This window comes from Ananas comosus, linkage group 1 (genome assembly GCF_001540865.1).
Source record: "Ananas comosus cultivar F153 linkage group 1, ASM154086v1, whole genome shotgun sequence".
Taxonomy (NCBI): domain Eukaryota; kingdom Viridiplantae; phylum Streptophyta; class Magnoliopsida; order Poales; family Bromeliaceae; genus Ananas; species Ananas comosus.
Genome location: NC_033621.1, coordinates 16,553,791 through 16,685,073, shown reverse-complemented (window position 1 = coordinate 16,685,073; position 131,283 = coordinate 16,553,791). Strand labels below are relative to the sequence as shown.

The following is a 131,283-nucleotide window of genomic DNA, read 5'->3' as shown; positions in this document are numbered from 1 at the left end:
ATCGAAGTATAGAGATCTGCGTGCTTCGATTTTTGGCTTTTAGATCAACTCCTGTTACATCATTTCTAACCTTTGGATTAATACTATATAACCTATGGGACCATCAACACTAGAGTTTACTACCCAACACTGGGGGGAACCGCATATCATCCAAAAAAAGAAAAAAAAAAAAAAAAATCCGTATAATTTTTGAGTCCAATGGTCAAAAAGTTAGAAGCATTAGTTCCTTTATGCTTCCTGATAGCATAGTGCTCTACACTATTTTATATAGTGCTGTCTGTTGCTTCTGGATAGCACGAGCGCTCCTGCTTCCAAAGTTGTTTTCGATGTTTCGGATTCGAATCGACTAACGGCTCGGTTAGACTGAATCTTAGAGTATTTGAATATTTAAAATAAACATTTTTTGCGATTGCGATATCATTTGCCTAGTGATCAATGTGGGCTCAAGCAAATCAACCGGACCTGAAAACAAAAATCTTACAAAAGTGATATATGAACATTAAAATTTAGATCAAAGTATGCGATTCTTTTTATATGGTTTATAAAGAATTTTTCTATCAAAATTTTCATATGATTTGATATACACGTTTAATCTGCAAACGGCCACACGGTCCATTAAAATTATTGATTTTGAGCTCCGTTCCCGATCACTAGGCAAATGATAGTCGAAAAATCACAAAAATTTATTTTCTAGCGTACTTCAAATACTTTAGATCAACTCTACAAGGAGGCCGTATCCGCTCGTTTCGAAAGTAACAACCATCGTAAAACAAGTTGCGAAGACGGAGGTGTTCCGGTGCATCCAGAAGCATACCAGCCCCCTATAAAATATATATATAGTATATATAGTATTATATATATATATATATAATGTATATATATAATATAGTGTTAGAAACTATTGATTGTATGAAATATTGTTCACCTATCAATTTTTTGACCATTGATGGCCCATGCTTTGACAGCGTGAGGGGGTGGCCAGGACCCCCGCGCGGGGGCGCGCGCCAGCGTGCGAAAGAATACGAGGGAACCGCCTCCGGGCATGTGTTGGTGGAATATTAATATAATCCTGAAGGTGGAAATTTTGATACTATTTATAGCCATTTAAAATATACTAACTCGATTAATATTACTCAACTCTATCAATAGCCTTCTAGGCACTCTCATATGAGGTTTCACCTTGACTGCTGATAGTATTAAATAAATAGTTACGTATATAGTTTGTAGTCTTCGAATCATTAACTATTCAAAACTAATCCCACTACCCTAGGCATCAAAGGAATAAGAGGTTGATAGTAAACACTTATGACTTTACTCTCAATAAGCAGTTTTCCAGCCACATTATACACACACACACTTTTACTGAAAATTACCTTTTTAAAATATTTTTAAATGTTGAAGTTTAGTGAAAGAAAATCTTTCAAAGACTATAATAGAACAATATCTCGAGTAATAATAGAATAAAGCAGAATAGATGAGATTCGAGAATTTTGAGGTGTATGTCACTTGCTTAAGAAATAGATTGCCCCTTTAGTGTAAGTTCTGCAAGCACTCTAAACGATATAACGACACGAGCTATCTTGGCATGCCACAGATAGCGCGATCGTCAAGTCTTTGTAGATATCGGCAATATTGGGGGTAAACACTCAGAAAATAATAAAGCTAGTAAAGAAGTAAAACTCAGTGAGAGCAGTATGTAAGCTCAGAGAAGCACCAGGAAAAGGTAGTCCACTCCCTATCACTAGGATGTCGAATAGGTATGGATATCCCAAAATTCTTATCCAACCTTGAACCCGAATGAAAGGAATATATCGTCATGGATATGTATATGGATTCGGTCATATGGATATCAAATAATAAAAACCTGACGTATAGGGATTCAGATAGGGATGTTTGATTGTACCCGACCCGAAACCCGGAACACCGACCCGAAACGAATTTATTTTTTTTGCATTATTATAGAATTTATATATATAAAAAATTTAGATGTTATATTTGAATTTTGTCATTTTAAAAATTTAGTATTAATATAAGTAGATTTGAAATATTTTGAAAAACGAAATAATTGTTTCCGATTTAAATTTTCGGGTTCCAGGGTCGGCGTTTAGATTTTGGTCGGTTCGGGTTTGGATATGAATTTTTAAAATCCGTCGGTCGAGGTTCAGTGGGGTCTCGGGTTTGGAGTCGGGTTCGGGCTTCGGATTGTTTATAAAATCCGACCCATGTAACATCTGCTACCCTATCCCTATCCCCTATTAGACAAGGGGCGCCGCTGCAGCGAGCCTATTAGGACTGCCGCAGCAAAGCGCATAGAGCCTAGTTGTCACGGACTTAGCTGTTTCTGTTCGGAAAAGCCCGTGCGCACGCCCACCTTTCCTGCTCGAAGATTAATGACAAGCTTTGTCTATTGCTAGCCCGGACCTTCGCGTCCTACGACAAGTATGCCAAGAAAAATTGACTAAAGGAGAAAGCAGGCAGGATGGTTTTTCTCTCAAAAACTAAGTACTTACAGTCTACTTAAATTGAGATATTACATCCTATCAAACAGCATTACAAACACACTCCTATTGTGTGGTCATGGGCCTATTAGCCACCCACTATTTATAGGCCTAAAGGTGCCTTTTCAACTAAAAACTCATACATAACATAATGAACCCACATAGCGCCCTCATAATGCAAAAAAAGCTCAAGATGCACCATAATCCATGAGTTTCATAACCCTGAGTTTCACACAGCGGGTTGCGGTTTGGGCCTCTTTGACAACCGATTCGACGCCGTTCAACCGAACTTCGCTAAGCAGATTGGGCAGGGCGGACCGGGTGCATTAGAAATTTTCTATGAGTCCTGGACACCCTCCCTCCACCTAATGGCAGGCTGTCCTCCGTTCGCGCGCTTGTTCTGGAACTCGTCGTGAGCGCTTTTGTACTGCCATAAGTGTGTCCGCCTTCTCCCAACTAGCCTCGGCCAAAATCGGAGATTCTTCCACTTCACAAGTTACTTCTATGAATTCGGCCTGGACCCCACGCGTTCGAATGAGTCGATGTCCAGGACGGACTCGCTTTCTTTTTGTCGAATCGAGAAGTCACCATGGTTGAGCGCTCGTTGCGACACACCTCTGCTGCGGATATCCTCCGCGTCCTCTTGTACACCTTCGAACCTGCTGACATGAAAAAACAGGTTGGATACCTGAGTTGCGGGAACAGCTGCAGCTTTATAGCCCCTGCCACACGCTTGACGACGGTATATGGGCCTTCGTACTTTGCGCAGCAGATCACCTTGCTACACTTCCGAAGGGCTTTGAAAACTGCGCGGATGAAGCTTGAGCCATACAGGGTCTCCTCCGGCAAACTCCAGGCTGTCGCCTTTTCGGCAAGCCCACTTTCCTTCATCCGGCGGGCTGCTTTCTCCAATAGTTCCCTTCGATTTCAGCCCTTTTCATGTCAAGTTGTAGTGTACATATGAAGAGCAACGGGGCTGCGGAATGCTCGTCCGCAGCAGCGTTTTGAGGGCAAGTGCTGTTGTCGGCCCGATCCGGCCAACTCGAAGGGGCTGCCAGCCTGTAGCACTCGCTGCGCCGCAAGTTGTAAGCAAACGGCGACATCGAGATGATGCACATCTTTCTGATGCAACATCACATAGTGCCGCAAATACTCCTCAACAAGAGGCGTTCACGCGCCTCAGTTTGCCGTGCGGTCTGTGGATGTCCAACTGTGGAGAGAGCAACTCCGACCCCAGATTTTGAACAGTCCCAAAACTTGCCAGTGAACCTGGGGTCGCAGTCGCTCATCGATTAGCTCTGGGCATCCCCAAAGGCTTACAATGCTGCGCTGACGAAAGAGGCGTGCGCTTCACAGCCGTGCAATCGCGGCCGACGCTACAATTAAAGGTTCTACTTGGACATAAATCGATCAACCACCACCAGAATGGACCCAAAGGCACCCACCTTTTGTTAAGGCGGAGATGAAGTCATCGAATGCTCTCCCACGACGGCTAGACAGTGTAAAGTCGATGATCCGCCAGGTCCTGGTTGACTTTACTTTTGTCTTGTGACACACCAAGCAGGTTCGCACGTAGCCTCCACTCTTCGGCCATCCGGCCAAAGTAGGCGGCCTTCGAGCAATCGCCAGGGTTCGCTTCTGACCGGTTGGCACGCCCACTTGGAGTCATGGACTCCTGGGATTGAGGCTCGCGGCGAAGGTTGCCCACTTGGCACGTACACCCGGTCGGCCTTGTGAGGAGACCCGGATCGCTCAGCCAGAACCGTTTCCTGCGTTTTGCCCTCCTGATCAATACTGCACAGCATTTTGACCTATAGGTTACCTCGTTGGTTTCCTGACGAAGCGATCGCGGAGCGTACCTGAGTGCCACACGGCTTGCAAAGCTCAGCCTTGCGCTGAGAGCATCAGCCATGCGTTTTCCTGCTCGGGCTTGTATTGTTGATCTCCATGTCGAACTCGCCAGAAGTCTGCCACCCGCCTGCTTAGGCGACGAGCTCTTTGCGATTGAAGTATAGCTCGTGGCGAGGTTTTCGGTGGCACCACAAACTTGCTCCCGAGCAATAGTGCCGCCAGGTTCGCAAGCAATGCACTTACAGCGGATCATTCTTTCCTGGACGGTGTAACGCCGCTAGGTGTTCGTTATGAGTTGGCGGCTCTTCATAGCGATGGGTGCCCATCGCGTGCACGCAGGGACACCGCGCCAATGGCAAAGTCAGAGGAGTACTATGTACCGCCAAACAGTGCGGACTGCCAGTCGTATAGTCAGCAGCACTGGATCCTCCGTCACGCTCGCTTCAGGTCCTCCGAAGTGCCTCCGCGCGTGGAAGGTCCAAAACCCACGTAGTGATTTTCTCTTCAGGATCCGTCAACGAGGCTGCTTTCGCAGAGTAGCCAAGCCAGATGAAATCGCGGGTAGTTGTTGACGAGGCCCAAGGAAGACCGCAACTCGGACACTTCGTGGTGTCTCCATCGGCCAGATGGCTCGCATCCTTCCGCTGGTCCATCGAACAGGCCTTGGCCTATCCGGTGCAAGGAAGTGACTTTCCTTTCGCGAAGATGCACTCTCCTTCTTAAACGACAAGCGTGTATCTCCGCGAGCACTGGAAGACGGTTCGCAATGTGCTCGATTGTGCTCTCTCCAAGGTGTTGCTGTTATCCACGATGTCCGTGAGGATAACCACCACAAATGCGATCGAGATAGGATGCAACAAGCTTGTTCATTAAGTGTGCAGAAGGTTGCCGGCGCGTTCAGGCAGCGAACGGCATGACTAAGGAACTCATCGGCCCGTACTTTCGTCACGACGTGGTCTTCTCGCGTCTCCTTCTGCAATCCGGCACTTGATATACCCAGGCGAAGGTCGAGTTTGGTAATATCTTTCGCTCGCAATTGGAATCGAAGAGATCTGCAACAAAAGGAATAGGGTATTTGTTTTTTACCGTTACCTGTGTTGAGCCGACACTGGTATCGATACAAAAGCCGCAGGCTTCGCGTCTCTCTTGCCTGCGAACAAAACGTGGGGTGCTCATCTAAGGTGCTTCGACAGTCGGATGAAGCCCGCATCAGGAGGCTCCTTCAAACTCCTTTTGCAGCTTCTCGAGCTTCGGCGGCCATTCTAATATGCGCGCTATTCACTGGCGTTGGCTCCATAGCTCGCAGCTTCAATGCATGATCTACTCCCGTCTAGAGTGGGAAGTTTGCTTCGTGCATGGTCCTTTGGCAGATCATCTAGAAATCTGCAAGACCGCTCGTCAACTCTCCGCAGGGAAGGCTCTCCTCGTCGGACGCCCTCGTCGCATCACCTCGTCGCGGAGGCCGCAAAGTAAGTCATCTCGCCAGCTGTTTACCCCCTGGGCAACTCAACGCACAGAGAGGGTTTGGGTAGCTTTACCGTTTTTCTCCTGCTCACTTAGGACTATGCATGGGCCGCCTCATCCATGATTGCTTAACGGCCCCAAGGTGTGTGCATCGGAACCGCTTCGACGAAGCAAGGAAGTCCATACTAGTATGACTTGGAAGTCCGATTCGAGTGGTGCAGCGGGGAAGTTACGGTGCCTCTCCAGTCCCACGTGCAATGGCGCACGCCCGTTGGCCACGCCCACACAGGTTGCGCCTCAGAGTTGACGGTCTTAGATCCTGACTAGCATCGCTTCTCAAGGAAGGTTATTCCGTTGGCCTCCAGCCTCCGCAACAAAGTGTGAGTGGCTCACCTGTCCACAATGCTCGTTGTGTGCCCTGCCGTTAAGGTCACATCGATGTACAGCCAAGCTCCTTGTTGGGGGCTTGTGCTTGACTTGCCAGCCCCTAACCGCGTTGACGAGCCTAAGCGGCGCCATCTTCGTCAGGTTCTGCCACTTGCCTCGCCCTGCTCGGTCTGGAAGCATTCAGCTTCTCTTGTTTGGGCAGTCCTCGTAAAGGTTTCACTGCCAGAGTAGACGGGTCAATTTCTTGGCGGCCGCACAGGACCCCTTCGCGGCCCCTGCGCTCCTTCTGGTCGCGCGGTCTCTCCACCTTTAGCTGTTCGCTGTGTGGCGTCTTGCTGCGAGTTGAATCCGCCCGCTCGTACTCGGGCAGTTTTTCCGCCAAGGCAATTGCGGAAGTCAAGCATCCTGAATTCGCGTCCACAAGTCCGTGTTCGCCAAGCGTTGGAGTCCGCTCGAGGAAGAAGAATTAAGCGATCATCTCGCTGTTGTGATGGGACAGCGATCAACTTGGAGTATTCCTGACTATACTCGTGGCGTCCGGTGTGTTTGAGCCGTCGAAGTGTGCTTCCTCGCAGAAGTACTCGACGTCTCGGGGTAAGACTCGCGCCTTGAGCTTCGGCACGTAAGTCCTCCCACGTCTTCAAGCTGCATTGGCCCTTTCTCGGCTTCTGCTGAACGCCGACGCCACCACAGCATTCGCGTCATCAGCAAGGTATCAAGGGACGCCAGCCTGACTTTCTTCATCCTCGTCTCCAGCCATCAACGCCTTTGAAGTAGCGCTCCATGTGCCACAGAAAAATTGCGAATCTCCTTCTCGTCGGCGAGGTTCCCCTGAAAGTTTAGGCTAGGAACTATCCTTTCCGAAGCGGACTTCTTGTTGGGGTCTGTGCCAGGGCGCGGGCAGGCGGGGTGGTCTCAAGGATCGTTACTTCTTGTCTTGAGTTCTCGACCTCGTCGATCGAGCAACAAGCTCCTCGATCACATTTTCTTCGCCTTCCTATCGTAACGATTCTTCTGTTGGGGCTCTGAGCTTTCAAGGTCGCTTCGAAATGTCTCATGGCAGTACGAGCTATTCCTCCATGGCTGTGGACATCTTCTGAATGAGTTTAAAGTATCCGATCCATCATCGTGTACCTTTTCACCTCATTTTCGCGATGATGTCCTCCAAAACAGCACAAGGCGGTCCTCCAATTCGACGCCGAATCCATAGTGATTCGCTGAGAGGTCTTTGCCTCTTGCTTCGCTTGGAGGGCTGCTATGGAGGGTCGCCCCCACGTTCCGACGCTCCCGCATCGGATGACGACATGGTTCCTCGCTGCGAACCCGGGCTCTGATACCAAGACTATCACGCGACTTAGCACTTAGCGTTTTCGTTCGCAAAGCCCGTGCGGCGCCCACCTTTCCTGCTCGAAGATGGACAAGCCTTTGTCCCTGTTGCTAGCCCGGACCTTCGCGTCCTACGACTAAGTATGCAAAGGGAAATGACAAAGAGAAAGAGGCAGAGGTTCTCTCAAAAAACTAAGTACTACACTACTTAGAAATGAGAATTACAACCTACAAACAGCATACAAACACACTCTCTCTTGTGTGTCATGGCCTTAGCCAACCCCACTATTTATAGGCCTAAAGGTGCCTTTTCAACTCACCCACTACATACATAATGAACCCACATTATGAGCCCTCATAAATGCCAAAAGCTCAAGAGTCACCCATAACTCCCATGAGTTTCATAACCCTTGAGTTTCCCACAGAAGGTTGGGTTTGGGCCTCTTTGACAACCCGATTCGATCCGTCTTCAACCCGAACTCGCTAAGCAGATTTGGGCCAGGGACCGGGCTGCATAGAAATTTTTTTAAGTCCCTGACACTAGGGTCCAACAGCTAATTTGACTGTAGAGAAATAGCTGTTCTCAGATAAGTTAAAATACACTAAATCAAGTATAAAGGATTAGAAAGCTCGAATACAATAAATCTAAAGTACAAGATAAAAATAAAATATAAGGCTTAATTAATTGTAGGTACGGTACACTGAACCGGATAGCAAAGATTGCACACGGTCTGGACGGGCTCATGCTCGTGCCATGTGCTCGCGCCATGCGCGCGCCTACGTGTGATAAATGAATGGCGCTTTTTTTTAGCACCTAAGCATGTGATTAGGAGATGGTACAACATATAAGATACTACAACATGTGAGAGTTTTCCATCTGGAATACCACATCTCTGAGTTTTCCATCTAGAACTAAACTCATGCATGTAGATGATACACAAGTTTCCGGGCAAAGCTTTTTTTATATTGGATCTTCCAAAATGCTCTAGGACCAAAATAAAGTTTTAAATCACATTAAAATTAAATAGATACTAACATCATCAATATTTGAAGGTCCGTAATGACCTTTCATTTGCGGTATTAATCAGCAAGAACTAACCAGTCTTCAGGATCATTCAAACTCTAAGAAAGAAATGTTATTCTTAATTTATTAGATAGATTAGTCTATACACCTATAATTAACCCAGTATAAAAAGAAGGAAAAATCATCACAGTTCCTTATAACTTCGCTGTAAAATCCGAGAAAATAAATTATTGCCGAGGAAATTTTGACATTGCTCTATTTCGACTTCAGTTCCTATAAATGCTGTCTAGAAGAATAACTGTTTTAAACAAATGAGAGGGCGCTAAATCAGCATTCCTAAACCACACGTTTCAAGTAATTAATCGGTTAATGCATTGAGGGGCGAGTATGGCCGGCGAGGTCAGAGTGTATCTACCAGCAATACATTCCATCAGACATCAAGTCAAATATGCAGCGAGTGTTTTGATAACTTAATTTTGAGCTCGTCAAAAGTAGGGGTGGGTATAGAATAGCTTCGCTAGTTTTGGCATCTACTAATAGAGGATCGGCATGACTATCGAAAGGCATCTGGCATCCACTCCAACACAGAGCAACAAAATGCATTCGAATCATTGCAAGCGGGTTCACACGAAGGAAAACTGGCATCCTCAACCCACAAACTCATTCAAAGATCAGAGACTCAGGTAAAATTTCTTAAAGAAATATACTTCTAATTGTGACCGCCGCAGTGAATATCAAACCTTGGGAAATTACAAGAACAGTTACAAGTTACCATCAGAGGGCAAGAAATTGAGAGAGAACGGCAGAAAAATTAGCCGAAACTGTACACGTACCGTTGTTATTACTGGTGAGCTGCAGCATACAGAAAGTTGCATTATTATTATAAGCATGAATTGGAAGAGATGCAGCCCGTTGGACCTTCAAAGACCAAACTGTAAAATGTGCTTCCAGTCTTCCAGAACAAAAAGGAGAATGACCAACGAAACTAGTCATTTTACCACCTAAGTATTTGAGGTAAGAAATTTTACATTTATATTGTAATTGTTTTCTGCAAGAACCTCAATAGTGCATCAATTAAATTTTGCTTAATGACATTAAGATATGTATTAGTGAACAATAATTCTCAATAAATCACATTTGAGTCACAAAATGCTGCAATTCGCTAGACATGAGAAATTACAATGCAGTGATTTATAATATTGACGGAATAGCTTGATTCGAATTCTCTGCACAATGGCACATTTGCTTAACACACTTCATGAATAACCCATCAGAGCCTTGTTTGGGAGACTACGAAACAGCAATATGGCTATTATCGGCTATTATGCTGCCAAGCAAACTTTCGCATGCATCTTCCAATAGATCCAAGACCTGCAATACCAGGCCGCAACAACTTCAGCAATGGCACAACAGTAATTTTAAGGTCCAACGTATCAACAATGGACAACTAACATTACACAAATGATGTCATTTCTTCCTAGAACAAAAAAATAAAGAAGCGATATGAAAGGATGGTTCTTTTGGATGTTCATGCTTCAATGTATTGCTTATCGGTGTTTTAATTAGCGAATGCTACGGCCGCTATAGCCATTTTAATGAATAAACGCTACGATATATTGTTAAAAACAGAATATAGCGGACTGAAATTATAGCCGCTGCTATGGTGTCCATAGCGACTGCTATGGCGCTCATAGAGGCACCATAGCAAGACAAAGCACGTTTATTTTAGACCTCAAATTTCTAAAAATTCAAAGATCAATTTAGCCCTAAAATAATTAAATTTTGCGAAATTATCCCAATAGAAAAAACAAAATACTTAGTGGGTACTAGAACTATTCAAACATGTTTTTCACGAGAAACTGAGAAAAGCATGATTTTATTGGTGTGGGGAGAAAAGCAACGTGGTGACAACACTAGTTTATCTATGGCTAAGCATCACCGCAGCTATGAAAGACCAAAGCATCACCGCAGCTATGAAAGACCACTAAGTAAAAATACTTCAGAATATAAATAGGAAAAACATCAAATACTACCCCTGTGGTTTCGCACTTTCTTACTTTGGTATCCTGTGGTTTAAAGTGTATCGATTTAGTACCCCGTGGTTTCATTCTTCTCCTTTTATTATTTCTTCCACTAATTTTTTTTCGTTAAATCAGTAACAACGTTAAAACTAAAAGGTACTAAAGTGAATATTCGATAAACCTAAGTGGGGTATCTAAAGTTTTTTGTATATAATTTAACGAAATGTTAACAGAGGAGCTGACGAAAAATGAAAAATGAAACTACAGGATACTAAATTGATATACTTTAAACCACAAGGTACTATTTGAAGTTTGTCCATATAAATACAGAAAAATTAAAAAGTGTTATATTTCTACCTCTGAACTAACATTTTATTGCTATTATCTTAAATACAAATGCATATAGGAAGAGGAGTATTTAAATAATTTACTATGAATCCCGATATGGATTCATAGTGACCGCCATGACGCCCACTATCCGCTATACCCCTCAACACTATATACCTGCTATCTGCTATTTACAACCTTGTTGCTTATATCTTAAGAAAGCAATGCTTCTATGAATTGCTTATATCTTAAGAAAGCAATGATAGTCATTTTCATGGCCGGTAAAATGGAAGCCAAATGATGAAGTGTTACCACGGAAGAATCTAGTCAGGAAAACAAGGCACTGACAAAGGCCTTAATTTAGTTTCCCAATGCCGTTAAACAAAGTTTTGTTTCTATGGCCTTGTGCAATATAGCTTGTTCTGATAAAACATTTCATTTTCTTTTCTGAGGTAAGCGCAATGAGATTATGATTCTCTCTTCTTCTTTTTTTCTTTTTTTTTTTTTGTGCTTTGTTTGCCACTTACTTTCTCAAAACCCTGTGGACCTCCATAATAAGGATCTGGAACTTCACTTTCTTCATGTCTCGTACAATAGGAGCACATCATCTTCACCTGCATGAATGATACCAGAAAAAGAAAGGGCACAAAATAAGCTTTCGTGCAATCACAAATATTCAACAAACAATGACAAAGCCTCATAATTTCTAGAGGCAAAACATTGATGCATAACCCAGGCCATAGCAAAGCACAGCCAGGTCTGCATTTGGTCTAACATGGATATCTTCGATGCAACGCTTAAATCACATATGCCACCAAACTACAAAGTCCACATGTCAGCCTCATAACTGTGAAAATAGAAGTTATTAGGGTTTACGGCATCCAATGCTTTCTTAAAAGTTTTTTATTTTCAAACCCCATATTTCAATAAATTGTACTTCATGAGAAATATCACAAGTGGACAACTGTTTCAGTGTAACTGGTGGGGCAAACTGCACTTTAAGTGTTAGTTTTGCGCTCGATTTGGTGAAAGTGAAGTTGCAAAGCCATGGATACTCCGCAGGAGATAAAAGGGGGTTTTTCACAAACATTTTCTCAAAAAAGAGTCACAAAACATTTAGAAAATTGTGCGGGACTCTTATCGCTTAATAACAGCCAACAATACCATTTTCATGTAGGCATAAAAAATAAAACAAAAAGAAACAGTTCTACGAAAATACTTGGGGAAGCTTGTCCAGAATTTGACAGGGCATAAATTAACGTCACACCTGTAAGATCACGGTCCTTTGTATGCCAATACATTTTGAAGGAGGACTCAGATCCTCTAGTTTGGGGCGAGGATTCACTACAAAGTAGTAAAATAATGAAACTAGACTTCTCTACCCGGTCAAAGTGGTGTAAGTGGCTTCACCCTAGAATGGGTGTAAAGTCACTGGGATCAAATCTAAGACCATTCATAATTAATACAATATTACATGCATTAAATGTTAAATTTAACCATTAGATTTTGACTCTCTCTACATTGATTCCAGACAAACAAACAATGATCTAGAGAGTGATATAGTTTTATTACTTCCTCTATCTTGACTTTCTCTATGATGATTTGTCCCACTTATATAGAAACATAGTCCTGAAGTCTAGGAAATTCCATCTTATTCCAAACCTTTTTTCCCCCTCTAAGGGCTTGTTGGAATGTCTTAAAAAACAATACAATAATAACTAGTGTGCTGCAAAGATTTTCTAGGAGTTTTGAGTTTGTTTTTAGGGCTTGTTTGGTTCATCCATTTTGGGTATGGAATGGGAATCGGTTTGATCAAATCCGGTTAATTTTGTTTGGTTCGCATGAATCGGTTTGGGATTCCTATTCCGGACTGGAATGGGAATGGCCCATTAGCCTTCAACTTGATTCCGGTCTTCTAGTCCGGATTGAGATTTCATTCCGGAAGCCCACTAAGTTCTCGAAGCTCATGTGACCATCTCACCATCCTTCTCTTCACCCCTTTCTCATCAAAACAAAAAAAAAAAAACTATCCTCTCTCAAAACCCTATCCCTAACCCACATCAATAAAAGTTTTTAAAAATAAATTTGATATTTTTTTTGGAAAACTTATTAGAGAATAGTATTATATTTTTCATAAATTTTAAATAATATAAATTTATATTTGAGAGTAAAATTAGTATTATAGTATCCTATAATTTTTTTAGTTTATATGAACCAAACAATGAAATGTGAATAACTCATTTCAATTCCCAATCCACAAATAAACCAAACGTCTTGGGAAAGTGGGCCATTCCAATTACCATTCCAACTCATTCCCATTCCATTATCCATTCCAATTCCACCCTTGAACCAAACAAGCCCTTAGTCCCTTGCACGACAATGAATTCCTTTCACGAGTCGTTTATCTTATTCCCAAAAATTAACTTGAGGCCAGTTATAGTATGTTGTTGTAGACATTTAATTACACAGTTCACTTTTCCACTTACCGCATGCTCCTTGTGTAAATAAAATGAGATGTGCTGAACATGATGTTTGTGCATCCAAACAAGCCCTAATTGAGTATGTTTGTTGGATCAAAACATTGATCAAGACAACCGAATACAAGCCCACCTGGTAATCACATAGAAGCATCGATGATCACAAACATTTTTGGTCCCTAGATCAATAGCTTCTTTTGCTTAACTCTAGAAATTTAGGCCTATGTATTCTATTGGTTGGCAGCACATTAACTTAAACTATATATTTTAATATCATAGTTTGATACTCCACAAGATAAAAACTTACCTACAGTCCTGCTAACCTGCATGGTGCATGTTTACAGGCATGGACAATCTATGACTCTTATCACTTTGCTAGGCCCATAACAAATTCAGAGCAGTAAATTTCTCTTCTCAGATGATTATTGAAGTATATATCATTTTTTAACTAAGGAAAAATTATAACTACTCAAGTAACAGAATTTCATAATGGATGAAATAAACGGACGAACCATCAGGAGAGCTAAAATTAGGGCTGCATAGCTGAATGAAGCACTGGATGAAAGCAATGGAATGGGTCAAGAGTCCTAGCCTTCAAGATACAGAGAACCCATAGAAAAGTTAACTAGAAGGATTGGCAGTTATACATAGGAGAGAGTGTTGGGGGATTTTAGGACCGCCCTACACTGCTATTAACACAGATGAATGCAACAGAGTATCTATTAGGCCCAGCTTTTGCCAGGCCAAAAAGCTCTTTGGCCCAATTCCAACTGTTTGGCAACCAAAATGCTGCCGTATGAAACTGCAAAATCTGTATTTTCCTATTTAATTGCAAAAGCTCTTTTGTCGGAGCTTCTTCAGTAAAAAGAAATTGTAGATCGTTTCCCACTTTTTTTTGTTTAAAATAACAAAAATACTATTATACAGATAATTTTATTCAGCTCTATCCAAAATAATAATTTCGCTACCCTTTTTCTCTTTAAACTGTACTCTCTCTCTCTCTCTCTCTCTCTCTCTCTCTTGGTAACTTAATTTAGTTTTATATTTAACTCTCTCCCCACCTCTCTCTCTCTCTCCCCCTCTCTTGTTAATTTTACATAATTTAGTTTCAATCTTAGTTTTTATTTTTAACTCTCTTCCCACCTCTCTCTCCTTTTTTGTTAATTTTACATAATTTAGTTTTTATCTTTAATTTTTTCAATTATTCTTGAACTTCTATTTTTTAAAGTTGAATTATAATTCACCGATACTTTTAAATTTAAAACATGAAAAATTAAGGAGGTGTTAATAAAATATAATTAATGGGACCATTTAATTGAATTTATATTTTTTTAATACACTTCGTATTAGTTTTGCAATAATTTAACAGATTTTTAGTTTTCTACAATAAATAATACTTTTATAATAAAATCAGTCAATGCTCTATAGCATTTTTTTTAATAGCACCGCACTATTTCATACAACACTTTTTCAACAGCACCATTCCCGACAGCGAGGAAAACAAGCCCGTAGAATAGCAAACAATAAAACAAAAAAAAAAATCAAATGCAGAAGAAAAGACCGAGAATTACTTGGTTCAACAATTCCCTATATCCACTAGGAGAGTGAAAGAAATGCATTCCACTATATGAAGAAACAAAAGAACAAGCCTTCACCTTGTCTACTCCAAACCCAAACACAAATGCCTTACGGTGAAACCTACTCATCTTTGCTACATGAAAAGACCCGCAAGGAGCTTTTCCAAACCTAATTAAGAAAACAATATTAGAGAAGAACAAAATTCCTAAACAAAGCCTATAAGTTGTTGCTTTGAAAAGTGACATGCTCAAGCAATTGGCCCAGAAACTCCACTTTGCTAACCTCAAACTTTATGCCGCAATCGAAGACTATGAAATAAGTCCTCTCTAATACACTCGGTTTTGTCATCTCAAGCCTTTCTATATAGTTCCACGAAGTCGGTTCACAGTATGAGTAGAATTTGATAATTTAGAATATTTTATCTTATCCCACAGACTAGCCAACCATGAGATAACTTAGGCTCCAAGCAATCATTATCTCAAATAGAGACACACATAGCTGCACGTCCTACTCGTGCACAAGTTTACCCCATCCTTATGATAACCCAAGATTTTATCTAATTTGGTTTTATGAGTAAGCCAATCTAGTGAAAAAGAAAGCACAACTTAACAGAGAGAAGAACCATACTATTTTATTAATCCTCAAGATTATATCACATTGCTGTGAAATAGGGCAAACTAATTGTTAAAAATGTCAATCCAATAAAATTATCTCATGAAAAGTGTTCATATACTTCTTCCTTCTCCCAAAAAGCTCTCCCAAAGTCTCCCCCAATACTGCCACCCTGCTCTCCCTCTATACTCCTCTTACTAAGTGCATCTTGTGGTTCCTCGCTATCCTTGCCTACTTTATCTCCCTCCTTGTAGTCACCTATGGCATTTGGCTCCTCGTGACCCAATACTACGATTGCAAGGTCCTATTCGTGATGCGCAATGCTAGAATCACCATCATGGGCCTACTCGTTGCGTTTGCTATAAGCAACCAGTCACAAATGATAAAAGTGATAAAATAATGTGTGACAAATTTGGCATATAATATATATTGTTTTGCTTCATTATATGTAAATCAATCATTTTAAGATGGATTGGACAGGGTTGATTCAATATTGTCTCACCATTAGGATAGGTTTGAACTGAACGAATTTCTAACCAAAATTTCTCAATCAAAAACATGTCCGACTTCTTATTAGTAGAAACTAAATCAACGCCTTACGTTGAGAAAGCGTAATTATTCTGATCCATTCGAAAATTAAAGCACTAATCATAAATGGCTTAATGAGAGAATGTATTGAAATTATAAAATGTTGCAAGAATATAGTAGGTCTACACGTAGAGTTCACGCCAACAGGATCCTTTTAATGTATCGAAAGTTTTGAATAAATGAAGTTTTGAGTACGATAATACTATTTTATTAGAATTTGTGACACATTTTCAATAGCATCTACAAACCAACATTTTGTTGTAAAGCACCTTTTTAACTCGAGTTTTACAAACTTATTACCATTTCTCTCCCTAAGAGAACTTTTAAATTTTCTGCTTGACAATTAAGGTGTTGCATATTTCCTCTCACTTCAACAATGCATCCAAACATGAACTTAATTAATACACTTTGCATATAATTATGGGCTAAGAGCCTAAGACTCTAATTATTCCTATAATATGTTTTCTTATAATGTCATGAGCCTTATCATTTTTCGTTTTACTCTCATTCTGATAAATTATAAGATTTTATGAGAAACTGGCATATCTTCCAAGATATAGAAAACACACATAGCAGTTGACAAAAAGGATAGGTAATTACACACTGCAAAGGGAATGGTACTATTCTGTCAATCCTTGCGATTAACTTGCATAAGCACGAGATGGGATAAACAAATCATTTAGAAGATCAATCTAACAAAAATACCCCCTTAGCACTATTCCTCAACCCCTTTCTGCTCCCGATGATATATACCCACAAAGCTACTGTGAACTCTCTGCGAGCGATTCCATGATCTCCTCCTTTCTTATTCCTCATTATCTTCCTCTAAGAATATAGCACATCCTACGCTTCCTTGTCATCTTCACCTCCTAAATCTTCCTCCTTGTGTTCGCCTGCAGCATGTGGCTTCTTATGCCGCAACTACAGATGCAGACTGTCTTGCAATACACAATGTTAGGGTGAGGAATCAAAGTTGGGGTTGTCATGTTTGTGGTGTTCATTGTGAGTAACATGGCTAGATACAATTTGGGTTCTAAATTATTATATGATTAAAATTTAGTTTTTGTTTTTCTTCGTAATATATAAATCAATTGTTTTAGGATAAGGTGGATAAAGGTGGTTTGATTTTGGGTCCCAATCAGGATATGCTTGAATCAAACTAAATGCAAGTTTCGGTTCAAATTTCTTCGGGGTGCATTGATGAAATAGTGCGCACTAGAATAAAGTAATGGCAAGAGTGTAAGTCCAAGTCCACAAGTTACAGAGAACCCGCAAAAAAGTTTGGCAAGAAGGTCAGCAATTACACATGCATAGACAACAGTGCTACTCTAGTAATTCTCAACGTTAAATAGCACAAGAACCAAATGCCCTGAACTCATTTAAAACATCAATCCAACAAAAATATCTTATACGAACAGTTCCTTTACCTCTTCCTTTGCCCAATTCCACCTTCTTCCTGCTCTTATCCGCCTTGCAAATTCTCCCCTAATAATTCCACCTTCTTCCTGCTCTTATCCGCCTCCTCCTCTCTCTTCTTCCAAATGAACTACATCTAATGCTTCCTTGCCATCCTCACCTCCTTCGTCCCCACATTTCGACATGTGCATCCTTGTGACACATAACAACAACTACAAGACTTGCTCACAACGTACGATGTTAGGGTCAACGCCTAGGTAGGCCAGCTTGCCGTGTTCACCATGAGCAATGCTGTAGGACAATAGAATACATATTTTTTACTTTATGGTATATGAATTACTCATTATAGTATGAGTTCAACAAAGTTGATTTAATTTATAAGCATGGTCAAGGAAGTTTCAGACTAACCAAATTAAGGCTAGGTTGAATTGTTCTTGGTTGGACGGCTAATGTGGTGCATTTGATAAAAATGATGGAAAGGGCACAATTCAAGTCTCCGAGATACATAGGAACCAACTAAATGTTCATGAGAAGGTCGATAATTACACACTACAAAGAGAATTGTACTATTCTGTTAATCCTTGAATTAGATCGAATATGCACGAAATGTGACAAACTAAACATTGAAAAGATCAATTCAACAAAACATATCCTGTGTAAATTGTTCCTTTACCTTTTCTTCCTCCCTACTATACCTAACGCAAAATCTCCTAAACTGATTCCACCTAACTCCTCCCTTCCTCTTCCCACTCAGCTCCTTCGTCTCCCTTGCCACATTCAATTTGTGTCTTTTGGCTCCTCGTCGCTTACAACTATGATTACAAGGGCCTACTCGTGGTATTCATTGTGAGCATCACAACAATATATAGTTTAAGCTGTAAATTATTATGTGACTAAATTTGGCATATCATATATGTCGTTTTGCTTCATAATATATAAATCAAATTGTTTTAGGATAGGTTAGGTAGAGTTCATTTGATTTGGTCACGAACAGATAGATTTGGACCAAACTAAACAAATTCATTTTAGATTCGAATTTCTCAACAAGAACCGAGCCAAACTTCTTAGTAGAACAATCTAAATCAAAAGCTTGCTTAAGTTGAGTAAGTTGGATTGTTCTGACTCATTCAAAAAATGAATCACCAATGATGAGTGGGTTAACAAGAGAATGTATTGAAATCACTAAACACAGTACGTCTATAATAGGTCCACAAGGTGTAGAGTTTAAGCCTTTAAATAATCCTTTTGATGCATCAAAAATTTGAAATAAATAAAGTTTGCATATGATAATACAATAATCCTGATAAAATTCATGGCACATATTCAGAACTTCTTCAATAATGTCACAAACTAAAATGTTGATGTAAATTTTTTTAACTCAAGTCTTGCAAACTTGTACTTTCTCTCCCACTTGAAAAGTTCTGCAATTTCTGCTTGCTAATTGATATGCTGCATATTGTGTTTCACTTCCGCAATGTGTCCAAACATTAAGTTATTTAAAACACTTTACATATAACTTTGGTTTGAAACTTGAATGCCTAAAGAAGCAGAAATACACAAGAAAGAAGAAATTACGCGCGATAACAAAGAATCCCAATTTTTCCAATAGAACTTCTTTCCACAGAAGTTCTCTTCCTCCAAATTTTGTAGCATAACATAAGTTCATGCCCTACAAAATAGTTCCACAAGTAGCGAATGGAAAGAACAGATTCAAAAGCGTATCTCTCTAAGGAACACTAACTGCAACTCAGGTATGATTAAAACAAAGACAGAAGTTACCTTCTTTGGTCCATCCTCAGGCAGCGGCTCCTTGAATCTCCACCTCTCATAAGCACTCAATATATCATCTAGCAGATCAGCCGCAAAATGAACTTATCACTATAATCACACAAAAACAAAAAAGAGACAAAAGACAAATTACGTACGGAGAGCCCTCAACTTAGGGGACATTTTTAAATAGACCCTTTAACTTTATACTTCTTTGATTTGCACCTCCTTATTCATTGTTGTACTCGACTTAGCTTTATTGGGGATTCATTAAAATTAATGGCTCTGTTGTCATTATCATCAGTTACTAAAAGTGGCAGTTCCATCAGCCTAAGAAGTATTTACAAAAGTTGAACTTAACAAAATTTATTAGATGAAACAATGTAAATAAAAAGAAAAAAATTAAAAGTTAGGGATGTCAATCGGAAGAAAATAGTGTTGAGAGGTAAATTTGAGAATTTGAGAATGACCTACAATTGAGGGTGCCCCTGTACACTTTTATGATCAAATTACAAAATGGAACCTCTATTCTGCATATCCATGGCAAGAACAAGATCGAACTCTCTGAAATCCGAGGGCCTTATCGGCCGCGAGATCGAGGTTACTTCGATCCCCCGTCTCTTTGCCGCCGCCCTCATCCGTGAATCTGCAGGGCGACCCTTCATTCGACAACCCACTTTCAGTAATTCAAAATTGCACACAGCAACTGAACAAATTTAACACAAGAGAAAGAGAAAGAGTCACCTCATGGTAGCCGATGGTTCCGGCGGAGTCGATCCTGAACTTGGATTGGAGGCCTCTCTTGCGGACGAGGTCCGTGAACACGGCCTCCGCGGCAGGGCTTCGGCAGATGTTACCTTTAACAGTGAGAAAGCCAATGCCTCGATGCAATAAGCAAACACGAAGACGGCGAGTTGTTTTCTAGGGTTTGGGAGAGTTACCGAGGCAGACGAAGAGGACGGCGAAGGGCTTGGGCTCCTCCGCGGCCGCGGCGGCAGCGGTCGTGGCCATGGATTCTCCGGCGTCGGCTGCGGCGGCGGCGGCGGCGGCGGCGGCGGAGGAGAGACGAATGGGTTTGGGAGAGTTAGGGATTGGATAGGGAGAGTGGAGAAGATGGAGACCGGGAGAGAGGGTTCTAGAATTGTTAGAAAGGGGGAGAGGAATTTGAAACCTAGTAGCGTCAATGTTATATTTGGGAGCAACGGAGGGGAGTGAATTTGGAAGACAAGCGGGCGCCCTGCAGGTGACAAGGAGATTGACCATGTCTCGAACACCGCGAGCCACCGGTGCGTTGGGATGGTGGGTAGTAAGCTGGGGTTTTTAGTTCAATAGTTCTCATCTAAAATTTTATTTTAAAAATAAATCCGTTAAAATTTTATTTATAAATATAGTTTTATAAAAGCGATCCATTTTTAAAAGCGGTGAATCATTTACCGCTTTCTTTCTTTTTCTATCTTTCTATTATAATTCTACGATGATAAACGCGGTGAATAGTTCACCGCTTTTATTATTTTTCTACTGCTAAATAAAAGTTATGAATGCGATAAATCATTCACCGCATTTAAAAGTCTATTTTTATAATTATTTTTTTAAGAAAATTAATTTTATAATTATAAAAATTGATAGGATTAGTTATAAAAAATATTCTAGTAAGCTAGTACGTACGACACGCGGCCCATTCTCTGCTGGGACTTTTTTTTATTAATTATAATTTATAAAAAATTTCTAATTACCCAAATCATTATTTTAAAATTTTATTTGACCAAATAATACTTTTTGTAAACACACTGTTATACTGGACAAGAAATGAGAAAGACGATAAATCTTTCACTGAAAAAATTTTATTTTAAAACTAATCCCAACAAATTTATAATTGCAAAAATGGCCCTACCCCTGCCACGCAGGCGCCACGCAAGCGCCACGTAGGCGGGTTGGGAGCCTGCTGGGCAAGTTGAACAGGTGAATGGTTCACCGTGTTTCATATTTATATATTCACGGTGAATCAAACACGGTGAAGATTCACCGTATTCCGTGCCGAGCGGGCTTCCGCTTTGCCCTGGGGCGTGACATATAGTGACTTATACTATTCACTTAAATGAATAGTAACCTGCGTTTTATTGTGAAGCTCGGCTTGAGGATAGCTTCGGACATGAATCCGACACCGTTTCAGATGACCCACTAGTCATTTTTGATGGTTTGGCTATGTTAGAGGTGATGGCATTATCCCATTTTATGTTTGACCTTTTATTACTTAATGCTTTTGCTTTTTAGAATTTTTTTGGTTGCTCCGTTTTGCGTGAAAATCTATGGAAAGGTCCTACTAGCCAAGATACCCGCGTTGGTGAATTGTTGGTAAGAAACTCAAGGGTTAGAGGGCTAAATTGCAGTTTTTGCAAAGTGCAAATTTGGGGCACTTCGCGAAGGAGTTATCATTTCATGTGTAAAGTTTCACAATTTTGGCGAGTGGAAGGTTCTACCTGAAAGTAGATTCAGTGGGAAATGAGTGGCTCAGATTTTGCAAAATTTAGAGTTATCTATGCAAAATGGTGCTGAGATGAAGTTGAAAAGGATTAAGGGCATATTTGGTTCAAGGTTGGAATTGGAATAGATAATGAAATGGGAATGAGTTGGAATGGTAATTAGAATGACCTACTCCCCCATGACGTTTGGTTCATTTGTGGATTAGGAATTGGAATAAGTTATTCCCATTCCATTGTTTGGTTCATATAAACTAAAAAATTATAGGATCTCATAATACTAATTTAACACTCAAATATAATTTTATATTATTTAAAATTTATGAAAAATAAAATACTATTCTCTAATGAGTTTTCCAAAAAAAATTATCAAATTTATTTTTACAAACTTTTATGCAGGAAAAAAATTATAAAAAATATCAAACACTATCTAAAATATAACAAAAGCGAAATAAGATAGACTAATCTATTTTTAGAACATCAAATATCAAAACTATAAAAATGTACTTATCTTCACTTGGCAAGAAAACAAAATACAATGATAGTATCATCAGAAAAATTACATCAATAGGTTGCCAAAAGAAATATCAAACATCGTACAAAGTATAACAAGCGAAATAAGATAAACTAATCCATTTTTAGAACATCAAATATCAAAACTATAAAAATGCACTTATCTTCACTTGGCAAGAAAACAAAATACAATGGTAGTATCATCAGAAAAATTACATTAATAGGTTGCCAAAAGAAATATTAAACACCGTACAAAGTATAACAAAAGCGAAATAAAACATAAATGCATCTGTAAAATATCAAATACCAAAACTACAAAAAATGCATTCATCTTCACCTAATGAAAAAAAAGAAATAACAAAAGCGAAAAAAAACATAAATACCAAAACTACAAAAGTGCATTCATCTTCACCTATTGAAAAAAGAAAAAAATATAGCAACAGTATCATTAGAAGAATTACATCAACTGAAGTACGGTACTCAACATAACAAAATAAATGACAACCACCTAAAACTTAACAAACACAAATGAAAACATCCTATAGCTTAACTTTTCTAAAGTTCTTTCGAAGTAGATCCTGCTTTAGACTCTCCAACACTCAAATTAAGAACATCAAGCACATATTGCCTTTTCAATTGTTGTGGAAGGCTAAAGAGTACATTCATCTTGCTAGGTTCAGCGGCAAAAATATCAGTTGCTTTTATAATTTGGTTACTATTAAAAGATAAAGCAAGTAACTCTGCCAGTACCCTAGCAGTATTATTTTCTGCAGTACTCTTCTCTGCCATTTCCTGTTCTCGTGTCATAACATTAGCCATAGTTGCAAAATGTGTCTCCATTCGAGATATGAATGGTCCAAGAGTTCTAGAAAATAACTCCACCTACTCTTGTAAAGGATCTTTTGCTTCTTTCTCTTTATTGGATTTATGTTTCTTGGCCTTTCTTGAACTACTTGAAGCAGCCCTCTCCGCTGATTGGGTTTCATTTTCATTATCATCATCTACAACATTGGGACATCCTCCTTCTATATAAGCTAGCATAGGATTTGCTTATTCATTTTCTATATTATGTACTGCATCCACAAATGTTTCAACTCCTTCTCCAGTTGCCCTGTCTTTTCCATAGATTTCTGCAAGAACATCTAAGTGTGGAAAAGGCATCCCCCATAATCCAAGATTTCTGCAAGAACATCTAAGTGTGGAAAAGGCATCCCCCATAATCCTTTGGCAGACTCGTGCATCTATAGAAATATAAAATATTAATTAACAATGAAAGCAATACAAAATAACTTATTTCATAATGGTAAGATATAACATACCTTACACCAATCATCATACCACTTTTTATCACATGAAATTATTTTTCTTTGGTCATCCCATGTAACGCCTGTTTTTGATAAGATCTCCGTAATTGCACAATATTTTTGCTTCAAATACTTTACTCTCGACTCAATGTGCAAGCTAGCCCTCAAATCACAGCCAGGTAGCCTTTCAGCAATCATTTTCTCTAAACGTCTGAAGTAACCATTTCTAAATCCGTTCTCTCCTTTTCAGTGGAGATCAGCGGCTAACTCCTTTAAGCATTGAACTAATATCTCATCTTCCATCTCTTTCCATGGCCGTTTGTTTTTGCCTCTACCACGATTTACTGTATTACTTTCATCAGAGTCCATTCTATTGAAAAAACGTAAAACCGATTTAAGACATAGCATTAGCCAATATTTTGTAATGAACAATTTATAATAATTTGAGAGCATACTTAAGTACAACTACGTAGCTAAGAAAAGCATAAGAATTACACAATTTAGAAAGATAGAATCAACAACGACAACAAAACATTAACAAAAGTATAAAGATTACTACATACCAAGAAAAACATAATGAAAAATCATTCAAAAGAAACAATATATAAAGTTTAATACATGTGTACTGCTCAAAAAAAAGAAATGCAGTACAATCAATGGTTAAGCGATCTAGCTCTCCAACTATTGAACATTTCTTGAGCTAATGTATTTCTAAAGTTGGTCCACTCATCAGATGTCTCAACGGTTGTGATGAACTCAACTCCATTCTCTATATCTTCTTCCTCATAAGTTTCCTCCTCTTCTTCTACTTCATAGTCTTCTTCTATTGGATCTCTATGCATATACCTTCTAATTAGGTTGTGAAGGAGAGCACATGCCATTATAATTCGGCATTGAGTTTTCACCGAAAAAAAAGAATTACTTCTAAGAATTGCCCATCGTCCCTTAAGAAGTCCAAAGCATCTTTCAATTACATTTCTAGCTTGGGCGTGTTTCTTGTTGAAATACTCTTCTGCCGATTGTGGTCGATGCCCAGCCCTCCACACGTGCATATGATATAGTTGTCCCTTAAAAGGTGCAAAAAATCCATCCGCATTGGTATATCCAGAATCAACCAAATAATAACAACCTTTAAGTTAAAAAAAAAGAGTTAGATAAAAATTATTAACTAACTATCTATATGTGTGTGTGTGTATTTACTACGTATAAAAACTTACCTTGCGATACTTGTAATCCGTGTGGTCTAGTAATAGCATCTCGAAGCACACGAGAATCGTGTGCAGAAACCCTCCCAGCCGGGCGATATATATATAAATTGCAAGTCGGGTGAGCACACTCCTAAAACATCAGTTGCAAGATCTGATTTTCTTGTTCTATGCCTTGCTTTATCCTTGGCGGGAACTTTCAACTTAATGAATGTACCATCTAGTGCTCCTAAGCAATTCTACAAGATGAAAATTGATGTAAATAAAAAAATCTATTTGTCTAATTTATATATAATAAAAATAATAAAAAATATTATATTATATACCTTAAAATCTTTCCAATTCTCATCCGTGCAGTCATTGGAAATTGGCTCCGGTGATTTGAGTAACTTTCCAGGCAACTTCAATATAGCCATCAGGCATAAATTAAATTGCCGACTAACAGTCTCTCCACTTCTGTCGAAATAATTTGCAATTGTCCTATTTTTCTGATGATGTGCCAAAGTATAAAGAAACATTGCAACAATCTCCTCCAAAGACATGTTGCGAGAACCACTTAAACCCCCAATGTCTCTAACCATCTCACAAAGTATACTAAAAGTTCGCCTATCCATTCGAAGTTGACTCACACAATTTCTATCATTTTCATTTATGATCTTATGTAAATTCTCAATTCTCAATTCTTTTCTATTTTTTCTTATCTTTAGATATCATCTCTTTTCAATAGGCATAAGCCTAATAAGATAACCCATAAAATACATCCACACAATTAGCCAAACTATAAAATACATATTGCTAGTAATGACCATTCGTCGTCTCCTTCTCAAATCTATAGGAAGACGGCTCATTCTATATATCACTGTCATGTCAAAAGATTTAATTACAACCGGTAAGTTTAAAGTTGAAACTATTGGTTTGTGACAGAAAAGGAATTGAGAAAAGTTTGGTAATTCAAACAAATAAAAAAAATTATAGTTCAAACATTTCAGCAGGGATCCAACCAGGCCATATCAAATTTCATAGGACACAGCAACAGAAGGTGAAAAATGAAGTGATGAGGAACTAACTAGAAGATTAATATTGCAAGTGAACTTGTGGATACATAATGCCTTTTAGTACATTCGAGAGTAATTTGCACTCCTGCTTCTATTTCATAATAGATTCTGAGCTCTACATTTGTGTTATTGGTGTCAATATATGGTAATTTACTGACGGAAACTCTACCAGAATTAATTTCGTTCATACAAGAGTACAAAAGCATACATTAGTTCATGACCAGCTAGAGTTTGATTGCCAAATTGTTGATAACTACACAAACCAAGATGCATTTAGAAGCTCAATTTATGAAAACAAGCTTAAAACAAAACTGATCAAATAGTTGAAAATGGTCCGATAACACTTTTTTCGTTTAGAGAATGGGAGCATGATACCGCTTTCCTCATTTTACAAAAAATAAACTTGTTAAGAAATATAAAACTACTCGACTTCAAATGTGGAACTTTAGGTACTGATCATGAAGTCTTTTGTCACTTTCGTTAAAAATGGTCAGTCTCTCTCTCTCTCTCTATATAATTGTGCTAGCACTTTGGTCCCAAGACTAGATTAAGCAATGTTATCTAAAATGTGAGGTCCACATATCTAATTGGATTTTAAACTATCATATGTGGACTAGATTAAGCTTATTTACTTACTAGCAAATAAGCTAGTAAGTAAATGTAAGCTGATCAACAATTCCCAACAGTCGCAAAGCAAGCTAATCATAACAAAATCAGAATTATACTGCGGAGAACATATTAGGAGAGCAATAAAGACCATATGAATTAAGTCCTAAGCAAAACAACACAAGACAGTTTAATAATTTTCACATGATTACTATTGTAGTCATTAACACACATTCATATACCAATACTAGATTATCTCCTAATGGTTCAGATTTTTTACGAGGAGAAAATTTCATCCTATTACTCACATATTCAACCAAATCTGCTAGCGCCATCATCATGTGATTGGCGCTTGCAGATAAATGCTTCTAATATTGATCTCTAATCTACAGACCTCGCTCATCAAATGCAATATCAACTTTCTAAATTTTGGTTACAATCTGACACCAAGCAAAAATTTCATTGTAAACACTTCTTGTCCACAAACAAGCATAAAAAAATAATCAAAACTCTACACAAATCAACTAAGCAACAACAAGGGTAATCTTAATCTAAGTAACGATCATTAATTTGTTGAAAGGAGAGCCCAAGAATAGACTACCTTAAAAATAGCGATAATGGAGAAGGTGTCCACGAGCGATCTCAATATAGCTTATAATTAGACTATTTCGAACAGAGAAGAGAAGGCTTAAAAAAGAGATTGAACCTCTGTGACAAAGCTAGGTTTTTCAAATAATCTCCTCCACGTCGCCACGCCGCTGCACCAACTCACCATGCCGCCCCGTCTCGCTGCCGTGCTGCGTTCGCGGCGCCACTGTGCTGCATTCGCTAGGGTTAGGGATAGGGTTTTGAGAGAGGGGCGAGATAGGTGAGGGATAGGGTTTTTTTTTTTTTTAGATGAGAGGGGCGAGAGATCGATCGGATACAGAGCGAGAAGGGTGATGATCTCATGGGCTTTGGGGCTTGGTGGGCTTTGGGAATGGATTCTCAATCCGGTCCGGAATCAAGTTGAAGGTTGATGGGCCATTTCCATTCCAGTCCGGAATTGGAATTCCAAACCGATTCCTGCGAACCAAACAAAATTAATCGGATTTGATCAAACCGATTCCGATTCCATATCTAAAATGGATGAACCAAACATGCCCTAAGTGTTTGGGAGGCATCTTCATTAAATGGAGTGAAATTTTAAGTTTTTGTCATGCTAGAGGTGGCACTAAAATGCTAATGTTGCATACTGGCAATGGTTATGTCACGCCCGGGGACCGATACCAATTTGGGCCGGCCCGGGCACGTCAAACAAACCCCGAACGGACAGAGTTTTCCTTGTCCGCCCAAGGCTCATCACCTGTACATTTTCAAGTAGAGAAAAGCACTAGCGGAAACATACACAAACGGCTTACACGAGGGTAAGCAATAGCCATGAGTGAAAGAAAGGAAACTAAACATCTACACAAGTACTATGATTCTCTTTTGATCACATACATTACATTTCATCCAACTTGTACATTCATAAAGTCTTTACATTTCATTACATTACTTGCATAATTTCTTTTACATCACATTGCCTCAAAATAAAGCTTTACATTCTTTACTTTACGTTAAACATCTTCAAGTACAAAAGATGACACTAGGGTAGCTACTATCAAAATATGAAATAACCCAACTCTGGTGACCTCTGATTATGGTGCGATACCTTTACCACGGTCGCTCGCCGGCTCGCTCGGTCCCGGCTCTGTGGAAATAGTGGGGTGAGAACTACAACGAAGTTCCTAGTGGGTTCGGCCCCAATCTCACCGACTTTCCCACTATGACTAACTCAGACATAATAGAAAGGATAAACAGAATAGTAACCAAACTATAATCATGATGCTAATATGCTTGAACAATAAAGCAAGAAATATGCTCAACGTAAATCATGCAAGTATACAAGTTCTTTGCTCCTTACTCTTTATTCTTTAATCTTTGTTCTTTGTTCTTTAATCTCACGGCTAACCCGGGGGTTTCGCCACATTAACTTGCCCACATTAAGTCCATCATCGCAGGCCCTCAGCTTCCTCCCGCTAAGACCGTCCTCGGGTTGACTCCAACCCGTGATGCAAAACTCCGGAGCGCATCGCTCGAAGGGGAGCTACCGCCCTCAAGCACGGAACTCATAGCAAGTATGATCGATCCTTAACTCTAAGAATATATAGTTCAATCATTGCCTTTACACTAACTCTAGTGTTCTTTACATCTCTTTCTTTTGCTAACTCTAGCAATCATTGTTCTTTAACTTTATTCATTCTTTATGCCACTTTCATTTTCTTTACTTGTCTCTAATCATTATCATTGTTCTTTGCGTCACATTTCTCTTTGATGCCACACACTAACTCTAGTGTCACATTACTTTACATTGTCGGATGCCACTCGATCTATGTTTCATTGTGTCACTTTGTTCTTTCATCTCATTGGGCGCTCACATTGTATCTCATGCATACAAATAGGGTTGAATAGGTTCTCAAACATTTTCGAATAGCACGTGTACTCACATCATGCAACATTCACATATATAACATCACATCTACCCTATAATGCATGCAATAATATAAATATATGCTCAATTGAATGACACATTAGGCATAGAAGGAATTCCAACAAGTTTGGATAGCACCACCCACCTCGTAGGCATACTAGGATACTACGGTGATTTTCTTGAGATTTTTAGCCTCTTAGTTTGCTACCTGCGGCAAAACGAAGCCAAATTAGGCTTTTCGCTCATATCTTTACATTGGCTTTTCGTAACGTCAATCCGAACGCACCAACGTGTCGGGAATACCCCCAATTAGATTTCTAGAGAGTCAATTTTACTTTGAATCCTTCAGAAGCAAAAGCCCCAAATTTGGGTGCCCTAGCTCATAGCATATATCAAACCTAGGGTTTGATCTCAACAAGAAGCAAAAGAAGTTTCAATCCACTCTAGAAACTCTATTAAAACCATTCCTAGGTTAATCAAATCCCTAGTTTGGGTTCTACCATGAATAGGGTTCAAGCTTACCTCTAAGTTTGCTCCTATGTTGCTCCAAAGAGGAAGAAGAGGAAGTAGCTCCACTCCTTGGTCTTTTTCTCCACCTTCATTCTCTTTTTCTCCTTTCTTTCTTCCTCCTTTTTTCTTGTCTTCTTCTTCTCCTTGTCTTCTAGTGAGAGAAAGAGAGAAGAGAGGGAGTGTGAGGGAGAGGGAAATGAGAAAATATGTCATACACCCCTCATACATAACCCATTTGTTACATAATTGAAAGTAAACCCCTCAACTTCCACTTTATTACACTCCCTGCACTGGGCAGATTTCGTGTTCGGGGGCCGGTCTCCCCGACAAGGGACCGGTCCCAGAGAGCTCTCCCCGCGGGCAGCCAGGGCCCCCGCGCGATGCAATCGATCCCTCCGAGAGGGACCGGTCTCTCGGGGACCCGTCTCTCCCCGCAGGGACCGGTTCCCGAGAGCTGGTTTTCTGGGACTTAGCCGATTTTTCAGCTTTCTCATTTCTTACGCGTTCAGGGATCGGTCTCTTCCTTCAGGGACTGGTCCCCGAGAGCTGAAAATCTGCAGTTTGCAGAATTTTGACTCTTTAGTGCTGAAAATCTGCAGTTTGCAGAATTTTTACTCTTTAGCTCTCGAAAATCTCCCACAACGCACTTTTGATCATCTTAACACCTTCGGACTTTCCGAAGTGTACTATCCTCGCACTTTGGTCAATTTGACTAAAGTTCGATATTTATTTTTTAAATTTTCGGTATATTACAGGTTGTATGAGAATATTGAAGACATAAGGGGCTTTTCTGTATCATTATACATGAATATGTGTATGTATATATGTATATACATATGGAGATATGTATATGCTATATATATATATATATATATATATATATATATATATATATATATATATATATATATATATATATATATATATATATATATAGTCCAGCTATGGTGCTTGTAAAAGCACCAAGCACATGGTGCTTATAAGTTTTTTACCGTTAGATCTACTCCTCGGATCATTTTCAACCATTAAATTATACTATTCAACCAACCACCCACTAAACCCTAGGGGGCCCACATCATTCTAACCGCATATCTCTTAATCCAATGGCTAAAATCTACAAGCATCAAAAACTTGGTACTTTTAAAAGCATAGGAGCTCAATTATATATATATATATATATATATATAGTAGGGCTACTGTAACGTATCGAAACCTCGATAGAAAATAGCGAACTTTAGCCAAATTGACTAAAGTGTATGAATGGATTAATTGGGCGAGTTCCAATTAACTTACCAATAGTGTTGGAAGGGTTAAAAATGAGTTCTAGAAGTGTTAGAAGGGTTTTGGCATCGATCAGCGCGAAATAGAATCGAAACGGAGCCAAAAACGAAGTTTGGGCAATGTGTACCGGTACAACCATCGAGTTTTCACCGGTACAGACAAGTGTACCAGTACAAAATGAAAGTGTACCGGTACAAATGCCCCAAACCCGAGGGAGCTGCTCTCGGGTTTGGCCATACGCGATCTTATTACCGGTGACACCCTAAAGTGTACCGGTACACTTTGGGTCTGACAGCAAAATGAAAACTGCTACAAATACAAGTGTTTGGAGAGTTTTGTTGTAATTGTTACAACATGTTAATACCCCAACCCTACTCTTCTCTCTCTCCCACAACCATTTCTCCTCCTCCTCTCATTTTCCTCTTTCTCTCTCTAGAACTCTTGCCCTAGGGCAAGGATTGAAGGAGTAGAAGTTGGAGAAGGTGGATTTGATGGTCTTGGTGGCTTTAGAAGCTCACCTTCAAGAAGAACTTGGGGATAGCTTGTGGCAAGGTGAGTTCATGTAAGATTTCTTCTAGGATTTGGTTTTAAACCCTAAGTTTTAGAGTTTTGGACTTCTTAGAAGCTTTAAAAGTATGTTAGAGCTTTGAACTCCATGAAATCGTGGTTTTCTTGGAACCCTCTCATGGTGGATTGTTAGAATCCAAAGTTGATCCCCTAGGAATGGTTCTAAAGGTTTAGTAATGATATTAGCATACTTCCTAGGTGTTTCTAAGCTAGTTTTTGCTTAGGAATGAGATTAATTTAGGAGAAATTCCCTTATGGCATTGTTAGGGCATGGATTTTGGGGCTGTTGCCTCCGGGTGTTTTTAAGGTAAATTGACCTTATAGAAATCTAATTGGGGGTATTTCCGACGCCTGGGACAACTCCGTTTGACGTTACGAAAAGGTCTAGATTAAGTTATTGAGAAAAAGCCTAATTTGGCTTCGTTTTGCCGCATGCGAGAAAGTAGAGCTTCGAAAATCCCAAAAAATTCACCGTAGCATCCTCTCAACCATCCAAGGTGGGTGGTGCAATCCGAGGAGCTCGGAATTCCTTTTATGTCTAAAGTGTCATATTTGAGCATATGTGTATTGAGCATAAATTGCATAGTATGTTTATATTTGAGCCATTTATTGTATGTTGTAAGTACAAATGCATGTGAGTTACTAGTAAGAATGTGGGAATTTTATAAACCCTATTTATGCATGACAAGTGACAAGAACTTAGTGGACTTAGTAAACAAATGTGACATCTTGACATAGAAGTATAAAGTGACATTGATGAGTCGAGAATGCTAGAGTTGGGACACTTAGAAAACAAGTGTGGTATACGTATAAGAACATAGTAGTGTATATGACACTAGTAAAAGTAAAGAATGCAAGTAAAAGAGTGATAGTGACATTATGACAATTTCAACCCTAGAGTTAAGGGTCATAGTGCATGGTTTTCTTATAGTTAAGGAATGGATTGAACTCGACATCCTTATAGTTAAGGATTGGATCATGCTCACCTATAAGTCCTTGCCCGAGGGTGGTAGCTCCCCCTCGGGTGATGCGCTCCGGAGTTGTCATCACTGGGTGTAGTAGTCTCCCCAGATGACAGTCCTGTTGGGTGTAGTAGTCTCCCCGATACTGGGATTTGAGTTGGTGAGTTTATTGTGGGCGAAACCTACGGGCTAGCCTATAGATTGGGTTCTGAGCAGTGACCTTGCATTCATCATGAGTTCTATATTGAGCATAGCATTATTTATTGTTTAGGCATATTAACTGCATTTGTTTTAGCTTGGTTACTATCTATCTATTCTTCTATTATGCCTGATTTAGACCTAGTGGGAAAGTCGGCGTGGTCGGTTGCCGAACCTACTGGAAACTTTGTTGTAGTTCTCATCCCACTATTTCCACAGAGTTGGGACTGAGCGAGCCGGCAGACGACAGCGGTAAAGGCATCGCGCCCTAGATAGAGACCTTCCGAGTGGGTTTCCATTTTGTAGTTGCATACCTTTATACATTACCTTTTTGTATTTTGATGACTATAGATGTTAAAGGAAAAAAAAAAGGAACATGAATGTTGTTAAATATTTTATATTTAAATGCAAGAACTTATATTTTGAGATCATGTGATGTAAAAGAGAAGAAATGATGCAAAAAAAAATATAAATGATTTTCTAAGCGTAGTTCATTACTTTTACTATTGGCTATTGCTTGCCCTTGTGCAAGCCATTGTGTATGCTTCTATTTTGTGCAAAGTTCATACTCTATTTGTACAGGTTGTTGAGCCTTGGGCGGACAGGGAAGACTCTATCCATTCGGCATCTGTTTGACGGGTCCGAACCAGCTAAATAGGATGGGGTTCGGGGCGTGACATATATAATGGTATCAGAGCGTAAAGAGCCAAAAAGTGAAAGTATAGGATGGACCTAGCTCCCTTAGGAATGGAAAACCTTAAGGATCTAGGAAACGTGAGCGACTTGGAATCAAACTATAGCGAAAGCTTATGATTGGGTTAATGTTAATATGTCTCTAATGTGGTTACGGACTAAATTTAAGTTGTTATTTGTTTTCTTTTCCTTGTGTTATGATCGGCAGCTGACGACATGATGCTTTGGGAGGAAAATGAATGCACTTATATGCTTTCGCCGGATTGGGTATAATCGAATATATTGGTCAAGTAATTAACGTGAATAGCTTCATTTCATGAAGCAATGCCACCTCGTGGATGACCTAAGTTGCCTCGTGGTCGACCGTGGACGAGGTCTATGGCCGAGGAGCCAAGTGCGACTCCCGTGCAACCCGAAGCAGGAGGCGACGGGGAGCTTCGGGAGCAGATGGCCGCGCTTAATGGCGTAATGCGGCAACAAGCGAAGTCCGTTCAGCGCCAAGGGGAGCAAATCCAAAGGCTCCATGAGGCCTTGGAGCGACAGCAGGCGGCGGCGGCGGCACCCGTGGAGGCCGTGCACCCTGCGCCTCCTGCGGTGGTGCCGAGCGCGGCCGAGGGTGTGGTCGCAGCGGCTGTGCCAGTTACGGCGATACCGGCCGGATCGGGGACCTCAAACCCTAATAGTGCGGCGGATGAGGCAGAGTGGGAGCGCTCGTTGGCGGCTCTCATTCAGTTCAACAAGTTCAACCTACCTATCTTCGAAAGGGGAGTGGTGGAACCGGCGGTGGTGGAGTCATGGATTGACTCCATGGAGACGCTCTTCGAGGACTTGCATACCTCGGAGAAGGACAAAGTGTACCTCGCCACACATTGCCTTAAGAAGGCGGCAAAGGTGTGGTGGAAATGAGTTAGGTGGGATCGATCTCCCGATCTTCCGCCTATGTTGTGGGAGGAGTTCAGGAGGGCGATGTTCGCCAATTATTTTTCCGACACGGTGAAGCGAAGTTGCAAGAAAAATTGCGCAAGTTGAGGCAAGGGGATCGCTCCGTGGCGGACTACGAGCAGGAGTTCTCCCACCTTATCGATTGCGTCCCGGAGGTTGTTCATGATGACCGAGACCGGGCCGATTGGTTCTTGCGAGGACTTCGGCCGGGGATTCATAGGGCCGTGCAAATCCTTAAGCTTACGACTTTTGCGGATGTCTTTGATCGAGCCTTGTGGGCGGAGCATGGCTATGCCCACGAACGCGAGGAGCGTGAGTCCGCAGCCGAGGCAAAGGACAAGAGCAAGAAGCGAGCGGCGGGCGGTGCCGGGGGCCGGCCAAGTGCAAAGAAACCCCCTCGGTATCCCCGACAGCAAGCGAGGAGCGGGAAGCTTCCCTGTTGCGTTATTTGTGGCGGCGAGCATCGACCAATGACTTGCCCGCAAGGCGAAGGAAAGTGCTTCAAGTGCGGTCAGGCGAGACATATGGTACGGGAGTGCCCGAGATGGGCGTCGTCTGCACCAACGGCGGCCTCAGTTCCTTCGACCTCGAGACAGCTAGCAGGGTTAACCCCGGCTATGTCGGCTGGATGCTCGTCATCGTCGCGTCAGCCGGAGGCATCTAGAGCACCGAGTGGGCGAGTCTTTGCCACTCAGCTGGAGGAGCCGATTCCAGTCCCCGACGACGTCGTGGCAGGTATTATCTTGATCAGAGGCACTAGAGCTAGAGCTTTATTTGACACAGGTGCATCGCATTCATGCATATCGACATCATTTGCACTAGCTCATGACATAGAGGTCACACATAATGAGGACTATTGGACGATGAATACACCTGGGCATTCATTCCATGTACATAACAAGTGTTTGGATTGTCCGGTATAGATAGGCGATTGGATCATGCCGATCAACCTATTAGTATTAAACCAACTGTGGGGCTTTGATGTGATCTTGGGGATCAATTGGCTCTCCAAGTATTATGCCATTATAGATTGTGAAAGTAAGATGATCACGTTCCATGAGCCTAATTAAGAAGAGCTAGTATACCGGGCGTGTAAAAGCAGACGCTTCGCGGCAACTGTATCGGCGTCGAGAGCGAGGAAAATGATTAAGGGTGGATATGTAGCCTACTTGGCGACAATGGTAGAAGCCCAAAAGGTGTATCCGAAACTTAGTAGTATTCGGGTAGCGTGCGAGTTTTCGGATGTATTTCCGGCGGAGTTACCGGGATTGCCACCGGACCGGGAGATTGAGTTCGTCATTGATTTGATTCTCGTGGCGGCGCCAATTTCGAAGGCTCCGTATAGAATGGCACAAGCGGAGCTAAAGGAGCTTAAGGCACAATTGCAAGACTTGCTCGATAAAGGCTTTGTGAGGCCGAGCGTGTCACCACGGGGAGCTCCGGTGCTATTTGTTAAAAAGAAGGATGGCACGCTTCGACTCTGCGTGGACTACTGCGAGTTGAACAAGGTCACAGTTAATAACAAGTACCCGTTGCCGAGGATTGATGATCTATTCAATCAATTGCAAGAGTCGAGGGTGTATTCAAAAATAGACCTTCAATCGGGGTATCATCAGTTGAAGATATGGCCCAAGGATGTGCACAAGATGGCGTACCGTACGCGGTATGGCCATTACGAGTTCACGGTTATGCCGTTTGGGCTTACTAACGCCCCGGCAGCCTTTATAGACTTAATGAATCGAGTCTTCCGTCCGCTATTGGACCAGTGCGTCGTGGTATTCATTGACGACGTATTGGTATATTCTCGGACCGAGGAAGAACACGAGGAGAACTTTAGGACCGTGTTGGAAATACTTCGAAAGGAGAAGTTATATGCCAAGTTGAAGAAATGTGACTTTTGGCTATCGGAGGTCACTTTCTTAGGACACGTGATTTCGAGTGAGGGTACCTCGGTGGATCCGAAGAAAGTAGAGGCAATTAAAGATTGGCCTCGCCCGACGAGCGTATCTGAGGTCCGCAGTTTTCTTGGGCTAGCGGACTACTACCGGCGGTTCGTAGAGGGGTTCGCTAAAATAACCACTCCGCTAACGCGCCTCACGCACGCACAAGGGAGTGAAATATGTTTGGAGCAATGATTGAGATCGGAGCTTCGAGGAATTAAAAGAAAGATTGACCACGACCCCGGTGCTTGCTCTACCGACGCCGGGGAAGACATTTGTGGTATACAGTGATGCTTCCTATGCCGGTCTCGGGTGTGTCTTGATGCAAAACAGGTGGGTGATAGCTTATGCTTCGTGCCAGTTGAAAACTTATGAGAAGAACTACCCGATTCACGACCTCGAGCTAGCGGCGGTTATCTTTGCGCTAAAGTTATGGAGGCACTACTTGTATGGTGAACATTGCGAGATTTACACGGATCACAAAAGCCTTAAATACTTGTTCACCCAAAATGAGCTAAATATGTGTTAACAGCGGTGGTTAGAGTTATTGAAAGACTACGATATTATCATCCTATACCACCCCGGGAGGCGAATGTCGTGGCCGATGCACTTAGTAGGAAATCGGGAGAAAATTTGGTTTCGGCAATTACACCCCAACCATTATTACAAAAAGAGATGCAACGGCTTGGTTTGGAAGTAGTGGCGCCGGGAGTGCCGGCTACACTTGCCGCGTTAGTGGTGCAACCGACCTTGTTGGAGAGGATAAAAGAGCTACAAACTTCCGATGAGTATCTCCAAAAGGTGCGCGATGAAGTTTAGAGCGGTAGTGTCGATGATTTTGGCATTGGGACCGACGGCACACTTCAATTTCGAAATCGTTGGTGTGTACCTAAAAATAAGGACATCCGCAAGGCGATTATGCAAGAAGCGCATCAATCTCCTTATAGTATCCACCCCGGTGGCACCAAGATGTACCAAGATTTGAAATTGCATTATTGGTGGCCGGGCATGAAGAAAGATATTGGGGAGTTTGTTGCGCAATGTCTTACTTGCCAACAAGTAAAAGCGGAGCGGCGGTTTTCGGTAGGGAAATTACAAAGCCTACCTATACCCGTTTGGAAATGGAAAACTATCGCGAAGGACTTCGTGACCGGATTGCCCCGATCTCAAGGTGGACATGATGCAATTTGGGTGATAGTAGACCGGTTGACGAAGTCGGCGCATTTCCTACCGATTCATATTACATAGTCGGGGGACAAGTTGGCCCAAGTATACTTAGATGAGGTTGTGAGACTTCACGGGGTTCCGGTGTCAATAGTATCGGATCGAAACCCGAGGTTCACATCCCACTTTTGGAGGAGCCTACAGGAGACATTGGGCACACGGCTCGACTTTAGCACGACATTTCATCCTCAAAGTGATGGCCAATCAGAAAGGACGATACAAATACTCGAGGATACGCTTCGAGCGTGTGTACTTGACTACAAGGGCGATTGGCATGATCATCTACCGATGGCGGAGTTCGCGTACAATAACAGTTATCAAGAGAGTATCGCGATGGCGCCATTCGAGGCCCTTTATGCAAAGAAGTGTCGCTCTCCTATACATTGGAGCAATGTGGGGAGAGTGTGACTCTTGGCCTCGATGTGGTGCGGGAGGCGGAGGAGAAAGTTCGCCTTACCCGCCAAAGACTCACTACGGCACAATCTCGGCAAAAGAGCTATGCCGACAAGCGGAGAAAAGACATAGAGTTTGCAGTTGTCAACCATGTGTTCCTAAAGGTATCGCCGATGCGAGGAATTAGACGGTTTGGGCTGCGTAGGAAGCTAAGTCCCCGGTACCTTGGACCGTTCGAGGTATTGGAGCGGGTCGGCGCGGTGGTGTATAAGATAGCATTACCACCGAGGCTTGCGGGAGTACACGACGTGTTCCATATATCGAATCTCCGCAAGTACATTCATGACCCCGAGCATATTCTATTGTTTGAACCGTCCGAGATTCAAGAGGATATGACTTATGAGGAGTTCCCGGCGTACATTATCAACCAAGAAGTGAGAAAACTACGGAACCGTGAGATTTCGTATGTTAAAATTCGTTGGAGTAACCACGATGATCGGGAAGCTACTTTGGAGCTCGAGAGCGCAATGCGGGAGCATTACCCTCATCTCTTCAATGAGCTGAATTGAGATATGAGTTTAAGTTTAAATTAAGTAAGTTTCGTGGACGAAACTAATTTTAAGGGGTTGAGAATGTAATGTATCGAAACCTCGATAGAAAATAGCGAACTTTAGCCAAATTGACTAAAGTGTGCGAATGGATTAATTGGGCGAGTTCCAATTAACCTACCAATAGTGTTTGAAGGGTTAAAAATGAGTTCTAGAAGTGTTAGAAGGGTTTTGGCATCGATCGGCACGAAATAGAATCGAAACGGAGCCAAAAACCAAGTCTGGGTAATGTGTACCGGTACAACCATCGAGTTGTCACCGGTACAGACAAGTGTACCGGTACAAAATGAAAGTGTACCGGTACAAATGCCCCAAATTCGAGGGAGCTGCTCTCGGGTTTGGCCATACGCGATCGTGTTACCGGTGACACCCTAAAGTGTACCGGTACACTTTGGGTCTGACAACAAAATGAAAACTGCTACAAATACAAGTGTTTGGAGGGTTTTGTTGTAATTGTTACAATATGTTAATACCCCAACCCTACTCTTCTCTCTCTCCCACAGCCATTTCTCATCCTCCTCTCATTTTCCTCTTTCTCTCTCTAGAACTCTTGCCCTAGGGCAAGGATTGAAGGAGTAGAAGTTGGAGAATGTGGATTTGGTGGTCTTGGTGACTTTAGAAGCTCTCCTTCAAGAAGAACTTGGGGATAGCTTGTGGCAAAGATGAGTTCACGCAAGATTTCTTCTAGGGTTTGGTTTTAAACCCTATGTTTTAGAGTTTTGGATTTCTTAGAAGCTCTAAAAGCATGTTAGTGCTTTGAACTCCATGAAATTATGGTTTTCTTGGAACCTTCTCATGGTGGATTGTTAGAATCCAAAGTTGATGCCCTAGGAATGGTTCTAAAGGTTTAGTAATGATATTAGCATGCTTTCTAGGTGTTTTTAAGCTAGTTTTTGCTTAGAAATGAGATCAATCTAGGAGAAATTCCCTTATGGCATTGTTAGGCCATGAATTTTGGGGCTTTTGCCTTCGGATGTTTCTAAGGCATATTGACCTTGTAGAAATCTAATTGGGGGTATTCCCGACGCCTGGGACAACTCCGTTTGACATTACGAAAAGGTCTAGATTAAGTTATTAAGAAAAAGCCTAATTTGGCTTCGTTTTGCCGCAGGCGAGAAAATAGAGCTTCAAAAATTCCAAGAAATTCACTATAGCATCCTCTCAACCATCCAAGGTGGGTGGTGCAATCCGAAGAGCTCGGAATTCCTTTTATGTCTAAAGTGTCATATTTGAGCATATGTGTATTGAGCATAAATTTCATAGTACGGTTATATTTGAGCCATTTATTGCATGTTGTGAGTACAAATGCATGTGAGGTACTAGTAAGAATGTGAGAATTTTATAAACCTTATTTATGCATGACAAGTGACAAGACTTAGTGGACTTAGTAAACAAATGTGACATCTTGACATAGAAGTAGAAAGTGACATTGATGAGTCGAGAATGCTAGAGTTGGGACACTTAGAAAATAAGTGTGGCATGCGTACAAGAACATAGTAGTGTATATGACACTAGTGAAAGTAAAGAATACAAGTAAAAGAGTGATAGTGACATTATGACAATTTCAAACCTAGAGTTAAGGGTCATAGTGCCTGCTTTCCTTATAGTTAAGGAATGGATTGAACTCGACATCCTTATAGTTAAGGATTGGATCATGCTCACCTATAAGTCCTTGCTCGAGGGTGGTAGCTCCCTCTCGAGCGATGCGCTCCGGAGTTGTCATCACTGGGTGTAGTAGTCTCCCCAGATGACAGTCCCGTCGGGTGTAGTAGTCTCCCCGATACTGGGATTTTAGTTGGTGAGATTATTGTGGGCAAAACCTACGGGCTAACCTAGAGATTCGGTTCTGAGCAGTGACCTTACATTCATCATGAGTTCTATTTTGAGCATAGTATAATTTATTATTCATGCATATTAGCTGCATTTGCTTTAGCTTGGTTGCTATCTATCTATTCTTCTATTATGCCTGATTTAGACCTAGTGGGAATGTCGGCGCGGTCGGTTGCCGAACCCACTGGGAACTTTGTTGTAGTTCTCACTCCACTATTTTCACAGAGTCGGGACCGAGCGAGCCGGCGGACGACCGCGGTTAGGGCATCGCGCCCTAGATAGAGACCTTCCAAGTGGGTTTTCATTTTGTAGTTGCATACTTTATACATCACCTTTTTGTCACTACAAGAAAACAGGCTTGTAGAGGCAGTTTTTACCGCCTGTAGAGGCGGTTTTTACCGCCTGTAGAGGCGGTTTAAACCGCCTCTAGGAATTGTAGAGGCGGTTTTAGCGACCGCCTCTAAAATGCCGGCGTAGATAGCGCCTCTACGTCCGTAGAGGCGGTTTTACCGACCGCCGGGGAATGCTAGAGGCGGTCCGATAGGGGCGGTTTGAACCACCTCAATATAATTTTTTATTTATTTTTTTTATGATTTTAATTTTATTTTTTAATAACATAGAGGCGGTTTAAACCGCCCCTATTAATGTCATATCATAGAGGCGGTTTAAACCGCCTCTAGTAATGTCGTATCATAGAGGCGGTTTAAACCGCCTCTATTAATGTCGTATCATAGAGGCGGTTTAAACCGCCTCTAATATTTTTTAGTGCGGTTTGCTCTTTAGAGGCGGTTGCCACTGCCTCTACAGGTAAGCAAACAATCAATAATATTTAGAGGCGGTTTGAACCGCCTCTACGTAAGAAATAGCATAAAAAATTTTAATTCAATACTTATTTGTTGCACATAACATTACAATTTCATTGACAAACATATGATATCAAATAATAAATGCATATCAAACTTAACATTTAATTTACAACATACATTAATAACACAAGCAAAATAATTTCCAATACCAAATAAAGTTGACATTCACAAAAAATTCATAATTCAAGATACTTTATAATCCAAAACATGACCTCATTCAATGTCTATAGCATAGAAGCAACATAGGTAATGAAAAAGTTTAAACACTTCCAAAATTAGCCAACACTTGAGTTGTCAACTGTTTACAAAAAATTAATTAGCTTTATTTATGTCCTCCATTTGTAGGATCGTGACTCGCATTCGATGAATGAATGTTCGGAGAAAGCGCATCGACCAAATTATTATTGCCCGCAACCACCTAAAAGAATCAAACAATATAGAAATTATTAATTATATAAAAAATCAATAAAATTTGTTGAGGATAAAAATTTAGATGGATCGAAGTACTTGAGCTCGAACCTACATATTTAATTAATTTAATTAGAACAAAAAGAAAAGAATTGTAATCTTTGGATGATGATATGATGTGGCAGCTATGTAGGTAAGGTACCTTCCGATGCTCCTCTTAACGACGGCGTCAACTCCTTCGTGCTGCGGCCAGGCCTGGAACTTCCTCGCCACGTGGTGTGGCCTCGTGAGCTCGGGTGAGACCACCTGATCTAGTGCTTCCACCATTAATAGTTAATTAATAGGTAATAACTAATGCTAAAATTAAACTCAAATTTGCAACGTTGATTTAACTAGAATTTTTGAATTAGTCCAGATAATGCCCAAGAATGTAAAATAATGAGGTAGTTGCAGTAACAAATGTAATGAAGTGGCAAATGACAATGCGCAGGGATATAAACTTTTGATTTAAAATATACACCACAAATCATTTCTAAGTAAGAATATTAATTCTTACTCCCAGTAACCAAAGAATTAATCTGCAAAAAATCTCAGAAAATGGATTCTGTAAAATGCTGAAAAATTAACATCTAAATTAATTAAGGATGAGTGAAAGGGGAAGTTCTTCAATATACTTATATGCTGCCACTTTAATTGCACCAACCATAAAAAGAAGATTATATCTAAGATCTTCTACATATAGTTGGATTATCAAGAATAAAGAATATAATAAAATAAATGTCGAAAACCTTCAACAGTGCAACACTACAATATTAACTAGGCAATATTGCTTTCATTCACGTAAATTAGAAGTCCCAAAATGTTACTGATTTTTTTGCCAATGTAAAGATGTGCACATACAAGATATATTAGTAACTGTACTACTAATAATAAACAGCTAAAATCCACATAATAAGCTATAAGAAACTTCTGAAGATTTTCTATCCAATGAAAAGATAAAACCATAGCCTAGTTTTAGATCTTTAAAACATTATTGAAGGAAGAACATATTGGAAAAGAGAAAGGACTGCTCTTTAGCCAGAGAAACTATTAACGTTAAATGGATAATGCGCACAAAGCAGAAATAGCTTACAATATTTTACCTATAAGAGTTATCACCTGCTTTTTTTCTCTTTTCTTTTTCCACAAAAAAATAACTTGCTTTATCATTGTATAGAAAGCAAAGTTTGAGGAATGAAGCCTGGTCCGAGATCCATCCCTAGATTTCATACAAAATTAACCTGTATGTTGAGAATCCCTATTTCATATATATATATATATATATATATATATATATATATATATATATGTTATATATAATTATTTATTTATATATATAAATATAAATTAAATAAATTATACAAATATAAAAAATTTATATATTCAAGCTGTTAACGAGCCGAATAAGAGCGAGCTGACCTCAGCTCGCGTTCAGCTCATTCATTAAATGAGCTAAAAATTTCAGCTCGTGTTCGACTTGTTTACTAAATGAGCGATTCGATCTCGAGTCATCTCGAGCCGAACGCGAGCTGGATTGCCGCCCCTAGAGGTGACTTATTTTTTGTTTTTTTTTTTAATTTAGGCAGTTCATTATATATTTTCAACCGGCCGGATGGGCCGGATACGGACTAGGTTCAACATGCCCGGTCTAGACCGGAGCACTGGTCCAAGGTTTTTTATTTCAATCTTCGGGCCGGACCTTTTGCCGCTTTTGGTATCGAGTCACGACAAAATTAGTTAAGTTGTTTGTTATTTAACATTTCGCCCCCTCAAAATTCTGTGTTTTTACTACTAGCCCAATAAATTTTATTTGCAAAAATGGCCTNAAGAAGAGTGAGAGGATATTATAATAAGGCTAAGTACACGTTGGACACAAATCACTTGGGGGGCATAAACAGTGGAAAAGAAATGGGTCTTAAGATATCATTTTAAGTAAAAATTAAGATAGCTGGGGTATGATAAATAACCTTTTTTCTCCGGTGCGGCACTGCGGAGAGGGGCGCGGGGCTGCGGAAAGGGGCAGGGAGGGGCAGAGGGACGGGGGCCGCTGCCAGAAGGAGGGCGGAGGGGGTTGGTATGCTGTCGGAGTACTGGTGCGCTGCCGGAGAAAAAAGGGCGGCGTCGGGGGGTAGGGGGCTGGTGCGCTACAGGAGAAAAAACGGCGGCGTCTGGGGAGGTTGGTCTGCTGCCGGAGAAAGGTCGAAGGGGGGGGTGCGCCGCATACCAGATAACTTTGATGGGGAGAGGTCGCCGAAGCAGACGCGACACCTCACCGGACCCGCCCTGGGAGTGCGACAGCCGTCGGGGAAAGATCGGTCATCACCGTCGATTTTTTGGGAGAAGAGGGATGGAGATCGAAGTGGGTTTTTGGGAGGAGAGAGTTGGAGGTGGCTGCAGGTTTAGGGGGAAATGGATTTAGGGTTTTTTTAGGATAGTGTATTTGGGGGCAAATGGATTTAGGGTTTTTTTAGGAATAGTGTATTTGGGGGGAAAAGAATTTTAGATTTTTATTTTTCAGGATTTTAGAGGCGGGTTTTTAAAAACGCCTCTAAAACGTCCCTATCAGATTTCGTAGAGGCGGTTGTTACAACCGTCTTTGAACAACCGCCTCTACAGAGGCTTTTTCCTGTAGTGTGTATTTTGATGACTATAGATGTTAAAGAAAAAAAAAAGAAACATGAATGTTATTAAAGATTTTATATTTAAATGTAAGAACTTATATTTTGAGATCATGTGATGTAAAAGAGAAGAAATGATGCAAAAAAAATATATAAATGATTTTCTAAGCGTAGTTCATTACTTTCACTATTGGCTATTGCTTGCCCTCGTGCAAGCCATTGTGTATGCTTCCGTTTTGTACAAAATTCATATTCTATTTGTACAGAATGTTGATCCTTGGGCGGACAGGGGAGACTCTCTCCATTCGGCGTCTATTTGACGGGTCCGAACCGACCAAATAGGATCGGGTTCGGGGCGTGACAGCTACTGTGCTATTAGGAGCATAGCAGCCCTTATCCTCCTAACTTTCTAACGACCCATCAAGTTTGATGGGTGGTTAGAATGAGAGAGGGATGAGGTAGTGAAGAGAAATTGAAACACCCAATTTCTCCCCAATATCTCCTCCCTCTCTCATTCTAACCACCTATCAAACTTAATGGATAGTTAGAAAGTTAGGAGCACAAGGGTTGCTGTACTCCTAATTGCACAGTAGCCCTACATAATATATATATATATATATATATATATGAGTCCGGTTACTATACTATTGATAGTATTAAGCCCTTGGTACTATTGAGTTTTCTACTGTTAGATCTACCCTTTGATCATTTCCACCCCTTAGATTATACTATTAAACCAACCACCCACTCAACCCTAGGGACCACTATCAATTTAACCGAGGACCACTATCATCCTAAATGCACATCCTTTCATCCAACGGCCAAAAACTCAATAGTACCGAGGGCTTGGTACTATTGATAGTATAGTAGCATAATTCTATATATATATATTGTTACATGTGTGAGATGGTTGGAACCCTAACCTAGCCCATACCCCCTAACTGCCGCCCCTGGGAACCCCCACCAGCTCGTGGTCACCGTCGGCGGCCTCCTTGACTGGCGACATGGCCGGCTCGAGTCTTTCTCTCTATCCTTCTCTCTCTCTCCTCGGGCTTCCCCTCTCTTCCTCTTACTTGGATTTGGCTGCAACTGCAGCCGTCGGGAAGGGCTCCGGCAACCCTAGCCGCCGCCGCCGCCATCCCTATTACCTTTGTGCTCAGCTTCCAATTAGAACCCGAGTTGGAGCTCGTGGCTGTGGCTCTCCTAAGCCGCCACTGTTGCATCTTCGCCGCCAACTGCTGCCTTCTGTGGGCCCCTGCCGTCAAGACCGACCCCGTATGTTGGTGCCAGCCCTCTTTGCCGTACAAGTGGAAGCAACCCCTTTGCTGTCCCTGGACTGCTCCAGCAAGGCTCATGCTGGGGTTCTTTTGGGCTAAGGTTGTAGTGTATCGGATTTTTAATATAAAAGTAAGTATAAATAAAAATAGTATGAGATACTATGTTTATTGGACTTAGAGAAGTAAAATATAAGTCGAAAATGACTTGTATTGAAATTGAAATGAAAACAGCAGATTTATAATTTTCGGTAAGAAACGGAGCTTATTTTTTAGCAGAAAAATTATAGTGTCAGAAAATTATGAAAATTTGAGAATGTGGAGAAATTATTTTTCTGCCGTTAGATTTAAAGTTTCATGCCATTCTGACACTCGGAAAGTGGAAACAGAAAATAACAGCAATCTGATAGAGATTTTAGTCAGTAGACCTTTCGGTGACAAAAAATGGTTCGAAACTAGAAAATTAAGATCATGTTCTTCTGATTAATTTTAATAGAGTCTGACTGTCAAATTTGAGTACAAACAGACATTCAGAAGGGCTCCAGCGAAAAGTATCAGATTCTTAATTGGACTAAAGTTTGTATGCTTAATTCTTGTGAACCTACGATCAATTGTTACATTGCTTAATGGATCTCCACTAAGTTACCTGAGAGGCCTCTTGAAGCTTCTCCACCTTGAACGTGTATGCAAGAGAGAGAAAGGGAGAGGAAAAGGAAGGGGAAAAGAGGAGAAGAAGAAAAATAAAGATATTTCTTGGGCCGTTTGACGAGCCGATCGAGCCTCCTCGTGTGTTGGATTTTTCCGGCGCTTCGATTGCGAGGTAGTATTTTATTATTATAATTTTGAATAGGATTTTTTTGGTGGATTCTTCATATTGGATCTTAGGAGATGTGTTTTGGATGGATTTTCATTGAAATTAAAGTTTAGAAATCGATTCTATGTGATTTAGGAGCCGCTTTTGCGAGCGTTTCGTAGAGGGATTTTTCAGTGACTTCCGGAGTGTTGTGGCTGCACATGGATTGGGTGGAGGCAGCAGAACATCTTTCCACTTCGATGATCATCCTTTTCGTTGAATTCGCACGCTAGGTGGGTTCCGAGTCGCCAAAAACGGCGAACTTCCTCTTTTGTCTATTCGTAGCCATATGGATGTGTATATAATTTATATGTTGATAGAGAGAGATGATAGCATAAAATTGATGTATCTAGGATCTCTAGATGATGCTAAACTAGTTTAATCAAAAGATTTATCATGGATTTGGGGTTTTCTTGTGGAGCAAGAAACCTAGGGTTAGATTTGGGGCTTTTGTCCCTATGAGATTTGGAACCAAATTGACCTTGTAAATCTCCAATTAATTGAAGGGTAGTTTAATGCGAGGGACAACTTCATTTTAGATTACGACGAGGTTGCGGTGTTCGATTGGGAGATTTTGTCGATTTTCGTTCGTTAGGCTTGGGTCGAGCCGAATCGGCGATGATAAATCGCGAGGCTTGGTTTCTTGCTTCTAGACATCGATACGAGGTAGGTGGTGCTATCCGAAATGGTTGGATTTCTTTTTATGTCTATATTGCCATTTTGATCATATGTGTATATATGTGTAGAAATCATGCATTATAGGGTCTATGTCTATATTGGAGTGCTGTGGGTGAACAAAAGACTTTGGGCCCGGACATCTTGGTCAAAACTAAGGAAAAGGTGAAGCTTGCACAATGACACCTTCTGACAGCTCAAAGTCGACAAAAAAGCTATGCAGATACTCGACAACGAGACCTTGAGTTCCAGGTTGGAAATTATGTTTTCCTAAAAGTATCGCCATCTAAGGGAATATACAAATTTGGGGTGCGTGGAAAATTGAGCCTGCGCTATAGTGGCCTTTTTGAGATTCTGGAGCGAGTTGGACCGATGGCCTACCGCATCGCCTTGCCACCTAGGCTTGTAGGTGTTCATGATGTCTTCAATGTTTTGGCTCTTAGGAAGTATGTCTTCGACCCGGCTCATGTGATTGATTATGCTCATTTAGAGTTAGCGGAGGATTTGAGTTATAAGGAGCAATCAATTCGGATTCTAGCACACCAAGAGAAGGAACTACGGAACCAAAACATTCCCTACGTGAAGATGCACTGGAGCAATCATGAAGAATAGAATCTAGAATTTCAGTATATATCAATTTCTACCTTGATTGAGTCAAATCTAGGTTCCTAACCTGAAATTCCTATGGGAATGGATCCAAAATAGTAGAAAAGTAGGGTAGATCCTCACATAACCTAACAAAAGCTCCTCCACCAAAAACTGGATCCAAAAATCAAACAAAACCCATCAAAGCCCCAAAAACTACACCTAACCTCGAAAATCCAAAATCTGAAATGAACTCCCCTTTCCAACATGAAAAAATTTGATAAGAAAGCTTCAAAATCGGTGAGAAAAGATGGAAAAGCAATTCCAAATCCAAAAATCCACCTACAATTAGAACCGGATTAAGAAAAGTTTAAGAATTCCACAAGAAAACTCAATTTTAGCTCAAAACCTACAATTCAAGTTAATTTCAGCAAATTAACCTCACAAACCTAAATTAATTGCTATTAGAATTACTCTACACTCCTTCAAATCTACAATCCAGAAAATTATTCCCCACAGCAAGTGGAAGCTCCAACTAGGTCACAATTTCACAATTTGCTGAGATTGTTGTTGAATCCTGCAGTTCTGGATCCACCGCTGAGAGGAGGAGATGGAGTAGAGATGATTTGGAGGAGATTTAGATGAAGAAAAGAAAAGAAAAGAGCTCTTAGGGTGTCACGCCCCGAGCCCGGTCCTATTTGGCCGGTTCGAGCACGTCGAACAGACGTCGAACGGATAGAGCCTCCCCTGTCCGCCCAAGGCTCAACAACAAGTACAAATAGAGTATAAATTTTACACATGCGGAAGCAAACATAATGGCTTGCACGAGGGCAAGTAGTAGCCAGAGTGATAGTACTAACTAGTTAACATACAAATAATATGATTAACTTTAAATCACATTCATACATACATCTTTAATAAAATTCCTTTACAATCTTTGCATCATTTCTTTTATACATCACAATATCACCAAAATAAACATAATGTATTTTCTCAAAAAGATAAGCTTTTACATCATTCATGTTCTTTCATTTAAACAACTATAACCATCAAAATACAAAAGATGGTATAAAAAGGTAATGTAACTAGCAAAATAAAACTGACTAGGGAAGTCACTGTCTACGGCGCGATACCCTTACCGCGATCATCCACAGGCTCGCTCGGTCCCGGCTCTGTGGAAATAGTGGGGTGAGAACTACAACAAAGTTCCTAGTGGGTTCGGCCGCCGACCTCGCCGACTTTCCCACTAGGTCTAAATTAGGCATAATAGAAGAAAGAATAGATAGTAACCAACTAAAAAATACAGCTAATATGCATGAACAATATATATAATCAATCATATGCTCAATGAAATGCTCATGATGAATGCAAGGTCACTTTCCAATACCCAATCTCTAGGCTAACCTATAGGTTTCACCCTCAATAGACTCACCAACTCATAATCCCAAGTATCGGGGAGAAACTCCTACAACCCGTACAGGACCGTCCTCTGGGGAGAACTACTACGACCCAGTGATGACTACTCCGGAGCTCATCGCCCGAGGGGGAGCTACCGCCCTCTGAGCAAGGAGTAAAAGGCGAGTATGATCCAATCCTTAACTATAAGGATTCCAAATTCAATCCATTTCTTAACTATAAGGAAGCAATGCCCATATGACCCTTAACTATAAGGTTGTTATGTCATAATGTCACTATCTCTCTTTACTTGCATTTTTTAACTTTCACTAGTGTCATAAACACTACTTTGTTCTTTGTACTCATTCACTAATGCCACACTTGTTCTCTAAGTGTTCAACTCTAGTATTCTTGTCCCATTAATGTCATTATTGTAACACTAGTATTCAAGACTCATCAATGCCACTCTCTACATTTATGTCAACATGTCACTTTTGTTCTCTAACTCAACTAGGTTCTTGTCATTGATCATGCATACATAGGGTTACACAAGTTCTTGCTCTTTTACTATTATTTCTCATGCATTTGTCCTCACAACATGCATCATATGCTCTCAAATCAACCCTACTATGCACAATGTTCAATACATACACATATGCTCAAAAATAACACTTTAGACATAAAAGAAAATTCAACGTTTTCGAAATGCACCACCCACCTTAGATGGTTGTAAGGATGCTATAGTTCAATTCTTGAAATTTTTGGGCGCCTATTCCGCGTGCTACGGCTATCTGTACCAAAATCGACCTTTTCGTCAATTTCTTCGCATATACTCGTCAGATCACCGAACCGAGTTCATATTCTTGTTAGAAATACCACTAATTAGATTTATACAAGGTCAATTTGCTTTTAAACCACTCTAGGGCAAAAGCCCCAATTTCAGTGCCCTGACAATGTCATTTGTTAAATCTTTGGGTTTGATCTCTAGAACAAGCAAAAGAAAGCTTGTTGAACCTCTATAAACTCTTTTAGAACCTTTTCTAAGCCTTTCAAACCATTTTTAGGACATACAACATGAACCCTAGAAGTTCACCATGAGAGCACACGAAGCTACCATGGATTTTTATAGAGTTCATGCCTCAAGAAGGTTTCTATTCTTATAAGAAGCTCAAATCCAAAATCTATGGCATAAAATCCAAGCCCTAACCTAGATCTTACAAGAAAACCTTACCTTTGCCCTAAGCTCTCCCAAGTCCACCTTGTAGGAGAGACCCAAACCTTCAAATCCTCCAAAAATCTCCTTCAAAGCCTTCTCCTCCTTCACCTCCTCGCTCTTGAAAGTGATCTCTAGAGAAAGAAAGAGAGAAAGAGAGAAATCAGAGGAAGAGAAGAGTTTGCTGTTATGACCAGGTGGGAGGAAGGTTGGGGTCATTTATAAGGTGCTACAATAGCAAAAAGACCCTTCGTTTATTTCTATTTGCAGCAGATCAAGTCTGCTATCTGGGACACTTGGTACCGGTACAAGGTCCCTGGTCACCGGTTACACGATCTCGCAGAACCAAACCCGAGAGCTGCTACTGCGGGTAATACACTTGGTACCGGTACTAATTTGGTTTGTCACCGGTTACAGCATTTCGCAGAGGTAAACCCGAGAGCTCTCTCTCTCGGTCTGCATTGTGGTACCGGTACAACATCAATGTTGTATCGGTACAAAATGCCCAGACTGCAGTTTTAGCACTTATTTGACTTCCTTTTGCGCCGAGCAATGCTAAAACCATTATAACTCTTTTAGGACTCATTCTTAACCCTTCCAACATTGTGAAAATGTTAATTTGATTTTCTCTAGCTTTTTCTTTCGGACGCTTTAGTCAATTTGGCTGAAGTCCAATATTCTCTACCGAGGTTTTGGTATATTACACAGGGGGTCGTCCCCTTGCTTTTATAGAGGTGTAGGTTAGGTACAATAAGCCTCAAGAATAAAAGAGTTAAACCTGCTACTCTGTTGGAAATTTCGGAATTTGGCTCCCTAAACCAAGAACTGGGCGCCCTAATCAGCACGTTCCCACAGTCCGGCAAAATGGGCTCACCCGTGCAGCAGTCTGGTGTGCCTATCCTGCTCTGGCGGCTCACACCTACCACACGCCACGTGTCAGCACGATCAATATTCACGAGATGAATTTTCGGGCTCAACTTTTGGGCGCCCTAAACTGGGTGTGAAATGACTTCGGTATCCTATTCAAAATAGCACTTTGGATCCGGGCGCCCTAAACTATCAGAATTTCAGTTTTGGCTTATTTTAGTGCACCGAGTTCCTTTTCGCATCTATTTCACACCAAAATGACTCCGGCTTACCTCGACACTCTACAGATGTGTCGACTAGTTGCTGATATTATAGTTATTCCGACAGTTAAACCCGAAGAACACTACAGAACTGGAACTTGACTTAGGAGAAAACTTTCAAAACCTACACACTTCATTTTTTGATAAAGTTAACAAATTTAGCTTCAGAAGTTGGTTTCACCTTGATTTCACCGTTGTTAGTGCGCCTGGATACTTAGATTAGTGTAAATTGATATCACACTCGTATTGAGATACCGAGCCTACTTTTACAGTAGAGTTGAGATTGTTTCGTATCGACGGGTGCCATCGGGATTAACGGTGGACCTGGATCTCTACTTTTCACATCAGATTGTGTCTAGGGCATGTGAGCCTTGAATCTTAGACCTGTTTGACCAATTTGCATTGATTATAGCCTATAGTTGCCTGATTGAGCTTGACCAGTTCACAATTATACTCGGTTAGGTCAAGCTACGAGTGCCGCTCCGGAATTTGGCTTTCGTGCGTTGCCGTGGACCCAATTGGGCACTGTACTTGGACTGGCCACCCCTGTGGGTAGTGTACGGTGTAGCTTAGGGCACAGGCTGGACAGGTCAGTTGGCGATCCTTTGGATTGGGTCAGTGTTGACTATTTCTTAGTTAGTGATGCATATGTACACATAGAGCATGACATGAGAAGTGGCAGTGGTGGCATTTTAGCCATAAAATTCTTCCAGCTTATCATACTGTTCTTTTACCTACCAGCTATACTGTTAGTCTTGTAGACTTAGTGGGTAGGCTATTGAGATCGGTGATGGTACCCATTGAGGACTACTTTGTTTTACAGTAGTTCTCATGCCCATTGTTGCCATTTTTTCTTGCAAAGCCGTCGGTTGCCGCTGCTACTTCTGATCGAGGTAAGGGAGTCGCAAGCTAGATCCCTGTCTACCTCAGTCGTTGAGCTAAAGGACTATCGTTTTGAAGATAGTTTATTTTGTAGTCATGTACTTACAGTTGTGTTTATCATCACTATTTAGAGTTATATAGGGATAATGTTGTACCTGAATTATTATATAAATTTGGACCACACGTATGTACAATTGGCTATATATACCTTTTAGTTTTAATAGCTCTGTTGCTCTCTACTAGTTGTTCTTGTACTATTTGCAGGTGTATCTATCGTTTCGTGTACACAAGATTTTCTATATATACGGCGGATCTGTTGGTGAGCTCGGTAAGTTGGAACTCGGGGCATGACACGAATCCTGATGAGGAAAGCTTCTAGACCAGCTAAGAAAGATAGAGAAGCAATTCCAAGTTCAAAAGTCCAACTATCTCATGAATCGTATCCATGAAATCTAGCAAAAACCCAATTTTAGCTCCAACACATACACTAAGTTTCCAGAAAATTTGGCAATTCAATCATACTAACCTGAAATTAAAACCACTAGAGTTTCTCCATAGCCTCTCCTTTAAGTCTAGTCCAGGAATTGGCTCCCCACCGCAACTAGATGTATCCAGGGATCACAATCCCTCCATCTTCTAAAGTTGTTGCTGGAATTCCTGCTATTTTGATCCAATGCAAGGAGGAAATGATGGGCTTGAGGGAGTTCAGGGAGGACTTGAGAAGAAAATTAGGAGTTGGCTGTGAAGGAGGTTGAAAAAGAGTCTTTCAGGGGTCGTCCAAATGTTTTTATAGAGGAGTTGGTTACATGAAATAAGCCACAAAAACAACAAGGGCTAACCTGTTATAATGCTGAAATCCTAGGATTCAGGCGCCCTAAACCGAGAACTAGGCGCCCGATTCTGTCCCTGACCATAATCAAGCAAAGTGGGCTCAACTGTAGAGCGGTCTAATACTCCTTATTCATTTCCGACAGATCTCACCTACCACAGAACATGTGTCAACACATTTGATAATCATGAGGGAGAATTCATACTCAACTTTCGAGCGCCCTAAACTAGATCCAAAATGACAGCAATAGCGCATATTAATAGCACTCTGAATCTGGACGCCCTAAACTTTTAATAACTTTTGGATGCTCTAAACTGTTAGAACTTCAGTTTTGCCTTATTTGAGTGTGCCGAGTTCATTTTTATATCCATTTCATACCAAAATAATTCCGACTTATTCCGACACTCTACAGATGAGTCGAGTGTTGCTAATACTGCAGTCATTCCAATAGCTAAGCCCCAGGAACACTACAGAGGGCGTAAGAACTACTGAACTATAGTTCCCAGTGGTATGGTCGGTGTCAACCACGACCTTGCCACTAGGTCTACCGGAAGTAAGAATAGGTAAAGATCAACTAAACCTACTATAAACTAAGCTACGGAGCATAATATAAGTAAAAAAATTTCACTTTCTATGATGCATCTATACAAGTAATGAGCAGAAAAGAAAAAGATTGAATTATGGATCAGTACTAATACTGATAAACAAATGTAATAATATACCCAATCGTAATGACCGACTCATAGGTCCGGTCAAGCCTATGCCTGCCTAGTGCACGACCACACTCCTATAGGTGTGACGACAACACCTAAGCTATTGTCTTTGCTATCGCTGGCCAGCCTTCGGAGCAGCACTCGGGGGGAGCGATCCCTGTCGAGTCAAATAGCACCTAACCCTGTGCAAGCTCAATGTAGTTCTGCAGAATATAGTCTATGTGATGATAAAAAAATCACAAGCAATTAATATTATGTTTTCAATATGCTACAGAATAAGTTCTAAGTGGCACTATATGACATTCATATCCTATCTCTATGGCCAATGTATTACTTTCCTACTGTTGTTCTAGTCCACCGCCTTTATCTCATGGTTCACAACAATTATACCATAAGTAAATAAACAATACTCTACAATCATGCATGTGATGTCTGTAGGATACCGAACTTCTGAAAATAAGAAGTTACGGTAGGATATGCTGTGTCGGAATTTATTATAAAAAGAAAAAGAATAATAAATATAAATATAAATAGTGTGGGAAACTATTTTATTGGGCTCATAGAAGTAAAGTATAAGTTGGAAATGACATGTGCTGAAATCGGAGCGAAAACAGAGGATTTAGAATTTTCTGTGAGAAACGGGGCAGATAAATTAGCAGAAAATGCACAGTGTCAGAAAATTATGAAAACTGGAGGATAGGTCAGAATTATTTTTATGAGGCTAGAATTAAAGCTTCAGCCCATTCTANTGAGAGCATATGATGTATTTATATTTTGGAGAAAAAGAATGCAAGTTGTATCGATGCTTAAAGTTTAATGAAATTGAAAGAGCTTAAACAATTTCAAGTTTTATGGTTTAAATAGTTAAGTTCTCTCTTTTGTATACTTGTATGGTATTCACTCGTATCGCTTGCTCTTTGGTCGTTTAGCACTGTTTGTGCTTCTTCGTTGTTGTTGTATAGATCGTGTATGTTTACAAGTGATTCCTGGGTACTTGTGTACATGATCTCGTTGTTGAGCCTAGGGCGGACAGGGGAGGCTCTGTCCGTTCGGCGTCACGCCCGCTGCGCCCGAACCGCGCCAAATTGGTAGCGGTCTCGGGGCGGGGCGTGACAATGTCACTCCATCTTTCTCGGCCTAATCAACATCTATACTCAATCTAGTATTAACAAGTTCACTATGTGCTGATCGTAATGTTAAAGCTCTACTTTCTAACTCAATTTCCACCAATATGGCCCTCTATTAAGATACATAACATATAAACATGTAATTGCATCCATATAGACGTAATAGAAACTTCGCCGTTTTCGATGAGTCGAAACCCACCTTGGATCGCTAGTCCAATAACGACCAAAATCAATCTCCAATGCACTATTGTAATAACCCAATCCGATCCTATCCGATGTGAGACTGTTGTGGTGTCACAGACTTCCCCCGTTTAGGCCCTGACATCCTCATTAGCCCTAAACACACACAGCCCAAGATCACCAGGCGATATGAGATTTGTCTCGCTAGCCTTGTCATTCATACCCTGACTTAGCCTTGTCATTCTGACTCTGAATTAGCCTATCATTCACTAACCCTGGCTTAGTCTGTAATTCCGACCCTGGCTCTGTCAAGACTCATCTCATACCTTCTGCTGGTTAACCGACTCTTATACTAAATGTAATGACCCAATGCGCAAGCAATAATAACTCGTTGGGCCCAAACCATCGACCCAAAATACTTAAGCCCAATTATTATTACTATGGTGGAGTCTTCTTATATACCCAATGATAATCCATTCCCATCCGATGTGGGACTATTAGGGTGTCACAACTACTCTTCGGTTCATGTCCCACACAAATCCACTAAGGAGACACCAAAATCGGCGAGGGTACTAGCAAAGCGAAGATATACTAAAATCCATCACTTCGGCAATTTGATCACAAATGAGAGGGTTTAGATTAAAATTAATCCAAATTATCTCGATGATCCGAGGGAGATAATTCCAAGCTAGCGGGAAGTGATAAGAGGTTCAGTGAAATTCTCCAAACACTCCACAAGTGAGTCAGAACGCCAATAATCCTGAATCCAACAAAAGATCAGATTCACTCCGATTACATCAAATTCTAGCAATTAAGAGTAAAGTGTAATTCCAACTCACCCAACCATTATCTTCCTCCTCCAACGAACGTAGATTCATTCGCCAAACGTGCAAACGTGCAAATTGCACGAAATTAACTCTCTCTTGGGTCTCACGGGTGAAAAGGGATAAGCACAATCTGTTGCATTAGTGGAATTCCACTAACTTGCATAAAATGCAAGGAAGTTCAAAACTATCCAATATTTATATTTTGGTCCTTCGAGATCTAAGATGTGAGTTTTGAATTTGTTTTCGCGTCAATTTCGTGCCAAAATGTCTCCAATTCACTCAGGCCTTGTGTCACGCCCCAGGACCGCCTATTTGGTTAGTTCGGGCGCGCGCACAGATGGCCGAACGAACAAAGCCTCCATTATCCGTCCAAGACTCAACAAAACAAGTATATCGAATTTCACACAGGAAATACAACATGATGCAATTTTGCGCGAGGGCATATCACAAGAGCGAGAATATAAACCTAACTATTACAACATTGGTACAATCACCTTTTTATATGCATTTTCTCATTTTACATTGATACAAGAATGATTCCTCCAAAATACAATTACATTCCAAATTACATTTCTAATAAACTTTTACATTCTTTTGCTTGTACATAGGGCGACCTAAATGGGGTAACCCTGCTATCTAGGGCACAACGCCCACGCCTCGATCCGGTGCCGCTCTACGAATGGTGGCTCTGCAACAATAGGGGGTGAGAACTAAAAGAAGTTCCCAGTGGGTTCGGCCGCCGACCTCGCCGACTTTCCCACTAGATCCAATAAGACATAGTACTACAAAAGGAGATAGCAATGCAAGATATAAGCAACTGAACATGTAGTCTACCACTACTAAACATACAACATGCAACAATGACTACTACTATGCCTTACAATAAGGAATGAATGCTATGGTCTTATATGTTCAACGGTGTCCCTCACACACACTTGACCTAATTCATTCTTGACCCAATCGGGGCTTCTCACAAGACCAAGCCCAACTCATAAGAATATCATGATCCGCCCTGTACACACAATATGTGATCTCACTATGCTCACTCTCTATATGAGATGCAACAATACAAGTAGCATAGGGTACAATATGGTCAATCAACTATCTCTTTTTTCTTTGACCCAATCATACCGACTAACCCGAAGGTTGAGCCCCGACTCACAATCCAATCCCACAAATGAGTAGTACCGCTACAACCCATTGGGGGACCATCTGCTGGGTAGCTAGGTTAACCCACCTGAAGAACTTCGGAGACCACTGCTTGGGTGGAGCGACCACCGCCAAGCTGACAGACGTAATGTGAGCATGATCCAATCCTCTATCCCGAGGATACCCTACCAACTAGTGGTAACAACAACAGAAGATCTACCAATCCCTAGCATGGTCCAAAGGATCTATTTCAATCCTTCGTATGCTCAATAACATCATAGTACTAGATGTCACGCTACAAATGCATTGACCCATTCTTTTCCACATACACTCGAGAGTTTACCCAACTTATGTAGCGTACATCAATAGGATATAAAAACACCACACAATATGAACACAAGCAACTGTGCAATGCTTCATAATAATATGGGAACTCAATATCATGCCACAATGTAATGACCCAATTTCTTATTCATACTTGAGACATTCTCAATTCATGCCATATCCCTATCATGCACAACATATTATGCTCAATCCATGTTCTATCACAAGGTTCACATTCAATATCACAATGACAACCAATGTATTATTTATTTCAATGTCCACAATATTTTTTATGTCCAATCCACTAGTTTTTCCTCTACTAGTTCAACATGTCACTAGGGTTCATGTGTCACTAATTTCATGTATCCTAAGTTCCAAATTAGCATCACAATTATTTATATATACATCGTAGGAAGCATGTAAGTTTCTATAAGAAGAAATGCTTGAACCCTACCATGCACAAATAAAACATGTATATATGCTCAACAAAAGAGAATTAGACATAGGGAGAAATCCAACCATTCCGGATAGCACCACCCACCTCATATCGACGTCAATAAGCGAGAAATCAAGTCCCGCAATTTACCGTTGCTGTTTTAGCTCGACCCAAGCCTAACGAACCAAATTCCGCAAATCTCTCAATCGGACGCCGTAACCTCGTCGTAATCCAAAACGAAGTTGTCCTCCGCGTCGAATTATCCTTCAATTAAGGTTTTACAAGATCAATTTGATTCAAAACCTCTTAGAGACAAGAGCCCCATTTTCTAACCCTAGGGTTCAAGTTCTACAAAAATACTCCAAATTTCATGATTAAATTTTAACCAATCTAGTTTAGAATCATCTAGAGGTCATAAACATCTCATTTACAAAAGATTTAATCCAAACCCTAGCTTACATCACAAAACTCACAATGGCCACATCGGGAAAGAAGCTTGTCCACCATTGGAGAGCTTGCTTCACCACCAAGCTTCTTCTCCAACTTAATCTCCTCCAACTTCTTCTCTTTAATGGAGAAATTGCTAGAGAGAGAGAGAGAGCTAGAGGTGAGGGTTTAAGAGAAAGAGCTCTCATGTTTTGGGTATGTGTAGAGGAGGAAGAGAACCCTCCACTCCTCACACGTTTTGGGAGAGAACCAGGGAGAGAGAGAGATGGTGTGGGTTTACATATAGGCCCCATAACAATTACAACTCATAGTTTGGTCCAGTTCAGAATCTGATACTTTTAGTCGGAGCCCTTCTGAATGTTTGTTTACGCTCAAATTTGACAGTCAGACTAGGTTAAAATTAATAAGAAGAACGAAATTTTAACTTTTCAGTTTTGAACTATTTTTTGTCACCGAAAAGTCTACCGACTAGAATCTCTAACATATAGCAGCCAGATTTTGTTTTCCACTTTTCGGGTGTCGAAATGACATAAAACTTTAAATCTAACCTCAGAAAAATAATTACGACATATTCTCAAATTTTCATAATTTTCTGACACTGTGAATTTTCTGCTAAAAGATTAACTCCGTTCCTTACAAAAAATTCTAAATTTTCTGTTTTTATTTCAATTTCACCACAAATAATTTCTAAATTATCTTTTACTTCTTCTAAGTCAATAAAAATAGTATCTTACACTATTTTTATTTATACTTACTTTTATATTAAAAATCCGGTACATTACATTCTGTAAGGACAAGCTAATTAGCAACTCATACTATAATCTTTTCTATATGGCAAGGTCCAGTACTCTACGGTTGCACTATTTGAGACAAACTTATTATAAATGGTGAAATTTTGTCTCGAGCAATGCAACTTATTCTCTAGCAATATAATTTTTATTTCAAACCGTGCAACTTTATATTTTTCTCTCTTCTTTCTCTCAAATAGTGTAATTTAATCTCAAATAATGCAATTTAGTCTAAAAATAGTGCAATTCTTTTTATATGGCGCAATTTTGTTTTAAACAGTGCAACTTATTCTCAAGCAGTTCAATTTTGATCTCAAACAGCGCAATTTTGTTCTCTTCTTTTTTCTTATTTTATTTTTGAGGTCATAAAATATGATAATTTTTTGAGAAGAAAAAACTATTTTTGTTTTTTTTATATATTTTCTTTCACCATTTGCATCCTTTTCTGTTACTGCACCTCCTCTCTCTCTCTCTTTGCTGCAGCTGCTGCTGCCTCTACCTTGACGTGCTCTCTCTCTCCGTCATCCTCAAAACCTATGGTACTCTCACCGCTGTCGCCATCACCTCGCCGCTATCGCCATCACCATCCGCAGTTATCTATTCCGTCACATCGTGATCTGTACCATATTCGAGCCGGCTTCGGCGGGAGATGTGGGCAAAGTGAGAGAGAGGAGCGCGGCATTGATGTTGAGGTGGTGGTGGAGGAGAAGAAACGAGAAAAAGTAGGAGGAAAAGAAGAAGAAACGATGAGTAAAAAGCAGACAAGCTATACGGAAAAAGACGAACGTGAAAAAAAAAATGAAAAAAAAATGCAGATATTTTCGTCGAGTTATTAAAAAATCGAAATGAGTCTGTAAAATTCAAAAAGACGGCATACTTTTGCAAAAACACAAAATCGATGAATTTTTTATACAAATTAGGTTAAAATATTTGCGACATAGTCCAAACTATAAAATTTTAATTTTCATAATTTTAAATTTTTTTATAAGAAGAATTTTTATTTATTTATTTATTTATTTTTGGCCTCGTCTCTTTTGCGACTGCAGGGCACAATAATTGACACGAGCGTGATTTAAAGAGAAAGGAAAAGTCCAAATGATGAAGGGTAGGTTCAATGTATTTGGTTCCTAAATCCAAGTCGGCGTTACGTCCCATTCAATAAATCGTGCTTGTCAAAATAGAAATATTTTAATATGGTAAATGTGGATTCGAGATCCTTTTCACACGGAGTGCCATCGTGTCCCGTACATCATCGAGTTTGATGGGCGCACAGTATTTTGCCACGTGTAACTTGAATCCATTTTCCTTTTACTTTCCAGCGCCAACGCTAAAAAAACAACCATCTCCATATCTTAAGCAAAAAATGCATCCGAACCCCCAAGTGTAAGGATACGTTTAAAAGGGCACTTACATACTTTAATTAACCTATCTAAGTATTGAATTAAAGATCTTGTTTAATTCTATAGTTATTATGGTAAGTACAACTATCGTGAACTCTCTTTGGGAGACGAAATTTAGCATTTCATTCAATTTTAACATATTATTTCATTCAATTTTAGAAATTTCATTCAATTTAGGTAACAATGCTGATTATTAGCCAGTGAAAAGCAATTATTTCATTCAATTAAGAAAAATAGTTTAAACTAAATTATTTAAAATTAAAGGGCTGTTTACAGGAAAGGGTTAATTCCATCATTAGTCCCAAACTTTTGCCCGATTTGTAACTATAATCTTTATTTTTTTTTTTTTGACTTTTACAATTATATCACTAATTTTCTATCATTTGTTTTAATTTAATTTCTCCACTTAAAAGCTTCCTCCATTCTTAACAAATACTGTCACACAGGCACCAAATAAAATTTATTGTATATTGTACATTATAAAATGCCGTTACATTTAGCGAGCGGTCGGTTCAAAATGGAAAATAAAATAGAAATGAAAATCGGAATGGAAAGGAAGCTAAAACGGAATGATATAACCTCTCAATATATTTGGTTCAGATTAACAAATCGGAATTGGTACGATTGATTCGTACTTTCAATATTTAAAAAAATTTAATTATCAAAAAATTAAAATAAAATTACAATTAAAATACAAAATAAAAATAATTTAAAATTTAGTTTGCACCTCAAAACATAAAATTAAATTTATAATTTAAATTCAACCTATTAAATATTAAAAATTTATATCAAAATATTAAATGACAAGCCAAAATTTTAAATGTAATTTTTAAAAATTTTAAAATTTAAAATTGAGTGGATAATTCAAAATATAAAACTAATTTTGATTTGATTCAAATTCAAACTTACAACTAAATTTAAATTTATAGATTAAATTCAAAATGCTTGATTGAATTTTAATTTAATTTATAAATCAAAAACTAGAATTAAAAATTTAATTTCTAAATTTAAATTTATATTTTAATACAAATTAAAGTCAAAAAATTAAATTAAATTTTAAATAAAATTATTAAATATAATTGAGATATTTTTGTAAAATATATTTTTTTTACCTGGGTTTAACTTCCAATCCGAGCTAGTAGGCCCAATTGACAAAAGTGGTGATTGGAGATTCCCATTTATTGGGGAATCAGAATCAGAGTGAAACTTTCATATATCAAATACTATAAGGGCTTGTTTGGTTCATCTATTTTGGACATGGAATGGAAATCGGTTTGATCAAATCCGGTTAATTTTGTTTGGTTCACAGGAATTGGTTTGAGATTCCTATTCTGGACTGGAATGGGAATGACCCATCAGCCTTCAACTTGATTCCGACCTCCTAATCCGGATTGAGATTTCATTCCCGAAGCCCACAACCATCTCACCCTCCTCTCCTGTATACAACTATACATACGATCTCTTCACCCCTCTCTCATAAAAAAAAAAAAAGAAAACACCTATCCTCTCTCAAAATTCGATCTCTAACCCACATCAATAAAAGTTTTTAAAAATAAATTTAATTTTTTTTGGAAAAAATTATTAGAGAATAGTATTATATTTTTCATAAATTTTAAATAATATAAAATCATATTTGAGAGTAAAATTAGTATAATGGTATCCTATAATTTTTTAATTTATACGAACCAAACAATGAAATATGAATAACTTATTCTAATTTCCAATTCACAAATAAACCAAACGTCTTGGGAGAGTGAGCCAATCCAATTATCATTTCAATTCATTGCAATTCCATTATTCATTCCAATTCCACCCTTGAACCAAACAAGCCCTAAATGAATTCATTTATTCCGATTTCAATTTTTGGGTCAAAACGAATGAACCAAACATGTCCTTAAATTTTGCCAAATGATAATTTTTTTGGTTAGAGTTAATGATACTTTTTTAAAAAGTAATTCAATTAAATAAATAACAAAAAAAAGCTAAAACTTAATTGTTAAAATTAAAATATGGGGACTAAAATAAAACGAAAACCGGGGTGAAATTAAAATGTTGCTGACCAATGTAGTACAAACAATTTTTGTTTTTTTTAAAAGAGCAAGAGTTTGAATTCATGTTTGAAATGGAAAGTGAAGTAGGTCTCCGAAGATTTTTCGCCCTATAAATATCTCCTCCAACTTTTCCTTTTCGCGTCTCTTGGAAACCTTTTTTTTTTATATTTTTTTTGGCATTCGCTCATTTGAATCCCCGATCGATCGATCGATGGCGGAGGCGAAGCACTTCAAGTACGTCATCCTCGGCGGCGGCGTTGCCGCGGTGAGGTTTTTTTTTTCTTTTTTTTTTTCCCAATCGTTTCTTTTTCTTTTTTTTATTTTACTTTTTCTTTTTTCCACCGGTAATTCCCTAAACCAAACACTTACTTTTTCTCAATCAATTCACGTCACTTTGAACAACGCATTAATATTTATCGATCGATTAATCCGTTCTCTTCTTCTCGTACGACTTCTCGCTCGCGTCGTTGTGTAAAATCCGTAGAAATTGGGGGATCATCTATTTTTAATTTTTCATTTTCTTTTCGCTAACCCTTAAAAAAAAAATAATGCCCGCATGGAATTTGCTATTTTCTTTTGCTTTGATTAACTCGGTAACATCTGAGGAAGAGATGGATGTAATAAATATATATATTTTTTTTTGTTTTTCCGGAGAGGGAAAGATGTCAAGCAATTATTATTATTTTTTTTAAAGGATAACTATGATATGGTTCTACCGTATCGATAGGGATAAATGATAACTTCAAGGGGATCGAATCTCCTAAAGAATTAAGAAGTAGAGAGAAGAAGTAGAAAGAAGACAAGATATGAGGGAAAAGAGACAATATTGCTTGATTATTTCTTGTAATTCCGGATTACATTATATAGAGCCCACATGCCCAAATTACTCATAATCATACTAACTTAACATAAATAAACCCATTCCCAAACATATTCCTAAATAACAAGATAATTGCCTATTCCTAACATATTCCTAATATAATAAATTTATTTCCATAATTGAAAATCCTAATCTAGAAACACATCATTCCACCGCCCTCAAAAGCTACCTTATCCTCAAGGTGGAAAATCCTCAAGCTTGTCTAATCCTTTTATATCATCTTCTTTGTTTTCATCAGGTTCGGCCTCGATAAAAAATAGTTGCTTTGATTTGCATCGATGTCCGGGTCTATATTTTTCATCACAATTGTAGCAAAGGCTCTCCTTACTTTTGCTTCAACCGGTGTGAGGCGCTTTATGGGTGGAAGCGTCTCATTAGACATTGGTGTTGTGGAAGCGTCTCATTAGACATTGGTGTTGTGGAAGCAGACAAAAGAGAAGGTTTAGAATTTATAATACGATGTTGAGCTATCAACGTTTCCTCTTGTAGACGAGCAAGACCGATGGCTGCTGACATAGAAGTTGGTCGGAAGGCTCAGACATCATGCTTTAGGTCCTCCCTCAGCCCACTAACGAAGCAACTTATGAAAAAAGCCTCAGTTAGTCCTAAAGTGCGATTGGCTAGCATTTCGAATCGAGCCTGATAGTCATGAACACTCTTGAGTAGGTCCTTGTTGTAATTTTGATAATTCACCCATATAGTCTTCATACATGGTTGGACCAAAACGAGTGCGGAGTCCTTCTACGAAATTTGTCCACGCTACAACTCCACTGCTTTTCTCAAACCATTGAAACCATTGCAATGCTTCCTTCTCCATATGGTACGATGCAAGTGGAACTTTTTGCACGGTCAGTATTTGATTAAATTTAAAAAATTGCTCTGCTCGATACACCCATCCAGCTGGATCCTCGCCATCAAATCGGGGAAACTCCAGTCTTGTGACACGAGGTATCACCATCATAGAGCTCTTCATAGTAGGAATCAATGTTCCTTCCTTGAAGGGAGTCGGAAGAAGAGGACGATTTTTGTCGGAACTTGCGATGGATGTATCTTCGGGCAATGCTTGCTGTCGCACATCCATCTTTGCGCTCATAGCGATAATTAAATTTTTAAGATCGTTAATAGAATCCCTAATGAGCCTTACCTCGGTCTCCAGTTTGTTCAATCGAGTATCAACGTTGTTCATTTTCTCCCTTCGTACGAACTTCCCGTCCATCTTTCGTAAGGATTCTTTTTTTGCTTGAGTCAGGACCATACAAGCTCTGATACCAAATGATGCGGTTCTACTGTATCGATAGGGATAAACGATCACTTTGAGGGGATCGAACCTCCTAAAGAATTAAGAAGCAGCGAGAAGAAGTAGAAAGAAGACAAGATATGAGGGAAAAGAGACAATATTGCTTGATTATTTCTTGTAATCCCGGATTACATTATATAGAGCCCACATGCCCAAATTACTCTTAATCATACTAACTTAACATAAATAAACCCATTCCCAAACATATTCCTAAATAACAAGATAATTGCCTATTCCTAATATATTCCTAATATAATAAATTTATTTCCATAATTGAAAATCCTAATCTAGAAATGCATCAAACTACAAACTTTCTTTGATTTTTTTTAATTGGGTCGCGATCTTTTGGTTTTGTCAATTAAGTCTTCAACCATTATTTTCTTTTTAATTTGGTCCCTACCGCCAATACTTTCATTTTAATTGAAGGAAGTTACACGTGGGCGGCGCTAATATGGGGCTATGTTGGCGTAGTTCCTTGAGTTAACAAAACTATTGATCCTCAACCTTTTTCTGATTTTTCAATTTAGTGCCTAAACCTTTGTTTATCAATTAACCAAATTATTTGATTTTTTATACTTATTTTATGGCAAGTCCTTATGGTGAAATAAAAATAAAACCACACATAGCAAATTGTCACTTTTCAAACCATAGGATGGCAAAGTGACCTGCACTAAACTACAAGAGGGCTTAATGAACTTTAATGTTTTTCTTTTTTCGCTAGATGCTTCATCAATCTTTCGCCTCTTCAGTAGTATGCACAATATGTTAATTGATGATAGAATTTTAAATGGATCTGTGTATTTTCTTTAGTTACTTTTTTGATCTTTCTCTCTAGACTTACATAAGACCTAATATGGAGAGTAATTGATCCAAAAGTTCATTTAATTTGGAAAAGGAAATTGAGGCCAGCATTTCTACAAAGCAAATGCTGTGAGTTCAGAAGTTGTGTGTTTCTGGGTGAATAACACTCTCTATTGATGTTTATCTTCAAAGTTGACCATTGACAGTTAGAAATATAAGCAAATATTTGCTCGCCCGAATTAAGGATTTGTTTTACAATTTCTCCATATTGCGACGACTGGAATGGACACTAATTGCTATGTAAGAAAATGATCAGGATTAATTGGAAGTCAAGAAAATGAAATAATTGTTAATTGTACTTGTTTTTATCTGCTTGTTACTGAAATGTAGGGTTATTAATAAAATATACATAGAATGGAGTGTTTGGCCAAAAAAAAAGAGAAAGAGTACAATGTAGAATGTGACAACACCCTTAAACTTAGTAGTAAAGTGTAATTAAAGCCATAATTCTATTGTCTTTGTGCATGCTGATCGATTTAAATGTTTATTGTTGTCTATTTCAAGGGATATGCAGCGAGGGAGTTTGCAAAGCAAGGGCTCAATCCAGGGGAATTGGCCATCATATCAAAGGAGGCGGTATGCGGTCAACTTGCTTGAAAGTGTCTTAGTTTTTTCTATCTTGTGCAAGAAATGACTCTTTTGTTTGCTTTTTTGCATTATCTTTAATTCTGGACCTCTGGTAGGGCTGTTGTTCTATTATGTTACAATTGTAGTGAGTTTTTATAAGGGATTTCATATTTTTGGAGCCTATTTCATCAAATAACAATTGAATTGTGTCGTCTAGCAAAGAGAAAGTGCCATCTAAAAGCTTTATCAAGATGGCGCAATCTAACTGTCAGAGCTGATATTGTTGCACTTGCAACATCATTGCAAGAAGTAACCATTTGTGAATATTTCTGATTTTAATTTGGGACCATATTGTGTCACATGTGAAAGTACCTAACCTAAAATTAGTTAGATATAAAGTAAGGGAGTGGCCCTATGGTCTTATCATTCCTTGATGTGATTGAAGATCGATCTTTAAGCACAACCACCATTTGTACATAGCTAAAAGCCACAGTTTGTCATCACAGCAACCATATGCCAATTCTTAAGCTTCATCTGAGTAATGATTTGATTGATACACGTTCTTGTCTTTATATGAACTTTAGTGATTTGATTTCACTTGCCGAATATTTGAAGAAACATGAAGTTTCACTAAGGAGTAAAGGTGTAATGGTAACCTTGCTAATAAGCCACTATAATGGGCCTTTTGCTTAGACGGAGTTATAAATATATAAAAATAAAAATAAAAGATACATGCAATTGGACTTGCTGCAATTTCAACTACAATTATCGTGTTTGCTTGCATGTAGTTGAGAGTGTTGCTACTATAATTTTTTTCTTTTGATTGAATCTAGTGGAGAATTACATTTGAAAATTTCATTTTAGAAATCCTATGGTATGATGAGATTATTTCTTAAAAAGGGTGACCTTTTTTTTTCTTTATTTTTGTGTGTGTTTGTGTGTATTCAAGAGACAGATGGGTTGGTAAGATTATTTTTTTTTGAGAGATAGGTAGCACGCTACCCGCTTTGTTTATTTCATTTAGAAATAAACTTAGCTGAAAATGTGACTCAACTAGGATTCGAACTTGGGTCTCGGGTACCAACTACCAAGCCCTTTGCCACTTGTTGGTAAGATTATTAGGCATGAAAATTGCTCTCTCCAACTGTTGAAGTTGGAACTATAGCTGATTTGCGTCCAATTCCATCTGTAGCTATTGGGACTTCTTTTGCAGTTCTAAGTGCAATAGTTGGATGCTGATGTACCAAACCAATCAATATATTTTGGCCTCCATGGAGTTAGATCTTCAGTGTAAGCTGCATACAATTAAACAACACCTAAGTAAAATTTAGGAAGAACTTCAAATACCACCTCTATAATTTCGCACTTTCTCACTTTAGTACCATGTGGCAAGGTTTAAAGTGCCGCCCCATGCCGTACGGCACGGGGCAGCACATACTGTGCCCTCAAGAAGAGGCCACGGTACAGAGGGGGGTCTCGGACCCCCGTCCGTGCCGCGGCACACGGCGCCATGCAGCACAAAACAGTGGCACGATGCAGTGTGCCGCGACACAGTGCCGTGCTGGCACTGTTATTTTTCTTCTTTCTTGCTTTTTGTTTTTTTTATTTATGGTTTATTTTTTAGGGTACCCGAAGCATTTTGGGTAACCCCACACTCCCCAAATACATTGCAAATCAAAAATCTACTCGTTAGGCAAGTCAAAAATATTATAATTTAATATTTTTTTATTTATTAATATACGGCGGCCGGAGCCCTCCGCTTCGCGGCCCGAGCCTTCCGCTTCCACCACAAATATTCATTTTTACTTCACAAATTATTTTATCAAAATTTGTCACAATGCGAAACTTTTGCCGAATTAGAGGAACAAAATCGAACTTAATAAACAAATTTTGAGACACATTAAAGCACATTAAGCATAAAATTTTATTTTTGTGATAGAAGATTGAAAATACTGATAAAATTAAAAGTTAAATAAATCAATTGATACTTAAATTTATTTAATTTATTTGTCATATAATTTATCGCTTAATTTTTTGATATATCTGCTAATTTTTTGAAAAAATTAATTAAAAAATATGTTTTTCAAATATTTTTAAAATAATTTTAAAAATTATTATTTTTGTATTTTATAAATATAAGACTGTAATATGGTCAAAAGAAAGAAAGAAAAAAAAGATGTTTTTGCATTTTAAAAATTCTAACCTGTAAAAATTTCTATTCTGCATCAGGTATAGTTATACTTTACATACAAAAAAGTTTACAAGTATATTAATTGATGAGTATAGTAAACTATACATAACAAATATTCATAATTATTTGATTAAATTTTTCAAAATAACATTATAGGAGTTTATTGGAACGAAAAAAACTGAAATAAATTCGTGTCAAAGCGTGCCAGTAGGAGGTCATGCATATCTATCGGCACGCAAGCGTGCCATGTGTCTGCACGGAAGCGTGCCGTTGCCGTACTGTGCCAGGCAAACAGCGGCACGCCCCCGTGTTACGACACTTTAAACTTTATTCTATGGTTTAAAGTGTATCACTTTCGTACCCTGTGGTTTTATTTTTCTCTTTTTGTTATCCCCTCCACTAATTTTTTCGTTAAATTAGTGACAAAGTTAAAACTAAAGGGTACTAAAGTGAATATTCGATAAACTAAAGGTGGGGTACCTGAAGTTTTTTGTATATGATTGTGACGCCCAAACTTTCTAGGTGGTCACCCATCCTAAGAGTACTCCCGTCCTAGCATGCTTAACTTTCTTAGCCTTTTGGGTCTATCCACCGTCCAAAATACTTAAGCCGGGTTAAGAGTTTTAGCCCTATTATTTATATACTTATGAATCGAGAACTGGGAGTTCCCTGGCCTGCCATGTGGCGGGTGGGCGCGAGGGGCGTGAGGTAGCGGGCGCGTGGGCGCGAGCGGGCGAGGGGGCGCGAGCGGGCTGGAGAGCGGGCGCGGGCGAGCGAGCATGCGCAGGAGCGAGCGGGCGCGGGATGGCGTGCGGGCGCGCGGGCTTGAGCCGGCGCGGAGCGGGGCTTTTCTTTTTTGGCTTTTTTTTCCTGTGGGACCCACTCTTCTCTCTCTTCCTTGTCTTTGCTTTTTTTTTTCCTTTTCTAACTTTCTTATTTTGTAGTGTTCTTGATCACATACAAAAAATAAAAATTTAAATTTAAATTAAATAAAAATTAAAATTAAAATAAAATAAAATTTTAAATTAAAATTAAAATTAAAATTAAAATTAAAATTAAAATTATATGAACTGGGGAAACAAAAATTGTACGGTAGTCTTCTTCGTGATCGGGGACTTCGGTGGGGCCCACAACTCGCGAGCTTTGTATTTAAATTTAAAAATTGAATTTTAAATTGAATCTAAATTTTGATTTCAAACTTAAATTTTTTAAAATTTGATTTCAAACTTAAATTTTGTAGATTTTGATTTCAAACTTTAATTTTTTTTTATTTTGATTTTGATATTTGAATTTGCATTCAAAATTAAAATTTTAATTTAAAGTGATATTAATAATTATAATAATTTACTATTGTATTATCTTCCCGCCGCTTCGAACTTATTAATCGGGAACCCTTACAGGTTCGAACTACTCTCCGCATCCCGCAAAAGGTCTGCAATAAATAATATTTAAAAATATTAATGCATAATAGAAAAAAAAGTGATGTTGATAGTTATAATAATTTACTGTTGTATTGTCTTCCAGCCGCGAAGCGCGGGCCCCTTAACTAGTATCTTATATATAGGACTACCTGGGGTCTCATAATAATTTAATGAAAAGTTAATAGAGGGGTTGATGAAAAGAGAAAAATGAAACCACATGGTACTAAATTGATACACTTTAAACTATAGGGTACTAAAGTGAGAAAGTGCGAAACCACAAGGGTGGTATTTAAAGTTTACCCTAAAATTTATTGTCCTATGTGTCTTATAGTTGTTCCTCTTACATCCATTTTCAAATGTAGTGACATTGTCTTATATAGGGTATTGAAGTTAGTTACAGTATCTAGTATCTGCACGCTGTTGCTTAAATAGGCAATTAGCAATATAATTGATCTTTTTAAGTAATTACTATAAACAGGATATAAGACGAAGCGAGACTAGTAAATCTGTTTTTATCAGTAACTAAACTTTTTTGGCACACTTTTGAAATTGTTTTGGATTTGACTATTGTTCATGAACATGAATCAACATTATGTAACCAACCTTTCTATAAGATAATAGGTGAGGTAATTAGTATTTATTTCTTTGTTTAATTTTCAAGATGCTTAAGCAATGTCTTATTTTTTTTTTTTTCTTTTTTCCTCAACATGATTTTCTTACAGATATTTCATCTTTCAGGTGGCTCCTTATGAACGTCCGGCGCTTAGCAAGGGTTACCTTTTTCCACAAGGTATGTGCTTATTATATGATGCAAGCGTTAAATTCAGATGTCAACTAATTAATTGTGCAATATCAATGTGTGTATATCGAAAAGAGTTCGTTTAACAGTGTAGAAGAATTCAAATTAGTTGAATTTCTTATTAGAAAATGAACTATTTGAATGAAGATCAAACCTTGATCTTGGCCACAAGAATTCTATCATTATTTTTTTGAGGATATTTATTTTTGACTGTTTATTATTGTATCCATATGATGCACAAGAAATGAACGTAAAAAGCATGAAATTTAGTTTCTTGATACTTAAAAAAGTGTACATCATGTTTGATGGTGTCACGCCCTGGACTTCAGCGGAAGCTCACAGTAACGTGCACAGACCCGCCGTGTACACCAAACAATCACAATGTACACTAGGCGTCTACAAAGAGAATGAACAATATAGCAAAAGAAATCATAACTTAACTAAGTAATCAGAGCACAACTAAAAGTTTAAAACTTATACAAACCAAAACCTTATTACAATGTAAAAACAAAGTACATTCTGCATAAGTCCAAGATACACTACTGAACTAAATCAAAATAAACTGGTAGAGGTTCATCTATTTAACATCGAGAAGGCGCTAGCTAGCCGCTGACCCCTCGCCAGGAACCCTAGCCTTTCCTGCTATGGAAGGCTCTGCATAAAACAACTAACAAAAGGGCGTGAGAACTATTAAACAATAGTTCCCAGTGGGTAAGCCGCCGAGAGTGGCGAAGTACACCACTAGACCAACTGTGGGATGAGTAAACAATAATAGATAAGCAAGTAAATGCAACAGGTACTGAAGCAAATCAATCATGACATTCTTCTCAAGATATGTTTATTAACATGTTTTACGTACTAGTTCATCATGACAAGTTTTACCGATTAGACCAATTGACAGTTTAACTAGCTATATGTCAGACCGTATACAAACTATCCTTATTATCAATGAACTATCCGATGGCATCATGTAGTTAATTTCCTACACTAGCAAGAGTGTAAACATACTGTCACTATACTACCAACTAATCAGGATGTCAACTTTCTAGTATGTTCATTACTAAGTTTACTTGATCAATGACATAAAGTATCCTTACTACTACGTCCGTCTAAGGTTAAAGTAACTCATAATAACCCAATTCACAAGAGACTTACACAGGGTAAAGTCCCAGCCGCGCCGTGCCTAATGGCCCGGTGGAAGTCAACACTACCCACAGCAATCCACTTCGGCGCTCAAATCGTACATAAGCGAGCAATCTGTCGCTAGGCTAACTTCGGAGTGCCGGCTTGGAGGGCGCGACCCCAACAAGCGTGTGCGAGTGAGCACAATGGCATGCAAGCATAATCCATAGCGTAGGTATCACAATTTCATCATGTCTCTAACATGGAATCTCAATTCGACACAAGGTCGACACTGTAATACCAAATCATAAGCTACTAACAACTACTTATTGACATAATTCTACCAATAACTAGTATAACTTAAACAAGTATATACTTTACCTCATAATGGGCTATACCCACACATACAGTGTTTGAAAAGGCGCAAGGCGCAAAAAGGAGCAAATGCTTTATGGAGCCTAGGCGCGAGGCGCACCGCGAGGCGCGCGCCGCAAGAAGGTAAGGCGCATATCTAATAAAAATAAAACACTCTTAACAAGCCTATTTTAAATGAATGTTTTATATTAAAAAATTCTAAAATAGCTATACAAAAACAAAATAACCATAAAAATGTAAAGAAATCGCATGCATAAATGTTCTCAACTTAAAAATAAAAAAAATTATGTTTCAACTTTCAGCTTTAAAGTGTTTGCTGTTGCTTCTTTCTTCTTGCCGCTGCTATTTATTGCTATTGGGGGGTGAAAGAGAGAATGACCAAGAGAAAAGGAAAAGAAAGTGTTCAATTAGAAATTTTTTTTAAAAAGTTTCTTAACATTTTAGAATATATTGAAGAAACTCAAAACCCAAAAACCCACACCGTAGACGCATTAAACGTAAATATCACGAGGCGCGTCTGAGGCGCGCACCTCACTCCCTGAGGCGCGCCTTTTCAAACACTGTCACATAGAGTCCTCTCACTACTCCCTATACATAAGGAAAGTGGTTTACTAAGGTTATACTCAATGACTCATTCGGGATTCATAGGACTCATGGCACATATTTTAAAGTTCCACATAAGCCTCCACTACCTGGAGTAAATAAGTAATATGTAGGTACTTTTGCTCGACTATACAAGTATACATCATGATTATTTCTAGCCATTCAACTAGGTTATATTTAACAGTGTACATTCATGTTATGTCATAATGCCAAGTTCTTGTTACTTAACTAGATCATGTTCAAAACTCGAAGTCCATGCTAGTTTTAACAACATATGAAAACAACAACCAACTTGTCAACACAAGTATGTAAAACATTATCTAAGATACTCTTATATGATTCCATATAAATATATAAATAACCTCACTATGCAAGATGAACTAATAGTTCTAGCACCATGTGTACAACACGAAATTGCATAATTTCACTTCAAGTACATCATTCCCTTGTTGTCCAATAGAGCCAAATGATACTTTTATGGTTTTACAATTCTTCCCTCCTGAATGATGTCATGCTTAACTCGTTTGTACAAGCTACGCATATCATGAATACATGTTAATAGGGCAAGTGGTCTAGATAGAATAAGCAATTTCATAATTCTTCCTCTACTGCATAGAGGTACTATTATATTCGATATGATATGCACCTTGATGCACGTCTCAATTCCATCAAATACACATATATTCACATAAATATGCAATAACTTTAACTCATAATGTCAAAGGAGACAGAGGGAATTAATCCATTTTGGGAAGGTCAAACCCACCAATTAGTCGACGACTCTCATCAATCCTGCAACTGAGAGTAATCTGAAGCCTCCAAGTACCCTAATATACCTTCTAAATTCAATTAAGAACTTCAACCGAGTTTCATATATATATCTCACATAATCCCCTCATTTAGATAGAATTTACCTAATATAGAATCCCGAACGTAATTCCACTTCAATTCAGGTTGGAGCACATCCAAACCAACCTATAATAGTCACCAAACTTAGCCGCAATGCCTCACATAAGCCTGCTGCGAACTAGCTGTAACATACACCATGAACCCCCTTTACAACTACTTTCAACACATCAAAACTATAAAGGGTTAGGTTACTGTAAAGAAGTGAATCCTTGAAATCCGAGAGTTGAACTTCGACCAGAATCGACTATTTGTCGAGTAGGTACCCTTCGGAAAGGCTAAAGATGTCCAAAGCACAAAAGTGCTTTGGAGTCGAGTCCACGAGAGCAAGAAATGCGAAAATCTGCACCTGACAGATTTTGCTCTCGGGGACCGGTCCCTGGCAGGGAGAGACCGGTCCCCGAACTGAGGGTTGTGGCAGCGCGTGATGCAACCGGTCCCTGGGCCTGAGGGACCGGTTCCCGAACGCGAAAACTTGGGAAAGTCCCAAGGGACCGGTCCCAGGCAGGGAGAGACCGGTCCCTCCGCGCGAAATCTGCCCAGGCAGAGTAAGTTGAGAGGGTTAAAGTAGATGGGCTTTTATGCAAAAATGACATTAGTTAGAGCGGTATAGAGGGGCTGAGCCCTCTCCTCGCTCTCACCCTCACCCTCACCCTCACCCTCGCTCTCTCACTCAGCTCTCTCTCTCTCTAGAAAGAAAATAGAAGGAGAAGAAAGAAAAGAGAAGAAGAAGAAGGAGGAGAAGAAGAAGAAGGAGGAGATCAAGCTAGAGAAGGCTTGGAGCATCTTCCTCTTCCTCTCTTCTACCTTGGAGCTAACTTAGAGGTAAGCTCTTGAGCCCTAATAGTAGAACTTAGGGTTTTTGGGTTTTTGGCTTTTGAGAGGAGGTCAAATGGACCTCTAGCACCATTAGTGGTGGATTAGAGCTAGAGGCTAGGGTTCCTTAGTGCAAATGGCAAGATGTGAACCCTAGGGCACCCGAATTGGGGTTTTTGATAAAGTATGAGATTGATTTCATTTGAGGGCATCTAAACCTAATTGCTAGGTGTCTAAACGCGGGGGCGAAGTCGGAATTTCGATTCGTCAAGCGGGAGAAAAGCTATCGGCAAAATAAGGCCGATTGAGCACCGTTTTGGACCAAGGAGACCGAGACCTCGTCGTAACGTTCGGCGAGAGGCATTTCTAGAACCTCTACAACAAGAAAAGATGGGGGGTGTCATCCCGAAGCAACCGAACTCTCTATTATGTCTTAGAATAACATGATTTGCCTCTCTTGCATGTTGCATTGTAGGATTGTATTGTAGTACCTTTTTCTTATGCTTCTAAATGTTAACCTAGTGTACATGGAATACTCGGTGAAAATGGATAGGTAAGGATTGGGTCGGAACATGGATCCTATAGTGCTAAAGAAAGAGATGAGCTCGATGGTTATCTAGTGATATAGAGAGTGGCATCTAAATGTTTAAAGGACAAACAAGTGGCATTAATGTAGTGTATTTGACACTAGAGGTTCTTCATGAACTTAGGGATAGGTGGATTCCCTAGTAAACGACTTATGGACAATGAACTTAGTAAAGCTAAGTAGCCATGCATGAATGTCGGAATACATGAGTTCTGAGAGAATGTTGGCCCTAGTTCGTAGGGTATCCTCACGTGGAGAGGATAGATCAAACTCACGGTCTGTTATTTGGGGTGGTAAAGCCATCCATATCCTCACATGGAGAGGATTTGTCGTCGAGTACTCCAGAGTGTCGGGCGATTAGGACAGAGTTGATGTCCGCAGACAGTCCCGGGTTTGGGGCACATGGAGCTCCCTACCCTATGGGATGGATATGTGAGATGTAGGCAGACCCAAGGGTCTTGCCACAGATTGGGTAAATGGAAGGTAAATGTTGTCATTGGACACTTTTTCGAACATGGATCGAACTTGTTAGCATGATAGTAGACCTTTACTAAATGATGCATGCATTCATTACACATGATTATGGGCATAGTAGTATAGTTTTCCTATTATATCATTTACAGTTTTAGATATCTATCTATCTATCTATCTGTTGTTACTTGTGCCCACTTGGACCTAGTGGGGAGATCGGGGGAGTCGGCGGTCGAGCCTATTGGGAACTATGGAAGATAGTTCTCACTCCATTTTATTTCCAGTGCTAGGTGCAGGTTTGCCGAGTTAGGATCGCGGCAAGGGCATCGCGCCCGACCAGTGAGGACCTGGTAGAGTAGTAGCTTTCCTTTTTGCATTAGCACACCTATGTATTTGAGAGAGATTCATGTAGGTGAGGTTTGGAGAGCTATGTATTTTAAAATGATCAAGTATTCATTTTGGAAAGAGATGTGAATGTAAAAGAATGCAAACTAATGTAATAATTAGTAAAGTTCTCTCTTCTTTTCACTTGTATTTCTAGTGGATTACTTGCTCTTGTTGTTGGCACTGTTTGTGCCCTTGCGATTGTGTACATTTAGAATTTAAATTCATGGGTAAATTCTTGTACTCGATCTATTGTTGAGCCTTGGGCGGGCAGGGGAGGTGCTGTCCGTTCGGCGTCCGTTCGCCGCGCCCGAACCGCGCCAAATTGGTAGGGGTTTCGGGGTGGGGGCGTGACAACATTGGTATCAGAGCAATAAGAGCAAGTAAAGAGAAAAAGTCTAGGATGACCTAGGAGACCCTAGGTTGGTAAACCCGAAGGTTATAGGTGCGTGAGTGGAACGTGAACCTATACCGGTGGCGGAAGTTAATTCGATCGGGTCGAAGTTGGTGATGTATCTCTAGTAGATGCTAGAGATGGATTCAAGTGGTATTAGTTCTTGATTTGAGGTGGTTATGTCGGCGGCCGACGACATGATACCAAGAGTCTAGAATGAGTACACTTGTGTGCTTTCGCCCGATTTTGTTGTTGAGTTGTCATGTGTCGTAATTTCGACGAGGTAATTGGTTAAGATGACTGACCAAGTATTTGCGTTTCAGGGACTAATGTCTCCAAGACGCTACACACGTAGATCTGCCCCGACACCGACTCCTGAGGTGCCCGAGCAGGCTGAACCGAGTGTGATGGATCGGTTGCAGGCGCAAGTGACCGCATTGACTAATGTAGTGCAGCGCCAGGAGACCCGATTCGAGCGGCTCCAGGAGCTCTTGGAGCGGCAGGCTGCGGTGGCGGCCGCAACGGCGACAGACGGACGCGATGTACCCACACCCTCGACTCGCGTACCTGAGCCAGCTGAGGGTGAGGGTATAGCGGCGGTTCCGTTGGCGGCACGTCCCCCGCCGGTAATTGTCCCTCCGGCGGCGTCAGGATCAGCGACACCCGATGTGACGGCCGAAGACGCGGAAGGAGAGCGCGCGTTGGCGGCTCTTATCAAGTTCAACAAGTTCCATCCGCCCATCTTCGAGGGCGAGAAGGTGGAGCCAGTGATGGTCGAGTCATGGATCGATTCGATGGAAACTCTCTTCGAAGACCTGCGCACTTTGGAGAGAGATAGGGTGTATCTCGCCACCCACTGCTTGGAGAAAGCAGCGAAGGTGTGGTGGAAGCGGGTCAAACGTGATCGGCTCCTCGGCCTTCCGCCGATGCTGTGGGAGGAATTCAAGAGGGCGATGTTCACCAACTACTTCCCTGACACATTGAAGCGGAAGCTCCAGGAGAAGTTCCACAAGTTGGAGCAAGGGGACCGTTCAGTAGCGGAGTATGAGCAGGAGTTCTCCCACATTATAGACTGTGTCCCGGATGTGGTACGAGATGACCGGGACCGGGCCGACTAGTTCTTACGAGGACTTCGGCCGGGGATCTATAAGGTTGTGCAGATACTTAAGCTCACGACCTTCGCGGAGGTCTTCGATCGAGCACTTTGGGCGGAGCACGGAAACGCCCATGTTCGAGAGAAGCGCGAGTTGTTGGTCGAGTCCAAGGACAAAGGCAAGAAGCGCCAAGGCGGCGGTTTGGGGGGGACAAACACGTTCCAAGAAGCCCCCGAAGTATATGCGGACTCAGCCAAAGGGTAATGAAGCGCGACGGTGCGTCATCTGTGGCGGAGATCACCTGGGCAAGTGCTACCAGTGCGGGCAACCGGGGCACTTTATATGGGATTGCGCGGGAGATGGAGCCTCACCTGCCCCATCAACTGCATCGGCGCCGGCGATTCCGGCTCACTATAGAGGAGTTCTACCGATGGTTGTGTCGGCAGGACGTGCGATGATACCGCGCCAGCCCGAGATGGCGCGATCGGCCCCGAGCGGACGTGTATTTGTCGCTCAGGTCCAAGCCGAGGAGCCTGCGGAGGCGGAGGAGCATCGCCTAGTGGCAGGTATGGTTTTAATTAACGGAGTTCGCTCCAGGGCTATGTTTGATACAGGAGCCACGCATTCATTTATCAGTAGATCATTCGCACGCATGCATGACATACTTATAGAGGCGACTAATGGCAAGTGGCGAGTTGAGGGCCCTGGGTCGACGTTTAACACCTACACGGAATGCTCATCGTGTCCAGTACAAGTAGGTGACTGGATAATGCCCATTAGGATGCTATAACTCAAGAACCTTAAAGAGTTCGATGTCATATTGGGCATAGACTGGCTCTCGAAGTATCACACAACGATTGACTGCAAGAGCAGAGTGATTACGTTTCGTGAGCCAGGACAAAAGGAGTTCACTTATCGGGCTTGTCAGAGCTCGTGCTTCGCCGCGACAGTATCGGCGACAAGAGCAAGGAAGCTGGTCAACAGCGGTTGTGCAGTATTCTTGACGACCGTTGTAGAAGTGGAGCGAATGACTCCGACCTTGGAGAAGTTATTGGTGGTGCGGGAGTTTCCGGATGTGTTTCCTGCACAGTTACCGGGGATACCGCCGGATCGGGAGATCGAGTTCGTCATAGACTTGGTTCCCGGTACCTCACCGATCTCGAAGGCTCCTACCGAATGGTGCCGGCGAAACTAAAAGAGTTGAGGAGTCAACTGCAAGACCTTCTCGACAAGCAGTTTATCCGGCCAAGTGTATCACCGTGGGGAGCCCTGGTGTTGTTTGTACGAAAGAAGGATGGATCGTTTCGACTCTGCGTGGATTACTGAGAATTGAACAGAGTCACGATCAAGAACAAGTACCCACTACCCCGAATCGATGATTTGTTCGACCAGTTGCAGGGGTCGTGTGTGTACTCGAAAATAGACTTGTAATCCGGTTATCACCAGTTGAAGATCAAGCCGGAGGATGTGCGGAAGACTGCGTTTCGTACGCGATACGGGCACTATGAATTCACGGTCATGCGATTTGGACTCACGAATGCTCCAGCGGCGTTCATGGACTTGATGAACCGTGTCTTCAGGAAGTATCTGGACCGATTTGTCGTGGTCTTCATAGACGACATATTGGTCTATTCTCGCAGTGACGAGGAACATGCCGAGCATTTGAGGATAGTGCTTCAAGTCCTTCGGAAGAAGAAGCTATATGCTAAGTTAAAGAAGTATGACTTCTGGCTCCGAGAGGTCGCATTTCTAGGGCATGTGATTTCCAAGGGTGGAGTTTCAGTAGACCCGAGGAAAGTTGATGCAATCAAGGATTGGCCGCGCTTGATGAATGTTACGGAGGTTCGAAGCTTCGTGGGCTTAGCGGGCTACTATAGACGGTTCGTGGAGGGCTTTTCGAAGTTAGTAATTCCACTTACCCATCTGACTCAAAAAGGCACCAAGTTCGTCTGGAGCGAGGAATGCGATCGGAGTTTCAAAGAGTTGAAGCAAAGATTAACTTTGACTCCGGTGCTCGCTCTACTGGTGCAAGGCGAAGACTTCGTGGTCTATAGCGAAGCTTCTATCTAGGATTGGGGTGTGTCCTGATGCAGGGCGGGAAGGTGACCGCTTATGCGTCCAGTTAGCTGAAGAGCTATGAGAAGAACTACCCCATTCATGATTTGGAGCTAGCGGCGGTAATCTTCGCCTTGAAGCTGTGGCGGCACTACTTGTATGGTGCCCATTGCGAGATCTACACCGACTACAAGACCCTGAAATACCTGTTCACATAGAAAGAGCTCAACATGCGACAGCGGCGGTAGTTGGAACTGCTAAAGGATTATGATGTGGATATCCTTTACTACCCGGGGAAAGCGAATGTGGTCGCGGATGCGCTGAGCAGGAAATCAGCGGAGAACCTTGCTATGTGGGTTACGAATCAAACGCCCCTATGGCTGGACATGGAGCGAATGGACCTTGAGGTGGTTGCTCCCGAGATTCCGGCCAAGTTGATGGCGCTCGTTTTCCAACCGACCTTGTTGGAGAGGATCAAAGATCTGCAACCTGCGGACCTAGAACTCCAAAAGGTGCGGCGAAACATCGAGGAAGGTCGAGGCGGCGATTTCAGTATAGACGCCGGTGGTACACTTCGGTTTCGAAACCGGTGGTGTGTGCCCAAAAATGGAGAGCTTCGCGAGCTAATTCTACAAGAAGCACATCGGTCTCCATATGTTGATCACCCGGGTGGCACCAAGATGTATCAAGGGTTGAAAGTGCACTATTAGTTGCCGGGAATGGAAGGTGATATTGGACGCTTCGTAGCTAAGTGCTTAGTTTGCCAACAAGTGAAGGCGGAGCGTCGATTTTCAGCGAAAAAGCTTCAAAGCCTTCCAATCCCCGTTTGGAAATGGGAAGATATATCAATGGACTTCGTGGTCGGCTTGCCTCGCTCAACTGGCGGCCACGATGCAATTTGGGTAATTGTGGATCGTTTGACGAAGTCGGCTCACTTTTTGCCGATCCACACCACGTGGGCAGGTGACAAACTGGCGCAGGTATACCTTGATGAGATAGTGAGGTTACACAGGGTGCCGGAATTGATCATGTCGGATCGTGACCCCTGGTCTACCTCGCACTTCTGGAAAAGCCTGCAGGAAGCTCTTGGCACACGGCTCGATTTTAGCACAGCATTTCATTCTTAGACTGATGGGTAAACAGAGAGGACCATTCAAACTCTGGAGGATATGTTGCGAGCGTGTGTCATACACTACAAGGGAAGTTGGTGTGATCATCTGCCGATGGCCGAGTTCGCCTACAACAATAGTTATCATGCTAGTGTAGAGATGGCAACGTTCGAGGCTCTCTATAGGCGGAAGTGTCGATCTCCTATACATTGGGGCGATGTGGGTGAGCGTGCGGAGTTCGGCCCTGATGTTCTAGAGAAGCGAAGGAGAAAGTCCGCCTTGGTCGCAAGAGGTTGCTCACGGCGCAGTCGAGACAGAAAAGCTATGCTGATAGGCGCCGTCGAGACTTGGAGTTCGCAGTAGGCGATCACGTATTCTTGAAGGTCTCACCCATGAGGGGTGTAAAACGATTCGGAGTTCGGAGAAAGCTAAGTCCTCGATACATCGGACCTTACGAGGTATTGGAGCGAATTGGGACCGTGGCTTATCGGCTTGCGTTGCCGCCGAAGCTCGCAGATGTGTATAACGTGTTTCACGTCTCCCATCTTCGCAAATACATTCATGATCCCGAGCATGCTCTATTGTATGAGCCACCGGAGCTCCAAGAGGATTTGAGCTATGAAGAGTTTCCAGTGGGGGTTATTGCTCGAGAAGTGCGAAAGCTACGAAATCGCGAGATTCCTTATGTAAAGATTCGGTGGAGCAATCATGATGATCGCGAGGCCACCTGGGAACTCGAGGATCTGATGGGAAAGCACCATCCTCACTTGTTTGAGGAATAAGGTATGAATTTGAGTTAAAGTTGAGAATTGGATTAGTTTCGAGGACGAAACTCCTTTTAAGGAGGGGAGGATGTAAGGAAGTGAATCCTTGAAATCCGAGAGTTGAACTTCGACCAGAATCGACTATTTGTCGAGTAGGTACCCTTCGGAAAGGCTAAAGATGTCCAAAGCANCCGAGAGTTGAACTTCGACCAGAATCGACTATTTGTCGAGTAGGTACCCTTCGGAAAGGCTAAAGATGTCCAAAGCACAAAAGTGCTTTGGAGTCAAGTCCACGAGAGCAAGAAATGCGAAAAACTGCACCTGACAGATTTTGCTCTCGGGGACCGGTCCCTGGCAGGGAGAGACCGGTCCCCGAACTGAGGGTTGCGGCAGCGCGCGATGCAACCGGTCCCTGGGCCTGAGGGACCGGTTCCCGAACACGAAAACTTGGGAAAGTCCCAAGGGACCGGTCCCAGGCAGGGAGAGACCGGTCCTTTCGTGCGAAATCTGCCCAGGCAGAGTAAGTTGAGAGGGTTAAAGTAGAGGGGCTTTTATGCAAAAATGACATTAGTTAGAGCGGTATAGAGGGGCTGAGCCCTCTCCTCGCTCTCACCCTCACCCTCACCCTCACCCTCGCTCTCTCACTCAGCTCTCTCTCTCTCTAGAAAGAAAATAGAAGGAGAAGAAAGAAAAGAGAAGAAGAAGAAGGAGGAGAAGAAGAAGAAGGAGGAGATCAAGCTAGAGAAGGCTTGGAGCATCTTCCTCTTCCTCTCCTCTCCTTTGGAGCTAATTTAGAGGTAAGCTCTTGAGCCCTAATAGTAGAACTTAGGGTTTTTGGGTTTTTGGCTTTTGAGAGGAGGTCAAATGGACCTCTAGCACCATTAGTGGTGGATTAGAGCTAGAGGCTAGGGTTCCTTAGTGCAAATGGCAAGATGTGAACCCTAGGGCACCCGAATTGGGGTTTTTGATAAAGTATGAGATTGATTTCATTTGAGGGCATCTAAACCTAATTGCTAGGTGTCTAAACGTGGGGGCGAAGTCGGAATTTCGATTCGTCGAGCGGGAGAAAAGCTATCGGCAAAATAAGGCCGATTGAGCACCGTTTTGGACCAAGGAGGCCGAGACCTCGTCGTAACGTTCGGCGAGAGGCATTTTTAGAACCTCTACAACAAGAAAAGATGGGGGGTGTCATCCCGAAGCAACCGAACTCTCTATTATGTCTTAGAATAACATGATTTGCCTCTCTTGCATGTTGCATTGTAGGATTGTATTGTAGTACCTTTTTCTTATGCTTCTAAATGTTAACCTAGTGTACATGGAATACTCGGTGAAAATGGATAGGTAAGGATTGGGTCGGAACATGGATCCTATAGTGCTAAAGAAAGAGATGAGCTCGATGGTTATCTAGTGATATAGAGAGTGGCATCTAAATGTTTAAAGGACAAACAAGTGGCATTAATGTAGTGTATTTGACACTAGAGGTTCTTCATGAACTTAGGGATAAGTGGATTCCCTAGTAAACGACTTATGGACAATGAACTTAGTAAAGCTAAGTAGCCATGCATGAATGTCGGAATACATGAGTTCTGAGAGAATGTTGGCCCTAGTTCGTAGGGTATCCTCACGTGGAGAGGATAGATCAAACTCACGGTCTGTTATTTGGGGTGGTAAAGCCATCCATATCCTCACATGGAGAGGATTTGTCGTCGAGTACTCCAGAGTGTCGGGCGATTAGGACAGAGTTGATGTCCGCAGACAGTCCCGGGTTTGGGGCACATGGAGCTCCCTACCCTATGGGATGGATATGTGAGATGTAGGCAGACCCAAGGGTCTTGCCACAGATTGGGTAAATGGAAGGTAAATGTTGTCATTGGACACTTTTTCGAACATGGATCGAACTTGTTAGCATGATAGTAGACCTTTACTAAATGATGCATGCATTCATTACACATGATTATGGGCATAGTAGTATAGTTTTCCTATTATGTCATTTACAGTTTTAGATATCTATCTATCTATCTATCTGTTGTTACTTGTGCCCACTTGGACCTAGTGGGGAGATCGGGGGAGTCGGCGGTCGAGCCTATTGGGAACTATGGAAGATAGTTCTCACTCCATTTTATTTCCAGTGCTAGGTGCAGGTTTGCCGAGTTAGGATCGCGGCAAGGGCATCGCGCCCGACCAGTGAGGACCTGGTAGAGTAGTAGCTTTCCTTTTTGCATTAGCACACCTATGTATTTGAGAGAGATTCATGTAGGTGAGGTTTGGAGAGCTATGTATTTTAAAATGATCAAGTATTCATTTTGGAAAGAGATGTGAATGTAAAAGAATGCAAACTAATGTAATAATTAGTAAAGTTCTCTCTTCTTTTCACTTGTATTTCTAGTGGATTACTTGCTCTTGTTGTTGGCACTGTTTGTGTCCTTGCGATTGTGTACATTTAGAATTTAAATTCCTGGGTAAATTCTTGTACTCGATCTTTTGTTGAGCCTTGGGCGGGCAGGGAAGGTGCTGTCCGTTCGGCGTCCGTTCGCCGCGCCCGAACCGCGCCAAATTGGTAGGGGTTTCGGGGTGGGGGCGTGACAGTTACTCACCTTACATAGCTCTAACTCGGGTTGAAGTAACCCAAAACCAGTCTACAAGGATCCCTCACACTCAACCCAAGTGATTCACAAACCTGCCGTGAGTTACCCCAATAACTTGATCAATACATCTACTTTAATGTTAAAACTAGTGAAAATCCTAGCTAGTTTACCTTTTGAAGTTCCAACTCAGTTTCTACGGAGTTAGGATGAAAGAACTGCAGCCAAAACACATCTTCCCAAACCAGCTGGCAACAAGGAAGCAAAAGACATACTCAAATCCATTATTAAAGCCTCAAACTAGGAAGAAAAATTAACTAATCACCTTGTACAGTTTCAGCTCAGTTCCTACTGAGTTAAGGTGGAAGAAACACAGTAAAACATCAATTCCCAAGCTTCAAAAGCCATCCCTCAAGTCTCCGAACCAGCTTGTAGCAAGAGAGGGAGAAAAACTAGCTCAAATCCATCTTTTCCACTCTACTATGGCAAAACCTAGAGAGAGAAAGAGAGAAAGAAGCTCACCCCTGTTCTTTGAGCTCCAACGTGATAAAAACAAGCTCAGGGGTCGAGCTGAGCTGATAAGGATCAGTTAGGGAAGTGAAAAGACCAAAATTACCTTACTGCCACGCAGCAGTCTGTGCTGGGTACCGGTACCCCGAGGTGCTGGTACCGGTACTCTAATGCAGAATGCAGAAATCTGCCCTTTGCAATGCACTTTCGATCTTCTGGCTACTCGATCACTCTTGTAACTTGTCAAAACCTCACTACAACTCTTTAAAAGATGTGGGTTAGCTCCCAATACCAATCCCACTCTTGAACTTCATAATTGACCAAGTTCAGAGTACTACGAATGGTGTGGATCATCAATTTGGGCGCTCTATCATAGAAACAAATTAGTAGTACCGGAGCTTGTTTATTATTAATAGTACCCTAGCCTCTCTCTCTCTCTCTCTCTATATATATATATATATATATATAACATATCATGAAAATTGTAAAGGATACAATATCCTATTTCAACTGTATTTAAGAGAGAACATATTCTCTATGTTTTTTCCCCTGAAACGTATTCCAATATAAGCTGGCATGCGGTCATTTCGTGTGGCCCTAGTTTTATACCCTTTCTATTTGAAATTGATACCTTTAGAGTACCAATTCCTAGATAGTATAGGAAAACTCAAAACCTTTCTATACATTAACATCAAGAATTCATTCAGATCAAATCTTATGAGAAATTAAATCCAATTGTTGCTCATGCTGTTTATTTATCAACTGCAATTTTGCTAGGGCTAAGGGGGTGTTTTGTTCGGCTTAAAAATTAACTGAAAATTATTTTCGGCTCGAATTTTTTTTTTCACTTGTTTGTTTACTCATAAAAGTAATTTTTCTTTAAAATGCTTTTACGCCTTTTCGTTTGACGCCCTTTTTGGGTAGAAAACGAAAACTCAACCGGCGAACATAACTGGCGGAAAACAATAACTCAACCGGCGAACATACGCGGCGCACAAGGTGCACGCTTGATGCAGTCCACAGCACTGTGTGAAAATGTGCATAGTCCAATTTGACTCTATATAACAATGGAAATGTTGCATACACCAAGTGCCTTGCATATATACACCACTTTTTATATATCATCAATCTTCTACTATATTTTAGTATATACCATTGGATATTTAATAGTTGTTTTTATGTTTAAAATTTTTTATAGTTAAATTAAAAGTATGAGATGGGTTAGACAAGTGACTGAAGTGTCGTGCACAAGTGCACTCAATGCACACAATAAAACGAATTATATACTTTTTTTTATTTCCATTTCCTACCATCCAACAAGTGCCATGAAAATTTTTTTTCTTTTCCTACAAACCACCCTAAAGAGAGTAAAACTCTTTTTCTGTGGAAAACTTTTTTCCACCAAAAATTATTTTTCATAGTTTTAAGTGGAACCAAACAAACCCTAAAGCAAAATACCTTTCTATGTGCAGGGGTAAATTCATTCGCTAGTAGATGTTTAAAATAACTGTTTTAATTATGAATTTTTGTTTTGTGTGACAGGTGCTGCAAGACTTCCAGGTTTTCATGTATGTGTTGGAAGTGGGGGAGAAAGATTACTCCCTGAATGGTATTCTGAGAAAGGTACATCTCTTTCTTTTTTTGTCCTTCAAATTTTAGTGACAGAACTAAAAATTGAAAATAATCTTTGAGTACTACTGAAATAATCATTTGTTGAAGTTGTGCTGTCACCTCATACTGCTGGTTAAGATCTAGGTTGCTTCTTGTATGGGGTCACTGGAAATTAAAATATATGTAATTACTCATTCCGACTGACTAGATTTGGGAACAGACGGAATTTTTAAGCACAATTGTCAATATCCTGGGCTAGATATTGAATTTTTGTAATGATGGAATCATCATCCAATTGAAAATGGGATGCTTGGTTTGAATTGAGGATTAATTTGGTTTCACTAGAATTATAGTCAATGTGGGAAACTCATTATTGGATTTAAGTATCCGCAAGGCGAGAATAGATATCATATTATATCTTATATAATTTGATCTTATATATTTCCCAACAAATACTAGGTGATTACTATAATATATAATACTAAGGCTCTTTGGCTGGGAGTATTTGATGTGCTTTCTTATTATATCTTATTTGACTTAGATCAGTTGCCTTACCGCAACCTTCTATACTCACTAGTGCAGCCCGTGAATAAGATTTTTTCCTTGTAAAATTTGACATTAAATGTTGGTTACTTTCGTTCTTTTCTGATATGGATTCTTAATGTGGCAGGCATAGAGTTGATTCTAAGCACCGAAATTGTGAAAGCAAATCTTGCCTCCAAGACTCTGACTAGTGCAACTGGAGCAACCTTTACCTATGACATTTTGATCATTGCTACTGGCTCGACTGTATGTCGCTGGAAAATAAACAATGCTTTATGACTATATTTACTATGATGTGTGATATTTCTTTTCTATGCCATTGTTAGTCATCATACAAATGGGAAATTGGATTCTGCTCTAACAGACACTGAGAGTCAGAATATTTTCTCATAGAACCAAAGGAGTATACGCATGGATAATCTTAGGTCCACAATTTTGTTTTCTTTCTGCCATGCAGGTTGTGCAGCTGTCTGATTTTGGTGTTCAAGGAGCAGATTCCAACAATATTTTTTACTTAAGAGAAATCGATGATGCCGATAGGCTTGTCGCTGCGATTCAAGCAAAGAAGGATGGAAAGGCAGTAATTGTTGGAGGTGGATATATTGGTCTTGAACTTGGTGCTGCATTGCAAATCAACAATTTAGATGTCACTATGGTCTACCCTGAACCATGGTGCAGTAAGTTTCATTTTACTTAAACATCTAAAGCTTAATTTTATTCTCAACTATTTTATCCCTAGCTTGATAATTACATCCAACTGTTGGAAATATTAACTCACACATAGATATTTTGTTGGGCTATTCTCACAGATAGATATTTTTAGCTGTTCTTAAACATCCTAATGCAGTTCATGTTTCGTGTAGTGCCTCGGCTTTTCACAGCTGGCATTGCTGCTTTCTATGAGGGTTATTATGCTAACAAAGGAATCAAAATTGTCAAGGGCACAGTAGCTGTTGGATTTGATTCTGATGCCAACGGAGATGTAAGTATTTTGAGAGATTTTAGTCTTTAACTTAAAATACAGCTGCTTCTATTGTCTTATGTCACTTTTTTACATCTATCACCTTGTAAGTTTTTTACATCTATCAGGTGATTGCGGTTAGATTGAAGGATGGAAGAGTGCTTGAGGCTGATATTGTGGTTGTTGGTGTTGGTGGGAGACCGCTAACGTCTCTCTTTAAAGGTCAAGTTGCAGAGGACAAAGGTGGAATCAAGGTTAGATTAAATGATCTAATTATATGTCCATGTTAGTTTGATCTTGTTGTGTTTGGGTTTGCAAATCAAAACTATTATATTATGAGGTATAAAGAAGATGGCAAATTTATGGTGTAAATTGTGGTAGGAAAATCAGAAACAACAAAAAATGATGGTTCATCTGTTAAGCCATGGATCTGAGGGGACTCACCATAGTACATGGTGTTTGATTTTTGTTTAGTCTGCGCTTTGAGACGAGATAGTAAATGATTACTGAAGTAGGTGAAGGGATGTCATTGTGGCGTGTTTGGTTCACAAAGACCTGAAAAATGCCGGTTTTGAAAAGTGGTGGTGCTTGATGTGTTTGGTTCGTAAAAGTCATCAAAGACTTTTGCCTTGTAGAAAGGAAAGTTGCAAAAAGAGGTCAACAGATTTTGCAATTTTTTATCGCCTGTAAATTCTTGTGTTTTGCCCCCGATCCTTATATTGTTCTCTCCTTCACCACACTGCCCAGCAGCTTGCCTCCCCCACAACAAAAACCAAACCGATTATTCTCATTAGTTTTGAAATTAACTAGAGATTTAATTACTAAATTATTAGATTACCAATTTTCGTTATTTTTATTTTTAGATTTTTCATTAATTATATATTGTTGTTATTAATTATAAAAGATACTATATTTTATTTCGAAGCATTTGTTTCTATTATCTACTATCTAAACAGCCAAATGTAAGACTTTCTACAAATCAAATAGTAGAAAGTGAGACTCATTTCTTGCGTAGCTTATTCGAAAAGTAGCACCAAGGATTAAAGTGTCGGCCTATGCCGTACGGCACGGGTTGTGCCGTACCATGCCCCTAAATAAGGGGCACGGTACAACCCCTTTACCGCAACTAGTGGAATGCCATGATATGTATCGCGGTAGGATGCAATACTTTTAGTTGGGCACGCCGGTGCCACAATACGTATCGTGCATGCTGACCTATATCTTAATATTTGTTATTATTTTCCACTTTTTCATATAGTACATGAGTTTTTCTCTCTCTCTCATTTGTTTTTTTGGTTCTTTTTGCTTCTAGATTTCCTCCCCCTTATCATTTAATTTATAGATAAAATCTATTTTAATATATTAAGATAATTTAAAATCTAATCAATTTTTAAATTACGTATCTAATCTAGGTAATTTAATCTAATTATGGATTTGGAATGTAATCTAATCTACTGTAGATTTAAATTATCAAATCCAATATCTAATCTAATCTAATCTAATCTAATCTAGAATCATGTAGCCTAATCTAATCTAATCTAATTTAGGCCTGGATTACATTAAACTAGTTTAAATATAAATAGTATAATTTAAAATTAGATTTAAGTGATTTTACATTTCCTAAATTTACCTAATCTAGATTATTAATCTGATGTAGAATTACTAAATTTAACCTAGTTTATACTTATATTAACCTAATCCGATATCTCATATAATCTAATCTAATCTAATCTAGAATTATGTCACGCCCCAATCCCCGCCAATTTGGTCGGGTTCGGGTCACGTCAATAGACGCCGAACGGACAGAGCCTCCCCTGTCCGCCCAAGGCTCTAAAACATGTATAATAAAGCAATCAAACAATGAGATTAGCATTCATACAAGGTTTGCACGAGGGCAAGCAACAATGGAAGCGAAAGCTCTAATCTATCATACTCAAGATACATAATACTTGATTGCTTTTGCACCAAATAAAAGTAAACTGAACTATTACATTTCTTGCTTTCATTCATAATTCTTTACATTTAGCCATTCACCAAATTACATATTTGTTATCAACTTTACAACTTTCTCAATCAACAAAAGAAGTTGATACATGTAAACCAAAAGAGAAATGACTACAAAATGTGAAAAAGTCCCGGTGGCCGCTATCTACGGCGCTAAACCCTTGCCTCGGTCCTCCGCCGCCCCGCTCTCGTTAGAACCTGTAGGGTTAGTGGTGTGAGAACTACAACGAAATTCCCAGTGGGTTCGGCATCCGACCTTGCCAACTTACCCACTAGGTCTATTCAGGCATAAGTATGACAAAGGAAGAAAAGTAACCAGTACTAATGCATCTAATACTATGCCTGCAAAAAAATGTCAGTGGATATAGGTAATCAACAATATATAGTATGCATGTATGCATGTTCTTTATCATTACTTTGTCTTTCTGTACCCAATCTTACCGGTTAACTTTGTTAACTCCAATAGCTCACTATTCCATCTCCCGTCTACCGAGGGAGGCTTTAAGCACAACCACCCAAGGGATCGTTGACAGGGTACTTCCCCGTTGGTGTCTACACTCCGAAGTACACCGTTTGTGGGGGAGCGACCTCCCACAAGCATCCATGTGAGCCTCGATCCAATCCTCAAGTTGAGGAAACTTAGCCGCTAGTCACAATGCCGATGCCATGATAGGTTTCTACCTTTTGTTCATGTCATGTTCTATATTGTTCTTGTCTCAATACCATTATTGTTGAACCTTGTGTAACAATTTCATTCTTATGGCCAATCATGTCTCTATTGTCATTGTCACCCTTGTTTACTACAATCAAGATCCAAGTCTTGCATTCATACATCTTCTAGGGTTCTACATATATGTCCATTATGGTTCTTGTTCAATCACTATGTTCAACTACGTTAGAAGCACAATATTGAAATTCTAACCACTAATCACATGTAAATATCCCTACTATGCATGAATGACTCTATATACAAGTATGCTCAACAAAGGTGAAAATAGACATAAAGGGAAATCCGATGATTCCGGCGTGTACCCCCCACCTTGAGTAGTAGTAGATGAAGAATATGACGACTCCCGAACTTTACGAAAGCCGATTCCGCGCCCTATAACCAAAATAGTGCCATATTAGGCCTTTTGTATATGAACTATTTTTAAACATTTTCGTAACGTTAAACGGAGTTGTCCCACGCGTCGAGGGCACCCCCAATTGGGTTTCTACGAGGTCAATTCGTCCCCGAAAAATCCTAGGGCAAAAGCCCCAAATTTGTGCCCTAACAATGTCACAATGAGATTTCTCCTAGATTGATCTCATTCCTAAAAAAAAGATAGCTTAGAATCACCTGGGAAGCTCTCTAATACCTTTACAAAGCCATTCTACACATTCCTAGGGCATCTAGCATGAACCCTAGGGGTTCACCATGAGAGCACCTCAAGAAACCATGGTTTTATGGTGTCTAGAGCTTAACAAGGTTTCTAAAGCTTGAAACAACCTCAAAACTCCAAATCTTAGGGTTTAAAACTGAACCCTAGAGTTCTACTTGCTTAAACTCACCTTGTCCCAAGCTCCTCCCAAGATCCTTCTCCCAAGATCCTTCTTGTAGGAGAGCTCTTAGATCCACCAAAGCCTCCAAAACCCACTTCTCCTTACTTCTTCTTCTTCTTCTCCAAGCTCTAGAGGTGTTTCTGGAGAGAGAGGAGAGAAAGTGAGAGAGAATGAAGTGGCTGTGTAAGGGGAGAAGGGATGGGTCATATATCATGTTGCAACATTTGCAACTAAGCCCCCCAACTCTTTTCTCTGTGCACTGCCCAGACTGGGCATTTTTCGCAGTCGGGGACCGGTCTCCCCGACCAGGGACCTGTTCCCAAAAGGCTGTTTTTCAGGACTAAGCCAATTTTCGGGGTTTTTGGCTGACTGCGCAACGAGGGATCGGTCTCTCCTTCAAGTACCGGTTCCTCAGGGACCAGTCTCACTGCCAGGGACCGGTTGCCTCAGGATTCCTGGCAGGCTACGCGTACGGGGATCGGTCTCTCCTTCAGGGACTGGTCCCCGAGAGCACAAAATCTGGGACTTAGCCAGATTTTGGAATTTCACTCTCTCGGGTCCCTTTGCACTATATATAGGTTCCAAAACGCTACTGGCCCATACCATCGTGTTCCACTCCGCATTCCGCACATTTCGACGGAACTCGGCACGATTTACGAGGGACGTGATATGTTACAAATTACCTAGCCAAAGATAATATAATCTAGAATTGGCTAGATTAGATTAAATTATTTTGAAAATAAATATTTTTTATTTACTGGTTAGCTTGGATTCCGTTCTTTCCAAATTATCCAAATTACTCTAATCTACTATATATAGAAAATCTAATTTAGAATTACCTAATCTAATCAATATGAGCTGATCTACTCTTAAATTTTAACTAATCTAGCTATATTTAAATAATTTAATATAAAATTAGCCAAGAATATCTTTGGTAATTTTATCAAATATGACCGTAAGATTAAAGCTCATTATTTAATTTTAGATTAGCCAATTGGCAAGTTTGATATGAGATAATTATTACTATAAACTTCTAAAATAATATCATAACTTGAACCAAAAAAAAAAAAGGATGGTACCAAAGCGTGTCATTAGGAGGCCTCGCGTGCTCATCGGCACGCAAGTGTGCCATGTGTTGGCACGGAACCGTGCTCGTGCCTTGCCATGCTTGCCACCTACCGGCATGCTTCCATGCCACGATACTTTAATTCTTGAGTAGCACTTTTAAATGTCTCAATTTTATGCTACTATTTAGCAACCGTACACACCGGAAGAAAAATACTTACCTAGCTGCAATCAACAGTTGCAAGACACATAGCGTTATGTTTATTGCACAAGTAGTCTCTGAGCTTAGCCAAAGTTTCTTTTTGGTCTGTAAGCTCTTATGTTGGTCATTTAATACTCTAAACACCACAAAAAAATGCGGCTTTAACCGCTTCTATGAACTGTAGAGGCAGTTATGATGACCGCCTCTAGAGTTTCTTTCTAGATAACCGACATAGGCACATGAGGCGGTTTGATTGACTACCGGGATTCTTAGAGGCAGTTCTATTGAGGCGCTTTAGACTATCCCAATAGGTTTATTTATTTAATTTTATTTAATATATATATTTTTTTTGGTAGTAATGTAAAGATGATTTAAACCGTCTCTACAAATATTGTTCTATACAGCAGTTTAAACCGTCTCTATGGGTAAGTAACATGTCATTACATAGAAGTAGTTCTAATAGCCTCTACTGAAAAATACTACAAAAATCTTGTTAAAATAATTATTTTAGCGTGCATGTATGAACTAAAAATTACAAATCTGTTTACAACCGATTACCTTAAATGTTAATGCAAATCAAATATTATATTTCTCAACAAGAAGCAAGAAGCAAAGCAATCATGATGGTAACTTAACATTCAATCCAAAACATATAGTAACAACACAAAAAGCAAAAATATTCTCAACAAAAAGCAAAACAATTCTTTAACATCAAAAATTTCATAATTTAACATGTAATTCAAAACATCATAATTTAGCGTAACATGTAATTCAAAACATAAAATCTCATTAAATATCTACCATATATAGTAGCAATATACTAAATAAAATAAAGTTTAAATAGTTTCAGAGATGGTCGAATTTGAATTTTCAATAGTTAGTAAAAAATTTAAAAGTTTTAAGATATCTTTCAGTTGTAGGCTCGTGACATGCATTCGAAGAGTGATTGTTTGGAGAGAATGTATCATTTAGATTATTGCCACTCACAATCGAAAAAAGTATTGAACAATATAAAAATGGGTAATTATACAAAAAATAAAAAATTTTCAAATACATAGGTATAGAGATAACTTGCTATCAAATTGGAGTAACTGAGAATTGAGAAATCTATATGATACTAGTTCTTTTAGACAATCCAACTGTTGTCCGTCATAGCGAAACAACCGAAACAAACACTTTATTCATTATCAATATAATATTAAAAAACTATAGTACATACATTCTTACTAAATATAGGGTAAACTATCGAAAAGATTACATTATGCGCTCAATTAATAGTTATGAAACTAATGAATTAATTTAGGCTAAATTACATAAAACCTCCCTGTCAAAACCCGATTTTTCACTTTCCCCCCCTGTCATTAAAAACCTACACTTTGCCCCTTTATAAAATGAAAAGTGTTCACTTCGCTTCCTGCCGTTAGTAATCCGTTAGGGTTCCGTTTATAAAATATTATTATATATTTTTTATGCCAAAAATGCCCTTAACCTTCTCTCCTGTGAATATGGTGAGGGGCAAAATGGTCATTTTATCATCACAGTTCACACCGTACCCCCTGTGAACATTTTTATTTTATAAGGGGGGCAAAGTGTAAGTTTTTAAATGACAGGAGGGGAAAGTGAAAAATCGGGTTTTGATAGGGGGGTTTTATGTAATTTAGCCATTAATTTAATAATAATGTAACTAAATGTAGAGTAAACTATCAAAAGGATGACATTATGTGCTCAATTGATAGTTAAAGCATAGAATAAATTTAATTATAATAATACTAAAATCTAAGTCAAAGCTAGGCACAATGATGTACGAAGACCTATCCACAAATATATGTTTTTGTCTGCACCTGTAGGCTATTTGATGTTAACTACAAATTTTTGGACCTTATTTTTATATACCTTACTACATTATGTTTCTATACATAATAAAAAGGGCATTATGTGCTCAGTCAATATTCATGAAGCTCGGCCGAGGATTTCTGAGCTTTGCCTTACAAATAGCATAGAACTAATTATCTCTCTACCGAGAGCGATAGATCCTCTATAAACACACGTCTATTCCTGATATGAACCGACTGCAGCCAACATATACTACTAAGACCCATGACTAGGATCAGAGTTTGTTGCATAGTCAAACTACAGTAGCCTTACATTGAATGGCCGCGGTGTTGCAGATCTAAGGATCAGTTGTACCACCGTAACATCGAACCAGTTACCAACGAATGAGTAGACATCCATGTAACTTCTCGTAGTTGGTCACGCTCAGTAACCTTATTCTCCAACAACCACCTGCATGTTTGCTCCAGTGTTCCCACTCTGATGATTCGAGATTTGTCATCTCAAAAGAGAAGAGGCACACACATCAATCTTACCGGATCAATTATCGTCTCTATGATGATCCACCAATTGAGAGCATTTAGGAATTAATCACCAATAATATGTATCTCAAATTCTCTACTCTTGAGAATATATAATATCATCTTATTAATTCAATGGACGATTCACGGATACATTAAACATAAAAGGAATAAAAGGGCCCAAATGTATCAATAATAAATATTAAGTACAAAGATATGTCCTATAGAAAATAAAATGCGTCAGCCTGATAGGCTTCTAGGGCATACAACTAACACTATCCACCTCCAACTATACTCTGTAACTTCCTACTGTCACTATCAAAGTTCGCCCAAAAGTGGGGTTCCTCTACTCTCTTTGCCCTCTCTCTTGGAGAAAGAATAAAAGAAGGAATTGATGAAAGGAATAGGGTTTTTTTTTCTTTTTTTCTTATAGTTTTGAATGCGAGTATCTTTAAAAAATTTTAAATCCAGCCTGTTCAGACTCGAAAATACCCTTCCTGTATCTTTGCCCATATTTTGAAACGTGTTCCGCCTTTTCCTATGCTGGGTCTCCATGCATCCCAACTTATCAGTTCTGTATTTGATATTTTTTTATTTTTTAAAATTTTAGATACTTCAATCCTATATTGGGTTAAGTATCAGGTACATCTCAACACATATTCGTATTTGATACGTATTCGATATGGGAACGGGTAGGAATTAACTGTTTCTTTGCATCATAGAGTAAAAATATGGGAAATGGAGCTACTATTTGCAATATAGAAGGAATGCAATACAATAAATGACTATCATCCCTCAGTCAAGAATCAAGATGTCCATGTAGGAATGCTCATGGCTAAGCTCCCAAGTCCAAGGAGAGGAACTACTAATGTCATTTCCATACTCTAACCAACTCGATGGTGCGATTTCAGTGCACTTATAAACACCTACTGGGAAGATGAAAATGATTGTAACTCTCCCCAATTGGTAAGCACAAAGGGTCTAGAATATTCGAACTTCTCCAAATTAGGCATAAGGAGTCGAAAGGAATTGAGACTCTCCGATAATGACTCTTCCGGAAGGTTGTGGCTTATAGGGTTGCGATCCCTACAAATGCTGCCAATAGCTTGTTTTTTAGTTTACACTCAAGGTTGCAATTGACACTAGGGTTAATCTTATAGGCTTTTTCATATATTTTCATGTCACTTACAATAAGTTCTCATAATTTGTCTATATATCTCATGTTCATCACCATAGGTTTTCTCCTATGTCAAGTGCCACCTGTCATGCCCGGGCCCTAGCGGAAGCCTACCCAACACATGCACAGACCCGCCTTGTGCATAAGGTACCCCCGGTACACACAAGGCGTCTACAACAAACATTTCGAAGTGGAAGTATAAACACATCTTAAACAAGGTAATCAGATCATGAGAACATAATGTAGACAGAGATACAAACATTCATATCTACAACAACTAACTAAATCATAAGATATACAATATGAGTTCATACAAAAGGTAAATCTTATGAACTCAAGGTGGTCACTACAAATATACCAATACACCTTTCACTACAAAAACCAAAAAAAAGGTGCCTCGTGTCCACCTCTAAGCAACTTAGTGTATGCACTACCTAGATGCGATCTCTTTGTCGCAATCCCTAGCCTCTCACGCAGTAGAAGGCTTTGAAACAAAAACAATCAACGAATAGGGGGTGAGAACTATTAAACAATAGTTCCCAGTGGGTAAGTTGTCACGCCCCGAGCTCGCTACGAATTTGGTCCGGTTCGGGCGTGTCGAACAGACGCCGGACGGATAGAACCTCCCCTGTCCGCCCAAGGCTAAGCAACAGATTGTGTACAACAAGTCCCCAGGAATACAACTTGAATACATACACAATCGAACAACAATAGCGAGAGCACAACCAGTGCTAAACAATCGAGAGCAGGCATCACAAGTAATAAACAAGTGAAATAAAGAGAGATACTAACTATTACATCGATTCAACTTTAATACATTTGATTAACTATACATTTTTTCAAAACATAAACATAAAGTTTACAATTCTCCAACTCACCTCACCCTATATATCATCTACAAGTACATAGGGTAGCTCTAATACAAAAGGAAGGTAACTACAACCTCTAGGGCGCTAAGCCCTTACCGCGATCCTCGGCTGGCACACTCGTACTTGGCTCTGCAATAAAGTGGGGTGAGAACTACGAATAGTTCCCAGTGGGTTCGGCCGCCGACTCCGCCGATCTCCCCACTAGGTCTAAGCAGCCATAGGCAGATAGATAGATAGATAGTTTGAAAGCGATAACAATAAGAAAAGTGCAAGTACTCTACTATGCCTTAATCCAGTATAATGAATGCATGTACTACATAGTAAAGGCTAGCTACCGTGCTACTATGTCCAACAACGATGCTATTCATTAATCACCTAATCACTCGGCTAGCCCGTGGGCTCGCCTTCAACCTCACGTCTCAATCCCACGGCCCCGCTATAGGTGCCACATCTACTCGATCACACTGGTGAGGATCGGCTCACTCACCCGACTCACAATCTACTCTCAAAGGGGAGGATCCGCTCACTCGCCCGACTAACAACATAACCATAGGTACCACTACTCAATCTCAATCTCACAGGTGAGGATCCACTCACTCACCCAACTCACCATTTACTCTCTACGGGAAGGATCCGCTCACTCGCCCGACTCACAACATAACCATAGGTGAGGAACCGCTCACTCAAGGTGAGAATCTACTCACTCACCCAACTCACAACATAATCATAGGTGAGGAGCCGCTCACTCAAGGTGAGAATCTACTCACTCACCCGAGACCGTCTGCGGGGCCCAAAACGGCTCACCCCTCGGGATCCAAAAAGGCTATCCCTGTCGTGTGACAACTCCGGAGTGCACTGCTTGTGTGGAGCGACCACCCCACGCTTTGAAAAGACATATGAGTATGATCAAATCCCCGTCACTGAGGATGCCTTCCACTCTAGACAACATCACTTGGGAACTAGTTCATCCCTACGTTCAACACGCAACAAGTGTTTCCTCTATACTTTACTTATCATGCCACTCGTCAACTTATTTACTTATCTAGATGCCACTCGTTCTTTGGTTCTCGTTAACACAAGGTTAAGTTCGTCATTTACTTTACCACTATAGGGTTCCAGGTCACAATTCCCCTATTCTCATGCATCCTAAGTCAAGTACCAAACTTATGTTGCTACACTACTAAGGATCATGCAAGAATTAATGGAAATGTAACTACTTAATAGCCTATTATGCATAATAGTTACACTAGTCCAAATGCCACTCGTTCTTTGTGTTCAACACTAACTAGATGACACTCGTTCCTATTTAAGTGTTCCCAATACACTAATTACACACCCACTAGGTTTTCGTCTACCTAGGATCAAGTCCACATTTATCATCTCATTATAGGGTTACTAATCAACATATCTCAATCTCATGCATACAAGGTCCAAATGTTAAACGAGTAATACAACACTACCTCTAGCATGCAAGAACATGTAACAACTAATCAAGCATCCTATAATGCATCATGCTCAATATGCGAGTTGATCAAACACAATACTTAGACATAGAGAGCAGTATAACTGCTTCGGGATGGTCACCACCCATCTTTTGGCGATACTACGAAGTAGGAAACCCAATCTCATGATCACTCGTTGCCGCTTCGACCTCTCGAGCGGAAACGAAGCTGAAACACTCTTCGCTTGGCGATATCTCCGCACCGACTCGACGAATAGTCGAACCGTCGTCGCCAACGCGTTTAGATACCTAGCAATTAGGTTTACAACCAATCAAATGAGATCAAAACCCTAGATTCCCAAAACCCTATTTTGGAGCCCTAGGTTCCAACGACACCAAAAATCTCTTGCTCTAACCCTAGATTTCAGCATGGAACCCCTATTAGATATACTAGAGTTCCAACTAAACCAATTCTAGGGTACAAAGGCTAAACCCAAGAGATATACCATTAAAGGGTTTAATGCTTACCTCTCCAAGCTTGCTACTAGCCAAGAAAGGAGAAGAAGAAGATGAAATCCCTTCTCTTGATCTTGATCTCCACCAAAGCCCTCTCCTCCTACACCTTCTAGAGAGAGAGGAAGAGCACTTAGAGAGAGAGAGGGAGAGTTTTGGGTGTTAGGGTTGAGAGGAATGAGAGGAACAAACCCTAGACCCCTCATATAGCTCCCACTAATGCAAAATTGCATAAAAACCCCTCAACAATGCTTCCTTGTACACAGCCCATTTTGGGCATTCTCGCGTACGGGGACCGGTCCTTGGCTAGAGAGACCGGTCCCTAAAGGACCGGTCCTTGGCTGAGGGACCCGTCCTCGTAGGTCCAGAATTCCAGCACTTTAGGATTTAGCCAAATTTTCAGCATTTTCACCGTTTTTTTTCCGTTTTCGCTCGTTTGACCTCCGATTCATTTCAAATCGCACCGAGACTCCCCACACATGTTTTTGAGCGTGTTCACCTCATCTTTTCATCTATGCTAACGCCGGATTTAGTCCACAGCCCAACATAGCCTTTCGGGTTCCGTTTTCGCACTCACGCGCACCGAAATGCCCGAATGCTCCCAAACTTCACCGAACTTCACCGGAATCATTCAAATGGCTTTCCAACCAAATGTACATCGTAACTTCATAATTTTAGAAGTTCGGTACCTTGCATAAGTCGTCGAGAAAAGTGAAATACACTACTAGGTCAATCGAGGCATCAAATAATAAATAACTGATATGAACTGCTGGAATGTAATAACCGAAATGAAATGGCTCTATTATTTATCATGTGTCTATGCAACTATTTTAGTCAACATGTACATAGTTCTACCACTATCATGTATACAATCAGGTAATAACCAACATGTACGTCGATCTATCATATATGCATCAACTAGATGTACAATGTTAAACTTAATTTATTTTTACCCAATCATCAGGGACTTACACATGGTATCATTCCGGCTTGTGTTGCGCCTAATGGTCCCGTGGTAGTCATCATTCCCCATCTAGGAATGAGCCTCCTCCACGGCGCCCCATTTTGGCGCCCAATCCCGCACGGGCGAGCATAATGTCGCAATGGCTAAACTTCAGAGTGCCGGCTTGTAGGGAGCGACTCTCACAAGCATATATGAATGAGCATAAGGGTAAGCAAGCGTAGTCACAAGCGTCATGTCCATGGATAAAGAACCTTAACCATCATGTCTATAACATGGAATCTCAACCATCGACCTAAGGGTCGGATACAATGCCTCAACTTGTTTAAGAAGTATTTCCACTATTATCATAACATGTCTCTACATGCAATATGTCACATCTCATCTTAATTATAGCAAGTACAGAAGATAAACAACTAATGTCCCAATTAAGTAGATGGCCCTACCTATCAATAAGTTCATGCATAAGATTATATGCCACATATATCACATCTATAATATAACATACATAGGAGTACACTACTCATGCCACATTCAAATAGTATGCATAACTATCAATCAAGCTTATGCATCATGCCATGCATGTACCCTACTATAGGTGTCTCTACTACATAGAGAATGAAAGAAGAATTGTCATGCAAAAGTGGTCAAACCACATGCTCATAAATTCAATGATATCATGAGTTGTATGCTAGAACATCGTCCAAGCCCTATAAAATTATAGGAGACATAGGGGGAGTTTACCAATTTCGGTGAGGTCAAACCTATTGGATAGTCACCGAAAGCCTAGTCGTTTCTCAAACCAAGTTGTCCCGACTTATAATATGTCCTAAGAAAAATTTCCAAGGGGTTAGGAGCATCTAAAAACCTCTCACGAAATTCCTCAAAAATTCTATGGAAAAAGAGTGTAAAATACCTTAAACCGAGAAAAACTTGTCCAAGCTCCAAATCAAAACAATGGGGCTTCAATTCCAACCTATAAGAGTGTTCTACACTCATTAATTTCAACCCAAAACCTCACAATTGTAAAACCCCAAAATAAACCCTAGTTTCTACAAAACTATGTTTTCTATCAAAACTCTTACAAATCTCTCAAATAGAGGATGAAGGAAGGTTACCAATCGTAAATAAAGCTCCAATCCCACCTTAGGAATGCTAGGGTTGAAGCTTACAGCTTCAAACAACTACTTCTTCAAGTCCAAGTGATGCAGGGGAAAAGTTTTAGAAATCAAAATCTCATGTTAAAAGCAAAATCTTATAAATTTGAAACTCTCTATGGTAACTGTATGCTTTGTCACGGCGAGACTTAAACACAGATGCGTAAAAATAATTTATGAATAATGAAAATCATAAACGGCACAATAAAACCCCAGATAAAAGATTGAATTTAAAATAGAGAACGAGATGGAAAGTTGTACCGTCAAAAAAATCCGCAGTCGAATTAGAAATCGCAAGCGCTGAACGAAAGTCGCCAAATTCCTAAAGATTTCTTCAACGCCCTTTTTCTACCGGAGTACCATCATGCATCAGTCGAAAGCGCGATCTCCAAGAGGTTGATATTACGGCCGAGGTAAGTGTACGATCGGAAGATGAGAACGACGGCTAGGGCAAACGGGGTCCGTAAACGTCTTTCTTTTTTTTTCTTTTCTTTGACGTCTCTTTTTTTTTTTCTTTGACGTTTTTTTTTTTTTTTTTTTTTTTTTTTTTTTTTTTTTTTTTTTTTTTTTTTTTTTTTTTTTTTTTTTTTGTTGAAAGACGTACGACGGAACTAAGGAATAAGAATGGACCGCGTTTTCGCGGGTTGAAACCCGTTAACAAAAGGATCCAATAAGCTTCTTTTTCCTGTTTCTTGCTCAAACAACGTCAGAATTTCGCAAACAGATAGTCGATTCGAAGAGAAATAAAAGACGGATAGAATAAAGGACTCACTCCCTACGGACTCACTCCGGTCGACGCGAAATCGCGAAGGAAAACATCAGAGAACCTTTCTCGAAAAGTGGAATTTCATAATAATTAATGTCTTCTCATACAGATGGTCGGGGTTAATTTATAGAATTTTCTACTAACAACTTGAAACAAACTAATAACCAACTTATAACCGGTCTTATCTAAAATACCAATATTCAACCAAATCTAAAAATCTAAAACATAAAATAATATCTCAATAACTAGAATATCTAAACCTATCCTCATGCAAATCCGGCTCGAACTCAAGTCGCACTCAATGTTTGAATCATGGTGCGATATCGTCGTCAAGCCAGATATTGGGTCTTCGGCGACGGCGACGGGTATAAGTCTGAAATGGGGCCCGGTCCGCATCACCAAGCTCCACTCTAAGCTCTAGGTGCAAGCATCCATGGTGGAGAAGAGGAAGAAAAAAGAGAAATCCAAGGATTAGGAAGGGTTGGAGGAAAAAACCCAAGAAAAAGAGGGGAGAAACTCACCTCTTTCTCCTCTGTCTTGCTACAACCACAATATCCTCAAAAGGTCCCCCAAAACTCAGACATTACAACCTGTGCGAAATAGTTTCTATACCATTGAGTACCGGTACACGAAATAGAGTACTGGTACATGACCCAAGTGTTTCGGTACCTGAATCTAGTTCCGCAGAACCCAAACGTTGGATTCCTCAGCCCTCTACTGTATTCTGGTACAGCACGAATCAGTACCGGTGTACGCCGAATCAGAGTAGCGGTACCCAGCCCAGTTTTGCTTAACCCGAGATCTGTCCAGCCCAGTCTTCAACTGAGTTCCGGTACCCACACACAGTACTGGTATACAATGCTGGATATGCAGTATTTGCAGATTTTGGTCTCCAAGATCCATTTTCGTGCTAATTAAGCCTTGAAAATGCCTCCAAGTTCTCCAATATCAGTCAAAACCTCCATAATAGTACAAAACACTATTTCTCTCACTATAACCCTGCAATTTGCTGAAGTTCAGTGTGCTCCACCACGACTATGTCAACTAAGTCCATAAGCCCAAGCAACTTAGTGTCCTACTTGCTTATAAAACATGCAACAATAATGACATGATATCACAAGAGAAGATAAAGTGCATCTACATGCTGGGTCATATACCCATGGCCCTTTATAAATTCCCAAATCTTGTTTCATGCAAATCCATCATAGATTTAACCCATACATACCCAAAAGAACATGGAATTTAAGTAATATGCAAGGAAAATAGGAATTCTTTAGGCAAAGGGCAGATCAAACACCCTGACTTGTTAAAACCCCTTTGAAATTGTCCCCTGAGCTCTTGAGGCTCCCAACCAATCCTGAAGAAGAAGCTCTAACCAAGTTAGAACCTCCAAAACCCTCATTTAGAAAACCTCCAAATTTAATTCTAAAACCTTTAACTCACCTCATCTTCTCCAAACTAGGAAAATGAAGCTTAGAAATTTTTCCTTCTCCCTCCTAGAGCTCCTTCCAAGTACTCTTGTCCTCCAAACTTGCTAAGAGATGGAGCTCAAAGATCCCAACAATAGAAAACTATGGTTTTCTATTCTATTTTAGAGAGAGAGAGATTGAGAAATAAAGAGAAAGGTTTTGGCTGTGAAAAGGTATTTATAGGATTGCTACAATTATCATGTTGACATTTAAATGGACCACTGCCTCCGTGCCATGTTTCGGGCACCTGTCTGATCTTTTGGACGCCTGCAAGCCCTAGGCAGCTCCTTCCAGGCCTCTTGGGTTGAGGATTCGAAAATTGATTTGGGCGCCCACTCAACCGTTCGACAATAGTTTCGGATGCTCGAAGCGCAAGCCGGGTGGCCGAATATTTAACGAGTCGAGCGACCCTTTCTCTCGGGTAGAACGTTTGAAAGTGAAATCGGGCACCCGCGAGACAGTCCGAAAGGTTTTGGATGCCCAATTATTTATCAACTTGTGCACCCTTGCTCTTGTGTAGAGCGTCTGCTAGGACATGGGCGCTAGACCGGACGGTTCGAAACATTTTGGGAGCTCGAAATATTTTTCGGGGCGTCTAGAAAGTTTGGAAAATCTTATTTCTAATTCTTTTAACAGCTCCGGGTCGATCCGAGTTAGTTTCAACTCTTGTTTAACTCATCCTAAACCTCTCGACATCTATTTAAACCATGACTAGCATGATCTTACATCCCACTTTGCCAATTTGGTCAAAGTTCGGTGCACCATATTGAGTTTCAGTATATTACAGCGATGCATTCACGAAGGAAAAAAATGACATCGTTGCCAAAGCATTCAAAATCATTATAGATTCATAAATTCATATTCATCATGATACAAAGAAGCTTTATGCTTAATTTATACTATCCTTAGCCTTACCCTATACACAACCAATTCGGAATTAATCTTATCCTAAATAACCAACTTTAAGGGTTTAGATTACGATTTTTTTTCCTTTTCTTCTTGGTGAATTTAGAGGCGGTTTAGGACACTCTGAATTGTCTCTAACATTATAATATAGAGGCGGGTGAAGGGTGGATTCGTTGGGGACCCTAGCATGGGAGAGGAGAGAATCTGCTGGAGTGGGAGGCATGTTAGGTTCTAGAATATTATGATATTTTTTCCTTTTCTTCTAAAGGGATTATTAGGCGGTTTAGTAGACCATTTCCGAATTGCTTCTAGCATTTTAATATAGAGGCGGTTGTAGGACTTGGCCTCTATTCAACTGCCTCGACAAACCTGTACTGGTGCATCATTTCATCTCATCAACACATTTCTATTGACCCTTGTTTCCATTCGCATATTTTAGTCCATTCTACTTTTTGAGTTGCAAAATTTTCTCTGCATAGAATTTGGATTGTGGGATTATGAATAATGAGATGGATAGAAGGCCGATTAATTCGTGATGGCACAGATGTACAGATGCACCAGATGCAGACAAATAATTTTCCTTTAAAGTTTAGGACCAAACAATTCTAAAAGTTTTGGGCATCGACCATCCCTTAAAACTTCGAGAATGAAAGCGAAGCTGGTGTAGAAGTACAGAGAAAACTTGTGCAAACTTTACCAATAGCTTCTACAAAAGAACAATTGATAGGAACTGTTTGTATTATAGAATCTTTCGTTTAATTACATATAATTGTGCATATGTCTGTAATTTCAACTAACAACAGTGCTAACGACCATATTACTGGAATTCACTGTTTATTACTTTTCTACAGTTCTCTTCATCATATCGAGTAGACTGGTGGTTTCCATTGAGACTGTTCTTTCTTTAACGTTTTCTACAATGTTGTGGCAGACTGATGGATTCTTTGAAACAAGTATTCCTGGTGTGTATGCCATTGGTGACGTCGCCACTTTCCCCTTGAGGCTATTCAACGACATAAGGAGAGTTGAACATGTTGACCATGCGAGAAAATCTGCAGAGCAAGCTGTTAAGGTGAACATGCTAAGTGTCATCCTCTAACCATTCCACATTAATCACACAAATTCGAGTGTATTTAAAAACTGTAAACTATTCAGGCAATCAAGGCAAGCGAAGAGGGCAAATTGATTGAGGAATATGACTACCTGCCGTATTTCTACTCGCGTTCTTTCGATCTATCGTGGCAATTCTACGGGGACAATGTGGGGGACAGCATTCTATTCGGTGATAATGATCCCACGTCACCGAAGCCTAAGTTTGGGACTTACTGGATCAAGGATGGCAAGGTTGTTGGTGTTTTCCTCGAAGGCGGATCTCCGGATGAGACCAAGGCTATTGCTAAGCTGGCAAGGTTCCAGCCACCGGTGTCTGATCTCGAAGAGCTGAGAAAGGAAGGCCTTGCTTTTGCATCGAAAATTTGATTTGAGATTGGGTTGGAGCGAGGGGGGAAGAGAATTGTGCTACTTCTAGATTGTTTGTCGGTTCTGTGACTATCACTATTGGTGTAAATTGGAAGCTACATTGTTTCATGGTGTTCTTGGAAGAGTGTCAGCATTTACTGGTGAACTTTGAATCTTAAGTGATAGTAAGGAGTCCTTGTTTAGTGGTTCACTACAATAAGGTTATTTATCTTATAGTGTATATTGAATGATTGGACTCGGTTTTACGGAATGCTCTCTCTTGTTTAACTAAACAACTTCAACTCATTTAGTATAATTGTTTGTATGTTTTAATTTGATGCTCAGTAGGATAGACTTTCCTTTTTGTCATTTTTTGTTAACTTGCAATTTCTAACGCTAGATGTAGAAACAGCATTTTCTTTTGAAGGTAGACAGAGAAAAAATATTATTAGACAAACCAGCAGATCTCTATAACTTGCATATAACTTACCATTTGAGTACCCCAATAAAATCTGTGTTTTAAAATTATTCTAAAAAAGAAAAACTTTTTCTTTTTTTATTTACACCTCCTCTCCGTACTGTTTGATTTAAATCATTTTATTTTTGAGATTATGTTAGAATCAAACTCTCACTATAGGTGCACATCATTTTTTTGCTTCTCTTCTTTTTGACTAAAGTAATTTTTGATCACGTGCATTTCTCCTAGCTGTTTACTTATAATAGAATTTTCAAAATTACTAACGAAAGAATTTAAATCAAACAGTTAGTAAGCAGAGGGGTGTAAATCAAATAAAAAAGTTCATGGTATGAGTATCAAAGTAGGCTAAAGTTTAGGGGGTGTCTATCCATTTAACCTTCTTTTAATTTAGAGTGTTTAAAATTAGCCAAAGGGAGACTTCTTTTCAAATAAACTCTTAAAAATTTTACAATTTGTTAAATGATTCTATCAAAATTTTATTTGGTCAAATAATCTTATTTTGTCCAACTCAGCCGCAAGGTGGCTGCAGGGTTAGGAAATGAGGAATCCTTCACTCTCCTTAATAAAATTCAAAATACAGTGAATCATTTACTATCTTTTCCTTATAGAAAGAAAGTGCTATATATTCACATTTTCTTTCTATTTCCTATGCAGAATCTTAACAAGTGAAAGTTTCAATAAATCACATACAATTATAACAATCAAAAAAATCCTAACAACCTATTCATAACAATCGAACAAAATTTTTAATAATCTAGATACAATTCTAATAACCTCACAAAGATCCTTACAATCCATACAAAAAAAGGGGCAATTGCTTATATACTCCCGAAAAGTTTCCAACTTTTCGATTTATCCCTCTTAGAAGGCTAATATTGAAAATACCTTTTCTACGTTCCAACCTATTTCTAATATACCCCTAGAGTTAAAATCTGTTAATTAACTTTGTTATGTCTGTAAAATTACTATTTTGCCCTTTCAAATATACCCTTCCACCAACACTGACTTTCTTATTTGCCCTTAAAGTCAGGGGCACAAAAAATATTTTGACTTTTGGTCTTTTCCAATATACCCCTCTACCGTCACCAATATTTCTTATTTACCCTTAAGTTAAGGGCAAAATTGACGTTTTAATTTTTTTTTAACTGTGGTAGATATTTAACTCACGTTTAACCCAAGTTAATTTAACAGGAGATAACAGCGGGGTATTTTGCAATAACGGTAGAACATATTAGGGGTATTTTAGAAAGAAAAAAAAAAAGTAGGGGTAAATCGGATATTTTCAAACGTATGAGGGGTATATAGGCAATTATCCCCCCTCAAAAAAAGGCTATAAACAATAATAACAATCTGCCAACTAGGAATAATTTACCGTTTTCCAAAGATGATGAACAATTCACTGTCTTTCTCATTTGTATCTAACATTAAAAGGGTTAGTTGGCCAAATAAAATTTTGAAGGGATCATTTGGCTAATTAGAAAATTTTTATGGGTTATTTTAAAAAGTTTATTTTATTTTGTAGCATTTGTTTTGAATAAGGTTATTTCATTGTAGATTAAGGGGGGTGTCTATACATTCTATCAACATAGAATGACTTTACTAACACCAAGTTTATTTGTTGCATTTGATTTTTCTTTATTTCTTTTTGTTTTTTGTTTTAAGAATGTGATAATTGTGGTCCAAAAAGTCAATCAAAAGTTCGGACATAAAATATAAAATTTTAAATGTTTAACTGGTTTTCTGCAAATGGGAGAAAGTTGCATTTATCCTCTCTAACAATTTGTATGTTTAACCGACCGTCCCTAGTGCAAGTAACAAAAGGTTCGGTGGTTGGTATCCGAAGTGCTAAGTTCGAAACCTAGTTGATTCACATTTCTAGCTAAGTTTATTTCTAAATAAAATAAACGAAACAAATAAATGAAGCGAATAGCATGCTACCTATCTCTTAAAAAAAAAAAAAAAAAAACTGTACGTTTAATTAGCTTTCAGAAAAAAATAATTTGTACGTCAGAGAACAAGAAAACACTCCAGGAGGAGAGTAAGGGCCGTGTTAGCCAACCGAACAAACTGAGCTCATTGCTACGGACTTTGTGGATTGGGCCAGGGATTTGGGCAGGGCTGAAATTAATGTTTCTAAATTCCTAACAAAAATAATGCCCTCCCAAAAATAAGAGACAACAAAATTTGGACCACGGTTTTAGTCCAAATTAAAACTTGGGTTCAAATTTCTTAATTCCTCTAATTTAAAACCCTGTAATGAAGGGCCTTCAAGTCTATTTAGTAGAACAGTCTAATAACTTCTTCTGGTCTCTAATAATTGGTAGTGATCGAGTCCTATTATTCTTCATCTCTCAAATCAATTGAAAACGTACGGCATCTAATCGTCTACGTACATAAGCAATTATACCATCCTAGTTAATTTTGAGGATTCAAAATAGAAAAATGCACGCTATTTGTATATCCAAAATTACGGTGCGAATCCTACTACGTACCCTCCCTTAATTTCAAAGAGTTTAGATATCGATTTTTTTTGGATTTTTTTAATATTGAAAAACAAAGGATCGATAAGACTAGCTAGTATTAAAAAAAAAAAAAAAAAGCCTTCGGATGAATAGTACGTAAGGCTCACACCCACACACCTATCTTTTGAATATCAAGAAGCTTTAATCGCGTANATGCGCGATTAATGCTTCTTGATGGAAATATCAAGAAGCATTAATCGCGCATTATTCAAAATGTACTTAACTATAAGGTGGCAAACTCACTTTTCTCAGGTAATAAAATTAGAAAATGAAAATGTTGTTGATCACGTACCAACATACACGTGACTTTCGCGAGAGTTAGACTAAAGTACACCTTTAGATTACGCTAGATACTGACGTGGACGATTAGGTCTCAGTTTTGCTCAGATTTATAAACCAAACCAGCCAAGAGACTTGATTATTAATTATTATTATATTCCATAAACTGTATATCCGTAACTGCAAGATTTGAAAGCATAAGGACTATATGTAGGCCCTTATTAATTAAGTGCAAGATGTGAGAGCCACAAGGACTAGATTAGTATCTAACCAAAACCCAAGGATTAAAAAGGACTCTGTTTAAAATAATTCTTACAATAATTCATTCACTATCTTTAAAAAAAACAGTAAACTAATAATGCTCAGATTTAGTTTGGCGAAACACTAAATTAATGCTCAGATTAAACAGGTGCAAAATATTAGCTTAATTAAGTAGGTGGAAATTAATNAAGCTAATATTTTGCACCTGTTTAAAATAATTCTTACAATAATTCATTCACTATCTTTAAAAAAAACAGTAAACTAATAATGCTCAGATTTAGTTTGGCGAAACACTAAATTAATGCTCAGATTAAACAGGTGCAAAATATTAGCTTAATTAAGTAGGTGGAAATTAATAATGCTCAGATTTAGTTTGGCCAGATTCAAATTTAGAACTTTCTGCTCCGATATCATATTAAAAGACGTAAACAATTATTGTTCTCAAAAAACCAAGGCTAACTACTATATATATAGGTATTGCTAATTAATTTGTATAAATCCAATAAAAGAGCTCAGTAGATGTAATTAATATTGGCGCGCAACTCTATATATATTAAGTCAATCAAAATTTTCTGTATTCTATATAAATAGACGATAATATATAAGAGGCCGGTTTAATTATAAGAGTGGGGTACGTACTGTAGAAGAACACCGGAAAGAGAGAAGAGAGAGAAAAGAAGAAGAAGAAGAAGAAGAAGAAGAAGAAGAAAGAACAATGCATGCTTTGGTAATCCTGGAGATCTAGTTGGGGTTGTGCGGAGACGACACTCAACATTGTTGGATAACAAAACGATGAGCAGTTGAGCTAGAAAATTACTTGTCCCACATGCGATGTCTGCCGCCTGTCCCTGACTTTGGTCCAAGTTCTAGATCGATGATATTGACGGATGTCCTTCAACCATACATTTTTGTTCCTTTCCTTTACGTTACATTTATCTTATTGATTCATGCTGTTTGTTGATCCGAACGAGAGCTACATTTATTTTTCTTTGATGGTGACCCGCCTGTTCAAAGAAGAACCATTATACTATAAATGGAGGCCCACATTAGAAAGTAACAACACCAATAGAATAATACTATTAATTAATTTGTACATCTAAAATATATATAGTTATAAAGTTAACATCTTAATCCTTTGTGGTACATATATACTAGTTTCACTTGTCTTATTATTATTATTATTATTAGTTTCACTTGTCTTATTATTATTATTACTACTACTATTTTTATTGAAAATTCGAACAAGGTTTTTTGAATACTTGGATTGGAGGATATAATTAAGATGTAGAACCCTATGTACGTGGGTCGATGTACAGGTTGTATTTTCCAAACAAATAGGAGTAGAGCAATTATGTTGGAGGAGAGAAATTTATTAAACTAATTTATAAATTTGAGAAGGTTTGTTTATTAAAATTAAAAGTTTATAAAATCTGTTGGTAAATGTGCTAAATTTGGAGAGACTTTATACAAGTTTACCCTTTTTTTTTTCATTTTTTTGAAGGTAGTGTTGCTTGCGCTATTAAGTACTGAACATTAAATAAAACGTATGTTTACTTGTACACTACTAGTGATGCAAATTGAGCGGATCTGGAGGGGCACGAGATCTGCCTTTGCTCCCGCTTCGCCTTCTTTACTCTGTCTTCATAATGGGACGAAATATATGTCTCGTAACATCCCCTGCCTAAGAATCCACCTTCCGTGGCACTTCAAATATGCCCAACCATTTAAATTTTTTTGGATAATATTTAATTTAATTACCTTTCAAAACTTTGAAAATATCTAGTATATTTCTGGTGGATCCAAAATGCTCTCATTGATTTTCAAAAGTTTCTTTAAATATATCCCGATCCTAAGGTTTACTAATGGGATTTGAGATTTAGAAGGGTATTTTGGAAATAGAATGGTAAATTTAAAAAATTTTGAGTAACATTGAGGAGTATATAAGAAGCCTTTATTTTTTATTTTTTTAGTAATATTGAGGAGTGTATATATATTCTTTAAATATACCCGTTTCGTTTATTTCATTTAGAAATAAACTTAGCTGAAAATGTGAATCAACTAAGATTCGAACTCGAGACCTCGGGTACCAACCACCAAGCCCTTTGCCACTTGCGCTAGAGACAGTCAACATATTGAGAAGTACATAAGAAGAAGCCTTTATTTTTTTGAGTAATATTGAGGAGTATGTGCAATTAAATATATTATTTTAATTAACATAAAATTTAAATATAATATAAGTATCAAAAAAGAAATTATTTCTTAAATACATTTATTTTAGAAAGAAATAGCATTTAAAACTCAAATAATATTCTAAAAATATACTTAAAATATTATTTTAATATATATTGACATGCGAAAAATTGATAGTTAAAATATTGAGATGCAAGAAAATATGTTATTCCTATGCTAACTAATGAAATAAAGTTAAAACATTTTTGTTAGTATAATAGCCAAAAAAAAAGAATTATTCTTATGACATAATTTTTTTAGGGTTAATTGCATGCAGGTTTCTGTAAATATGGTGAGTTACAAATATATTCCTACAAAGTCAGCTTTCATATATAGTCCCAGCAAAAGTCCTAATATTTTCAAATATGTCCCTGTCGTTAGAATTCATGAGAAAAATTTAGTTAACCATAGGTTAAATACTTAACCTTGGTTAGTTTATGAGGTAACTTGATGTTTTTACTCTTCTTATATTATACTGTTGTGGCTTTTGGAGGGACATATTTGTGATGGTAAAATTGACATTTAATTTATTTACTGTTAAAATATAAATAATTTTTTAATGGTAACAAACCAGAGGGGCATATTTGAAAATATCAGAACTTTTGTAGGAACAATATATGAAAGTTGAACTTTGCAGTGAGATATTTACAAATTACTATATTTGCAGGGATCTGCATGCATTTAACCCTTTTTCATAAAAAAAATATCATATTGGCTTACACTTATCTATAGAGTAGATGTTTCTTTAAGTAAAATTTAATGAAAAGTCACAATATATATATAATTCCTATATAATATACTTGCCATAAAGTTATAATATAATTTAAAAGTATAGAACCATTATGCTATCGAAAGTATAAAGGAGTTGGTGCTTCCGATGATAGGATTATATCATATATATCCTTCCATTAAGTGGGCAAGATGTATGTCAATATACATTCTTTTTAGGGTGTATAGATAGTATTGCTCAATTTTAAAAAAAGTAATACACCCTAAACTAGGGTGTAAAATTTATACTCTAGCTTTCTTGTTATCTACATTATATCATGTGATCCTATTAGTTTTTTTAATACTACAAAAGAAATTTTTACTTGTACACCTAAAAAGGGATGCGGATATATGGTTCACAAAAATTCAAATAACTTTGAGTAATAAAATTTTTTTTGATGAATAGAAAATGATGACCCTTGAATAAAGAGAATGTACCATATACAATCCATTTAGAGCATACTAGTAGCATTGCTTTACTAAAAATTCATTTGGGTTTTATCAACCATTGCATTAAAGAGGTGTATGATGTACATCATATCATGACAGTGAAGATAGATTGAACCAGACTTTTATTTCTATCATTTTTATATATATATTAGAGAATAGAAACTATATTTGTTTGTGCTTTAAAACTTTATAAAATTATATGCAATACATACAACAAAAAAGTTTGTGTAATTAATAACTTTAATTGAGTAGGGGCCTATTGAACTATTTTATAATGTTTAGTAAATAAAATTGTCAAAATTGAAAGTTCAGATGACTATTTATAAAAGAGCTAAAGTCATATGCCTATTTGCAAAAACGCTAAAGTTCAAAGTAGAAAGCCTCGTGGGTGGGGTTGGGACTCGCTTTCCAAGTACTGTAGTTTTTTTTTTTCAATCTTTTATTAAATAATAGAAATAAAAATAAAAAATAGAAAAAAATAAAATTTTAAAAAGATAAATGATGGATTGTGCAGTTTTTAAATTTTTTAATAAAAAAATAAAAAATAAAAATAAAAAGAATGGAAAAGGTGCCTCATGAGGAAAAGCACACAAGAGAGAGAGAGAGAGAGAGAGAGAGAGAGCGAGAGCGAGCGAGCGAGCGAGAGAAAGAGGGAGATCTAGAGAGAGAGAGAGAGAGAGAGAGAGAGAGAGCACTAGATGTTTTAAAAATGCACCAATTATATGCAGGTAATAAATGCTAAGAACACTTTAGGTCGCTACCTAGGTTGTCACACTCAGGGCTACAGTGGAAGCCCCCGGATACGCTAACAGAACCGCCATATACATAAAGACATCCCATACATACGAAACATTAACAACTAACATGTCCAAAAATATATAATAGGAGTGTATATATAAAATATGTATCAAAGTCTAAGTACATCTATACAAGTATAGCTACCACTGTGTGAGACCCTAGGTAGTCATATATATAAGATATAATAGGGCTAATACTCTTAACCCGGCTTAAGTATTTTGGGTGGTGGCTAGACTCAAGAGGTTAATAGAGTTAAGTGTGCAGTGACGGGAGTAGTCCTAGGATGGGTGACCCCGTGGGAAGCTGGGTTGTCACAGATGGTATCAAAGCCAATTACCAGCCGGAAGTGTGAGATGAGTCTCGGTTGAGCCATGATTATACAGTGGGGAGAGTACATCAGGGCTTAAGGGGGGAGATTGTGATACCCCAGATAGTCTTATATAAAGATATAATAGGACTAGAACTCTTAATCCGGCTTAACCATTTTGGGCAGTGGCTAGGCCCAAGAGGTTAAGAGAGTTAAGCATGTTAGGACGGGAGTAGTCCTAAGATGGGTGACCCTCTGGGAAATTAGGGTATCATAGTTGGCATCAGAGCCAATTACCAGCCAAAAGTGTGAAGTGAGTCTTGGCTGAGCCAGGATTATACAGCGGGGAGAGTGAGGCTCTCATACTGTTGACTATTGTGGGTGGAGAGCGGCTCCCCCACAAGGTCGATTGAGGCTAGCGAGACAAGTCTCACATCGCTTGGTATTTGTGATATGAGCCTGATGAGGACGTCAGGGCTTAAAAGGGGGGGAATGGGGAGGAGGGGGGAGATTGTGAGACCCCAGGCAGTCGCGTCGGCATCGCGGAGGATGCGATCATACCAACCCTAAAGCACCAGATCCCATCGGAACTCCGCAGTTAAGCGTGCTTGGGTGAGAGTAGTATTAGAATGGGTAGCCCCCTGGGAAGTTGAGGCGTCACAGATGGTATTAGAGGCAATTACCAGCCGGAAGTATGAGATGAGTCTCGGCTGAACCATGATTGTACAGCAGGAAGAGCGAGGCTCTCATGTTGTTGACTGTTGTGGGTAGAGCGTGGCTCCCCCACAAAGTCGGTTTAGATTAGCGAGACGAGTCTCACATCGCCTGATATTTGTAAGACTGAGCCTGACGGGGATGTCAGGGCTTAAGGAGGGGGAGGGGGGGAGGGGGGATTGTGAGACCCCAGGTAGTCCTATATATAAGATATAATAGGGCTAATACTCTTAACCCAGCATAAGCATTTTGGGTGGTGGCTAGGCTTAAGAGGTTAAGAGAGTTAAGCGTGTTAGGACGGGAGTAGTCCTAGGATGGGTGGCCCCATAGGAAGCTGGGGTGTCACACACTGTACATACACCATCCATACAATATCAAAATAATAAATACAACTCTACTGGCATCCTCGGCTCAAAATGTACAGTCAACTATACAATGTATACATTCGATGGTCCTCATCTAACACACATAATCTGGTAGGAGATGCTATCTAGCTTGCATTCACTTATCTCGATCACTCGTCGATTGTCACGCCCTTGGGGCCTAGCGGAAGCCTGCCTGGTACGTGTCCAGACCCGCCATACGTCTAAAATATATAAGGCGTCTACAAAACTACGATAAATAAAGTGATAATAAAAACGACATCTAGAAGTATCAGAGCATAGTACAACATCTAGATTCTAAGAGATATAGAGGCAAATAAAAGAGCTAACAAATCCACTAAGAGTAACCATAAAATAGTACAATGAACATCCAAAACACAAGTGCTAAAAGTATAATAATGGTGGTCTCTATACATGGATACAAAACCTCTCACTCTCAACTACAAACAAAAAGGAGAGTAAATCACCTAACAAGCAAAAGAAACGCTCATTGCTAGCTAGCTAAGCGATCCCCTTGCTGCGATCCCGTGCCTCCACCGGTGTAGAGGGCTCTGAAATAAAATCATAAACAGAGAGCATGAGAACTATTAAATAATAGTTTTCAGTGGGCAATTACTGACTTCAGTGAAATGCGCCACTAGGTCCAAAAGCTGAAAAGGGGTAAGTACGAGTAAAGCAATATGAAAAAATAAGCAAATAAATATAAAAGTTTACTACAACATGATATCTCTACTTAGTATGAATTTGCATAAGTAAGAATGCTACTGTACCATAAATATGCATAAGTGCAACTACTATGATGTCCACAGATAACTAGTAAATTGTCAATGTTTACTAACTTGTCAAATTGTTCATTTACAAATTGGTTCCACTTATTCCAAATCTCATAGGATCTACCCGTAGGTAGTCCGGCTTGCGCCGTGCCTAATGGCCCCGTAGTAGTCAACATCCCCACTCTAGGAATGAGCCTCCCCCACGGCATCCCATTTCGGCGCCCAATCCCGCACGGGCGAGTATGTGTCGCGATTGCTATCTCTGGAGTGCCGGCTTGTGAGGAGCGACCCTCACAAGTATGTGCGAATGAGCACAATGGCAAGCAAGCATAAAAGTCTGTCTCAAGTCTCAAGTCATCATGTCTAAAACATGAAATGTAGCAAATCTCTCAATGGCCTATCACTATATCATCATGTCTATCACGTTGTCACTTTATGGCACTTTTGTTCACTAAGTCCAAACATGAGTTTAGTGTTCAAGAATACATAATTCGAGTCATTTTCATCATATGAGACATGTTTCCAATCCACAAGAAAGAATACTACTCACATACATGTATAATCATATAAGGCTCTACTATATAGAGTTGAATTTTCATGATACATAACACCTACATTTTAAGTATTCTAAAATTTATAAAAATCCTATCTAGCATGAATATGCATGCATCTCGATGATACGACAAGTATAAAACACATAGAGGATATTTCTTCCCTGTTCATGAAGTCAAACCCACCGTGACTTCTCGAAACCCTTCGTTTGTGCCGACGAAGGTGTCCACTACTCTCCAAGTACCCTAAAGATAACAAAAGGAGGGATACAAGAACGTTACGAATAATCATTTGTTCAAATATTAAGCAACTCAAGCAAAGGTGAAGAAAACTCACCGAATGCGAAGAAACCTCTCACGATCTCCAAAAGGGAGTTAGAGGCTCTCAAATCCAATCTAAACAAAGGTTCTAATAAGATCAATTGGGCCCCAAAATTCTCAAATCCAAAATCCCCATTACTAACCCTAATATGCTAAATCTAGGGTTTCATTTAGTAAAAGCTACTAAAACATGAATCAAGAAGTAGATTAGGCTTACCAACCTCACAAGAGCTCCAAAACAAGGCTTCAAGTAAGCTAGGGTTGAAGATCCTCCCTCCACAAAGCTCTAACCACGAGCTTAAGGCTTCTCCCATGGAGGAAACCGAACAAGAAGCAAGAAAAGTATAGAAAAGGAGATCAAAACTAGCTAAAACACATCAAAAATGGAGAAGAAATCAAGGGGGGGAGAGCTTACCTTGTTCTCCACTGGTTAGGGCTCAAAAGAGCTCCTAAGGGGGCTGGGGTGTGTATAAATAGGGTTGCAATAAATGCAAATACACCTCTCCACAAAAATAGCATTTTCTGCAAAGTGTACCAGTACACGGGAAAGTGTATCGGTACAAATCACGCGTATGCGCGAACCCGAGGCTCGGGTTGGCAGAAAAACTCATATGTACCGGTACAACCATCGAGTTGTCACTGGTATACTTTCTGTACCGGTACAACCATCAAGGTGTACCGGTACACTTTCCAAAAAATTGCAACCCGAAAGTAGCCTAAGTCCATCGCTTTGGTGGCCTTAGCATTACTTTAAATACTATAATTCTCGGGATACGAGCCATAGGTCGGAATACTGTCAACGACCCTCCAGAATATCTGAAAAAATTCGGAACACAGATCAAACACTCGAACCTCGCAATTTGCAAAGGTCCAGTATGTTACATCGATAGTGAGGGCTTTGAAATAAAAGTAATAATAAGAGGGCATGAAAACTAGTGAAAAATAATCCTGTATAGTCGATGACAATGACGACCTACATCACTAGGTCTATTAGAGACATCAATAGTAAAATGAGCGGAATGAATAACATGACGTACTGAACTGAAAGTAAATAATTACTATCATGCATCTACAATTATATATATATTGAAAACTATAAATCAAATATCATATGCATCAACTAGAACAATTGATAATAATGTTGTATCACCCAATCGTATTGATCGACAAATAAGTCCGGTCAAGCTGTCACGGCCTCATGTCCAGCCTCTACTTATAGTGATCCGCTATATGCACACTACTGTCTCAACTATATATATCACTAGGCCAATCTTTGGAGGGCTACTCACGGGGCACGATGCAACCGAGTATTATATCACATATCATTGCCGAGCTCAATTTGGCTTTTGCATGCTGTAGTCAAATGCGATGATCAACAAGATCATAATTATATTGTTCACATACCTTCTGGCACTATCATATCACATTTCACTTTATGCATTAGTTTATCTGTCCTTCGGTATTTTTTCTAAATTTTCACTTATTATGAGCCTTCTGGCATCGTTTACAAATTCACATGTTATGTGCCTCCTGACATCTTTCACATTTTCACAAATCACAATATATAGTTATGACACAAGAAAATTGGTCTCATAGAATAAACATGCAGGATATCTACAACTAGTTCAATATGTTGACAGTATCCTCTACTCATCAATAATCTCTTATTAACATAGTCAAGTAGATGTCATTATATTGTTATCACAATCATATCAAAAAGGTTATCTATATCTTAGAGAAATATACATTTTATGGATATAGAAATTAGTTCCCGATTTCTGCGACAAGACACCCTTCTAGACAAGCTCCAAGGATGGTAGGAAGAGAATGCCCAACACATCCCCTCAATAGCACCACTACCAACAACTAAGTCAACGGAACTCCTGATGCACAAAACCATCACAATCCTCAAATCACTGCTGCTATATCTAACTTAACTAAAATCCTATTTTTAATCTTTAAGCATGTTTGTAGTGCACTGAACTTTTGCAAACAATGGAGTTCGGGTGAGGTGTAAGCTTAAGAATCTAATCAAATAGTCCTAGCGAGTTTCGGGGAGTATTCTAGTATATTCGGCACGAAAATGGACTTCAGGGAGTTAAATTTGCTGAATTGCAGATTTTTGTAGTAAGTACCGGTACTAAAATGGAATACCAGAACTTTGTTGCGTAGGAAGAAACCAAATGTTCGAATAATGCAGAACTGGGCTGGTGATACCGGAACTATACCTCGTGTACTGGTACTAAAATTTGAGCATCGGTAGTCAAGGCCATGAAATTACATTTTGACTAATTGTAAATAATAGAGATTAGGGATGTTACTTGCAATTGTTGCAATACCCTTATAAAAGGGAGACCACAGCCTTTCTCTCTCACTTGTGTACACAAGAGAAATACTCTTCTTTTCTCTCCTCTCTCACTCCTTTCCTCTCTCTCTCTTCCCACTGGAGCTTCTCCAACACTTGGGAGCCTGGGAGATCATTAAGCAAGAGGTGAGCTGAAAGTGGTGAGCTAGCTTCTTATAAGAAGCAAGAAAAAGTTTGCAAAAGTTAGGGCAAAGGTGAGTTTCTAAAGTTTAGAGTTAGACTTTTGAATTTAACTATAGAAAATAGATTTTTACAAATCGTGGATGAATTTGGACTACAAATGATAGAGGTTTGTCAAGAAGTTTGGAGGGTTTAAAGTGGGTTTAGGAAACCCTAGAGAAAATTAGGGTTTTTGTATTTTAAGGGTTTAAAATTTATTTGACACTTTGAAAACTCTAACTGAATGTTAGTAAAACTCGGGGGACAACTTTATTTGGAGGAACGACAAGGTTCTGGCGATGAATTTCAAGAATTGAACCAATTTTTTGTGTTTTGGGCATAGTATCCCGGAGCAAAGCAAGATGCTTATGAGAGCTTAATTGCAAATTTTGTTAGATGTATGCCCTAGAAGCCAATCAGGCCGGCCGACACATATTTTTTGTAGGATATAAATTTATATTTGATTTTATATATTATAAATGAATATGAATTTTTATTTTCATGCATGTTGTATATGTGTCCATGAATCATCTAGAAAATCAATAAAATGATGACATATTTTCTCGAGAGTTGAGAATTTAAGACACGTATCATTGGTGGTTAATTCCTAAATGCTCCTGATCGATGGATGATCAGGGCGACGATGATTGATCAAATGAGATTGGTGCACAAGTCGCTTCCCCTTAGAGTAGATGAGTCTCGAGTCAACGGTGTGGAGACACTAAAGCGAATGTGTAGGTGATTGTTAGAGAATAAAAATACTGAGCATGACCAACACGAGAAGTCACATAGATGTCTACTCACTCGTCAGCGACTTATTCAATTTTGTAATAATGTGATTGGTCTTTTGACTTGTGGTGCCTCGGCTATTCATAATGAGTTTTCTGTAATTTGACTGTGTAACGCCCCCAATAGTCCCACATCGGATGGGATACTGATTCCGATCAGTTTATATGAGGCCTACGTGCTAGTAATAATAACCGGGCTTAAGCATTTTGGGTCGGTGGTTTGGGCCCAACGAGTTATTGTTGCTAGCGGGTCAGGTCGTTACAATTGGTATCAGAGACGAATACCAGCCGGAAGTGTGAGAACTAAGTGCTATGCGGGACAAAGTACTACACCAACGGGTTTGGTGGGAGCCACCTCTTGAACCCGTAGGAGCCACCTCTAGAATCTCACATCGCGTGGTAATAGTCCTGGTCTGTCTGTCTGTGATCTGGTTTGGACACGACGAGGATGTCAGGGTCTAAACAGGGAGAGTTTGTAACGCCCCCAATAGTCCCACATCGGATGGGATACTGATTCTGATCAGTTTATATGAGGCCTACACGCTAACAATAATAACTGGGCTTATGCATTTTGGGCCGGTGGTTTGGGCCCAACGAGTTATTATTGCTAGCGGGTCGGGTCGTTACAGACTGTATATAGACTTTGTCCCTACCCATTTGGGTCTTTGCGATGCATGTTGGTTGAGTATGTTCATTGTAGGAATTGGATGTGTACCTATATGAAATCTTTCTCTCTTAGTAAGTAAGGGTATTAGTCTTATGTGATTTATGAGACCGAATTTTGAAGACCTTGGCTAGAGCAGAGTAAATAATGGAAAGAGTTTTCGATATTAGAAATACGAGTCGAATAAATTTGACACATGATAGACTATGTGGTTTGACGAGCTATTCCATGATCTCTGTCTAGTCGGAACTTATGATAGAAGGACTGTATCATACGTTAACTATACTTAGTGTCACGCCCCAATCCGCGCCAATTTGGTCGGGTTCGGGTCACGTCAACAGACGCCGAACGGACAGAGCCTCCCCTGTCCGCCCAAGGCTCTAACAACATGTATAAATAGGCAATCAACAAGAGAATTGCATATATAATACAAGGCTTGCACGAGGGCGAGCAACAACAGAAGCGAAAGCTCTAAGCTAATATACAACATACATGATACTTGATTTCATTTGAACCAAATACAAGTAAATAAAACTATTACATTTGCATTCAAACATCATTTCCTTTTTACATTTAGCCATCCACCAAAATTACACGATTGTTTACAACTTTACATCTCTAAATCAACAAAAGAAGTTGATGCATGTATAACAAAAGGGAAAAGGCTACAAAATGCATGAGTCCCGGTGGCCGCTATCTACGGCGCTTTACCCTTGCCTCGGTCCTCCGCCGCCCCGCTCGTGCTAGGACCTGTAGGGTTAGTGGTGTGAGAACTACAACAAAGTTCCCAGTGGGTTCGGCATCCGACCTCGCCGACTTACCCACTAGGTCTATCCAGGCATAAGTATTTCAAGGAAAGAAAAGTAACCAGTACTAATGCATCTAATACTATGCCTGCAGGAGAATGTCAGTGGATACAAATACTCAATGCGATAAGGAAATGTGCATGCATGCTCAATTCGTAAATAAGCTTTGGCTCTTACCCAATCTCACCGGTTAACCTTGTTAACCCCAAAACTCATAACCCAAAATCCCTTTCTTAACCGGGGAGGCTCCAAGCACTACCGACCCGAGGGACCGTCTTCAGGGACCTCGCTCCCTGTGGTGTTGATTTTCGGAAACACACCGCTTGAGGAGGAGCGACCTCCCTCAAGCCAAGACTTATTATGAGTGTCGATCAAATCCCCGCGTTGAGGATATTAAGCCACTTGTCACGATGCCACTTTTGTGATAGGTTTTCTACCTATGTTCTCATGTCACTTTCTAGTCGATCTCGTCACAATGCCACTATAGTTAAGTCTATGTCTAACGTCCATTTATTCAAGCCAATCTATCTCCTTATTGTCATTGTCACCATTTGTTTACTTGTGCTAAGTCCAAGTCTCACTAACATGCAATTCTTAGGGTTCAATAACACATGTCCATCATGGTTCCATTTCTCTCTATTTCAAATACACTTGGAATAAATATAATGAAAACAACCAAAGTTCACATGTGAATTAACCCTAATATGCATGAAAGAATAAACAACCATATGCTCAAGAATAGAGAAATAGACATAGAAGGGAATCCAACGATTCCGGCGTGCACCCCCCACCTTGTGAGGTAGTAGAAAACGAACGCGACAGTCTCCCAAACCTTACGAACGACGTTCCGCGTCCTACAATCCAATATGGTGCCAAATTAGGCCCTTGTATACATGAACTATTCTCAAACGTTTTCGTAACGTCAAACGGAGTTGTCCCACGTGTTTAGAACACCCCCAATTAGGTTTCTACAGGGTCAATTTGCCCCCGAAAGATCCTAGGGCAAAAGCCCTAATTTTCAAGCCCTAACATGGTCATTTAGGGTTTCCCCATGAATCGATCCCAACCCTAAGCAAACAATAGTTTAGGATCATATAAGAAGCATTCTAGTGAGGTTTCTAGATCTTTGATACCAACCCTAGGGCTTCTATGGTGAACCCTAGCCAACCACCATGAGAGCACTTGAGCTCTCATGGGTTCCATGGAGTTCAAAGCCTATAGAAGGCTCCCAAGGCTAAAAACAACCCAAAACTCCAAATCTTAGGGATCAAAACCAAGCCCTAAACTTATTTATAGCAAAAACTCACCTTAGCCCAAGCTCCTCCAAGTCCCTCTTGTAGGAGAGCTTGTAGAACCCACCAAAGCTTTCAAATCCACCTTCCCTTGCTTCTTCTTCCTCTTCTCCAAGCCCTAGAGCAAGAGTTCTAGAGAGAGAAAGAGAGGAAATGAGAGAAAATAGGAGAAATGGCTGTGGGAGTGAAGGGGATGAGTATATAAGGTGTTGTGACAATTGCACTTAAGCCCCTCCACTTGTTTCCCATTGATCTGCCTAGACTGGGCATTTTTCGCCTTCGGCGATCGGTCTCCCCGACCAGGGACCGGTTCCCGAACATGGGTTTTCCAGGACTTAGCCAAATTTAAGGGTTTTTCAGCTGCTGCGCAGCGAGGGACCGGTCTGCCCTTCAGGGACCGGTCTCCCGAGGACCGGTCTCACCACCAGGAACCGGATGCCTCAGGATTCCTGGCATGCTACGCGTACGGGGACCGATCTCTCCTTCAGGGACCGGTCCCTGAGAGCACAAAATCTAGGACTTAGCCAGATTTCCAGATTTACTCTCTCGGGTCCCTTTTAGCTCCACTTGTGAACTCTAATGAACTTAGGGTCCATTCTAACTCATTTAACTCTGCGTTCCGCTCGTTTTGACGAAACTCGGCACGATTTACGAGGGATCTGGTATGTTACACTTAGAGGTTCAGTATTTCATTCTACTGGAATGCCACTACATGCTGCTACGCGTTACTAGTAGATTGTGAGACTCATGAGAGTTACTTGGATGATCAGTAATTCTTATTGGGCTGAGTTGGAATTGTTCTAACCCACTGAAAGAGTTTTAGTAATATTGTTGATGGTGATCACAATATATTACACTACCAGATAGAATATAACCTATGAGGTTACACACATAAGAGGTTGTAACTGATCAGATAGCTGGATCACGATTTTTTAATCGTTAAAGAACCTAATTGTTAGTATGTTGATAATTGGATTAATTTATAATTCTTACAAATTAGTGGTATGAAAGTGCAAATGTTGCAAGAGAGGATTTAGTAATAGTTAGTAAGTTGTGAGAGGACTTATGTGTAAATATTGTATTATTAATTTGATTTAATCAAATTAAGGTCTAATTCGAGTTGAATTAAATTAGGATTTAATCGATGGAGCCGATTAAGGATAAGATAAGCTTAACCCTACATTTGTTCTTAACCTTAATGGTTATTATATGTTATAAAAGAGGAATATATCTGTCATGCCCTGAGACCCGCCTATTTGGTCGGATTCGGGCCTGCTAACAGCCCGCCGAACGGACAGAGTTTTTCCTGTACGTCCTAGGCGTCACAATCAATACAATTCACGAGGTTCCAACTAGAAATAGTATTCAATCAGAGATTGCATAAGGAAGTATCAAAAACATAAAACAACTAAGCTATTACAAGCATTCAAATCACATGTTTTTACAATTACATTTTCGCTTTCTTTTCTTCCAAATACAATCAAGATTATTACAATATTGTTTCTCCTCTTTTCTACACCCCTAGCTAGGCTGACTTGGGGAACCGCTATCTCTGGTCTCAGTGGTAGGGCGCTATCTACGGAGTTACGCCCTTTCCTCGCGCCGTCGCGTCGCTTACATGTGAATCTGTAACCCCAAAAACAACACGGGGGGTGAGAACTATTGTCCATAGTTTCCAGTGGGTACGACCACCCAAGGGAAGAGCTCGACCCACCAGGTCCGAAGGAGGCACTGCAAAATATTAGTCCAACAGATATCCACATATATATATATATCATCATATATTTTATACAACTAACATTTATCATGTTCATGCCTCGCAACATACCACAATGCAAATCATGCAACTCAACATGCAAAGATGTAAGTAGATCTACTTTCTGTATTGCTATCCACAGCTCATCCAATTGACTTCTAGGTTTTTCTTTATTTTAGATTCATGTCAATTACAATTCTGTTCATAAAGTTTCATCTACCTTTGCTATTTGCTCACCAGGTTTCATCTACCTTTATAAAGCTATCCACCCAACTCGGTTTTGAGTCAATCATCCGCGGAATACCGCGCAAAGCCAGGCTCAAGTTGAAGGACGTCTCACATGCACCTTAGCCTTAAATCCACTCAACTGGGATACCGAATCCACTCTATTGGGATTCAACTACAGCTCATATGCTTGTCACCCAATCTGCTTGGCTCACCCGAAGGTTACGCCTTGACTCACTTCTCAAAATCTCATAGGTGAGGAGAATCCGTACTCGCACACCGAGACTGTCTGCGGGACAACTACGTCTGCCTCTAGTGTGAAGTACTCCGGAGACCACTGCTTCGGTGGAGCGACCACCGACATGCGAAAACAGAGTAAGTGAGTGTGATCCAATCCTCGTTAATTGAGGATACCCTGTCTACAAGGGTCATAGTGCTTCTGCCACACTAGTCCAAATGCCACTCGATCTACTTGACATTCTACTTGTCCATATCGAGTTTTATAATTTTCATATTCTTGTTTTTCAATATCGAATTCTCTAATCCACCAAGAGTTTATCGACCCAAGTTCCACATGGACATATATCAACTAGCATCTCATGATATGTCAACATGCATAGTTCATTCAACATAATCCACAATATGTCAACATGCATGTTTTATCTAACATATTCCAATGGTAGGTAACATCCTCCAACATAATATAATTCATGCATTCATCTAGCAATTTTATCATGCATTCATCTAGCAATTATATTATGCATTCATCTAGCAATTATATTATGCATTCATCTAGCATCTATATCATGCATCATATTATCATTTGCAACCTGCCAAATATATATATATGCATTAAGGATAAAACCGTATTCCACTTCGACATGGAAGCAAGCTAGTATCTTCGGTGAGCACAACCCACCTTGCAATGCTTTCCGATTGCTTGTCGACACTTGCAATTGGCCTCCCGCGGCGCACGCCGCCCGGTTCGACACAAATTCGCAATTGGCAATCGAACACCCGCTAATCCGCGACCTACGGTCATCAATGGCCCATCCCTAACCTTCAATTAGAGAACAATAGGGTATAATTAGATCAAAACCCTCTAATCTCCAAACCCTCATTTTAAACCCTAGCCTCTACACATGCTCCAAATAACCCAAATTCGGAGAAAATATGCTAACATCGCATTAGAGGCTACTAGAACACTAAGTATAAAGGAATTAGCCAAATCCTAAATACTTACCAAATATTGAACGCCGAGTCGGAAGCACGTCGCTCAACCGGGCGCACGAAGACTTGATCCGACGCTCCACACGCGTTCCCAAGCTCGCTCTCCGCCAATGCTGCGAATTTGAGAGAGAGATCTACAGAGATGAGGGAGATATTAAGAGAGAGAAAGGGAGGGTTTCTTTCTCCTCACCATGTGTGCGTGTGTGTGTGTTGGTGTTGCTCGGCTGAGGAAGAAGAATAAGACATGAAGTCCTCTTTTTATAGTCAACACCTCAAAACACTATTACAACCAGCAGTTTAGCAGCTCAGAATCTGTTCCTTTTCGTAGGAGCCTTTCTGAATGTCCGTTTGCACTCAAATTTGACAGTTAGGCTCGGTTAAGACTAATAAAGTGAGCGATATCTTAACTTCTCAGTTCGACCAATTTTGGTCACCGAAAGCTCTACCGAACTGTAATCTCTAGGAGATAGCAGTCGGATTTTATTTTTCACTTTCCGGGTGTCGGAATGATATGAAACTTTAAATCTAGCCTCATAAAAATAATTATGACATACTCTCCAGTTTTCGTAATTTTTTGACACTGTGTATTTTCTGCTAAAATATCAGCCCTGTTCTATACAGAAAATTCTAAATCTTCTGTTTCCATTCCGATTTCAGCACAAGTCATTTCCGATCTATATTTTACTTCTTTAAGTCCGATAAAAATGGTATCTTCCACTATTTTTATTTACACTTAATTTTTATATTAAAATCTGGTACATTACAATATCACTCTTCATATGATACATAAGTTTTTGAGAAAAATCCTATCTGCTACCCTTCTCCTCCTCTTTTGTGCTCTCTCCTCAAGTAGAGATTCTATAGCAAGAAAGACATTTTCCGCATAGGAGCTAGCACCCCGGTGATGACTTCGATCAGATCAGCAACCTTGTGTGGATATCTGTGGAGGTCGAACATGTATGCGGCTTAGAGAGAATCAATTCCATGATCATTAGATTGTGGTATAAATCTACTCACATAAAGGATAAAATTAGATCTTCCTTTTCTCTGTTTTAATCTTAAATATATGATGGATCCTATTTTGCATGATTTTGAGATCGGATCTCGAGTTTTTAAAATCAAGTATTATTTAAATTTTCTTTTACACTGCTGTAGCATACTGAACTTTAGCAAAGTGCGAAGCTCGAGTGTTGGAATAACAATTGGAACTATTCCACGTCTTTTGAGGGGTTGTCGAGAGGTATTTAGCATGTTACTGGAGTGACCAAGAGGTCGGAAGAGAGAAAGTGCATTGGAATTTCGAAATGCAGGATTTTGCATAGAGTACCGGTACCAACTAAGGGGAGTACCGGTACCCAGTGCAACAGAATGTGGATAAGGGTCTTTTTGGTAATTTCGCTTTGATGGTTATCCATTTAACCCCAGCTCGACTTTCTCACTTGGTCCTTATCTATTTTGGCTCTGGGGAACACAGGGTAAGTGTAACACACTGGATCTTTGCAAATTGCGAGGTTCGAGTGTTTGGATGTGTTTCGAGCTTTTCCACACTTGGTGGAGGGTCGTAGAATGTTTTCCGACCTAAAAAGTTCGAAAACTGAAATTCTGGACAAGTCCTGAGAGTTTTTACTCTCGGGGACCGCTCCCTTGAAGGAGAGACCGGTCCCCCAGTGAACAGTGTTGCGGCAGCCCTGAGGCAACAGGTCCCTGGCAGGCGAGACCGGTCCCCGAGCGCGTCTACGCAGTGAGAGACCGGTCCCGCGCAGGGAGAGACCGGTTCCCGAACGTTGGTTTTTCGGGTTCGCAGCGAGAGACCGGTCCCTGCTGGGGAGAGACCGGTCCCTCTGGGCGAAAACTGCCCAGTTCGGGCTGTTGCAATATCGGGTTTTTGAGGGGCCTCTCCGGATTTTGTTACACTAGATGGGCTTATTAGCCATTTCCTCCTCTTCCCTCTCTCATTTTCTCATTCTCACCCTCTCCCTACACTTTCTAGAGAGAGAAGAAGAAGAAGAAGGAGGAGAAGAAGAAGAGGAGCTAGCTTGAGGGAGCTTGGAGCTCAACCCCTTTCTCTCTTTCCCACCTTTGCAAGGCTTGGAGCTTGCTTGTAGGGCTTGGTGGTGGACCAATCTTCAACCCTAGAAGATTTGGAGCTTGTTTTGAGGCATCTAGAGAGGTTAGTACTTTGATTCTACCCTTTGATTCTTGTTTCGGTAGATTTTGCCATTTGAAACCCTAGAATGGGTATTAGGGTTGATTTTTGGGGCTTTTTGATCTAGGGCTTTTGGGGCTAGATTGATTGGTTTAGAACCTTCCTTGGGCTTGGATTGGAAGGGTTCTAGCTCTCTTTTGGAGCTTTGGAAGAGATTTCTCCTCTTGAGGTGAATTTTGGCCCTTTTTGCTTCTAGGTTAATGTTTGATCTCTTGGTTGGTCGTAATGCTCTCGTATCTCTTCGCTGATTACTTTTAGGGTATTTTGAGACTCGTGGACAACTCCGTTCGGCGAATCGAAGGAGCACGCGACGGTTCGGTGGGTTTGACCTAGCCTATGATATGAGAAATGCTCATATTTGGCAAATATGTTTCGAAAAATAGAAATTCATGCATTTCCATGTTAAATGTATTTAATATGAATTTTAGAATGCTTAACATGCATATATTATGTATAGTGAAATTTTAGACCCCTATGTGGTAGAGTGCATGCATGTGAGACTTAGCATTCTAGTTATGATTGGGAACCATGATTCCTATTATGGAAATGAACCTTGCTTTCATGCATTTAACCTATATGCCAATTGTGACATTAGGAATTTTAGAGGCCTAGAGAAGGCTTGAGAACTTGGACTATTTGAGATTGGGCCAATGTCATAAAGAGGCATGGGGCCCGGGCTAAAGTGAACCTAGTTAATTGGAATACGGGACATGAATTGGGCATGATTAGTCGTGATGCTTAAGTGTCATAAAGAGGCACTAAGCGAGGGTGTGCGTTGGAGCGTCACTTTGAGACTTTGGACTAGATCCTTGGGATGCTAGTGGCCTTGCCATGTGAGAGGCACGAGAGTAGAGTACTTGAGACTTTGACCTTGCTTGCTTGCCATTTGTGCTCATTCGCACATGCTTGTGAGGGTCGCTCCCTACAAGCCGGCACTCCGGAGTTAGCCTACGCGACTTATGTTCGCTCGTGCGGTATTGAGAAGCCTACGGGGTCGAGTGGGACAGACACATTCCAAGAGTAGGGATGTTGGGCTACCACAGGCACTTAGGCGGCACAAGCTGGACTACCTTGGGTAGGTCCCTAATTGGAAATGGAAATCGACACGGTTTGAGAATGAACAATCACTACCAGACAGGTTTAGTAGTTGGATTACATTTACATGCATATAGCCTAGGGTTGAGACATGTAGTATACTTGACAGTTACCTATTTCACCACAGTATACTTGGTTGCCATGATAGAGCTTATACATCAGGTATGAATAAAGGGTTGTAACAGTAAACTATTGCCATTGGTTACTTTTCCTTAAGATAGAATAGATGTACAACATTTTGACATCGTGCTTATGAGGGATATAGTAGTACAGCATTTTACTTATGCTCTCACTTTCAGCAGTTTATTACATGCTTCTTTTTATTGCTCATTGTTATTACGTTACTTACCCTTTTCTTTTGGGGCCTAGTGGTGCATTGAGCTGAGGTCAGTAATTGCCCACTGGGAACTATAAATTATAGTTCTCACGCCCTCTTTTTCTCGATGTTTTTCAGAGCCTTCCACTCAGGGTGAGGCCAGGGACCGCGGGAAGGGAGTTGCTTCGTGCTAGCTTCCTACGAGGACGACTTGCTAGGTGGTCTACCTCTCGTTGTACTTTATTTTGGAGAGGTTGAGAGTTTTACCAGTGTACTAGAGACCACCATTTTTGTATTAGAGGCTGATACTGTATAACTTATGTTTACTTTTGTGTATTAGTTATGTTCTATTACTATTTGTATAGATGTTAGAACTTTACTCGCTCTGATATCATTAGTTGCTTGTTATTTCACTTCTTTTATTTGATCCATCCCTTGCTTTTACTTCCGCTTTTCTTGTAGACGCCTTATATGTGTAGACATATGGCGGGTCTGGGCACGCTACCGGGAGGGCCTCCGCCGGTCCCGGGGCGTGACAGTAAGCCCTATCTTTCTCTCTTTAAAACTTCTCTCTATTTTTGAGTAGAAGTCAATGGAATTAGCTCTTTTCTCTCCTCCTCTTCATGTTGGCTGATGTGGTGGGCTGTGAGGGAGCTGCGAAAGAGGTGAAGGAGAGTCTTTGTGGTCATTAACTTCAACCCTAGTTCAGGAATTGGCTGGGCTTAAAGCTTTGGATGGTGAGCAAACTAACTATTATCTAGTTTGAGGTAATAGTAGTAGAATTGGTGGTGTTTTTGAAGTTAGCTCACAGCAGGGTTATGAAACTCTTTTAGCTGAGTTTTGGGAACTTTGTGGATTGGATTTAATGTGCTTCAACCTGAGTTTGAGCTGTATAAGATGATTAAGTAAGTTCTCTCTCTAGTTTAATGCTATAGTAGAGGATTTGAGCTTATTCTTTGTTCTTGCTGCCAGCTGATTTGAGGGAAGCTTACAGCGGCTATAGAAAGAGTATCTTGGGCTGTGTTTCTCAACTCTAACACAAGGTATACCAGAGTTGAAGCTTTGGAGAGGTATATTACCTAATCTTTCACTAGTTAAATATTTTAGTAGTGATATTGGTGATAGTAGTAATGGTGTGCGTGCTGCTTATTCACAGCAGGTTTTGGAAATCCTTGGGCTGAGAATTATGATCTTTGCAGGTTAAATTAGGTGTGCTCTAACCTGGTTTGAGGTGGAGGTTTAATCTTGGGTTAATCCTAGGTGAGATTCTTGCCTCAACTAGATACTTATGCGAGGTTTTTGGTAGAAGTTGATGTTAAGCTCCTAGCTGATTTTAGAAAATTGTTAGGGTGTTTGGAGGCTTCGGATTATCTTCATTTGTGGAATCAACGAGAATCGTCGACTAATTGGTGGGTTTGACCTTCCCGAAATGGGTGAATTCTCTCTATGTATTCTTTGGCATTATGAAAGAGGAATGGTTATATATTCTTGAGAATATAGGCTTGAATGAATATGTGTATGCATGAAACCTATTTACTAGTTATGATTGAATGAAATCTCTAGGTAGTAGAGGAAAAAGGATTTTGAAACTAATATATTCCATGTGTATTATCTCAGATTAGTAAAACTTGTGTAGATAAGTTAAACATGATATCATTGATTGAGAATCAAGACAAAGCTATGAATAGAACACTTAGTGGAGTTCAACAACTAAGTGGAGAATGGCTATGATATTTAACTCTTGAGTCATATTATGCTATTCCATGTTTTAGACATGACAACAGGATTGCTATGCATATTGCATAAAACAAGATTATATCTTTGTATTATGAAATAAATTGTTTAGAGATCATGTGTAGAATACTCTATCTGAGGTTGTGTATACTTGTGTAAACAAGCTATTCATGGTATTCATATGATAGAACTAGCATAAACTTCGTGTTCTGATATATGATTTAGTTAAATAACTGAAACTTGGCATTATGACATAACATGATTGTGATACTAAGGAATATAACCTAGTTAAATAACTAGAGTTGAATATGATGTTATACTTGTTGACTCCAGGTAGTGGAGGTTATTGAAAAACTATAGAATATGTGCCATGAGTTACATGAACATTAGAATGAGTCATTGAGTATGACCTTAGTAAACCACTTTCTTTATGTACAGGGAGTAACGAGAGGATTTTATATGAGTATGCGGGTATAGCGCTATGTTGTAAAGCATATACTTGTTTAAGTCATACTACCTATTGGTAGAAACATGTCACCAAGTAGTTGATAGTGGATTATGACTTAGTGTTAATTGTAGACCTTGTGTCGAGTTGAGATTCCATGTTAGAGACATGATAAACTTGTGATACCTATGCTATGGATTATGCTTGCTTGCCAATGTGCTCA

At 39.7% G+C, this 131,283-nt stretch overlaps 3 protein-coding genes and 1 long non-coding RNA gene across 11 annotated transcripts; 1 reads left to right on the top strand and 3 right to left on the bottom strand.

Moving 5' to 3' along the window:
• Window positions 9,616-20,647, bottom strand: LOC109716808 (putative low molecular weight protein-tyrosine-phosphatase slr0328). 8 transcript variants are annotated; one of them, XR_002218057.1, is made up of 7 exons: window positions 20,278-20,647; window positions 20,081-20,193; window positions 19,860-19,995; window positions 19,349-19,416; window positions 19,145-19,238; window positions 11,426-11,512; window positions 9,616-9,921 (listed from the first exon to the last, which is right to left on the bottom strand). XR_002218057.1 is itself a non-coding variant. In XM_020242392.1 (6 exons), exons 1-6 carry the CDS (start codon window positions 20,597-20,599, stop codon window positions 9,841-9,843), a joined length of 807 nt encoding a protein of 268 aa, XP_020097981.1. In that variant the 5' UTR covers window positions 20,600-20,647; the 3' UTR covers window positions 9,636-9,840. The 8 variants fall into 8 exon arrangements, 6 of the variants coding, with proteins under 6 accessions (XP_020098000.1, XP_020097981.1, XP_020097989.1 ...); XR_002218053.1 differs by lacking the exons at window positions 9,616-9,921; window positions 11,426-11,512 and adding exons at window positions 16,730-17,087; window positions 17,581-17,860 and having other exon boundaries at window positions 17,978-19,238; XM_020242392.1 differs by lacking the exon at window positions 19,145-19,238 and having other exon boundaries at window positions 9,636-9,921.
• On the bottom strand, window positions 22,759-24,018 carry LOC109716933. Its single transcript, XM_020242559.1, has 3 exons — window positions 23,646-24,018; window positions 23,519-23,567; window positions 22,759-23,468 (listed from the first exon to the last, which is right to left on the bottom strand). Exons 1-3 carry the CDS (start codon window positions 23,826-23,828, stop codon window positions 23,377-23,379), a joined length of 324 nt encoding a protein of 107 aa, XP_020098148.1. The 5' UTR covers window positions 23,829-24,018; the 3' UTR covers window positions 22,759-23,376.
• Window positions 56,276-58,352, bottom strand: LOC109720905. Its single transcript, XR_002219093.1, has 3 exons — window positions 58,150-58,352; window positions 57,782-57,940; window positions 56,276-56,549 (listed from the first exon to the last, which is right to left on the bottom strand). It is a non-coding gene; the product is annotated as an uncharacterized LOC109720905 (long non-coding RNA).
• On the top strand, window positions 62,477-105,478 carry LOC109715415 (monodehydroascorbate reductase, seedling isozyme-like). The gene is made up of 10 exons (XM_020240394.1): window positions 62,477-62,627; window positions 65,905-65,976; window positions 70,318-70,369; window positions 85,692-85,772; window positions 86,431-86,549; window positions 86,761-86,980; window positions 87,167-87,285; window positions 87,393-87,518; window positions 104,619-104,759; window positions 104,843-105,478. Exons 1-10 carry the CDS (start codon window positions 62,574-62,576, stop codon window positions 105,164-105,166), a joined length of 1,308 nt encoding a protein of 435 aa, XP_020095983.1. The 5' UTR covers window positions 62,477-62,573; the 3' UTR covers window positions 105,167-105,478.

Excerpts from the sequence above, each read along its gene's own strand:
- LOC109716808 (XM_020242392.1), bottom strand. The coding sequence starts at position 20,599 with ATGGTCAATCTCCTTGTCACCTGCAGGGCGCCCGCTTGTCTTCCAAAT. Across the intron at positions 19,417-19,859 it reads CATGGATATGCAGAATAGAG|ATGATATATTGAGTGCTTAT; the intron begins GTTCCATTTTGT and ends CTGATCTGCTAG. Across the intron at positions 11,513-19,348 it reads CTGAGGATGGACCAAAGAAG|GTGAAGATGATGTGCTCCTA; the intron begins GTAACTTCTGTC and ends TCATTCATGCAG.
- LOC109716933 (XM_020242559.1), bottom strand. The coding sequence starts at position 23,828 with ATGATTGCTGAAAGGCTACCTGGCTGTGATTTGAGGGCTAGCTTGCAC. Across the intron at positions 23,568-23,645 it reads GGTATGATGATTGGTGTAAG|ATGCACGAGTCTGCCAAAGG; the intron begins GTATGTTATATC and ends ATATTTCTATAG. Across the intron at positions 23,469-23,518 it reads GATGCCTTTTCCACACTTAG|ATGTTCTTGCAGAAATCTAT; the intron begins ATGTTCTTGCAG and ends TTCCACACTTAG.
- LOC109715415 (XM_020240394.1), top strand. The coding sequence starts at position 62,574 with ATGGCGGAGGCGAAGCACTTCAAGTACGTCATCCTCGGCGGCGGCGTT. Across the intron at positions 62,628-65,904 it reads TCGGCGGCGGCGTTGCCGCG|GGATATGCAGCGAGGGAGTT; the intron begins GTGAGGTTTTTT and ends GTCTATTTCAAG. Across the intron at positions 85,773-86,430 it reads TGAATGGTATTCTGAGAAAG|GCATAGAGTTGATTCTAAGC; the intron begins GTACATCTCTTT and ends TTAATGTGGCAG.